Source organism: Hippoglossus stenolepis, chromosome 5 (genome assembly GCF_022539355.2).
Source record: "Hippoglossus stenolepis isolate QCI-W04-F060 chromosome 5, HSTE1.2, whole genome shotgun sequence".
NCBI lineage: Eukaryota > Metazoa > Chordata > Actinopteri > Pleuronectiformes > Pleuronectidae > Hippoglossus > Hippoglossus stenolepis.
The window spans coordinates 19,262,676-19,384,571 of NC_061487.1; the positions used below are offsets into that span (position 1 = coordinate 19,262,676).

Consider the following 121,896-nt stretch of genomic DNA (forward strand, 5'->3'; position numbering starts at 1 on the left):
CCTGCTACACTAATGACATCTATGAATATACATTTTGTTATATAATAAATTATTTTTTATAAAAGTTCCTCTTGCATCATTTCAGTGATTAATATGAAGTGACTGAGACAACTTTTTTCTTCGTGTGTCAGATTGGGAATTTACACTAATCACCTTTTGATAAAATCAGCTGTGTTTATTTTCATCATCCTTGTAAAGTTTGACATGAAAACATTCCTGGCAAACACAATTTTATTTAACTACAGGTTCACATATAGTATGTTGCTAGGTAAACTTTCTTGTTCCATCTTACTCCTAATACCTACTATTAGCTATTTTACTTGACATCTAATATTCTCATACTGTAATTTTTTTAGAATGTTAAAATATATAATTCTTGGGGACTATTTATGCCTCATTTTCAAGATATCTTATCTTTGAAGGATCATCTGCTTTTATACATTAAATACTGAATAGTTTGTCTTATTAAAACATGACTGAAATAACTCTACTCTGAGCAGATGTACCTGACAGACTACACCACTAGAGGGCAGTACTGCTTCATATCAGCCAGGGTGGAAATGGTGTGTGGACAAAACTGTGTCTGTACAAGGGCTTTTAAAACTGTAATAATAGAAACATTTCCAGGGAAATTATATTCTTACATAAATTCAATAACATAAAACTCAGTCTGTTATTTTCCAACTCATTATTTTATCTTAATTTACGAAGCCAAATTATGTTACATTGGTAACTGGCTAAACAGTAAAATTGTATTATAAAAGCAGCTTGATACATATCGTAAAAATTTAGTTAATTCAAGTAAATCCTTAGTTTTTTTCTGACCTTACTATCTTTTTTGTTTTTACTTTGATATCAAATACTTATTAAATGTTATCTATGACACATGGGTTTTGTGTAAAGCTCCATATCATTCTTATTATATCAACGTGTTTTCATCTTTATTGGCACTTCAACAGGAGCAGGACATTGTCATCAGCACAGTCCCCTTCATCTGAAATAATATACTTAATAATGGTTGATTCTATTGTCCTTTCAGATCATCTTGAGAAAATGATTACAAGAAAAGTGAAAATTTGAATAATAAATATAAATCTGTAATAATGCAGTTTCCCCATATTATTGTTCCAGTCCCTTATTTTGGAAATGTGCCACAGAATCTTCATTTATAAAAGTTGCACAGAAAATAAGCCACTACAGCAAATGACTCACAACATAATCATCGCGATTATCAGCACATTGTCGAACAAACAAAAAGACAAAAGGCTCGATGATATAACTTTGGAGCAGCTGCATCCTCACGTCATCGGACTCCACACGTGTGTTCCCTTATTGTCCACTGAGCAAATTAAACCAGCTCTAAAAATCAAGTCACTTCCCTCCCTCATAAAAGTAGAAGATGACAGTAGTGAAAATAATGAAGGTCACAGAGTTTCCACATTCCCACTAGTCACTTTACAGAGAAATCCAGTGCATTAACATTCAAAGTAGCCGATAGTGTTTCACTGCAGCTGTAAGAGTTTATACATCTCTTCCTGTATTATCAAGCTTTGTAAGCTGAAAGCAGAAGAGCACATATGGAAAAATGTGGCCATTTCTATTCTCCCTTAAGAGCAGATCTATTCACTGAACGTCACAAAGACTTATGGGCACGTTTACATCCATTATCCAGCTGTTCACTGCTCATTCAGCTGCATTCAGCGGGAAACCATTAGTGGTTCATTCCAGTTTCAGACTCGTGATTCATTGTAAACATTTGTTGTAAACAGCAATGATCCACCAGCACTTTCCACTAGTTGGTGTTATGCATTCACCAGGATGTCCCTCTGCTTCATTCGTACATTGATTCAGCCAGGCCCGTCTGTCTGAAGGTCTCAGCCACTTGTCTGGAGTGCTGCATCTTCGCTGACAGCGCTTCGAGAATATCGTTCTGGTCCACGGCGGTGGCTGTTTGGTAAATGAACGACGCCATCGACTCCAGACCACGCATACCTAGATTTACCCCACAACCTGGAGGATGAAGAGAGGAGAGGAGAGGAGAGGAGAGGAGAGGAGAGGAGAGGGAAAGAAGGATAGGAAGAATAGACATTATACACACATCAAATAAAATGTATCTTGGTATTGCACACCACATATTAATGAGAAGTTCTGTTCCCCATTTTACAGACAAATACTGAACTGTATAACCTTGAAGTCACAGTTATGGTCGAGATGAAAAACACAACAGCACATATACATAAACACAGCCGAAAGGCCATTGAGTGCAGTAATGAGTCACCCTCCCATCAAAACACACAAAGACACACACACAAATACACACACACACACACCACATGAATAAAAATGATATATACTCTCTTTTCATTTGCATCTCACTCTGTTCCATTTATTCAAAGGTCTCTGTTTTCCAGCTAAAAGGACCTTTGATGTTACGTCTCACCTTCAGCTACTATAATGGAAAACAACACTGTGCTTTAAGGCGAATGTCCCCTTCTATGCTTAGCGATGTAATAACTGGTATTTCACAGACATGTACCTGTGTCGAAGTTGAGGACTCGTGCTGCCTCCCCCTCCACAGTGACCGCCACGTTGTCCCCCTCAATGTAAGCAGCGCTGATGCGTCTGTGCGACAGCTGGATCTCAAAGAGACGGCGGCTGCACTGCATGTGGTGGTGCGTCACATCGCTGAGACGAGGCTCGATGTCCGTCTTGTAGGCGTTGAAGGACTGATGGAAAATGTTCTTCATGATCTGGACGACAAAACGGGGACAGTTAAAAGACATTTTAGTTATTTTCACCATAACATCATCTTCCCATAAATAGGATCACATTTACAGACACGTATGAAGGCTCTGATAACCAACGTACAATGTAATGCAATGTATTTACAACTGTGATAACTGAACAGTCTGTAAAAACATATACTTGTTGTGAAGTTGATCACATTAAACATTTTCATATGAACACTGGTATGAGAAACATGCACGGAAAGTTGCATCATAACTGATCCCACATCTAATGCAAACTAGAGCCCAAAAGACATAAAGATGACTCATCAACAGTAAATGAATCTGCAACTATCACGACAAATAATCATTATTTTCAAGCAAATGCAAAAGCTCCTCTGGTTCCAGCTGCTGAGATGTGATAATCGTCTGCTTCTCCTTGGTACACATGATATAACATTGCATAGATTATGCTTTTTAAGTGTGGGTGGGATGAACCAAGAAATTTGCAGGCGTTGTTTTGGGCTTTGAGGAAATGTGACGCATTTTTGTTTTTTTCATACATGAAACATTTAACTGAATACTCAAGGATATAATAATAAGATTTATCAATAACACAAATAATCATTAGCTGCAGTGCTAAAGTTCATCTTTAAATCATGTACTATAAGTTATATGCTGTTCATTTTACCATCTGTGATGACTCTGTAAAGAAAGTTATCTTTTCACGCTGCGGTACGAAAGCTGGAGATGAAAATGTGTCCTCGCGTTGCTTCGTGCCTCCTCATTTATTCCACAGTAATTGTGGGTATTGAGTGACAACAGCGTCTCTGGCTCCGTCTCTCTGCTCTGCTCTTCTTCGACCCATACTTGCACAGTCATCTGTTACCAAGTAACAGTGCATCTGAATGGCCGCCCACATAGCAACTCGCGTTCCAAGGATGGTTTCGCCTCAAACCTGTGAGTGAGTACTACGCTGCAGACTGTGGCTACAGGCTACACATCATCAGAGCTGTGTACTTCACATGGAAACATAGAGAGATTAAATCAAACACCAGCCGCCTGGTGTTCAGCACAGGAAGGAATAATGCCGCCCTCCGTTTGTTCACTGATGTGTAACAGCAGGGTGCAGATGGCTTCTGCACACAGACACACACACACTGGGGAGGTCTACTTTCTTCTCCTATCTCTCTTTGACTCAGACACTCTTATACTCAAGTAGGTCCACAGACTTGAAAACACACACACAATCACTCACACATGCATATGCAGACACACACAGACACTCACGGTCTCCCACAATATTACAGTCAAAGGCCACTTGCTAAATGAAAGGTGAGGAATATGCATGGATTCACGGCGCCGTGGCCACTTTGGAGTTAACATGGAAACACAGCTTCACATCCTTCACACCTCATCAATGACAGTGAGCAGCACTTGAAAGCTTTGGAAAAAAAGATTTTATGGAGAGCCTCACAGAAGAGTTGGCCGTGTGCCTGAGGAAGCGAACCATCTTGGTGTCAGATGTGGGGCAGACGAGGGCCATGTAGCGGTTTCTGAAGGTGCCGTAGATCTTCAGGTGAAAGCCGGGCTTGGTGGTGGGGTTTCGGTGCTCTCGGAGGGCCTCCACTCCGTAAGCTGACAGGTCAAAGTAGAGACTGTGGGCACGGATCTCAGGAGTGGGTACCTGAGGTTATGAGAGAGGGCAGAAGGACGGGGGAGATGCTATAGTAAACTAGAATGAGCCTCGGTACGCTCATACGTCCGCCAAGGCCAGACAGTCGTCTTAAATTTAATTGACCTGCACCAAATTTCACGCACTCATAGATATTAGTTCCCTAAATATGCCTGATTATTTTTTCACCATGAATTATTCCCTGGGAAAACTGTTAAAATGTAAATGTAAATGACTCTTGTTATGTTAAAGAAAGGATCAAATTGAATGGCTTCTTCCCTGACCCATACAGGTTTCATGGAAATCCATCGTTTTGTTTTTGTGTAATCTTGCTTACAAACAAACAAACAAACAAACAAACAGGGGTGAAAACATAACGTCCTTAGCGGAGGTAATATTTTTAGATGTGGTAAAAATATTCAGGGACAATCAGTGACCATCAGTTTTGATATCATCACTTAGGCATGAGCAATATATCTTCACAGCCGGTCTACTTCATAACATACATGCACCATATGATGCGTCTGTGGTAAAAACACATTGGACATTACCTACACACCGTTCCTGCCTGTGGGGCTGTTGTCACTTGAGTGGAGATTAAGAATGGCTTGTTTTTTTATTCAGTGGCTCAATCTGGCATCGACTGGCCCGTTTCCCCTCGAGCCAGAATTGATCAATTTCCTTTTTAATGTCACAAACCAGCCACGTGAGATGAAACAGTGGTTAGTGCAGCCGAGGGAGACGAGCGAGGGAACGGAGCGCAGACTGGGATGGAAGGGACGGCGGGGCCTGACCAGATCATATCCTGAGGGGTAAATTCAATCACTACAGGAAACAGTCACAGAGACAGGGGGCCAATAAAAGGCAGCCACACAGGCACAGAAGAGAATGTGATATCAATGGTTATGGTGGCATAAAACAGCAAGGGAGATGATATCTGTGTTCAGTATTGGTTAGATATTAGCCTGGGGATTTTTTCACCTCAACGTGATTATTTCTCCAAATTAATCTTCCCTGTAGGACAGATTATCACTGTATATAATCCTAAAACCAACCTGTCATCAACATAAGTAATTCTATACAGATGGTTAATGCTGAGGAGCAGGCCACTGCTGTAAATATCATTTGTCTCCTGCCAGTAAAAGGCGACCAAAGGCTGCCTGTCTGTTATTAACCTCTATAAACAGATTCTGCATGTGAATGTGCAGAATCTGTAGGTGAGGGACAAGAGTCTGGTTTTCATCTCTAGTGTCACCAATCACGTTTGAGCAGGCTTCGATTGCCCGCAGGTCAACAGTCCGTCTGGAAAGCAGAAAATTCATCTTGCTTTTCAATTTATCTGCAATCATATTCAGACAGCTGTTTATAGAGATTAGTCAAAATGTCTCCTGGACATGAAACACCTACAAAAAAGTAACGCTGTTTGGGTTTTGTGTGGAGAAACGTTCGACTTGTGTGAAAAGAGAAACTAGTCGGACTGTAGACGTGTACGGAGTCTTGGCTCGGATATCTGCTGTCTACAGAGGAAGCCCCAAAATATCGGCCATTGCCCCCAGAGGCTGATTCATCATCAGAGGGCGATTGGTCTGTTGTAAACCATATTCCAAATATCACACATTTCTTGGTTCATTTTCTATTTTATGTCGTAATCTAAAGCTGATATAATATTACACAGTCAAAGAAATAATTAATTAAATTATTTCAGGGGCAGTTTTAGAGGCGATTACTCTGTGGAGATGTCTCTTATTTATCTACTCAGTCTTTTATGGATCTTGCAGTGACACCGAGTCATCATTCAAGGAACCATCTGCCTATATAATAACAAATGACCTTTGATGCACCGTGTGAAAAACAGTGCAGCTGAGGTGTTGATATCGTCATTCATATTCACACCAGGGGACAGATCATGAGTCTGAGCAGGGGGACGTAATGAATCCAGAGCTTTATCATGGTCATCGCCTGCCTCCATCAGATTCAATGAGTAAATCAAAATGTTGCCAGGGTTGACGGTGACAGGCCCAAACAGCCTGCCAGCGGAAATCTGGCTGTTTATATGAGAAACCCGATATTGTGCTCAGCTGCTGTTGGCAGGTCCACGTCACTGTTTGCTCTGATCAGCTTTATGAGGCCGAATAAAGTCACCTTCACTGCAATATCCTGTTTCCACTCTCTTCATTCTTTCCAACGGCAAACATTTGATTATTGCCTCAGTGTGTGCACATGAGTGTATGCATCTGTTAAATGTGCATGTGTGCGTGCATGTGTGTGTGCACGTGCAATGACCTGTCTCTGGTCTAGTCTCTCTATTGTTGCATTAGCTCCATAGCCATGGCAGGAATCCACAGTGTAGTCGGAGCTGATGCCCAGCACCGAACACGAGTCACCGCACGACCCGTCAGCCACCACGATCACACTCGGCCAGTCAGTCTGAGGGATGCGGCGCAGGTATTCCTCAGTGAACTAAAACAACAGGAAGAAAAACAAACAAACAAAAAAAAACACGATTGTTTTCATGGTTTCATATTGAAAAGGGGTCAAGCTATTAATAGAAGAAGAACGTAACAACATGCATTTACTGTGCTGGAGCAAAACTTGTAAATGCTGGAGGTGGGTGTTATTGGGGATGTTTGTTCAGTATTTTGTGAAATCAGGATCACAATGCTCAGACAGTATAAACCTACATTATTAGAAACTACTTTATTGTCAGTATAATTGTAAAAAAAATAAAAAAGTAATTGGTGATTAATTGTTCCAACTCTACAGGTTAAGAGCATCAATATTCAAAAATTTGGGAAATCTTTTTTTCTAGCTTCCTTCATTTAACATAAATCTTCAAAAAGTGATGTTTTACAGCTTTTACATCAAAGGATTTGATTTCTTTTTCTACCACTGTCTATTAATTTGAGAGACATATGGGCTGTATTGTATTATCCCCATACAAGCTGTTACAATGTACTCCAGAGGCTGTACCTGTCTTAGCAGCAGTGCGTCTCTCACAGAGATTTATTATTATGCCTGTGTGTGCACCGCTGCCCCTCAGTTAAACACCAGGCACTTGTCTGTGCACAGGACAAGAAAGAGCAGGACAAAGTGAGGTGGGGACAGACTGACAGGGGGAAAGGAAGAATAAAAAGGGGCCTTAGCGGGGTCTGTAAGGGCTCAGAGCCACAGATATCTAAGTTTAATCCATTCAGACTGCAGCGAACAGGTGATTTTACATGCTTAGATCTTTGGAGGGGGGAAAAAAAGTAATCAAACACCAGTGTCCTGTCTACTCAAGAGGAAATGGAGAACTTGGCAGAGACTCTGAACGAAACTGAAGTTTGTTGTGATCAAAGATCCTCTTGACCTTGTCTTCCACCTCATGAAGTCTGGTGGATAGTAGGGAGGTTAGCTACAGATAACAGGGATGACAGCAGAGAGAAGAGTAGCAACATAAAAGTGTACAGCTAATAGTTAGTTATGTTTACTGCTGTATAATTGATGGTAGGAAAAAACACCAAAGTTCAATAAAAAACCCGTCTCAATATCCTCAGTGACGCTTTGGCTCAAGTTTAATGGAGCAGGGATGAAAATAGTCTTGACTCTGGTTCCCAGCAATGAAACAAATATTCACTAAGCATTGAGTCATTGTTTTTCTGTTAGAGGTTTCTTTGTCCTATAGTGGAAGTTGGGCTGCAGGAGAGAGGCTTAATGTGATGTTATTGGGCCTCCACAGAGAGGGGTATCTAATAAACTTAACTTTTTAATAAGACAGGGACAGCATCTGTTATTTTATCATCATGCTTCGATCAACATTAGTCTGATATCTGAAAATCGGGTATCTGTCTGAACACACTATGATACAGGTGATGCCCTTAATATATACCTTTCTGGAATCATGTTAAGATCAAACAGGATTACAATTTTAAATATGTGTTACTCGATGCTGTAAAACGCTTGGATTGGAAAGTGTTTACTAAAATTCAGTCTTTTACATCCCACATGGCCTAAATGTCCTCAGGTTTGAGGTCAGCTTACATAACAGGTTATTTCCACTGATGAGTCCGCTTTCAGTCTAATATTATACAATGTCGTATGAGGAGAAGCTTTGGAGGAATTATATAATATCATACCTACATATATATCTCTGTTCATAAGAAAAATAGATCTGCAGAAAGCCAAGTGTTAAATGGCTTGCTCCTGAAGAAGGCTAGTAAACTGTGAACAGGCAAACTGGGTATAAAACTCTTTCGGGTGTTTTAAAGGGCAAAGTGGCTCATGTTGAAAGCAACACAAAAAATTCAAAAGGCTTTTCAAATGTCAGAAACGGAAGGAGTGAGCTAGAGAAAGCCTGGGCCAGGTTCACATAAGAGATGGAGGAGACCAGACATCTCTGTCACCATCACTGCTGATCCATCGGACAGCCCTCTTTTCTTTGACCGCTGTAACTCAGGGAGGATCAGATTATGAAAGCCATTACAAGATGAGCTGGTGTTAGTGTCTCCTCTCTACAAAGTGATCACACATCATTTCCAGATCGGTGGCTTTGCATGAGATCAATTTAAGTTTGAAAGAAAATGTAACCTGTACAACACAGTATGTAAAGCTGAGAATAGAGCATGGGGATTATTTACCTCTTTGCAGCTTGTTTAAAACATTGTGTTGAGCTGATACAACACTTGTTACATGCATACCATTTAAATCAATCAATCAATCAAATGTTATTTGTATAGCCCATATTCACAAATCACAATTTGTCTCATAGGGCTTAACAAGGTGTGGCATCCTCTGCCCTTAACCCTCAACAAGAGTACGGAAAAACTACCAAAAAAATATATTAACAGGGGGGAAAACGTAGAAATCTCAGAGAGCCACATGTGAGGGATCCCTCTCCCAGGACGCACATTGATTAGAAGAAACAGTTTGTAACATAATGGAAAAGTGTGTCAATGTTTAAAGTATTTGTACACAAGAAATATGTCAGATAGAGATGAAGAGAGCAGTAATGACAAATGAATTTAGGAGTTATTGTCAGTAATGAATCTTAACTGAATCATAAGCGTGTGAGATGTTATCGGAGAGAAAAGCTGTACCTTGGTTCCCAGCTGCACCTTCACCTCCACCTTCTGTTTCTTCTGCTCCAGGATGCTCAGCAGGTACTCCTGAAACACGCCTATCCTGGTGAAGAAGTGCTCGTCGTGCCAGCAGCCCTCCATGTTGTCAAAGTCCACCCCGAGTCCCAGCAGGAACTTCACGCTTCGCGGATCCAGCGCGATCTGCTGGGGCCGGCACAGCAGCGCGCTCCGGTACCGCTCATCCAGCACGGTCAGTTTCAGCACCTTCCCGGAGCGGACAGCGACCAGCGCGGCCGTCAGCCCCACGGGTCCCGAGCCCACGACGAGCACCGAGATCCGGGCTCGCCACTGTCTGATGCCGTCCAGGCTCACTTTCACCACCACGTACACGGCCACCGCCACCAGGGTGCTCAGAGCCGTGTCATAGGCCAGAGCGCGGTACTTTTCCTCTGGGTTCTCTCCAGCATGCTCCGCCTGCAGCGCGTCCATAGCTCCAGCAGAGATGACACTGTGGTGTGTGTGGAGCTGTGTGTGGGCTCCTCTATCCGCCAGCCCAGCGTCCTCTCGTCATCTGTGCGTTCACTTGGCGACAGCAGGAGGGTTTACATCCGTGCACACGCACACCAGCTGAGATCTGCCACATCCCTCCTCTGCAAGTTGAGTTGTTGCTGCACGCTGGACTCTCTCTCTCTCGTTCTCTCTCTCTCTCATTTTATGGTCCAGCCTACAGTGAGATGAGTCCGGAGGGTGAGCAGTGTAAAGACCCCTCAGCTGTCATGTTTGGCTAGTGCCAGGACTTCAGAAAGTCAATGGAAAACTATATAGTTCTATTGTATGTAAAAACTATAATTAAGATATGATATATATTGACTTATTTTAATCACATGCCTACGCCTTTATAGGTATGTCTCCTTTTCTAAAATCCAATAGATGCAAACTGCAGGGAATGGACATGTGCTTTGTTTTTACTCTGAGAAACTATTGATTTTCTGATGCTAAAAAAAGAGAGGTCGATTTAACTGTCTCTCTCTCTCTATCTGTGTCTCCCTCACAAACACACACACACACTGTACTTTTATCCTCCATCTGAGGACACTAACCCAAACCTAATTCTAACCCTAAAAGCAAATGTTAATGCTCTAGAAGCCCTTAAGTGAGGACCATCGAAATCTATGCTCAAAAAGTACTCACACATGGCAGCACCACAGTAAACCTACAATCAATCACAAAGTGTACAGACATCTACTCCTGTGATCAATGTTCAGTTTGGGAACTGAATTGGATGATGAAGGTTCACAGATTTACACAAAAATAGCAGACGAAAGATAAAGAGAAAAAAAAGCCAGAGGACAAGAGATGCTGGTTCATGTTTCCACAAATCACATCTGCTGATAAGCAGCTTCACATTAATCTCCACTGTTCCCTCTGTGCCATTCAGTTCAATTTCAATTGAGTCTGACCATTACGGATCCATTTCCTTTTTCTTTCCTTTGAAAGAAAAGGGAGCAGTGACCGTGTGGTCACTTCACCATGGTGATGGCTCCTCAGAGGACAAGGCCAGTTTGTATGAAAATATGTATTTCTGTGCTGCTATTTTTTACAGTGCTGCTGCCTTATTACTACTGAAGGACCTCACTATACCTCTGGATGGTTTGGGCTCATTTACATAAAGTTAACAAAGAAATAACAAATAAAGGAGCAGACAAAATTAATTGATTTTTTTTACATATGGATATTATTTGGTGTCATGTTCTCTCATAGAAATTATAGACATTCCCCATCACTCCTCTCCTAAAAACCTCAATGCCATCCCATCCATTAAATGATTTTGCATTTTAATTATAGTGCTGACCTTTGAGCCCCATTAGAGCCCAATAAAAAAGTAAATTTCCCAGGTGGTGATGTCATCAGTTTATCTAAATGACTCTTCGCATGAGGTTTGTCTTCACAGGAGACAGAGGTTCATACAGGTTATTCATCACTGCATCTGACTATTAAAAAGAAAAGTGCATGAATCCATATATCAATTTAAATTGCCAAGGATTTGGAGAAAGTGAAGAGAGCATATACACACACATAGAAAGAGAGAGAGAGAAAAGAGAGAGAGAGGTGGTCATATTGGTTTGATACATTATGCTTTCCACCTTGGTTTCCACCTCTGCTCAGGTGCCTAGCAACGATGATACTGCTCAGACAGTCCAGGTGAAAGGAGAAATGAAGCTCTAATTACAGCAAAGACCTGCGAGCTGGCCGGCAACCACAGACGAGGCCTTTTCATGGAAAAGAATGGAGAGGAAACAAAGCCAGGAGCTGAAATATTCCAATGATCACTTTGTGGAACTAAACTGTCATCTTCATGCTGAAAGCACGGTTTGGTCAAAATAGAGTCCACTTCCATTTGTTTTGCATGTATGATACATCTGTATCCAGCTTAAATAATGGATGGATACCTAGAATACTTCCTGACATAATGCCCGGTGAGATAATACAGCAGAAAACAATTGCACATCTGAGCAACACTTCTGCTTTGATTTCTACATCAGCGTGTTAATTTATGCAGTTACAAAGGGGCTATGGAGATAATCCATCCACGCAGCCTCAGGATTTGAATGTGTTAATGACACTGAGCGGAACCCTCACACGTCCCGCTCTGACACAATCCTACGCCCGAACAAAAGGAGCATAGAGAGCGGGTCTTTATCAGCTTGCTCACATCTTACAGCTCAGTAACGGGGCTGTGCATAGGTCTGAGGTCATTAGAGAGGAAAAAAACATTAGGCCTCCACACAATGAACACAAACCCTCATTGTTGTCAGGGAGTTCATGCGGCTTTGAACTAGTATATCCATGTACTACAGGGAAGGGGGTCACTCGCCGGGAGAGTTTACAGATTTAGTTTGCAGTCTGTACACCCTCTCTGTGTGTTTGAACAAGCTGAGGTGAAATGAAGAGGACACTCAAGGGACGGAGATGGCGACTTAGCATGTGTGAGTGCATCTTGTTTACAGATTGAAGAGAGGGCAGAGAGGGCAGAGTGTCACAGAAGCACAGCAGCTAGTCTGATACAAGGTGCATCAGCGTTAGGAGCTAAACGTTTTGGAGGGATCACTCTGATATGTGCTTGAGCACTGCGATTGGTTTCTCGTTCCCTGTGTTGAGGTCGTTTCATTCATTCATTCAATCATTTATACAGTTCCTCTTCCACTGCTCTACTATGCACCGGAGTAACTGTTACGATCTCCAAATTAATCTTGTGGTTTCATAATGATTTTTCCCAGATGTCCAACTCAAATAAACATCCTCTCTGTTGGACATACCACAGCTCTGGGAGAGAACTGAACTCAACGACCCCCCAGGTGTGATAACACACAAGGAAGTCTCCTGTTCATTTTGAATGAACTGCAAATACTTTGGATGATCATTTCAAGGCCTCGGGCAGAGCAGACGTCACAGCTAACACTAACACAACAGATTAGACTGGACAACAGCCAAAATATTTGGTGCACTTCATCTCAAGGGCAGACAGAGAAATGCCTCCGTGGCTGGACAAATGAAACGACTTCTCATCGGGCCATTCTGTTGCTCTTGAGTTCCAGTGTTTATCTGTTGCTGTTTTCTTGCACTGTGTGTTAGATGCGGGTGGTGAAAGTGGAAAATCCTACACTGGTTCATGGTGTTTGCTCTGCCAGCCGTCATCCTGTCCAGCTGAGTCTCGAGTAGTGACGTGTTCAGAGCCCACAGACTGAAACTGCAGTGACGTGGGTTCAGGCAGCCGAGAACACACTATGACCAGATCACATCACCATGGTTACTCAGTGTAATAAGGTCAGTGTGTGACACTGGATGTTGCCATCTTAGCACCCTACTGGAAGGTTTCCACCAATAATCAGTGGCTGCAAATCTAGTTTATTTCCCAATAGCTGCCCAGTAGAGCACATAATAGCACAATGATTCCTTAATTGCGTATTTTGATCTGACAAGTGCGTTCTTAATGAATTCTTAAGTCTCATAGTGGGCAATCAAAATTTTAACTGAAGCATGTCTTGGCACATTTGCTGAGGAGAGACCTTAATTACAAACTGTGTTCCTATCGACACATTTTCAAGAAAACTGTGGTGTTTAAAACGGAGCCATTCAGCAGCCCAGCTGCAGAGGACAAGAGAGCCAAGATTGATAATAAAGAAACAAAGTTTATATTGAAAGGGAAAATTAACTTCTCACACTGCATTCAAATTAGTCAGGACTGTTGCTGGTATTTGACAAGACTTTATTTTCTCACAGAGATTGTATAGACACACATGGATAGGTTTCATTATCAGCTGAAAACATGACAACTCAAACACGCACATAGAATTGACTGCAGTGGAGATAGCATGACAACTAAGTGTTAAGAACTGTACTATCTCAGGTGTTATAAAACTTGCACTACAGGAGCTACCCTGGCAAATGACACTTCACTTTTACAACATCATGAAAACAAACCTTTGAAAAATCTGTAGTAAAAGTATTATCATGTTAAAGCCGAAAGCAAGAGCAGTAAATAAAATTAACCCCTTTACATTTTAATAGTTCTTCAGAAATGGTTCCGGCTCCTCAGACATAAACATACATGTTCCCAGGAGGACTGATGACTTCATTGGCATGACATGTACACCAGCTTTTCCAGTAGTTCACGAGGACAAATCTAAATAGAGTCCAGGGGTGTTAAATCTTTTCCATGTAATCTGACAAGTTCTTCAAGTGAACTACTGGAAAAGGAGTCTGAATCTTTATGACTGTATATTACAGTTCTATTTAAATTACACACTTTTCCTGTGAAATGCATATGCACTTGAAAGCCTCTGATATACAAGGTTCTGCCTCAACAACACTTCAATCAGGCCAGAACCCCTAACTGAGCTGCAGTGAAAAATTACCACTTCGGACAGTGATACAATAGACCTGTTACAGACGTGCTTCGTACAAGTTAAAGAGCATTGTACTCTACACACTTTGATGGAACAGTGGTGAAGTGTTTCTGGCAGATGGTCATCAGCCTCTTCAGTCCCTGTAGTGAGAAAAATAAAAACAAGGTGAGAAAGCTCAACTTTGACTAAAATGAGCAAAACATTGTAAATTATCCAAAATGTAGCAGAATTCGTGCTATAGACGGGAACAGGATGAGGTAGTTACGCTATAAATTCATCAAATATTGGTAAATTTTTGTTCGCAGAGGTGGAAACTTTTTCAACATAAATTAAATTAATTCACAGGCAACATATCAGGCTTAGTTTTAGACCTTAATTCCACATTTATTATTATATAAATATGTGGACATATACTGTAACTTTGAAGCATGACTACATGATGTCTATTGATCATCACTACATGTCAGTATGAGGATCTTGTCATGTTTATTAGTTTGTATTTGATTTAATAAGGTTGATGAGAGTCAATATCCTGAAAAAGTTATCATATAGAAATAATCCCACTTAATCAGGATTTTGATGCCATTTGTAGTAATGGATGTCAGAGTCTCACCTGAATGTATTTTCTTTGCGTCTCATCGTTGAGAACGTGCGCCACGTGCTTGGAGAAAATCTTTTCTCGTCCAGTACGGGCGTGGATACCCACCATGGTCACACCAATAGGCCAGGGCGCATTTCCGATGGCCATCTGCAGATAGGCATCATTTGCCTTGAGAAAAAAAAGATGCAAACTGATTATAACACGGGGAAGTCGATTTTTGATAATTAAGAGACGACCGTGATCAAATACTCAACACACCTTGACGTATTCTCGCTCCAACATGAATTTAATGATGTCTGTGATTGACTCTTTGATGTCAGCGGGTAAATTCTAAAAGAGAAAGAGAAATTAGAATCATTCAAGACTCTAACATGAAAACTCACATCTTGCTTTAGTCTGCTCAAACACTATACCTTCTTCCTGAGTTTCCTGAAGAGAGGCTTGAGATAAGACTCCGTCTGTGAGTGGGTTGCACTGGCCAGCTTGCCCTGAACACTGCGCTTCACGTGGTCTTCTCGTTTGTTCAGATCCTTGGCCCAAACTCCAAGAAGAAACTGGAACACAGGAAAAAAAAATCTGTCTTTAAGGAAAAATATTACCAAAAATCGTAACAGTGACGACCACTTGATTTTGACAGACTCTGTAACATATTGTACATCACAAAAAATGTCCCATCATGAAATTAATTCAATGGTCAAATATTTCTTAATAAACAAAAATAAGAAAAACAATAATATAACTAAATGAAAAACAACATGAATTTCAATTATCCAACAGCTCCTTCTAGATCAAAGGCAGAGCATGAGGTTTTTGGTCTTACCCTCAAAAACTTGTCAATAAGTTCCTGGTCTCCAAGATCGTCTCCGGTTCCCAGAGTCTTACCAAGAGCCTGGAGGAGATTTTCAATATTAGAGAGCAAAATAAACCATAACCTTGATTTACAAACAGATAATGTAAAAATACCTGTTGGTATTCTAACATCAGTTGGGTAATTTAAATAATCACATACAATAGAATTAGTCTTTATGGATTTTATCTGTACAATACAAACAGGTATTCCACAAGCTTAGCAAAACCCAGCAAACACTGTCCAGTGACATGTGAAAGCTGCTCTTGTTCAGGTTCATAAATCTGCTCACACATGTACAACAAGCTTGACAAGTGTCTGTATTTTGAGGGAACCAGTCTTTATCCAGCTGCTGCTCGAATTTCACGAGATAGAGCTGCGGTTGTCGGCTGCACAAGTCATCAAAGCGCTGCAGCTCAATGACCTCGAGCTGCTGGGAGGCTACGCTAGCATTACGATGTTTCACTTTCCCCCCCATTCAGTGCAAGTTATTCACTGATGAATTATGCTTGGTAATGTCAAGAAATGCCAATTGCCTGTTTCATTTTTGATTTATGAAAAGTGTTATTTCACCTGCATTTATTCCACCCATACGACAGTTTGTAGTCACCCATCAAGTAGGATCTACAAGGTGCATGTCTACAAACTGTAGAATAGTGCTGCCATCATGAGGTGAAAATAAAAAACGCAAAGTGATCGTTCTGGATTAATCAATATAGAGTAGCAGGCCACGTATTGTAAACTTTGAGAGATTAAACAGATCATTTAAAATGAGGTCACGGTTGGCCCGTGGGCTGGACTATGGACACACCGGCTGTAAAGGGATTTTGTACCTCAGTGAGAGTTTATTTAAAAGTACAAAAGTATTTATTACTCAAATTACTCATAGCTTGAACTGACTTTAACTAAACTATTTAACGACAGGAGACCCATTCCTCCACGTGACAGTTAACTGCTCAACGTACCTCCAGTTCTTCTATAGTGGTGTTTTCCTCATGTACTTTCAGGTCATGCTGTGTGTCCACTTCTCCTGCCTCTGTCCCTCCAACAACCTCATTCAGGTACTGCAGGTCGATCTTGTCCATGGCTGCTTTCAAATCGTTCCTCAAGCCCTGAACATAAAGAAAGCAGCAAATACAAGGAGCAAAGGAGCGTTGATCAGCAAAATTCCGGAGAGCTTATAGAATGGTAGTGTATGTAATTTTCCAAAGTAGAGGTGAATTCAGTGTGAATTTCTGTCCGGACCCTCACACTGGTTTCCAACCATATTCGTACCTTGTTCACTTCTGGGGTCAGAATCTCAATCTTCCTGAGTCTCTGGAAGGCATCGTAGTCAGACTCTGCAAACATTCGAATTGGTTCACCTCTTTCTCTGAGCCGGCGAATTACCTACATAAACACAGCAAAAGACATATTCAATAATACATAATGTGACGTGGAATGAAAAATGCTCAGAGGTAAGTGTTGCATTATACATATTTACTCACCTCCTGTCGTGACAGTGTCATCGGCAGCTTCTCTTCTGTTAGCTCCATTTCTAAAACTGGGGTTGCTGGGCTGGATGGCTCATCTTCCTCCTTATCCTTATCAATCTTCAGGGAAACATGGAGAAACAGATATACTGATGTTATTGGAGGGATGTAGACATAATATCAAAAGATGTTTTCATTCTGCTCCAATGCAAAAGAAAGAAATACAACTCAGATATGTAAAAGCAACTGCCATGTCTTCATGAAACAATACTTAACTGTACATACATGTAGTTCTTCAATGAAGACAAGACTGAATAATTCACCAATCAAAGCAAGCATGTTGAATATCATATAAACCTCATAACATCCATTTAGAGGAATTTGAATGCTGGTGTACCACCCAAAGCCAAAATACAGGCAAAAAGTTATTTTTTTGCAACAAAGAAACTCAAAGTATACTATTAGGTCATGCGATTTTAGGCACATGCATCCTGACACTCTTAGATTGTGGCTTAAGCAACACAATCTAAAAGAACCCACAGAAACTGACGACAACACGCCTTCCAAAGTAACAATGGCCCTGGCTCCAATAAACACAGCATACTGCATGAGCGTAGCTTAATAAGTTAGACATCTTAGGTCTTGCACAAAATGGAACAGAAATGCAGTTTTCAATAGAGCGACTGTTACAATGCAATGCAGACTAGTTAAACAAAACCAAGGAAAACTCAAAGTTGGCCGAAATATTAAAGCTACTGAAGCTGCTGTCACAGATTATGTGCAAAAAAAGAGACACAGGTTGACAACAGAAATATATTTTTTAATATCCATTCAAAATCCCATGCTGAAATCCACACCGTAGCTGTGTCCCACTCTGGCTTTGTGGCTTCCTTTCTTTGTTGCCTTGCTATGAGTAGTAACGTATATGCTGACTCTGATAACAATTACACATATGATTAAATCATTTTTTGGGGGATTTAAATACATTTTCAAAATTACCAGTTTAACAAGCCCAGCCAGCAGACATCAGAATTTGTTTTATTTCTGGAGGCTCACTGGCTTCAGTAAATGATCTAACAAAAAGGATGCCATGGAAGCAGAAGCTTTTGGGACACAGTGTGTTCTCACTGTACGTTGTCATGCATCCTGTTTGCTCATTTCACTGTGCATTCCCATACCTGGCTCTCGGGAGTCTCTCTCTGAACCTACAGATGCAGGCAGCAGAGGCAGGTTGGGAAAAAACAGCACAATAAACACAGATACAAACACTAATGTTCACCTGAGCAGCAGTGCCTGACTTTATTTCATTTACGAACGGTTTATTCAGAGTATTAGACTGACTAAATATGATATAATAACTGAACTGAAGGACTAAAGGCATTGAAGTGATTTATGCATCTATGTGTGACAGTGAGAGTAGACAGACAGTGACGGGTATCAACCTTATATCCACATCTTTTGAAGTAATCTTCTTGTTCCTTCCGAGCAAGATCCGACCTCTTGAAGTACCTTTTGGAGTCCTGGGGACAGAGGGACAGTTAGTTAGATTTTTTCAGGGCATTGTATATATATACTGTGACAAGGACAAAACAGTGAACCACTGTACAATGACCTGGTTTTCTGAATTAATCGGTCATAAAATATAATCCAAGTCAGAAGTGCAGACAAATACAATGTTAAAAATCTAATAATGCACAAAACACACCGATTTATTTAATACATGCCTTAAACAGGCACGTGGGTGTTAAAAAATATAGGAACCCTTAAAATAACTGGCCAAACCCTGGCAGAGACATCCTAAAATAAATGTTTACTATAGTTGAGGATAAGACCTGCACAACATTCCTCAAAAGAGCTGCTTCACTTCAGCCATATTCTTATGATGTCTTGTTGACAGGCATTTCTACTGAGTGAAGGTCTGGACTCTGGCAGCCTGTCCTTGTGTCAGGTCACTCTACAGCACATGGGGTCAAATCCCTGCTACATCACTGACAGCCACACTATATCATTCTGTAACATAACCTTGATCTGAAGTCTCCTTTGAGGCAGAGCAGATAACTCAAACTGATACACGAGTGTTTATAAAAATAATTCTAACCTTCACCTCCTCTCTTGTTTCACTGCCTGGACTCTAAGTTTGCAAACTCCAGACTCCAATAAACTTTTGAGTGGGATTCACAAGCTTAATCCAAATCTACATTGCGATTAATTGAATGATCTATTCAATAAGGACAAGAGCAACGCATGGATTTGTGTGTTGTTAGTTAAAATAATTTGTTCATAAATGTAATTAAGTGAAGATATAACTATATTGTTACATAAATGTGTATAATCCCAAAGGCCTCGTAGTAGTTTTACTCCCATTTACCCTGAAGTTGACGTTAAAGATGATCAACCAACACGGTGAGAATCTACTAACATTCGTGCTACGCATGTTGTTTTATTTTAGTGAATTAAAAACATTTACTTCATCTTGTATCGATCGCGAGGTTCAGTAAAGTTCGTCTCTGTAGAAAAAAACTGAAATTCGAGTTTCCTGAGCAAAGTTAGTGCTTCTCAACATTAGCAACGAGGCTAACAGGCTAACAAACACAAAGGGGTGAATCAGCGACTCACGTCAACGAGCTGGTTTTCTTCGAGGAGTTTCCTCTTCCTTGCGATTTCAGCTTTCAGTATATCCATGTCTGAACTGTGATGTCGGTCGTTACTTCTCTATTTCCACAAAGAACCGCTGGAACAAACAGTAGCTGCGGTGCTAGCGACGACACATTTACACCGGAAGTACACCTCAAACCCCCTGAATGCTGCATTTCAGTATAAGAGTCGCCCGGTGGTTCCGTTTTATTCATTATGTTTCAAAATAAAAATAAACACAAACATTAACAAATAATAAATAAAATGTTACTACGTGTAATCTTATTTTATTAGAGACTTCACAGAAATTACATTAGAGCTCATAATATTAAAACCAAGCACTCCTCTTTAAGGATAACATCAAACATGCTGTTATTATTTTGATTATAAGTGAAGTGGAAAAAATATTTAATACAAATATTAACTAATTTAACTTTCTAATTAATACACCACATGTTATGATTAACTCACAAAAGTGTGTTTTTTTTAAGTTGAATATTTCTGTGTTGGGTTTTCAGCAAACAACCCATTTTCTTATTTACATTTACAACAACTATTTACATGTGATTACATTATTTAAACACACTGATAACGGGGGCTCATTGAATGTAGGTGCCCTCTATGCTGAGGACCTGAATCTGCTCAGATTGAACTGTGTGTGTGTGTGTGTGTGTGTGTGTGTGTGTGTGTGTGTGTGTGTGTGTGTGTGTGTGTGTGTGTGTGTGTGTGTGTGTGTGTGTGTGAGACATACTATTAATTTGAGAGCCCAGATTTTTCACGTTTCACTTTTGTGTTACACCATTTGTGTAGCCAAACCAACCCTAACCCAATTCAGAGCTCCATCTGAAAGCAGACAGGTTTTATCTAACAGGTGATCACAGTGGTAGAAAATGGTTTTTTTTTTTTTTTGTTGCAAAAAACCCATTAACAATCATTTGCATCTTAACACGAAAGATAATGAATTTAGATTATGCCCCCCTAAAGTGACATTTTTTAATATAGGCTGTGAACAACTGCAGATGAATTATACTTCATGCACGGACCGCTTTTTCAGAATTAAGAAAATTTAAGGAAAAGTGACACCAGTTAGTTCACTGGTCAGCACTTGTTTCTCACTGGGACCTGTACTACTTCCTGTTTTCTACTCTATACAGTTGCCTGAGGTGAGGTCATGACTGGAGAGAGAACAGTTTTGCCCTTTGATAAGAAGATGGATTGATTCCATCTGACTCCTGCCTGCTATGAGAGGACTTTTTTTTATTCTAACAAATGGAACAAGAAAATGCTGGACAACCAACTCATCATATCTTTTTAAAAGAGCCTTTTTATTAATTCACAATATCTGATTCATCATCTTTTTTTATTTTATTGTTCTGGGCTTTAGTCCTTTTATTCCCCATTGTTCCTTATCTATTGTTATAGTTTTTACTGTTGGGAGGTTTATTCCATTATTATTATTATTATTATTAGTAGTAGTAGTAGTATTGGTATTAGTATTAGTAATAGTATTAGTATTAGTATTAGTAGTATTAGTATTAGTAGTATTAGTATTAGTATTATATCCAGTGTACTTCAGTCAGACATTAAATCTGTAAACATGAGATCCTTTAGTCATTTTACATTTTATTCTGACAAAAATACACTAATAACAGCATTCATGATAATAAATAGAGAATCTATATAAAAGAAAAGTTTGTGTGAGTGTGTTTGGTCTCGTTGCTGCTGGGTTCACATGTCTGGACTCCACAGTGTCTGACTCGACCTTTCATACGACAACGTTACCATCAGGTGGCGCAAAGGGATATGTGACGATTTTTTAATATTAAAGTCATTAATTTATTTACATGGCGCAAGGGAGGAACCAGCATCACGCCGGAGACGGGAGCAGATCTTACTCAGCAGCGGTTATCAGATGAATGGAACCACACAGCACGGTGTAAATGTGCGGATGACAGCGTCTGTGTAGCTCAGCCTGAGGAGGAATAGAAGTGATCAATAAGGCAGACGGACACTGACTGTGTCCTGCTCACTGTATCTGAATCCTGCTCCCTGATTTTTCCCCCCACTGCGCTACTTCACTGAACAAATCCTTCTGAAGATGGAGTTTGGGGAGAGGAAGAGGAGAAGGAAGTCTCGGAGCTTCAAACTGGTCACGGATGAAGGTAGGCTGCTGGATGAATGGATGCAGGACCGTGCGGAGACGCGCGTCTGTGTCTGGGTGTTTGTCTGGCGCCGTGTGCCATGCAGAGGCGACACTGTAAACAAAAGCCACGGCCACGACAATGCCCACAGCCTGCATCGATTTTAAACAAGCAGCGAACGATTCACATCTTACACTTAAAACAATATCCGACTCATCATAGCTCCTGACAATAAGATTTAATTAAGGAGACGAACAGTGCAACATATGAAAACATGTTGCGCATGCATTCTGGGCATGCAACATGCAGCCTTTGATTGTTCACTTTCTGCTGAAGCTGTGAGCTGCAGGCCACCTCTCTGACTACACTTCTTCATACCACCTCTCTGACTACACTTCTTCATACCACCTACAGGTGGTGGTTTCTGCATGGGATGGGAGGGGGGGTCTGCCTCGGTTGACATCACAGTCCCTGCCAGTCTGCACAACCCTCATCATAAACATGCAAAACAAAAGGCCAACATGCACCATTCTTGCAATCATCAAATCAAATACGTTTAAGCTTTTATCTCATTATTGTTATAGATAGATAGATGGATAGATGGATAGATGGATAGATGGATAGATGCATAGATGGATAGATGCATAGATGGATGGATAGATGGATAGATAGATAGATAGATAGATAGATAGATAGATAGATAGATAGATAGATAGATAGATAGATAGATAGATAGATAGATAGGTAGATAGATAGATAGATAGATAGGTAGATTTGATTTAAAGAGCAGCACAAAACTATTAATAAATACACAAAATATGAAAAAGGCTATGCAGTTCTTAATTATTGCACCAAAGGACATTGAATTGTTGCACACAAGAGTAAAAGGGGTTGAGGCAGTTGGATTCGTTGAGGTATGTAATGTCCTGAGTGATGGTCTAACAGTGGCTGTTGCGAAACCGTGCCTTGTAAGTGGAATATTGCATTTTCTTGACAAAACCTTGCTGTTTTAAATGCAGATGATGACCCGTCATGTGTGATGAATCCCAGCTATACGGATCCCAATGTGGAGCCTAAGGTTGCTGCTGTGCCTGAAGGTATGTGTCACTGCAAGTATTCATCTTTTGATATAACATAATGGATCTCACTATTTTGACTGACACTCTTCTCTCTCAAAGTAGTTTGGCTGGGGGATGAGGGCCTGGAGATCAAGAGGCAAATCACAGGAATGATGCGGCTCCTGAGTGATAAGAGCAGCAGGGCCTATCACCGTATGGGAGCAGAGCAGGACAGCTCAGCGAAGGAGCCCCCGGAGGCAGGCTGTCGGGCCTGGCTACATCCGCCTGCATCTTTGCCTCTTGTATCAGACGACCACCAGAGCAACAGCTGGAGCTCTGCAGCGGACATGGGGCCTGCAACGACTTCAACCATATCTACTTCAATCCCCAACGGTCCAGGCTGTGCCCAGTACAGCACCCGCTCCAAGGCCCTGAGGATCCTCAACCACACAAAGGATGTCATCAAAGTGAATGAGGATAACGGTAGAGTACCCGAGCATGTGTGAAGAGGAGATGAAAAAAAATGTAATGAAACAGAAAAGAGATCCTCTCTGGTGTTGAAGTGTTTTGTTGTGTGCATTTGAGTGTGAAGCAGACACTTAGAAGTGTTCTTGGCAAATGGATCGAAAAAGAGATGCACATACACAGTGTACACGCTGTCTTCAGAGATATGGCATTAAAGCACATTGTGCCTGAAGAAATACACACACTTCAGAGAACAATCACTAACCCACACACACTGCTGACTTTCCAGCAGATGTGGTACCACCTGCTGTGTCAGAGGCCCCCTGCTGCATGTGTAACTGTAAGGGAACCTTGCAGGCCATTCTGCAGGAGCTGCGTGCCATGAGGAGGCTGATGCAGGCACAAAAAGGTCAGTGGTTAAACACAAATACTCACACACGGTGGGAGAGAGGATGTAGTGTGTGTCTGTCTTTTTGTAGCGTCGCTGGAAAGGCAGGAACAGACAGCATCACCATGCCAACCTCGTCTCGGTCCAGGACCCGCTCCTCGTCGTAGGCCGCGCAAGAGGAGGCCGATCTATAAAGTGGCACCGCTGAGTGTGTCTAGTACAAGGAGAGCTGCTCTTAGCCCTCTGGAGGCCTCGCCACTTATAGCTGCACCTGCAGAATCTGGAAAGAGGCAGGAATCAGAGAACCAGCAGGACTCATCCGCAGCCAACAGACATCCAGTCTCCTCTGAGGTCTCTGTGCTGCCACCTCAGAACAATCCAGTGGCTTTTAACAACTCACAGAGTCCTCTCCTGAACCAGTTCAGGGAACCTCAGTCATTAGAGGTAAACTGCATGTTAGTGTAAATGAATGTGTATAAGCTGTGCAGTTTCTGTGATTAGCTTGTAGCTGTGATTTATACTTGAGTGGGTGTATTACACTATTTCCCACTGAAACAGTACTTATGCATTTGAAGTTAATCTGTGATTCTCAATAAGGTTTTAAATGAATGTGTTTCCTTTATTAAACTTACAAAATATACTGATTACTTTTTTCAACCCAGTCTCAAACATATATCTCAAACCCCATAAAAATTACACATGGTTAATGTTCTTCCAAGTTTGTATGAAGATACAGAAATAGGAAATAGTGTATTCTGTTATAGAAAATCTCTCTTTATCATGTTTGACTTTATTTAAGCCATTTAAAATCATTAAACTTAAATGTATATATCAGAAGCCATTATCAAGTTTATGGTTTTGTTCCAGAACCTTTGTGATCTCTTGGACTTGGAATATACAGCATTATGACTTATTAGGGCTCTTATTATGATAGTGGTTTCTGTTGGACAGTGTGTTTTCTTTTTCTCTCTAAAAACAGAAATGAATCGAGCTGTGTTCATTTATCATCTCTCCCATGATGTGTTTTCACCTCATACTGTGTATTGTTTGATTCCTTTTCAGTCTGAGGTGCGTCTTGCCAAGGATTACGATGTGTTTATCTCAAAGGCTCAGCTGGACTCCATCCTCGTCAACTACACACGCTCTGGGAGCCTGCTGTTTCGGAAACTGGTGTGTTTCTACAACATTACACATCCAACTCTTTAGTCTTTTAATTAAAACCACTGGATATTTCTTTTTTTAACAATCATTTGTAATTGTTTCTTATTCACTTTAATAATAACTTAAGTTAACTAAAGGCTCAGCAATGTTTTACCATCGTGCGATTACATGTTTAGGTGTGTGCCTTCTTTGATGATACTACCCTGGCCAACTCCCTGCCAAATGGTAAAAGAAAGAGAGGACTCAATGACAATCGTAAGGGCTTGGACCACAACATTGTAGGTGCCATTAAAGGTAGGCAAGAGAAAAGTACAGAAGGATTTAAGCATTGTCTTTGTAGCAGTGTACAACAATCATGACACAGCAAGGAAACGTTAATAAAGTCGTGTAAACTGTGTTCAGTCTTTACAGAGAAATACTGCACCGAACACCGAATAGAGAAGTTGCCCGGGCCTCGGGACTGGGTTCAGATCCTTCAAGATCAGATCAAACTCGCCAGGAGGAGGCTGAAAAGAGGTACTGCCTGCTATGCTTTTCTTGTAATACTTTATTTTCATATTTTGTCTGGCATCATATCTCTACTGTTTTAATCTTATATTATCACGCAAACGGTTTTGTGAGCATGACTAAAGCAAATAGTTATCTTTAAGTAATACGTTTACTGTGTTCTGTGAATGTGTCAGGTAAGTCGTCATGTTCCTTTGACTCCTCAGATGCTGCAGAGGCAGAAGAAGTCTTAAATGGACCTTCTACAAGTATGAGACACACACACAGGGACTCATTTATTTACTTGTATACATTTATCTTTCCTTGCCTGCACCAATAGTCTATATATACAGATGGATGATGCATCTCCACTTTCTCCCCCTCACCACAAATAAAAATAAAATATTCCAGATATGAAAGCCACCATCTTGTGATCGGGGTATGGAGCTCAAACAAAACCAAACATAGTGGAAATATGAACACAAGCAAACATCAGTGTGATTAGAACTTGTGACAGCAACTATATTTGGTCCATGTCCCATCCTGTAACATGGAGGAGGTGGGGTTTATGACCTATATTGCAGTCAGTCACCAGATAGACATGTCGACTTCCCTTTTGTGGAGCTGAAAAGCTATGGTCTCCACCTTTCCCCTCACTTTAGTACTTCATCTTACTCCATCTTTCCATCAGGCCCCCTTTGAGCCCACAATATCTTTACCTCTCCCCACTTTGCCATGACAACACACACAAACTGATGTTGCTGGCCTGCTTATTGGCTCATATGTCTTTGTCACGCGTCTCTGTGACATTTGACATGCTCACGCAGCTTCTCAAAATGTCAGCTAATTATCTTCACACCATGCACCATATCCCTTCTTTTACCTCTCTATTGCACTATTCATGTCAGAAAAGCCCTTCTCAGTTTTCCTTTCAAAAAGGCAATGAGACCTGTAATAAAACACCAGATGTGTTGCCTATACACTGTCACACAAACACATTGAGGCTGTTCTGGTATTTAATTTTAATATTGTGTTCCTTTACAGGCTATGACTACAGCAAACCTGCAAGTGTGAAGGGGACAGTGGTGAACATGACAGGTTGATGTGAGGGCTGCAGAAGATTTCCTGATTGTCATCATTACTTCTCTAACTTGATTCATTCATCCTATTCTGATATTTCTTTTGCAGTTGTTAACTGCTGTGTTTTGGATGTAGAGGGGAAAACAGGACCAAGTGTAGAGGAAGTCCCTCCCTCTCACACACACACACACACTTGTGGTCCTTCAGACTTTTTATTTGACATGTAGTAAACCACTTGGATCTGGGATTCTAAACCAGCAGATGATACAGTGGTAGAAGAAATGTCAGGTTATTGTCATGTTCAGAAGTAACTTACTGTTTACATTATGGGCGACAGCTATAAAAGCCCACTCGCCTGGATATCATACGATATTTAGGCTACTAAGAGTCAAAAGCCTGAAATGGGACAAAGTACTGCAACAGTACAGCATTCATATATTTTGCACAAATTACGTTTTATGGGATGTTGCCCATTGTGGATTATGCCTTTAAAGTGACATGTACTTCAATGGGTGTAATGTGCAGTGCAGCGTCAGCCTTAATTTCAAACATTACATTGAAAAGTAAATATTTGATGTGAGCTGAAAATAAAAAAATACGTAACTCTATACAATAATGTTTCTTTTGACTTGTTGTTGTCAATCTTGTGATGGAAATACTGTATTTTCCCCCTTGCAAATGAAAATGCAGTGCACATTAAATTTAATGGTTGTTTCCATCAATAAATATTGTTTCTTCACAACTGTTTTTCTGTTGTTTTTATAACACCTGAAAGTATAATTGATTCCTTCCTGCAGAGGTTTGACTAATAATAAGGAAATTGAGTTTATAGTAACAAAAATAAAATAAAACAGTGTGAACATATTTATTGCGATGGGGTGATTAAAATATATGCTCATAAGAACCAGAATCAAGTTTTATTGCCAAGCAGGTTTACACATACAAGGGATTTGCTGTGGTGTATTTGTGCAAGTATAAATATAAAAAATATATAAATAGGAAACAAAGATTAAATATAAAAAATACGATGAGCACCAGGGGAGAGATTGTGCAAAGTGCAAGTGTAAGATTATGGATCACAGAATACATGTATATATTTGAACCAGGCAGGGCTGTCGTGTGTTCGCTCAGATCATAGATTTGGAGGGAAAACAGTAAATTAAAGGTACACTCCATTGTAGAGATTTTGTTGCCAGACTCCACAGCTCGTTAAAGGGGATGTCGAAGCAGCCACAGCTCAGGCAGAGGACCCTTTGAGAGCTCGTCACTTTCCTCTTTGTATTAGCCACCAAATATCGTTTTCGTGAAGGTTAAGGAGCACTCGATAACTAATTCATCTGAAGCTCGGTTGATGTTCGTGATAGTTCTCATTTTTTACCGTCCGGTCCTGACTTTGAGGGCGAATATGTCTGAATTCTCGTCAGGCTTTCTCTGAAGACGCCCGTTTCTGGCCGCAGTGCATTGTGGTCCCGTCCCCGCTCTTCTGTCGGGGATCCACCGCTAACGTGAAGCTGGTAAGGATAAACTGGTCCGAGCAATTAAAGGGGAAATGTAGAAAGAATATAACTCCGCTTTGGCCCTAATATCGTGTTTAGGGCTCCTGTAAACACGTGTACTGCACCACACCAGCACAGACTCCACACACGTGGCGTGTTTACTCCGGTTTCATTGCTTTTAACGCTGATGTTGCACCACCTCGCATGGCGACGGGCAGGAAGGGGTTAATTTTTTCCGCCGCCGACATTTTTGCTCGGTGCACTACGGCAACTTTCTAAACTTACATTGTGCAACGAGCCGGCGCAGTTTCTCCCGAGCTGGCGCCGCGTTCGTGCTGCAGCGTGTTGTTGTTGTTGTTGTTGTTTGGATGAGGCGCAGATCCGCAGCTCGGGCGCTCCCCGCTCTTTTGTTGCTCAGAGCTGCCGATGCCCATCACACCGTGCATGGATCGGCGTTTGCTAGCAAGAGCTAGCATCCGAGCGAAAACGGCATTTTCCAGCAAAACAAACACAACATGAGACACGCGGATGTGCCCGTCAGACTCAAAGTGTCACAGCTGAGCGCAACGTGGGTTCTATTGACACTCGTGACTTGTTGTTTGCGGTAATATTGTCAGAAACAGAGGGTTGAATGAAGTTGGCAGCGTTTGGCGTCTTGAACACTCCCACAGTTTACTGACCGAGCCCACTTTGTGCAACCTGCAGCCGTTCAAACCTCAAGGAAATGGTTCGAATGGCTCCTCTTGTCAGGTGTTTCCCGCCGGGAAGTTACTGCGCTTCATTCAGTTCTCCTCAGTGAAACCATGAGAATGAGTTGATCAACACGCTGCAGCTCATTGTGATGGTGGATGTTGTCAGTGGAGAGTGAGTGTGGTGCAGGGAGCTGTTGAATTCAAACAGTGTCCAAGGCGGTGCTTTGCAGTTTGTGTCAGAATCTGTTTACCACATGCAAATAAACATTTACCTGCAGGTCATACAAAAGATACACGAGACACACAATGAAAAGAAGCAGCGGTTAAAAGACGTATAAAGTGCCTATGTTCATAGTAAGTGCTTGTGGGTTTGTGTGCAACTATGCTACTGTGAGTGCACTCATCATTTCACTGCCAGGGCACAGAGGTACTCATTGTGCTCTTTATTAAAAGTTCATTATATTTAAGTTTTCTTTACCTGCCACTAGTTTAACACAGTCCAACACACTAAACCAGAGATACACTCCTCACCTGAGAATTGTTCATCACTTGTTAGAGAGATGGTTTATAAATATATTGGTCATTAAAAGCTGTTAGATCTTAAAGGTTAAATTAATTATTGAATTATATTGTTTTTAAACTGTTTGTTAAAGTCTTTCTCTTTTTCCAACCTCTTCTTTGGGAGGATTTGTAAATTGAATATTTCAAGATTTCAGTCAGACAAATCATTCAACATTTAAAGCTATCACCAAGGGCATTTGAGATGTATCTGGAATTGTATTATAACATTTACAGTGTATAATGAATTGCCAAAATCTGTAGCTAAAGTGATGATGAAAACAATTGTGAATTGCAGATATAAGCAAATAAAACAAAATATTAATATCAACAGAACTGAAATGAATCCCTTCTTTGTGTAGCTTAAAGGCAGGATGCATTGCAGGGCTGCAGCTTCAGATTGTACAGATCATTTGTGCTCGTGTGTGATTCACTTGAAATGAGGCACAAAAGAGAATATTTATGAATAAACCCAGATGGCACTGCAGTGTGATGAATCAGCTGTTTTTATTATTTGATTTTAAGTCTGTGCATTTAACAAAACTTTCTACCCGAGACATCCAGACCGTGTTTTCAATCACAAGTATATTTTTTTCTGTCCCGTCATTAACATGGTCCTAGTGGTGAGGACCCAGAGTTTCTACAGACATGTCTGTGCGGGAGTCCTTCAACCCCGAAAGCTACGAGCTGGACAAGAACTTCAGACTCACACGCTTTGCTGAGCTCAAGGGCACAGGCTGCAAGGTTGGTTCTCATCAAAATCTCTCTTATATGAAATTCCACTTGATTAAGGAATATATATATTTAAAAAATAATATGTTGTTAATAATTGGTTATTTTCTGGTCACAGGTGCCCCAAGATGTGTTACAGAAGCTGCTAGAAACCCTACAGGAGAACCACTATCAGGAGGATGAACAGTTCCTGGGGGCAGTTATGCCCCGATTAGGTAATAATGATCTTCATATTGCGATAATGATGATAAACACCCTAAATGTTTATTAGTAGTAATGTTTAACAAAAAGATACAGGCTTGTATGAATAGTAGAAAGAAGTGCGTTAGTATAAAATGTAATTTCTGTATTAAATACAACCTGACCCTTAGTTCTGAAATTGAAAGACAAACTAAAATAAAAGCAATTTGATGGCATCATTAAATTCTATATTAAAGCCAAGCTGTTGAATTCTGCCCTGTTTTCTTTTTCTGTGAAGGCATAGGCATGGACACCTGTGTGATACCCCTCAGACATGGAGGCCTTTCTCTGGTCCAGACGACAGATTACATCTACCCCATTGTGGATGACCCGTACATGATGGTATGGAAGTCTCTCTTTTTACTGAGTGCTCTAAAGTGGTCTTATTGATTATATATACATGGGACAAATAAAATGGTGACACTAATATAATTAGCTTTAATTTTCCTGTCTTGTAGGGACGAATTGCTTGTGCCAATGTTCTAAGTGACCTGTACGCCATGGGAGTGACAGAGTGTGACAACATGTTGATGCTTTTAGGAGTCAGCAACAAAATGTCAGAGAAGGTAAGTGTCACGTCAGCCGATGCAGTCACTTTAGAATTGAGTGCAAATATCTGCAACAGCTGTGTTAATTGTTTAAAAAAATATATATTTATTTTGCCGCTCTGACTCTTTTCTTTCTCTTTACAGGAGAGAGACAAAGTCATGCCCCTGATCATTCAGGGATTCAAGGATGCGTCAGAGGAGGCAGGCACGTCTGTAACAGGAGGACAAACGGTGCTCAACCCCTGGGTGGTGATGGGAGGAGTCGCGACAACAGTCTGCCAGCCCAACGAATTTATCATGTAGGAGTCTTTTCTTACTCGAGCTGTTTGAGTTACTCACAGCTGCTTCAGGATAATGTACAAATGTATTGTGATACAACTAATCACACCTTGTTGGACATTTCTTAGGCCAGACAACGCAGTCCCAGGAGACGTGCTGGTGTTGACGAAGCCACTTGGAACGCAAGTTGCCGTTGCAGTACATCAGTGGTTAGATATCGTAAGTCTGCCTGTTCACTCATGAATAATGATGTTGTGACACTTCTTGTTGTTTAGGATAGACACTAATTCCATGTATATGTTTTTTCTTTTTCTTTCAAATCACTCAGCCTGAGAAGTGGAACAAAATAAAGCTGGTGGTAACTCAGGAAGATGTAGAACTGGCTTATCATGAAGCCATGATGAACATGGCTCGGCTCAACAGGACAGGTAAATGATGAATTTGTCCTCAATATTGATTTGCAGTGATTACAGTGTTTTTGAACTTTTGGTTGTCATTATTTTTAAATCAAACAACCAGTTTAAAGTTGAGCATAATTACATCAGCAATTGGGCAAAAAAGCTTAGAATTTCATAAACGGCAGCAGCCTCTGCTGCAGCTCAGCTGAATTGCACACTTTGTTGCTTAGTATCTTCCAGCAAAGGCTTTCCACAAGGACATGAAGTAGTGAGTCAGTGGGGGGAAAAGTACCCACCGACATGGGTATATAAGTCCTCTCTTGAATACAACCTTACTTCAAATAAAAAGTCTGTTACCTTCTGCAGTTGAGGTAAATAAAGGAGGAAGTTCAAAATAAATTAAACTTTAAAGTTCAGTCAACAAATTTCGCCAACAATAAGCTATTAGCTTTTGTGATTGTCAACACAGACTGAATATTCTGTATTTATTTACCCTACTGAATAATCTTCAACTAGGAAAACACAGCTGTCTGTCTGTCTGTCTGTCTGTCTGTCTGTTTGGCCGTCTGTCCATCCGTCCGTCTGTCTTTTTCCAGGTGTCCTTCTAAGTCTCTCTCTCTCTTTCTCTCTGTCTCCCCATGTAGCGGCGGGTCTCATGCACACCTTCAATGCCCACGCAGCCACCGACATCACAGGGTTTGGCATCCTTGGCCACGCCCAGACGTTGGCACGACAACAGCGAAGTGAAGTGTCGTTTGTCATCCACAACCTCCCAGTGCTCGCCAAGATGGCTGCTGTGTCCAAGGCCTGTGGGAACATGTTTGGTCTCATGCATGGCACCTGCCCTGAAACATCAGGTATGTGTGTATTCATGGTTATTTCCTCCTAATTTAATCATTTAACTTTTTGTCTCTTATTATCTACAAAGTGTTTTTTTGGGGGGGAGATGACAAAAAACATAACACGGGTAAATATTAATAAAATGCTGTTTAACTCCAAAGTTTCAGTCACAGTTTGCCTTTAATTTTCTCCCAGAGGGAAACTCTAAGACCCTGAGTCTGTCCGTGTATTATAGATTGTTACGATGAATGAAATCTGAAATTTGAATCAGTATTTTATATGCACCTAAAGAAGGGAAGCCAGTTTACTAAGAAAATGGGCCCTGAGGGACACCAAAGGAAAGAAAAGGATACATCTCTAAAGAGACTAAATAGTCAGAGAGATGATGAGAACACGTATATATCTTTAGCATCATTACGCCATCAGAATCATTATTTAAAACCCTTTTCACTGACAAGTCTCCCTTTCTTTTACAGGGGGCCTGTTAATCTGTTTGCCGCGGGAGCAGGCCGCTCGCTTCTGTGCCGAGATCAAATCACCAAAATACGGAGAGGGCCACCAAGCGTGGATCATCGGGATTGTAGAGAAAGGAAACCGCACTGCTCGCATCATTGACAAACCTCGGATCATAGAGGTGGCACCACAGGCCGCCACGCAGAATGTCAACCCAACTCCCGGTGCAACCTCTTAATCCTCCTCTGCTGAGTCATAGACCGGAACCCAACAGCTCTGTTGAGTGATTTTAGACACATAAACTTCAAAACCATCCTAGAGTGTTGAAATATATACACAAAATAGTACGTACACAGAAAAGACTGGGTTGGCGTGTATCTACGTGGAAAAACTGCACCACACAGTGGCCCTGGGGAGCATGTCACCACCCTATGGACTCAACCTGAAGTTATACCCATTATGAAACATTGGTAAGAAATAGAGCGTACTTAAAATCCATATGCCTTTTGTGTCTGTTGTATTCTGTTTCGTTAAATGTGCTTGAGTGGCAGGCAGCTTCTGGTAAGAGAGTGATGAAGACGATAATCTGATAATGTTGGTTCATTTTGAATCTTAGGAAGTCTGGAGCCCGTTGCCTCTTTTTAAAAATTGCTCTCATCAAGCGACATCAAGGTGATGTGTTGGTGTTTTTGTTTGTCCATTCACTTTGTACAGTTAAAAAAGCCTAGTTTTAGTTCATTGCTGTAACTGATGCCTTGAAAGAGTGTGACCAGAATGGTTTGTTTTTTATTACTTTGACTTTTTGTATTGTCCCCACATAAACTAATAAATATTCAAATAGACGATGTTTTGTTCTCGCTGTTTGGGAGCGGCAGTTATGTGAATAAACAAAATCCAATGTGACATTATCTACTTACTTACATAGAGCTGCAGATAGAATTTTTTTTAACATGAACGGCAGATGGTGCTCCCCCAAGTCTTAGATGAGTCCTGGTTTTAAGTCAAAGCTGCGACAAAATCTGCAAAACCCTCAGGAGATGAACCTTCTACCGTCTGCATTCCTGATATCCGATTAAAAATTGTGCAACTGTTATAAAGGAAAAGAGTTTGTCAGACAACATGTGCTCTAATCTGTGAATCTGTTGCCTTGGTTCAGGATCCGTTGTATTTAATTTAGCACTCACCTGAAACAGAACTTTGTTTTGTTCATCCTAATTGCTGGGATGAACCTCTGTAAATGTTCATGTGGATATCATAAACAAGGTATAACCTCCACCCCAGCTCTAATAATAAACTTCTCTTATAACATAGTGCTTTCCTGTGTCAGTCTTTGATTACCTCCGCCAAAGAGTTTGTGTTGTTTGTTTGTTTGTTAGCAGCATAACACAAAAACTACAGGACCGATTTCCAGGAAACTTGGTGAAAGGATGTGGTGCAGGTCAGGGAAGGACCTACTTTATTTTGGTGTGGATTCGTGATGGGGTGGATCTAGGATATTTTTTTTCACTTTAACATTGTGTGATATATGTTTTTCAACATTTTCCTTGATTTCTCAGGGAATAATTAATGGATCTTGATATGTGTTTCTGCAATTTGGTGCAGATCCAAATAAAAATCTGGATCTAGTGAATGTAAATGTGGTTTCATAAGGGGACTGTTGGGCTTTGGTGGAGGTATGTGCTCCACTCAGTGCCATTCTAGTTGGTTTAAGGGTCTATTATTACAGCTGTTTAAATTATGATAAATAATCATTAGCAAAGTTACTAGTATGATAATTTTTTTGTGTTTATTTTTACTCAAGAATAATATAAAAGCAGCAAATTCATAATTGTTGACAGATGATTAAGTATTTAAATCTCAATGTCTAGGTAGAAAAAATTACAAATCAAATTAAAAAGCCAAAGACCACACAAATATTATATAAAGATTTATTATGTTACATTTACATACAGTCCTGCGTTACCTGGAGAAATGTGGTAGGTTCATTTATCTCCAGCAATGGTGGTTTATTGTTTGCCACCACAACATTTCCTATTACAAAAGATTAAATCGTTTCCTCCGACAAGTACAATATAAATAAAAATAAATTACAGGTGTACCAACTGTTCCTATTTTCTCACTGAGTGGAATGGCCGCCTTCTAAAATGACCCACCGGATAATCAAAAAGATCTTAAGTGCAACCTGAACTTTCTTCGTGCATATGAATGAAGCGTGTCAAAGACAGACTCTCAGGTGAATCCGTCCCACAGAGTCCGTTATATGTGCTTTTTACCATTTTCCATCTGTGCATGCTTTCCAACATCCACCATCTTCTTATCATTTTCTGGCTTGAAGAGTCCCTGGATATCGAGCATGGCCTTCTGAATGTTCTGGCCGAACCTGTTTGAGTCCTGCATGGCACACGGACAGGGAATAGTGACAGTGAAACAGAAACAGAGAGAGTGTTGAGGTTCGAAAAATACAGTATAAATAACTGATCAATAATAACCAATGCTCTCAGTTTGTGCTCTTACTGTGTCAGGGCTGGAGAACTTGCAGGAAATATGGAATGTGATGAGGTTCTCCCCCACAATGATATAAGACACACCATAACCATCGTCAGCCACCTGGGGGCACAGTAGAGATGGTATTATTCAGCTCAGGACATCAGGGTAAAACATTATGAACATTTAACTTGTGCAAATCTTTGAAATAAAACGTTTGAACTCACAGGTCCAAATCCACCGCCAGCTCCCACGTATTGAGGGAACTTGTTGATGTCAACCAAATTGAGCTGCTGCTGTGGAGTCTGACTGGTGGACAACTTCCACGTCTCTGAAAGCACCTTGAATCAGAGACATTGAATGTTGTGTGGGAAAATGACAGATAGGTTGTGGTATGTGGGTTAACAGGAAACTTGTGAATCAGCGCTTTTACCTTTTTAAGAAATGGCGAGTCAACACCAAGGTATTTGGACACGAAGTAGAGACAGAAGAGGTGGCGGTCGATACCAGAACCAGTCATGGCCAGACGGTACATGTTTTGGTGCTTATCAGCCGCCTTCCGAAACAGGGCAAATCTCTGGGCATTCTGGTCACAGAATAAACGAGCAAACAAACCATCGGATCGAAAATGACCTGAATTCTGTCCACAAGAATGTCAGTATAACCCTGGAATATGAGGGAGTTCAGAGTCCAGGGCAATGACACACACACACAGACACATTATCTCTGGTCTCATCGACCAAGTCCTCAGCAGAACGATGTGACCTCTCACATCACATTATGACACCAGGTAGGTCAAATTATTTGCAAAAAAGATGTAGCTATTCCCTCCAGTAAAGGATTTGAATGTCTCACAACTACAATTACATTATGAGCAGCTCAGCGTTATTTAAACCAACCCCAACTTTATGTAATGGAGCTTTTTATGTTGCTTTCCAGTGGTTCTGTGTGTTAATGCGTTCTGCTTACTGTTGCATCTGTGTCCTCCATGGCTCTGACAAATGCAACCGCCTCAGAGGTGCAGGAGCGCACGGTCTCCGTCCGACCGTCCCTGAACATGCGGGTCATTGACGACTCGTACGTCAGACAGAACACTCCCTGATCCTGTCAGAGCAGAGGGAAGAGTGTGACGTGATGGCGGTGGATGGTACAGATGGTGAGAGGTAACATCTGCAGAGAAGGATTTGAGTCGTACCCTGAACTGTGCCAGCTGCAGGGCGAGCTGGATAAAGGCATCAGGGCTGGTCCTGCACTTCTTGATCAGGCCTTTCCCAAACTCACTGAACAGATGAGCATGGAAGTCCACATCGTCAGCTATCTGCTTGGCTAACAGGTATGACGTCTGGATGACTGCTTGACACTAAAGAGGAGAAAATGAATTTGTGATGGACACTAAGTGTATTAATTGTAATAAACGATGCAAGGCTCTGCTGTACCTCCTTTGGAATCCGCCACTGTAGCCGAGTGGGATGGGGCAGGTTCTTGTTCACGTCGCCTTTACAGTGTCCCTCCTCTGTGTAGCCCAGATGGAAGCAGTCCGTTGCAAGGACATACTACACAGACAGAAAGGGACAGCTGAAGATGACTGCTAACTTAATGCTTTATCATGCAATACCTGTGCACACGTCATACCTCCCACATATGTCCTACAATCGGTGCATCTGCCCACGAATGTTCAGCATTTATACCCATTTTTCCATTTGGGTAAGAGATCAAGGTGAAAGATTTGTCGAACCACCTGTGACACAAGAAATAAAACCTTTAGGGCAACAAAGCACAAAAAAATCAAACCTGTGTTGATGGTAAGAACCGAGGCCTTCTCTGCTTACCTGTCGTAACACTTTCCATGCAGCAGGGACTTGGCATAACTGTCCAGTGAGTTGGTCTTTGCGGGGTCATAACCCTGCGGCTCGTCATCCAGTGCCAGGAAGAAGGCAGCTGACTCTATGGCGTCCAGGGATACTCTGTTTACCCCCTGGCAGAAATATTTAATCCGAGCCCGAGCCCATGGAACTCTAGAAGAAGTGAAAGTGTGACACATTTATCCAAGTATGTCTACGTCAGTGTGTGTGTCATCTGTATATGTTTATAGAGAATACCTGTTTCCTGCAGTCAGGGCAGCTAATTTGAGCTCTCCTGGCTCAGGCTCTGTTGTATCATTGAGGATCCTCTGAAACTGTGTCTCAAGTTCACTGGGTAAGAGGTGGCGCCCTCCAGTGTACAGCCACACTTGGAAGAAGCGGCCCCTGTGGTAGACGACCAGGTGCTTGCGGTCGGTCAGGTGCTGCACAATATCTGCAGGGAAAAGTTCGGCGAGAAAGGACGGTCAGATGAGAAACAACAACGATTTTAAAATAGAATTAGAAACACTAGTCTTCTGTCTGAACACATGAATCCTAAGGGCTCACAGTGAAGTTGTTAGATCAGCACCGAAACACACACACACACACGCCACTTAGACTTCTCATCATTTTTCAGCATCAAAGCAGGTATTCATCTTTAAACTGCTAATGGAAAACGTGGCAACAACTATTCCAACGTTATTGAGCCTTAATTCCCCTAAAATGTACCCTTATCTCACCTGTTTCAATGCCAGGGATGCGGGTGGTGTTAAACATCCTCTCCATCTGAGAGGAACACATTGGAACGGTCCCTAAGGCCCTCAGCTGGGAAGAAGAAAGACAGTGACACAAGTTTAAAACCAATGAGGAAAGGATATTAATAGATGTAAAGGCCCATATGAAAACACTATTTTCTACCAAAGTTGGAATAGCTTTTGTTATTTTGCTTGAGAGATTTCTGCATTTGTGTTTTTGGCTGTTTTCTTCCTGCTGGTTTAAAGTGGCACAGTTTGAAAAAAGCTGATATTGTATCATGATATTTACTAATCGGGATTATATTCAAATCGGAATCTGATAACAATCTGTTTTTTTGTTTTGTTTATACACATATTGATCGCTTGAGGTTTAGAGAGTTAAACTCCCTTTATTTTAACTGTTACTTGTGCAGACATCACTATTTCATTTCAAAGGTTTGATATTCATGATAAGGCTAAAGAGAAGATACAGGGAGAAAATGTAGTGATGTTATAGTGTCATTACACGGCTGTGATGTCATGACAACCATTACCGGTTCATGTTCTCCACGTTCCAGTTTGCGTCTGTACTGCAGCATGGCGTGGACCACATTCCCCACGCGTGCAGCCTGTCGGTGTGTTGGGGTCACGTACAGGAGGTCCTTCACGCAAATGAACACACAAACAAGACATATTGCATCAAAACAAATCAAAAAAACTATAAATCAAAACCCAAAATGTATTTCAAATACTGTTGCTGGCATGTTGACAGGTGAGGTTTTGAGAATTTAAGGAATTTGGTTAATATTTCTCCAAAAAAAAGTCTATTATACTGTATGCACTCATTATCCACCTTTGAATGCATGAATATAATTTTACTATTATGTAAAACAGAGCATTACTAATACACTCACCATTATATAGAAGTTACTGTTCACCATGATGGGACTCCTGCCCCTGAGGTAGATGTACTCCTCCCACCAGTCACTCACCTAGAGCAGATAAAGATGAATATTATATATAACATTATGACTGAGCTGAATTCAATCATAATCATAAATCACCTCTTTACTCACATAATTTGTTGCCCACCAGGATTTTAGCTTTAAGTATCTTTGGAGCTGGGCTGCTTGGGAATCTTTAAAGTCATTGGCCAAAATCTCCATTGGGTTGTACTGGTCACTGTCCAGAAGGGGACGAACTGACTCGAGGTACTGTGGGAAAAACATGGCGTGGGCGGTCAGAACGAAGCAGTGTTGTTATATACAAACCCAGCTGATCCAATAGAGCCGCTGGGACACACACACTGAAAGGATTTGGAGGACAACCGGCAGACGCAGCTGAGGAGACGTGACAGATTGTTTTTAATCTACCATCGTATTACCCTGTCTAACTTTCACAAGGCCGCAACATACATCATGGTGTTGTCACACAATATTCAATCATGTGTGGCTTTGTTCAACAGTAAACAAGCAATGACTTAAATGTTCACCTTATTGAATAAAAAATTATGCATGGATGTTGGACATATACTGTAATGGGCCCCTCTGTGTAAATTGCGGCCCCTATATGGCCCCTGACTGATCGCAGTGGTGGAATAATAATCACTTAAGTCTTCAATGTGAAGGTTTAGTTCATGCGTTACATTGGTTAAAATGAATGTTTTAACGTTATTAAATAAGGAGGCAGAAATGTGGTATTAATTAGATTTTTAGATATCACGTTTCATTTTATAATATTTTGTCAGTTTCTGAACATGTGGGTAGAATCAGACATTCATATTCACACAGTCCTTGACAACCATCTACCAGTCTGGCTGCCTTCTACCCATACATTTCCCAGTATGTTCAATCAGAGCTGGAATCTCAATTAAAATCTGTTTTAAGTGCACAAGACTACATGTCGTCCAAATACCCAAATCCAGCACATAATTAAAATGTCTTTATCATGCTCCCATGCAATTCAACAAACGTTTGGGCCTTGTGTGTTTGCAGTCATGTAAACTCTGTGTAATTACACACCCTGTTAACTGTATCATCCACACTGGGCACAGGGAGTCTGGGTAATGAGGCCTGGAAACTGTAGAGCAGCGGTCTGCGTCCAGAGAACATCTTCACCAGGCTCTGGTTACAAACACACAACACCATACATACATCATTACACATGCAGTGTAACAGATTGCACTTTATAGCCTATTCTTACCAGAGTCAACCATATATCTTCTGCACTGAGGGAGGGACACAAAGATTAAAGAGGCATTGTTCTGACAACCAGACAGTGGAATTAAAGATTCAGGCAGTGTGTGACAGACAGAGGGACACATTCATACCAGCCACACTTTGATAGATGTGCTCATTCTTCCATGGGACTCAAAGATCCAGCCGTGGTAGGAGAGCAGAGCTTTGAGGGTGTATCTCAGGAGGTAGATGAGGAACAGCCACAGTCCAGTGGCAAAGAGGATGGCACTCAGCACCGCCCGGGTCTGCACTGATATACAGTCTCTGTTCAGAGAAGGCACAACACTGTCGATCTTAAACAGCTGATTTGTGCACATAGCTCCATCCAAACAAACCGACATGCTCCAGCAGAATACTGAACACTGAATAACTTCCTTCATGAACTATGGGGGATTTCTGACCTTTGTGGAAGGTTGTCCTTGATGGCGTCAATCATGCCTAGAGACGGGTCTACGCGAATGTACAGGGAACTCATCATTGCGATCACAACTATCAGCCAGCTGGACGGGCTGGCTGGATAGACTCCGGCCAACACACCATTCTGTGAGCGAAAGACAAGAATTAGTGTCAGGACAAGATGAGGCTTTGTGTCCTATGTTCTATGAAGACAATGCACAAAGCAAAGTTATACACTGTGAATATACACTACAATCGCGAGTGACTCCAAATTTCTGACAACATGGGACTATACCTTGAATTGTATGGCTCTCTTCTTCCATGCCGTCACTCCTGACAGGTAGATGTTTTTGATGACCTCCTGACTCAGTTTAAGGTCCACGCCATCGGGCCGCACGGTGAACTGGAAGCCCACCGCCTGATGCGCCTCAGCCATCTCTGTGTATCACTACCATGGAAAGCAAAGGGAAACTATCCGGTTTCTGACTGGAGAAATATCTATAATAATAATAATAATAATAATAATAATAATAATAATAATAATAATAAATCAATATTTCCAAATTGTGATCAAAACTCTTAAGTCTTGAGTCGTTTCAGCGTCATCTATGCATTAAATGTCATTGAGTTATTTTTTTCCCCCAGCTCTGGATGCAGGTCCCTCCAAGATTCAATGACAACAATATCCTGTAATATCTGAAGATTAGATAATCTTCATAAACTATTATTAAGTGTGAGTAAGCTGTAATTTTTTGCTAATTAACCTTTAAAAAGCCCAAACTGACATTTACATAAAGAGAAACCTTGTGACTTTGCCACATCTGACTCTCGGTGGAAAAATTATTTTAAGGAACGCAGAAGTATTTGTCTGCACTGTTTGCTCCTAATGTGATAAGAGAGGCCACTGATAATTTTTCAAACACCTTTTTTTCACCTATTACTTGATTTTACTTATTAAAACTGGAGATCATCAAAACATTTTCTTGATTAATTAACTAATACATATATTTACAGCTGCAGCCGTTCTGTCGTAAATGTAACGTGAAATTCTACCTAAAAACCATCTCCATGTAATGTTCAGGGAGGCAGGGCTAGGATTTCTTTTTCCATGTCATATGACTGAGCAGTTACCAAGTGGGACAAAGTTCAATGGCCAGATATAGTGGTGTACCGGCTGAGCATGTGCACAGACCTCAGATGAAAATATAAACACAGAGTACAGCCCAGAGTTAAATGCTAAACCGTTGCTCTCATAACATTTACTGTGATAATCTGGCAGGTGAAAGGCAGAATCAATACAGAATGACTACAGGAAATGTTATTTTAGAAAATTTAATTTTCAGAACTGTGTAATTAAACTTCCTCTTCATCTTAAGTTTTACATAAATGCTGCATGCAGTACAAGACACACAAATATATACATGATATAAGTGCAATATGGAGTTTAATCTAAAACAATCAATCAGGAAAACATCTGCAGCAAATACAACAACAGGCAGATCAAAGTAAGAACAACAGAAAAAGAAGCAGGCCCATATTTTACCTTAGTGAGACCAGTCAGTGGAATCCACTCAGGCAACGACGAGCTGTGGCTTTGGTTTGTGTCAGTAGTTGTGAGGCAGTGAAACTCCTCTGTACTGAGGCTTGGTTCTGTCTGTGTTTGTGTCTGTGACTCCAGTGTCCTTCAAGTGGCTTCTCTCAGGTGGTGAGATCAGAGTGTTCATTTCCTATGCTCTCCCTCCCCCCCTCTCCCCCTCTCCCTCTCTCCCTCTCTCCGACATGCCTCTTTTTGTAACAGGACACCAAACACAGACAGAGCCTCACCTCACGTGCCGCCAGGTCTCTGCTGTGGAACTGATTCTGCTACAGTGATGTGTTAGGATGTTCAGCATGAAACAATTGGTCACTTCTCCAAAATGGTAATTTTATAAATGTTGCCTAAATATGTGATGAGATTTTAAAATCTTTAATCTTTGAATACTCAGGCAGTCTTGTTGACATTTTCAATCTCTTTTTCAAGAGAGACCCGAGACCAGGTGAAATACACAATCATAAAATACATAATAGATAAAAGCAACACGACAGGGAAAACCTTTTCAATAATCATGGAACAGATGTAAAATCACTAAGGGAAATGCAAGACTTCAGCTGATTCCATTTGAAAATGCATAATACCTGAATCCGGTTCTGCCAACATAAGTGCGAGTGTCGGGTATATCCAAGGTGATGTAGTAACTGGATCATGTACTGTAGTGATTAGTTCTAAATGAGAGAGGAGAGGTGATGCTTTTTGTTGGTAATTATTGGTATTGCAAGCGACAGAAACAGGGAAATATAAAAAAAATATACACAACATAAACAGATTAAATACAAGAGAAGACAGACAACAAAATATGTTGTCTTAATTGTGTGACTAGTTGTGTCCAGTACAAGATAGCTGTCTAAATTATATCAACCAGAAAGAATTCACGATTTTTAATCTCACATACAAGCAAGAGCATTAGAAGTGAAGATAAAAGATAGATTCATATCGGGTGGAAACTGGAAGAGGAGGAAAAGCTCTGAGGGAGAGAGTTTGGAGATCTAGTTTCATAACAGTGTTGTGTTCAATACTTGGTATGAGGACACCGTCACCTGCGACTGTCCCCTGTCCCACCAAGGACACTTTCTCCGCCCTGTGCACCTGGACAAAAAAATAAAGGAGTACAATTTTTAATTTATTGAAAAACATCTTACTTTGTGCTTCAGGTGAATATAATCCAAGAATGCCTGATTGACAGTTTCAGGTTTCTGTTCCATTCTTACCTCTCCCCATCTCTGCGATTGCAAACAGAACGATGTCACCACATTCTCTGAGTTGTTTCCACCAATCACAAGAAGCGTGTCGGTGACACCCAGGAAGTAAAGAGTCGGGAGGTCTGCATCTGTTCTGGTGAGGGTGGGAAGCAGCTCGCACCAGGAGTCTAAAGCACAGAAAATACAGAAGTGCTGTTTGTTAATACGTCCTGATGAGCATGATGGGAAACAATCTAATCTGAACTGTAAATCTGAGGGACGTGGACTGAGCTGAATGCAATGGAGGAGACAATTAGCTAGACAACAACACACACAAGTATACAAGCGTTCGTGTGTTCCTCTCGTCAAACAGAGCCGAGGTGCTTTGCCGTACCTTGCCTGGTGTTGTACTGCAGCAGCAGTTTCTCCCCGGTCCTCTGGATGCTCCCCAACACATAGACACAGTGTCCGAGGCTCGTAGCAAGGGGGACGTCATGTGACAGGGACACACTGAATTGGAAGTCAGTGAGGGGTAGTGAGGAGACCAACCTAGGACAGAAATCACATTCAGTCAGCAGTATGAAACATTTCAGGTAGAAAAGCCTGAGATATGTGCTGCTGCATAATAGAGTGTGGATATTCGACTCAAGTCCGGTTTGTACATGTTTTTGAAATGATATGCGGGTTCAGATCGGGCTAGATCCCATTGGCTGGGCTATCTACTTGATTTTTTTACACTGCGCGTGTCTGTAATCAGGGAGAACCTCAGGGCTTGGTTATTTTTCTCTCAGGCTTGGACAAGTGGGGACAGAAAATTGCTGCCCGAACCTGGCAGCTGGTTCACACTGACACAAACCTCCACGTGTCCTCCCATGGATCATAGCGCTCTACAGCTGTGTAGAGAGCCGTGCTGGAGTCGGGAGTCACCAGGGAGTCCAAGTACCAGCCTCCCACAGCGTAAATACAGCCTTCACAGGCCACTGCACTGAAGTGTCTTCTGCGCTGTGGATGCAACAGATTGGGACCATTTTAATTAGTGTTATATATAAATGTCCTGGATAGGAACGCTGCCATCTTGAACCAATAAACGATAACAAACACCAGTGTGATAAGAACTACCTTGAATGACAGAAATGATCTTTGAGAAAAATCGATTGGACATTTACGTGAATTGGAATTTTTATTTCAACTCATGTCCCATCCACTAACATGAAGGCAGGTTTTTGACCTACACTGCAGCCAGCCATCACTGGGGGGGGGGGCCTTCACTTTTGTGGAGCAGTCATGCAGTCTAAAACAGACAGATTAGCCTTATCTACAGGTTAGAGGACTTTCTCACCTTAATCAGAGGAGCTGTAGAGACCCACGTATGAGTGAAGGGATTGTACCTAAAGGAAGCCATCTTGAACTCCCAGCCTCTCTTCACACGCTGCCGGTAGCCTCCTATGACGTACAAGTAGTTATACACAACCACTGTAGTGAAACACCACTTATCAGCCCTGAAAGGAAGCTCTGTGATCGGACACCAGGCTTCACTGTCCTCCGTCTCTTTCAGGATGAAGACGTGGCGGGCGCGTTCTGTTTCTGGGTCGTTCCAAGAAGTCAGGTTCTCCTTCCTGAGGCTGCAGAGATGTCTGTGTCCTTGTGTCCTCAGGTTGAGAACTTCATCCACCTCCTCGTCGTTCAGATACCTGAGGTATGGATCAAGACAGAAGCTCAGTCCATGCAGAGAATCCTGATCACAGACATGTTGCATACCTGGTCAGGAGTGAGAGCTCCATCATGTTTCTACTCAGGTAGGTGAGCACCGTCATCCTCAGCTCAGCGCAGCACATCTCCTGAGCCAGATTCAGGAAGGACAAACAGTTGTCTGGCCTGAGCTCATCTGCCAGAGCTGACAGGCACCGTGAGAGGAAGGCCTCAGTCAGGAGATAGCTGCCGACCTCCAGGGGCAGGAAAATGTAGGAAACAAGAGGCGGTACATTGGTTTTGTGGATGAACCACAGCACATAGAGACATAGATAAATAACTATGGAGGTTTCAATCTCTGTTACCTGTATATGTGTGTCCAGCTCCTCCTTCGGGACTTTAAACTTACTATGGAAGCAGAACTCAAGGAGATTGTAGAAGACGGAGGAAGACACGTGGTCCAGATGGATGAAACTCTCGGAGGTCTCTCTCATTTTGGACTGGGACAAGGCTCGGAAGTACTCGCTGCACTCTGAAAGTCTTCTGAGGTCCACCTTAAAAATGAGGTTTTTGCTTTACCTGTACACACTCAAAAAATATATATGTACATGCCTGACTTTCAATTACATATTCAATTTCCATGTAACTTTATTACATAAGTAAATGTAAAGGGTCCCATTTAATGGGGTTGTTTTCTATCATGTTAAGTCAAATAATTTGATTTCATTAAATAAATTGTGTTTTTAATGTATATATTTATGTTTAACTTCATTTAAGTTATTCAAACTCAACTCAACATGATAGAAAACATTAACATGGAAATCTATTATGTCATTTTAATACATAAAGTCACCGTTTTAGGCATAACTTTTTTAAATAGAGCTGGAATAATTGTGTTTTGTTATTTTATTTACTCACATGGAAGGCATGTGTACTTGTTTGAACTGTAACCATGGTGTTACCTCCGTCTCCATGGTGATATGTGCGCAGCGTCTCATTGGTTTTCCACTCCTCTGAGTCTTCTTGGCGAGTTTGCCTATTTGTTATACTTGGGGATGACATCGAACTAACGACCTCTGACAAATCTCTCCAAAGTCTTAGAAGAACTGATTTCAGCTGCAAGCTCACCCACACAAAGAGTAACATAAAATATTGCTTTAAAGGATTCATCTCTGACTTTGACAAACTACAGACACATTATACTGTTATTAAATTTTTAAAACTATAAAAGGCCTTTGCTCCTCTCACACTACCATTGCTATAATCTCACATTCAGAATGGTGCTTTAAAGGCTCCATATAAGGTCAGGCGAGCCCCCCGCCAAAGAATTCAAAACAGCTGCTGCACAATGGAAGAATAGTGGCTGGAAGAGTCAGTTTAGTTGTGTACCTCTAGTTCGACTCCTTCGCCCTGCTCAGCTCTCAGTCACACACGTGCCCTCTGACAGCACAGACAGCAAAGTCAGCTAAGATTTACATTAAGACCCCCGTGCTAACAGGAACAGCACGGTAAATAAAAGGCTGGATAAGATCAAACTTTGACTTCAGAGTTCCTGTTTGTTCTGCAGCAGATCCAGTTGATTCTAAAGTTTCCCCTCGATCTCTGAGCAGTGGACTTCTTGTTCCCACTGGTCTATTCTTGGCACATGGTGGTAGGACAACAGTCAGCCCTCTGGCACAGTGAAGGATCGCCTTTACGTCACCATGGGGCATTCAAGTTACCTTGCAGTAATATGAGAGTATGTGTCAATAGTATTAATTTGAATACTTAGTTAATGAACAGGTACTAAATACATAAATAAAAAAAGTACACCAGTAGATTTTCCAAGCACGTTTATTTTTGAATTATATTTTAGTAGTGCAAATAGGACCGAAACAATAAAGAGAAAGTTTAACAGTATGAAACTGCACTGGGACAACTCTGCTGTAAAAACAGCTACAGTTAATGAGGCACAGATTATTTTTCACTAGTTTTGTATCAAGAGTAAACTGATGTGTGAAAAAAAGATATGGACATTAAAGTTGATGGCAGTGCATTCAGTCAAATCCAGGAGACAGTATAAATAAAAAAAAAAAAAGTCAAAACCCCACTTCACATTCAATTGAGTTGAAAGGAAAGTCATAAATAATACGTTTTTATATTTTTAAGTCAAGAATTTATTCCAAAACTGTTTTAAATCACTGTTGAATTTAATTTAATCCATCCAATTTAATGTGGCCACATTTATGTGCCAAATAGAAAAAATAACAGAAGTTATTCTTGTTAAATAAAAACACTATGAATAGAAAACATTTGAATCATTGACATTAGCATAGAGTGACACATATATGACAAGAGATAATAATAATCTGAATCGAACATGGGCCGACAATTAAAGGAGCAGCAGTAATGTACAGTCATTACCTTACACCCAAAGTAGTGACAAGATCCTCACATCTTATAACTGTTCTGATGGTAAATCTAACTGGAAGTATTGTTTGCTACAATGATAATGTATAAAATAGCCCCTGTGAAAAGTTAACAATATAGGTAAACTTTTAAAATAACTGCAAAAATAACTGCACTTATTCTGACTGACACATGATATAGCTTGGAGTGGCAGGTGAGAATATTTACTTTGCTTCTTCCCTCACAATCTGCAATCATGGGATCTACCTATGCGACTAAATACAAAATGAACATCAGAAGAAAGAGGTGAGGTGGAATGACTAAAAACAATAAACTAACGAGTTATACAAAAGCCTTCCACAATGAACTCATTTCTACAAGTCAAATAATACAACGTGACTGCTACAGTAAGATTCAGTGTCTGAAATGAAAAGACATGAATACTCTGGCAACAAGGATTGTCCATCACTGACATGCAAAGACAGTGCAGCTAAACAATTATTGATGTCACAAAAAAATGGTCCAGAAATGTTAAGTGCATCTAAAAATAATAAAACAAAATATCTGAACATTACATGATTCACAACAACATTCAGAGCTACAGAGCTAAATCTGGTCTAACAACATTCCACTCTGTGGAGAGGCACGTACTTTGAGAAATTGGATTGCCTGAAAGCTTTAATTGTGCTCATGCACATGTCTTAAAATGCTAATTCACACTTTTCAAAAACCACAGCTCGTCATGAGCTGAAGTGCATAGAGCTGGTGTTTCAATAACACATTGCTGAAAAGAAATATCCCAACAGGGTGGAATTCAGGAGAAGAGCTTTTTTTGCTTGAAGTAGGCATCCAATCGAACCTGGGCATAGTCCTGCAAAAAACAATATTATTCACTATAAGGCATGGATGGAGTGAAAAATTAAGTAAATGTCATTTTTACTTGTTTCCATCAGACAAAAACTATTCTCCTTACCATGTATCCAAACTCGATCTTGGATATCTTGGCTTGAATGATGGACCACAGGGCCCAGAGGAAGTGCGAAGCTAATGCATACCTACAAATCAAACCAAACACACAATAAATAACACAACATTGCCAAGGTTATTGTGATTCTGCTAAAAGTTGCGACTGCACACCACTGCTGAAAATTATCACCTGTTTGCTTCAATAATCATGTCCTCTTCGATCTTCGTCTGGTCCTCAGGAATGTCTGAATATTTTCTCCGTTCTGACAAATAACTTCTTAAGAAATGAAGCTGCAAAAAGAATGAACATTATTCATGACAAGTCACATGTACACTTGCATCTTTGTTCCATTTAATAATGTATTGATACATACCCATAATATCAGCCATAGATAAATAAATACTAACAATAAGTTAATTGTACCAAAACTGATTACTTTTGTCTGTTATTAATTAAGATGCTTTTTCATTACAATTGTTGATCACACATTTCTAGATCACGATTGTGGGACAAATGACCGATTTGTAGCACAAAATGTGAGACATGTTCGTTTGCACCATGTCAGATTGCTATTGTACAGAAGATAGAGAGAGAGAACGCTTCTCTGCAGAGGAAACGGTTTCACTTCTTGCATGAACAGACAACCTGTGTGCGTAACAAGCAAAGTGTGCGTGCATTCTATACATCTTGCTAATGTGGACTTACCATAACAAAAGTCTAGAACTAGCAAAGACATTTGGGTCTTGTTTTGCAACACTTTGTGTTTATGGTCCACAGGGTTATTTTTTCCATCCTCAACTTAAAATTGTACTAAGAAATAAAACCACTAGAGGGCATTGTGAGACCAAAACACTTCCATCATCTTTTCCGAAACAACTTAGCTCTTGAGTTGGAAGCTGTAGGACAGTGTCATCGGTCTGAGCTTCACAGAGATTAGAAAGTGATTCAATGCACTGTTCAGCCTTTTCAGTAGAGACAATCATTTGACCACATGACAGCCATTGTTGCTTATAAACCTCTGTTAAGACCATGGATGGAAAAAATGAAGCAAAGAAAAGAAACTGTCTTTTACACTAGGGCTGTAAAATGTTTCGACAGACCTGCTGCTCTCTGGTGGGGTAGTTCTCTGGTGAGGCTTTGTAGAAAGGCCACTGGTTGTAGGTGTAATCGTACATCCACTCACAGAAATGGTTCCCAAAGTCAAAACCCCTACAAAATAACATGTTCTATGTTAATACACAGAGGAAAGATCTAAAACGGCAGGCCCAAAACACTAACTTCTAACCATAAGGCATCAGCAGTGTTGATGTATGACTCATTGATCCCTTCACACCTTACGTATGAGTCAGACTTCACACATTACCTGTAATTGTAGCTGCTGTATTCAAAGTCTATCAGCATGAGTCTGTCTTTTGAGGACTGGCTGCTGTCGTCCAGTATCAGAATGTTTCCTGCAACAGAAAAACAAGAAGTGAGAAAAACCACCATTGTCCACTTTGATCTAATCAGTGGTTTTATTTCTGTTACAATGACAAGTATCTGAGCTATTCAAAGAGCAGACGCCATCACACATTATGAGTGTGCGTAAATACCCCGTGTGTGGAAATAATGTGGGTTCTTATGGTGCATCTACTCTCTTCAGCTGCCCTTGTACTTTAAGAGTCACATTTCTTTGCACAATGACAAAAAGCTCTAAAGTAATAAATATACAGTATGTGTGGTTAGTAACTGAGAAGTCTGTATGTAAGAAATACACAAAAGTATGTGGGAACCATCCACTGTGCTTTGTTTCTGGGGGTTGGCTTCTAAGTGAGAATTTATGTAATTTTTTAACTTATACTGTGAACAGTGATAATTGATAACATTGGGGCAACAGTTTGATTCCTGATTCACCGAGTTTCAAATCAGATCGCTTCCCAGAAGAGTTTAGGTTGTTAAGGTAGCATAATAATGCACATGATTTTGGAATCAGATATATTGGTTTAAAAATATACATTGCAATCAAACATTGGTGGGTATAATGCTCAGGTGTCCACATACACTACCGTTCAAAAGTTTGGGGTCACCCAGACAATTTCGTGTTTTCCATGAAAACTCACACTTTTATTTATCAAATGAGTTGCAAAATGAATAGAAAATAGGTTAGAAATAATGATTTTTATTTGAAATATTAATTTTGTTCTTCAAACTTGGCTTTTCGTCAAAGAATGCTCCATTTGCAGCAATTACAGCATTGCAGACCTTTGGCATTCTAGCTGTTAATTTGTTGAGGTAATCTGTAGAAATTTCACCCCACGCTTCCTGAAGCACCTCCCACAAGTTGGATTGGCTTGATGGGCACTTCTTGCGTACCATACGGTCAAGCTGCTCCCACAACAACTCAATGGGGTTGAGATCTGGTGACTGCGCTGGCCACTCCATTACAGACAGCATACCAGCTGCCTGCTTCTTCCCTAAATAGTTCTTGCATAATTTGGAGGTGTGCTTTGGGTCATTGTCCTGTTGTAGGAGGAAATTGGCTCCAATCAAGCGCTGTCCACAGGGTATGGCATGGCGTTGCAAAATGGAGTGATAGCCTTCCTTATTTAAAATCCCTTTTACCTTGTACAAATCTCCCACTTTACCAGCACCAAAGCAGCCCCAGACCATCACATTACCTCCACCATGCTTGACAGATGGCATCAGGCACTCTTCCAGCATCTTTTCACCTGTTCTGCGTCTCACAAATGTTCTTCTGTGTGATCCAAACACCTCAAACTTTGATTCGTCTGTCCATAACACTTTTTCCAATCTTCCTCTGTCCAATGTCTGTGTTCTTTTGCCCATATCAATCTTTTCTTTTTATTGGCCAGTCTCAGATATGGCTTTTTCTTTGCCACTCTGCCTAGAAGGCCAGCATCCCGGAGTCGCCTCGTCACTGTAGACGTTGACACTGGCGTTTGCGGGTACCATTTAAAGAAGCTGCCAGTTGAGGACCTGTGAGGCGTCTATTTCTCAAACTAGAGACTCTAATATACTTGTCTTCTTGCTGAGTTGTGCACCGCCTCCCACTTCTCTTTCTACTCTGGTTAGAGCCCGTTTGTGCTGTTCTCTGAAGGAGTAGTACACACCTTTGTAGGAAATTTTCAGTTTCTTCGCATTTCTCGCATGGAATAGCCTTCATTTCTAAGAACAAGAATAGACTGGCGAGTTTCACATGAAAGTTCTCTTTTTCTGGCCATTTTGAGAGTATAATCGAACCCACAAATGTGATGCTCCAGATACTCAACTAGCTCAAAGGAAGGCCAGTTTTATAGCTTCTCTCACCAGCAAAACAGTTTTCAGCTGTGCTAACATAATTGCACAAGGGTTTTCAAGGGTTTTCTAATCATCCATTAGTCTTCTAAGGCGATTAGCAAACACAATGTACCATTAGAACACTGGAGTGATAGTTGCTGGAAATGGGCCTCTATACACCTATGTAGATATTTCATTAAAAACCAGACGTTTCCACCTAGAATAGTCATTTACCACATTAACAATGTATAGAGTGTATTTCTGATTAATTTAATGTTATCTTCATTGAAAAAAACAGTGCTTTTCTTTGAAAAACAACGAAATTTCTAAGTGACCCCAAACTTTTGAACGGTAGTGTACATTTGGCCATGTGATGTAAGCTCAGCTTCAGGGAGTTTCTGTTCTGTGAAACACGCATTCATTAGAAACCTAAATCAGCGGCTGTCACCTCGTCTACGTCCATGACTCATTTTCACCCATAGGATGATGCACAAGAATATGAGCTGTCCCTATTAATAGAGACCCCATCCTCCCTTTTGACTTATGTAATATCCTGCTCTTCTTTCTAAATGTGACAGAGGAGACTCACAGGACAGGGGACAAGGATCAATCAGACAAACTTGTGAGAAGTTTCTTTTACCTTCCTGGACGTCATTGTGGCAAAAAACCACTGGTGATGGTGTCGCTGCCAGCAGTGCACTGTTGTGGAGACGAGAGCCGGATGAAAAGAGTGGGTGATTAAAGAAAAAGGGAGAAGAGAGATAAGAGATTGTGAAGTAGTCGGTCATGTCCCATCCTTAACTAGAATTTCATGGAAATCAGTTGAGTAGTTTTCGCATAATTCGACCAGCTAACAAAGAGACACTGATGAAAACATAACCTCATTCGCAGAGCTCATAGAAAGGGGGTCAAGATGTCCTAGACCATAGAAACGACTCTGAAGCAATGAGATACAGTCACATGTCATGTTATCAACAACTTTCACTGTTTTACTGCTGAAAAACCAGGCTGCATTGCACCACATGCATTCCAGGTCCACCCATGCCCCTTATACTCTTGCTGGTGGGCAGCTTACATGGAACAAAACATGACAAACACATTCAACCGTATCTAACGTAACGTTCCATATTTTAGTTTATCGCTATGGGATAGCAGGTATACACAGAGGTTTCATAGGTAATATATATGACGCCATTAAAATCAGCTACTAACCCGGCTGGACAAGCCAATAGAGCTGGGCAGTACACTCGGGTCGCATCTTGCTGTTTGAATCCGTCCAATCCCGAGAGAAAACTAACCAATGCCCGACCCAAACTGTAGGCTTTTCAGTTTTTTTCCAAACCCCGACCTGAGCCTGATTCAGTTAACATGTGTTACCCTGTCTCTCACACACATGGTTATTGTTTGTTCTTGCCTGATTACGGATGTGTAGTGTTACAGCCAACATAACAGAACCCGACCTGAACCTGAATATCATTTTAAAGTTCCATAGTGTTTATGAATGAGGAAGCTCCTGAATTATTCATTCAAAAGTTGGTAAAAGTGGTGTTCAACACTCTAAAAGGAGGTTTTGGAGAATATAACTAAAACCTTGCGGAAATGAAAGTAATAAATCCTGAGGGGAGAAAGAAACCAATGTCCCTCTGATATCTTATACCTGTCTGAACAAAACACATGTTATGAGCTCAGATAAGAGGGAGGACGTCTGTCAGGTGATGACAGCGCATGGCCTGTTTTCATTCAGTGGGAGACTGGTTTATCTACTAGATAAAGAACGTGTTCATAGATAAACACAGACAATAAACACTGTGCTGGAACTCTACTGGTTGCCAAGGTCAGAGTGTCAGGAGAACGCAGCAGTGAGGTTGTGGAAGAAGTGGAACAAAGGTCAGCATTCAGAGTGGAAACAGACAGACAGCTCGTCCTCTCGCTCAGATTAAACTTGTATCCAACAAATCTGTAAGTTGATATTTTGATTGTTTTACTAGTTTATATACAGAGCACAAATTCAACAAGGCTTTAAGCTTTACTCTGTCTAACGTGTTATATGATAGGATAACTCATTATTTGTTGAATCCACGTGTTGACAGTAACTTCCGCGCCTCACTGGCAGACAAGAGGTTCAAAACCCACCCACACTCTGATATGATCATTACAATACAACCACTCTCCAGGTTTTTTGTGATTGCCCTTTAACATGGGAAGTTGAACAGACTACACTGACACCCTTCCTAGCTGGCGATTACAGTGAGTAATATGATACGGCTCTGATGGAACTACATGTAATCCCCCATGGCTTGAGCAATAGGGATTGCATCATCATTCTGCTATTTTCTCCTCGCTTTCTGTCCCTCAATGACACTGCTGGGTATTGAAAAGAGGGGCCAGGGGATACTAGAGGTTTCATCCCACCATCTTCCTAAACCTTGCCTATAACATCTTAATAGCTGCTTTACATATAAAGCCACTCCATGCAACATACAGAATTTGGGCTTCTGAGGCTTGTGCAGGACTCACCGGAGGCTCTGTAGCTCAGCAGGCAGGTCAAACTTCATCAGCCTCTTGAATTTCTTCACATGTGCTTCCCGGACAAATTTAAGCTTCATCACTTGATTCATGTATCTAACAGAAATAAAATAGACGATACAAATAAGTAGAAAAAAGTTCTAGTGTTAGAAAGAGAGTAATACTTAAGGGGTCCTTACTTGTCAATGGTCCCAAACAGCCACTTAGGCTCTTTGTTAAAGGGCATAACCATCTCATGGAAACGTGCCACCTTGGTTGCGAGCTCAGCTGAGACGGCAGGATCTGAAAGTTGTTCTGTGTGCATGCGGGTATTCTGGGAAAACAGAGATACAGGAAATTACTATATATCTTCAACATTATGAACTAGGTCAAGCAACGGCAGCAGAACCTTTGAATCTCCACAAACTTAATGGGGTAACCTAGGCAACTGAAGAGCAATGAAAGCACAGTAAAACAATAATTAGACATTAACATCCAAAATAACATAATGTCCATTGTGCTTGTATAATTTGGCTGAAGATGACCGGAGTGTGAAACAACAGAGACACAGTTTGTTCCTCTCGTGTTTGCTTTTGTGTGCTTCATACTGGAAGGTATTGTTCCAAGCGTCCCTCAGGGAAGATGCCATAAAGTTTCGGCCCCAGAGTTCGTTCTGCCAGGATGGCAAACATCACACTCTCCAACACCAGAGAGTCCACTCCCTGTGACAGAGACACAGACAAGACTGAATGTCAGACACAATATCATCCTTTTCAAAATGCTTTTAATGTCATTTGATCTGATTTTCATTTCCCCACCATGATTATTAAATATGTGCAGCCACACCGGGTCATGGAATAATATGATTTCTCTGAAACAGACCAACCTGTAGGATGGCACCGTAGATCCTGAGGAGCACCTGGCGAGGTTCCTCTCCCACAGAGTTCACATGCTCAGGCAATGTACACAGATACAGCAGATTACTCAGTCCACCACTGCAAAAACAAAAACAGCAGTGTTATAATTTCAGAGGCAGGTTAACCTGACCCCACAGGCCACCTCTCAGGAAGATCAGAAGACAAACAACATGTAGATTTTTCTTAGACGGCCGTTATGTTTTGGTTTTGCTCTTGGCAAGTTAATATCGCAGACATGTTCAACACACCACACCCGCCAACATTACAATTACGCTTTTATCCAAAGCGAGGGTACAAACCCAGAACAACAAGAATCAAGAAAGTACAATTTCTTCAAGAAAGCCAAACTACAAAGTGCTATAAGTAAGTGCCATTTAAGTGCTACTAAATTGTTAGTTAAAACTTTTATTAGAAAGAAAGAAAGAAATGGTGATCCCATAGTGTTAGAGGGATACAGCTCATTACATAACAAGAAAATATGACCCAAAAACCTTAAAAAGGCAGCAGAACAACCATAAAGATAGTGGCTCCAATCTGGGACCATAAATACTTATCAAAGAGTCCACAGAAAGAAAATTAGTCATCAGAAACTTATGTCATTCCACATTTTCTATTTTAGGGGGTAAAATCACTATAACTAAGGCCATATCCTGCAATGATCATGATCACAGGCACATGCTACATCACTTTAACATTTCTCCTGTATGCATTTCCATGGGTAACTTAAATTCTACTATGTCTGACATGATTATTATTATTATTACTCTTATTGGTAAATATCATTATCCATTGTAGCAAATGAACAAACAACAAGCCGTCTTTTACCTGTGTTATCAATGAGGTCACGTTATTTGTGAAGTCCCTAAAATGCACTCTTATAAAAATAGCAAGACAAATGCGTGTTGACATGTTTCGTTCCCCACTGGTTTGATGTATGGCTCTGGTGTCCTTGCTCCTTTCGTTCCTGTTTAATTATGAGTATGATTATTGCTTGTATAAATAATAACAGTGAACAGTTAATGACGGTCATTACAGAGTCGACACAATAGCTGACTACAAAACGATCCTCCATCATTACAAGGACCCTGCAGTGTTGTTTACATCGTCGGTATTTATTATTTACCTGACGATGCTGATCTCAAAATCCACCTCTGCGATCGTCTTCCACGACCCGGACAAAAAGTCCCGGCACCAGGCAAACGCGCGGCTCCTGGTGTCCCGGTCCACCCCCTCGGTCCTCCCGCCCCGGTACGACTCTGCCTCGGAGTCGTCATCCCCGCTGGCGTCGAACAGAGGACTCGGGGTCCTTAAGTTTCTCTCGTCAACCACGACATCTTGCCGTCTCCTCTCCAGCGGGGGACCCGTGTCTTCCGTAGTGATGGAGGGGATGTTGCCGCAGAGCTCCGGGCCCGGCTCGCCTGCTCCTCCGGGCCCCGGCTCATCGCGACCTCCGCGGCAGGTCTTCGCTTTTCCACTCGAGTGCATCGTGAGTGTCCGGGCGAGGAGCAGAGGACGGCGGTTGGTCAATGTCGGTGTGAGGCGGCAGCGTGGACTCGCTGAGAAACGCAGGGCACCGGTAATGCTCCTTAACCGGAAGAGACGACCATAACAGGCCGGTGATGGCAGCATGTGGGTGGGGGTGGGGGAGGAGGTTTTAATCGAGCATTAAACTATCAGAACACTCAAATTACTGACGTCCACCTACAGCGTCGAGTGTTCCGGACTGAGCCGAACTGACGTCTGCGGTGTCCAATCACAATGCGTGTGCGCGTTCTTTCTCTCATCTCATTGGTTGTTTCGGGGGTTGCGTCATGACACGTCTGCTTCCACATACCCTAAAGGTTTCTGGGAAACGAAGTGTTTATTTGAGGGAGTGGCGTGAGTGGTGACAGCCTGCCGAGTTCAGCCCCTCAGGTACATACAGTACAAATATAGCAGCTCTCAAATAAATCTACCATGTTCCTTTTTGTTTATGGTATGTTTTAGAGAGATGGTGATTACATTGTAGTCCAGTATACTTTATGTATATTTTTTGTTTTGGTACTCTAGTCCCAGCCCAATTATCTGTGAAATACTCCATTAAATATAACCCATAGATGCTTTAGGATTGTTTTCAAAACAACCACAAATTGCTCAAATGCTTATATACTCATAAGGTTATGAAGATATTAAAATTGGCAGCCTTTAAGGGGTCAAATGGTCTCTTCATCTTGGTTCCTTCATGTATTGTGTCTTAATTACAGAGTTGACTCAAAGGGGTAAAAAACGACACATTAAAATGATAACTCTGCATATTTCATTACATTTATATTAATTATTTCATTATATGCAGCAGATGGGATAAGTTACGGCAAGAACACATGATACTATCTGAACTTTTCTAGGCCATGAGACCACAATGATAGACAGGACGTTCAGCAACATGAAGCTTTATTTGAAACTCAGTCACTTTCCACAAAGCATTGGGTACAGAGATTTCATGACAATAAAGTTCTGTCTGCATGTTGTTGCAGAGGAGATTGAATGAATCGAATCTCCAGGCTTGAAACCACAGGGGTGTCCTCCCTGCTCTTGTAGACAGTAGAAAGGTCTCTCCCTGTGCACAAAACAATAACAGTGGTCAGTTCCAGTCAGACGTAAGACACATGATGCCAGATACCAGATCTTGTTTCCAGTCTTGGTGAAGACAGAGTAGGTTTAGCTAAGAGCTTTTCTTACTTCCACAGGGTAAAATTATGGGAAAGAGACTTGATAGAAAAACAATACTAGTGGTGCATTTATAATCAAATATCAGACTGTTCTACTTACTCTTTCTGAAACACCTAGGTTCACAATTATTTCCAGGAAAGGGTTGGCACACAGCTGTATCACAGTGTATATACACCTGTTGGAAAACAAGGGTATCGTTTGTAAAATGTAGATGAGGTGATATTAAAAAGAAGGTAAAAACAAAGCCAAAGAAATCCTGAGAGTGGGATCCTATACCTTTTCCTTGAGAGGAACAACTTTCCCTGGATATGCAGCTACTTGTTTGCCGGGATTGGAAGCACCAACATCTGTAAAAGTGAACATCTTGAAAATAAAACGCCTGCGGTGGGTTGGAAAAGGGACTTCCGGTGAGGCACCCACTGGCACTAGGGCGGTCTGGTAACGATCATCGTGGTAGGGGCAGCTATGACAAGAGCAGAGAGGGTGGAAAATGGCCTATTTTTATACCATTAAAAATGTATAATCAATACCTCTTTTACAAGACAAGCCAACACTTACCCATCAATCAGCAAGTCCCACTGAGGAAGACTGTGAGGATAGGGATCACTGGTTGCCCAGCACCTTCCAAGAGTCAAGACCAGGTTGGGATCAGTGCTCTCCTGAATGCAGATGTCAACGTACACAGGATCCTGAAGCACCTTTACAATGGGGTAGTCGCTATCCACGTAAAAAGAGGAGTAGGCCACCTCCTCTGATCAAACATAAAGATTGATTGGTGCCACAGACATTGTTCAATGAGGTTTACTGCACAATCTATTATATTCCCACTAACCTTCCACACAGCCCTTGTTAAAACATTGTCCATTGCCCAGCTTGAGCATCACAAACAGGGGTCCAGGAGCTGCAACTGGAAATGGTGGAGGAACCAGGCCAACCTCAATGACCAGAACCTCAATTGAGGTTCCAATATATCTACACTGGATAAGTAGCCTAAAAAAAACAAAAGGTGTGTCAGTGAGGTTTGGATTGTAAAATATCCCAATCACCCAAATATGACCCTTTGGCCCCACCCACTTGTGGTATATCTTCTTGATTACAACATAATTATTGGATTATTAAAGTAGTAACCTTTTATGTTGTGACCAGTAGTATGAAAAACAAAACACCTACTCATATCTGCTGTCTCTGGTAATAATTCCTCTGGTTCCAACACCGACTTCATATGACGCGACCATCCTGTTCTCATAGATGATAATACCAGGCTCCTCCTACAGTAAGTTGGCAGTATTACAGTTTTGATTAACACCTGACAAAAATCAATTCAAATCAAACTGAAGAGTCAAAAGAGGTGCAGAGCTTACTGTCATGATTGTACCACAGTCTGTGACAGGGAACTGGTAGATGGCAAAATCTGAAGTGGTATCAATCGGGCTGCAGCTTGGACCATTTTCAAGGAAACTAATTGTTTCCAAGTCGAGGTTGGGAAGGGTGGCATCTCTGGCCACCACCAAAATAATCATGGCATCTTTGGTGGCCTGAAGAGTCACTGAAAAGAGCAAGTTAGAGAGCAAAGAGCAGTGGTCATGCTCTACTCTTTGAACATGTTTAAGTTCACCAAAAGTGAAGAATTGGGTATCTATTAAGTTTTTTTGAGGAATACAGAAATACTTACCACTTTTGCCATAATAGCAGCTGCGTCCGTCGAAGCAGCAGTTTATAGCTTCACACTCTTGGCCAGAAATGCTGGAAGCCCCACATTGTATCTTGCCTTGTCCAACCACATCACAAGAGTGAAATACTTCTTGGTGCTTAGTCTGCTGGGGATGCTTAGTCTGGTGGGGCTCCTTAGGCAGCTGAGTCTGGTGCTTTGGGGGTGGATGTGGTGGTGGTGTATATCTTGGAGCCTGGGGCTTGTGGGGCTGCTGGGGCTTGTGGGGCTGCTGGGGCTGCTGGGGCGACTGGGGCTGCTGCGGCTTGAAATACTGAGCATCAGCCAGACAGCCAAGAAGGGCCAATGCCAGGAGACAACCTCTGATCAACTTCATTGTTATGGCTTCACAGCAGAGTGATTCATGAAGAACACCAGATGCTGTGAAAAATGTGGGGCAAAGTTGCTGCCTTTTATCAGATATGGCAAAGACAGACTTGTCGATATCTCACATCCTATTGGCTGCCCACAACTGCAAATGAAATGCTCCGGTTACTGGGCGGTGTTTGGTGGAACAATGAAGAGATTCAAGATAATGCCAAACAGGTAAACTCACAATCAGAATTTATACCTCCTCGTATCTATAAGTGTAGTTGTCATTGCTAAAACTACCCATCCTTCTTCTCGTAATATGCACTGACATTTAATTGACAGAATCACCAAGAGAAGTGTTCAGATTTTTCCAGATGAAAGAGTAATTACAGTGGTTAGAGTATGCATCTAGTACAGTATAGTATTCAGTAGATGTAATGGATCCACATCTGATATACTGAAGGTTCATTTTTGACTCAGCAAATCCTTAATGTAGATCAGACCCATCATGAATGTCAGATTTGTTACTTTTTTTTTTTTTACACTTTTGAATTGTATTCAAAATTAAATGAAACAAATCTTCAGCTGGAGTCATGCGTATATTTAAAACTGAAAACAAAATTTGTTTTTGTTTAAAAATCTACAAAGACAATGATAATCAGGAGTATACTCAAGTGACAAGCGACTAGCTATCATTATATAACCTTTTAACCAGTGCATTGTTGTACGCCCTAGTTACAGTGTGACAGAATAATTGCTATTTCCTGAAATAGTTTTATTTCTTAAAATTACTTTTGATATGTATGTATTGGATATGTGTAATATATATATAGTTAATTTCATCAAAATACTGGCAAAACAAAGATTCTGGGAACTTTGCTTGTGGAAGTGCACACAAGACGCTTAATGTTTGCCAAATCAGGTTGGTCTGACATGACCCTTGTCACTGTTTTCATGCCCTTCAAAAGAACTAGGATGAGTTATAACTTACATTAAAAAAAACATTTCTTGTTAAATTTTGACTAATACAATATGAAAAATTACAAGTTGGTTTTAGACATCCAAAAATATAATAAAAACGTCTTTAATTGTTACGGGTTTAATATATCTTTATTTAATAAGGAAACTATTCAGAGCTAAACTGTCAATATCTTTAATTTAAAATATAAGTGGTCAATTAACATAGAGATAGCTAAGATATTCAGTTTGATAAATAATGACAACTTCATATACAGCATGTTGCAGTTTAGTCAGTATTTAAAAGGCAAACAATCATAAGAAATTGCTTGGCTTTTTGTTGTTGTTGACATCCATCAAAGTAAAAATAATGGTAAAATAAAGTGAGTAAAAGATAAAAGTTCAAATGAAAGGCGACGAGGAAGAGGACATTTATTTGTAAAAACACATTTCCACAACAAGACAAGTCAAAGCGCTTTACAAAAAAATATGGAGGAGTGACTGAAGATCGGTATCTGTTGCAGGTGAGATGGTGAATCGTGAGTTAATTGTTGACTTAACTTGACCTGACCTACAATCCTGAATCAAATGTTGGTGTTGCAACAGAATGAGTGGTGCAGCATTTATGAGGTGTTCAATTAATGGTTGGAATTTGCCAGAGTAAGAAGCAGATGTGTATTAAAGATCTTTATTTAGTCGCACAGACTGATTTAAAACACCAGCTGCTTTTGACCTCACAATATCATCATCAGGTCTAGTCAGTGCTTTGTAACAATATAAAGTATATTCACATAAAGTCATTTCACTTTTCTCCAAGCTCCAACTAAAAGTGTTGGAACAATGTTATCTTCTCTTTGTGACTTTGCTGGAGCCAAATTGATTTTCAACATTCTGCGAAATGTACTTTGGCAGAATGCAGAAGTTGACATTTCATGTTAAGGGCAGGTAGACCTAACCCACGGTCAACATAACTTGGTACATGGTTGTCAACTATTTATACATATTTTCTCATTTGCTTAAAGAAAAGTTAACATAACCTTTCAATTTACCAGCATGATACTGTTCAATTTGGTACATTATCCTCACATTGATTTATGTTTGCAGATGTATGTAGACTTTTTAAATAGGGCATACAGTTTAGGGCACAATCACATTTTATGTATCAAGAGATTAAATAATCTGAACTCAGCTGAAAATGTCTCAACACAGTTATGTCATACGCTTTGGTCAACAGCTGCACTTATGTCATTGGCTAAGGTTTACTCTCATTAGGTCTGATGAGGAGGGCCCAGTTGAAGGGGCGGGAATGTAATGGGAGTAAACATGTTCACCGTGGTATAAAAGTATGTGCACATATCCACCTTCCTTACAGCATCCAGTGAAGTGTGCAGAACACTCGTTGTTGTGAAGCCATGGTGATGAAGTGTACTGCGGTGTGCCTTGTGGCACTCTCCTTGCTTGGCAGCTTATGTGATGCTCAGTGGTTACACAAACCAAATAACCAGAAGCCAGGGAGACAGGATCCCATCAAAACTCCGCCTCAAGTTCCCCAACAGGCAAAGCAGACATTTGAGAAACCACTCACCTGGACATACCCTGCAGATCCCCAGCCTCAGCCCCAGCCTGAGGTGCCTTTCGAGCTGAGATTTCCAGGTCCTGCTGCAACGGTTGCTGTCGACTGCGGAGAAAAGGAGGCTCTGGTGGAAGTCAAGAAGGACTTCTTTGGGATTGGCCAGTTCATCAATCCTGCTGACCTTACCCTGGGAAGCTGTAATGCTGTCGGAGAGGACCATGCTGCCCAAGTGTTGATTTTTCAATCCGAACTCTCGAATTGTGGCAGCTCATTAGCAGTAAGCACAATAAAAAAAAATCCATTATGATGACTATTAACTATAAGTATGGGAAAATATGTTTGTATATATTGCTATTTGCTTTTAATAGTATTTATGTATCTACTTCTCTGGCCAGTTGACAGAAGATGCCCTTATCTACACCTTCACTCTGAACTATAATCCTCAAAGTCTGGCTGGTTCTTCTGTGGTGAGGACTAGCAAAGCTGCTGTAATTGTGGAGTGCCACTATCCAAGGTATGTAGTCGATCAACACGAAGTGTGGCAATAAAGAAACACAAACAAAATCTTAATATATAGCGTTTGACCTAATAAATTCCAGTGTGGAATACAAAAAATGATGGAATGCTTAAGTTGCTTGCATACTAAGGAAACCTTTTTAATCATTTAGGAAGCACAATGTGAGCAGCCTTCCTCTTGAACCTTTGTGGATCCCATTCTATGCAGTTAAGGTGGCAGAGGAGTTCTTATACTTCACACTGAAACTCATGACTGGTGAGTTACAGAATCATGTATCTGCGTATTTATATATTTATGGAACTGTAATTAAAAATATGTATTTGTCAGCATTAGTAAAATGTATGTTTTTAAATGCACAGACGACTTCCAATTTGAGAGACCAAGCTACCAGTATTTCCTGGGAGATTTAATTAATATTGAGGCTACCGTCCAGCAGTACCACCACGTGCCCCTCCGTGTTTTTGTGGACAACTGTGTGGCTACTCTTTCTCCTGTACCGTCCTCCGACCCCAGCTATGCCTTCATTGAAAAAAATGGGTGAGGTAGTTTGAGAAGTTCACTTGGATTGTCCTGCAGAGTGACAATTGATTATCACAAACACCCAGCATGTCCCTCTGTAATTTTGAATGTTTTTCTCGTGTTCAGGTGTTTGGTTGATGCCAGGATCACAGGCTCCTCCTCAAGGTTCCTCTCTCGCTCTGCAGATAACAAGCTTCAGTTCCAGCTGGAGGCCTTCAGGTTCCAGGGAGCTGATAGTGGACTAGTGAGTATCTCCAAACCTAACCTAAGTATCTAATATTTTCTATTAAGCATAAAAATCTGCAATATTGGATTTAATAATATTCTTAATTCTCTGATAATCAAACCAGACCTACATTACCTGCCACTTGAAAGCAACATCAGCTGCCTCCGACATTAATAATGAACAAAGAGCTTGTTCCTACATTGATGGGTGAGTCTGCGAGTGTGCCTATATGTACATGTGTGACTTAGAAAGCATGACAGGAGAATTGATATGGGACTTCTTATCCTACACCTCCTTTTCTTCCCAGGTTTTGGAGGGAGGCCAGCGGGGTTGATGGAGCCTGTGACTCCTGTGAGTCCGGTGGATTTCCCACTGGTGGCTCAGGAGGCAAGTCAGCTGTGGGTACAGGTCTGTCTACCCCTGGTAGGAAGATACGTGACGTGTCCGGTGAAAGTATGTTTTTCCTACATAATTAAATAATTATATAATAGTTTGATATCATATAGGAAAAATTGATAGTGATAGTGTAACACACATCTTCTGTTTTTCTTTCTCAGGTTACACATGGGAAGGTGATGTCACCATGGGTCCAATAGACATTAAAGAGAAGATCCAATAGTGCTCTTTAACTCACTGCCCTGCCACCACAATGGCCATTGAAATAAACATTCTGAATGGTTCATATATCTGTCTGTTTATGTTATTCTCTTTCTTCTTGTCAACAGTTCAGCTTGAACAAGGAAAGTAACCCCATTTACTCCATCAAATGTAATCCAAATTCGAACATATAATAAAAGTGTGAGAAAAAAGAAATCCTCCAGATGAAAGTGTAACATCTTTTACATCGGCCTCTGTGCAATCATATATGTTACATTATGACCAAATCCCCCCGTTCATAGAATGTAAATCATCCCATTTAATGAAAATAAAAAGCAGTTGTGTTAAAAGTGTGTTAAAATTGTCACAGAAAACTTCCTTCCCCTTTTTTCCTTCAAACTATAAACAGAATGTGAAGTACATAACAATGATATGGAATGAAATGGACTATATGTTATACAAGTAAATATAATAAAGCTACAGCATTTAGTATCTTGTATGATCCTACATTTGTATCGTATATCCTACTTCATCAACACTTTTCAATTCATGGAGTCTAGAACAAAATCAAAATGTTAAAATGTAGTTAATTTGTCAGTTTTATATTCTGGATATTTAGTGAATGAGGTATAACATTAAAGCGTAATACAAATCTTATTGCTGACGCAAAGCTTTTTACCCACTGAGCGGGTACTCACCCCCCTCCTGTGGTCCATATGGTCAATTACAACTTAGCAAGTTTCACTATTTCAGCACCACGGCAGTGAACAGCTCCACAGTGATTGTCACTCTTTACCTTTTTGACTCTTCGTTTTTTGCTGCCTGCTCTTTTATCTTTAGGCTCAACACCCATCATGGAAATTGAAAACAATATCCACATCCATTACCAATAGGCTACTTTAAAATCATTTAAACTGTGGATGCTGTTTCAGAGGAACCCCTGGACCACTGGTGCAAATCAAGGGGCCAAGTGCCCCCCTGGCCCCAGTTGAAATCTGATTGGCCCCTGATGTGCCTGTAGTCTTTTTTGAATCACTTACTAACAATTAATATGATGATTAATTAAGAAACACACAATTTGCTCAAAGCTACAGAGCTAACAGTCAACAAAAAATAACTTTATTGAGCCCCTCACTGAATCAGGATGTGCATGGCTATTTGAACATATAATTGACACCTCTGTGTAAATTATGGCCGCTGATTCAGAAAGATCTTAGATCTGCTGCGGACTTTACTCTTTTTGTCTCTTTGCTGTGTTATATTTAGGCTCAATGCCCATCAAGCTATTGGCAAAAAATATGTGACATTGAAACACATGTCTTTTCCCAGAAACCCCTGGATCGATTGGTCTGTGTCATCCGGGGGGTTGGGGCGTGGGGGGCACTGGCCCCAGCTGGATCTGAAGTTCTTTTTAAATCACTTCGTAACAATGCTGACAACACATATGACCTTTTGTTTTATTTTCTAAGCTTTTATTTTAAAATACACAATGAGCTTGAACAAGCAACAGTTTTCAAAATACATCCAATGATGTGTAGCTTTGCTTAAACTATAGAACAACCAGTGAACGAGGAATGACTTCAATGTGCAATGTACTCAATCAGGAATTGTGAGTGGATGCTGGACATATAATTGGCTGTAAGTGGGGGCCCCTTTATGGTGCTGTCCCACTCTTTTGTATGCAAACGTCCCTGTCAGTGTGATGTCATTGTAAACACTTATTGTTTTTCTACTCCACTGTTTGGCAGCTCCAGCTCTGCCTCGGTGCAGCCTGCTCATGTGGTGACGGCACTGACGTTATATGCTCCACACCACCCTCCTCCTCCTCCTCCTCCTCCTCCTCCTCCTCCTCCCCTCCTCCTCCTCCTCCTCTGTCTCCGCACTGCTGGCCCCCAACCCGTTGTGTGTCACAGGCAGCATCAGCATCAGCATCGCAGCATCAGCACCAGCAGCAGCAGACATTTGACGAGCTCTAACGCGGACTGCGGACGCACACTGCGCGCTCACGCTCCGTGTGGGCGCACTGGGGGAGAAACGCAGGATTGTCTGTTACATTTCTGCGGTGCAGCGATTTGTCTCCGAAGAGCCTCGACGCCCGCTTCTCTCTCTCCATCCCGCCCGTGTGGATGGTGGACTGCTGCAGAGTTCATGGTGCTGCTGTGCGGGCGCGTCTGATCCAAGGCTCGCGGCCAGGAAGCGGAGGAGGGGGGGAGGAGGTTATCCGTGGGGCCGCAGACAGGAAGAGGGAGAGAGAAACACCTCTGTCCACGGCCGCGTCCGTCCGCTGCCCCGTGATCGTGAATGGACTGAGCTTCCACTGTGATTTTCTGCATTAGCTCTCGCGACTCGTCTGTGGAAGAAGATGGCGGACAGGGCTGAGATGTTTTCCCTTTCCACTTTCCATTCCCTCTCTCCTCCCGGATGCAGGTAAGAGCTGACACGGGGGGGAGCGGCAGAGGAGAGATGGTAGGGGGAGGATGTGCAGGGGTGTAGAGAGGCCACTAAAGCAACTAAAGAGCAGAAACGCATCCATCCGTGTTGTTTTGGTGACTGTGGTGAAGCGCACATTATAAAGCCTGGGCAGCAGCCTGATATTCTAATAACCTGACAGGCCTGCTCCTGCCTGTAGATGCTGCAGCTCAACACTGCCGCTTGTCTGTGTCTGGGAACTGATGAAAACAACGACAGCTGTTGTATTTTGTCACCGAAGCATGAAGACTGGTGCTAGATTTTGAAATATGTGGCAGATGATTGATCCTTAGCTGTCGCGACAGTCACCAGCTTTGCGCATTCTCTGTGCGAGGCCCACGCCCTGTCGAGTCCAACCCAGGCAAGGGCATGGTGCTGAACAATGATTTACGGAAGTCTCATTGATATTGATGCTGTTTCAAACGCCTCTGATGTGACCTCTGCGACGCACAAATCTGCTGGCGTTTTCTTCTCGCCTCAGCACAACCGTGAGAGGTTTTTCCAGTTACCAGAGATCAATAACCCAGGTTGTTATATGTTAGAAGACCTGCATGGTTCGGGTCTTATAGGTTTTGCTTTTTGGACGATAGTCAGTGCCTGGAAAGAGGTGAAATGGTGCAACTCTTTGCTGAGGTTTGGCTGAAATTGTGTGGAGGCTGCAGCAATATTCAGATCACTTTTTATGTACATATGTTGAGTATAAGACACGTCTCCTTGCATTTCTCCTCAGTCTCATGCTACACTTCCTGCTGCAAGACCTTCCTCTGAAGAAACAATGGCATTTCCGTGCTATTGTTTATTTTTACATCTATATAAAATCACTTTAATCTTGTGTTAGGATGAAGAGAAACAAATGGACAGAGGACGCTCTCTGCATTAATGCATTTCATTGTCCGGGTGTCTGTCTCCACATGTCCCATGTCCTACAGAGTGCAATCACATTAGGAAGCAACTCCCAGTGGAATTTTTTATCCACAACATGCACTCATGCATGGATTTAGTTACAGACTGTAGCTTCATCTCATGAGAGGATCATATCAGATCAATACTGTAAAGCTGAGTTGTTGTTTGACCTTAGTTCATAGCACTGAGCAAAGCTTGGTCCATTACATCAACATTTTGAATTCTACAGCATTTAAAAAGAGGCCTGAGCCAGCTAATCTTAGTAGTATCAGCGGATTAATGGGTACAGGACATTCCATATGCACACCTTTGACCTACTTAGGCATTGTGTCAACTACAACAGATGCAACCTTTCAGCTAACTTCTCTGTTCAAACTCAAAGGCAGTGTTATAGACCACTGATGAGACGTGTCTCTACAGTGTGTCACTATTATGTGAATGAGGTGGAGAATGATGGAGGAGGTTATGTTTTCGTCTGGATTTGTTTGTTTGGTTATATTCCTGCAGGATTATGCAAAAGCTCCTCCGTCGATTTCCATGACATTTTGTGAAGGGGTGGGGCTTGATCCAAGGAAGATCCCATGAAATGTTGGTGTGGATCTGGATCAGGGGGGCGGATCCAACATTGTAAAATGAGGCATTTTTCAACATTTCCGTTGATTTTCCAGAGAATAATTCATGAATCTTGACGGAAAAACAAACCAGGCATGTTTAAAGGACTGATATTTATGAGTGTTTGCAATTTGGTACACATCTAAATAAAAAATCTGGATCTAGTGTATTTAAATGTAGGAGACTGTTGGGACCTGGTAGAGTAATGACCTCTACTGGGTACCTTAGAAAGTACACAAGCAGTTTTGTTTATTTTCAGTCAGACCATCAGATTTAAGCAGTGAAATTCTAATAAATCATATTGAAATACTTATATCTGGAACACGGAAATAAAAGTGCATTTGTAGATTTATTTTTTCACTAACTTTTTTATTTATATCCATGCTCTCCTCATTTAAATGTTTATGTGTCTCATCTCTATGTGTGACTGATTCATGGATTCATGGATGAAACCACCTGCATTGTGATGATGTGGGACAGTAATCTGTTTTACATAACCTTAGTTTCCAATGGGCAACATAATCCTTAAGAGAGCCTGGTTTCTCCCAGAGCAGCAGAAATTTATGACTGACTGTAATTTCTCCTGAACAGAGGACGCACTCTCCCCACTGAAAATACAAGCATTTACACAGATACATGCTGTATGCCTCGGTACTAATCATTTAACATTACATTTGTCCTCTGTTGCCAAAGTAAAATGTGAATGTACTCTTCCTTTCAGCTTCAACTAAGTGACATGGGTCCATATAAATAGGATGAACATAATAAATGGAAACATTAATGCTCAATTTGACTTAATTTTGCAGAAATGAAAACCATCCACATTTTCTAGGTAGGAATAAAACGTGTTCACTAGGCTAAATGAAACTAAAAATCCCCTCTATGGTATAGGCTCCATTTTGGATCCAGTTTTAAAAAGGTCTGAGTTCAACAAATCAATTTATGACAGTTTCCATCTTTATTTCAAAACGTATAAAACATTCACATTGAACTAGAATAAATATAAATAGAATATATAGAGCATGTACTAATTTGCATTCACAGATCTGACAAAACCAGAGCTATGGTTAGGTTATTTATAAATCCGGTCATATACAACTGAGGAAAGCAAATTATACGAGTTACAATTATCAGTCAAAGAATCAATTATTTAACAATACAAAAATAAAATTGATATAATAGATTAATTAAGTAATTTCTTAAGCAAAAGGAGCAAAACGTGCTGGTTCCAGCTCCTCAGTATTTTCTGGGTTTTTACTTCGACAGATTTATCAGCCTCCACCTCCTCTACCTCTCTCATTTTGAATTTCATATGGTGAGCAGTCGATGTTCCACTTTTGCCTTCTGACTCTTTGAAGGCTGCTGGAGGAGGCAGAGGGAGGGAGCTGGGTGATGATGGGTATGGTTACCATGGGGTAAGAGGCTTAAATCAAATACAGATTCATTCGAGCTTAAGCGTCCCTTCCCCGCCCCCATCCTGTCTCCCTCATGGTGGTTTTATATTTCCTCTTGCCATGTTTTCATCCGTCAAATCTTCACAGCTGCCATAGCTTTGTTTTTCCATTCAACAATGAGGAAATAAGTTATATTTACACAGTCCAAGAGATTGTTTTCCCATCAACATGTGAACATTTCCCACCAATCTGCAGCATTCACTCACATCTGATGACTTCATTAATACAAATCCGGCCAAGTCCTCCTCAAAGAGCAAACCGATGCATCATCTCAATTTAAAAATGGCGTGATCTTCCAGGTTTGGATCTGACAAAGAAAACAGAGAGTGCTTCATTAGGTTAAATGTATGACTCATACGTGTGTGTGTGTGTGTGTGTGTGTGTGTGTGTGCCTGCGGGTGTTTGTGTGTGGTATTACTGGAGACTGATGGTGGGTGAAAAGCCTGGGAAATTGATCTTAATGACTCAGTGACAACCACATCAACTGTCCCTGAAGATGATGTCACTGTGAAGCAGGTGCTCATGGTTTTCACATAGGAACAATAAATAAAGTCAAAGGCAGCTTCATCGTGGCATCATTGATTCTCCTTGAATCTTTTTTAGTATCGTGAATAGAGTGTCCTTTTCATTTCCTCTCAGCGTAACAACTATAGGAAAGAAATCAAAATGACCAATTTTGTCTCGTGTCAAATTTTAAATACATAAATCTACTATTCTGCTTTTTAGACATATGCATTTTATTTTAACATATTTGCTTTGCTTGATATTCTAAGTATCCTGACCATTGACTGGATGCAACCAGTGATCATTTTCAACATTAGTTAGTTGTTGTTTTTTCAATAAAGTCTATAAAATATCTGATGTAATATCAGTTGACATTTTCGAATATCTCGTTTCCAAAACCCAAAAGATAATGAGTTTATCTAAACATCTTCCTGGAATTTCAGAAACTGGAATCATCAAATGCTAGACTTTATTGATTGTTAAAATCGACTGATCATGAAAATTAATACATTTGAAGAGAATTGATTTTTTATTGCAGCTCTAAAATGATTCATTGTGTAGATGCTTTAAAACTCGACCCTGTTAAAAGTAAAATAAAGCCTAACTCAATGAGACAGTTAGGTGAACTTGTGAACTTGTGACAAAGAGAAATTGTCAGAACGAATGTGAGAAGGAGAGATTGTTTTCAATCTGACAGAGGAGAGGAGAGAAACGCAAAGAAAGAGCGAGAGGAGACGAGGAGATGTAGAACAAAACTCTCACTGGTGGCAGTTGGGTGTGTCATTGCAGCAACATGAGCAGCATCAGTGAATGGTAATTTTGTGCTGACTGCTTTTCTTGTGGTAGGATTCTCTCTCAGCATGTCACCACTAGAATAGATGGAGACTGACCCTTTTCCTGCATGTTCTTTAGATCCAGATACGTACACATGAAGGGTTCTAGTACTATTTATGAAAAAGAAATAGCAATTAACTTGAATAACAAAAAGCTGTGAGTTATGGGGTATATCAGTTGTCATTGAAAACTGTCCACTAAGTCTAATATTTAAAGTGTTCCATATTTTTTGCAGCATAGAGGCTAAAAGTTTTGTTGCAACTTTGGAAATAGTTAAAAGTGCAACTGTGGAGGATCTTAAGTATCAAGGCTGATCATAGAACAATATAGTGTTATAAGATCACTTTAAAAAGTAAGAGACAGACTTTGAAATCAATTCTGAAAGCTCCAGAGACCTTGTCTGAAACTAGAGTTATATGAGCCCTAATTCTGGTTTTGGTTAAAACCCATTCTGAATTGTCTGTAGTCCTTTAATGGCTGCTTTTGATTAGCCAGTGCATAGAGCTGGACAGTCGTCTAGACAAGGACATTTTCAGCATCTTGCTGGCTCAGCTCAGGTCTCACCTTTGTAATATTTCACAAATCATAAAAGGCAGTTTTGGTCAAAGTTCTTGTGGTCGTGTTGCAGTTTAGCAAAAACAGGATTGCAGTCAGTTTGGAATTGAGTTTCAGCATATTTGGGTCATCTGGCTTCATGGACTGGGTGTCGTCAGCATAGCGGTTGACATCTAAGTTGATTGAGAACAGCAAAGGCCCCAGGACACTGGCTTGGGTTACACCATAGTCCATGTTAACTGTGTGTGTTCTCAATTCAGACATGGACTTTTCTTCCAGTAAGATTTGATTTAAATCAGCTTAAAACTGTGGAAGAGAATTTGATGTTTCTCTCCTCTGCTTCAAAGCCTCAGCTTCAAATCCGAATTATTAAGAACGATCACAAGCAGAGATGGACTGGATGCTGGATGCAGGGTGTCAGAGTGTTGGATAAGAAGCAAGCAGAACACAATGCGCTGTGACAGGCACTGCACGCTCACTTGCACGTTGTCTAAACATCAAACAGGGACATGGACATAATGCAAACACTGCAATAGTGACTGAATCTCACTTTATATTTATATGATATTGATTCTGAAATTAAAACTGCAGAACATTTCAGAAAAGGACACAGCACATCTCCTGTAAGATAAAATAAGAAAGTAGGAGAATGGAAAACTGGAGTTTGATGTAGTATTTCTGTGTGTGTGTGTGTGTGTGTGTGTGTGTGTGTGTGTGTGTGTGTGTGTGTGTGTGTGTGTGTGTGTGTGTGTGTGCGTGTGCTGTGTGTCAGTGTGTGTGTGTGTGGCCAGAGGAGAACCAAAACTGATAAGCACACAAACAAAATGGAGTCGAGAATTGGAAGTCACAGAGGTTACCAGACAATGACCAAAGGAAAATAAATGAAAAACAGAGGACAGATAAAATTAAAGAGCAAATCCTTCCAAGTGTGTACAGCTGTTATGAAGCCAAGCTTCTATGTTTTAATTGTATTCATCCAGATTTTGAGGAAACCATCTCCACCCAAACACTGTGGCACCGAATTCATTTATTTTAAGTTGCTCACAGCATTGTAAAATGACCTTTGTGATAATTCACCAGTACCATCTCTTTTCGGAAACACTGTCACTCTAGTGTCTGTAGTGTCACTGGGGATCAGTTCTGATTGACACTATTGTACTTTCTACCCATGAAATAATCTTGGATAGACATTGTGAGCGTGTTCTGTGGGATTATCCAGAGTGACAGGGACACTGACTCTGGATGACTGACTTCATGTGCTTCTATGTGTAAGCAAATCATTACCACGTCCATTTTAAGACATTAGCACAATTAGTTTCTAAATTAAACCATCACAAACAACATTAAAAGCCTCTCGAGTCTGTACTTTGGACCCAAATCTGTTGCACTGCTTCTTTTCACAATGAAAATTGCTTTGTGTAATGAAACACAGATTTTTTATTCTCTTGAACAACATGCTGAGGATTCTCGTCTTCCTGACTTGATCGCAGCTCCTTCTCGTATAAGCTTCCGTTTCTCTAACTCCTCATCCAAAACAAACGTGAGGTATTGTGTGGTGGTGACAAGCTGCCTTGGATTACAGCTGCGTTGATGTGGTGTGTTTCCATTCTGAACCACACACACACACACACACACACACACACACACACACACACACACACACACACACACACACAAACACACACACACACACACACACACACACACACACACACACACATACAAGCGAAGATTCCCTGAAGGTTCGGATAGTCGAGAAGCTCATTAGTGACCTTCTTGCTCCAGGTTTAAGACAGGCTCTTCTGTGTGTGTGTGTGTGTGTGTGTGTGTGTGTGTGTGTGTGTGTGTGTGTGTGTGTGTGTGTGTGTGTGTGTGTGTGTGTGTGTGTGTGTGTGTGTATCCATTGTGGCAACAGTTCTGATGCTCTAATCACACACACAGACCACACTCTGGTTTTGGAGGTTGGTGTCATTTTGCACTAAATTATATATTGTATCTGGCACCGGTTGTCAGACTGCAGTGACGCCAATGGCAACTACAGTTCAGCAAAGTACAATATAAAACCATTTTAAATGGTCAGTGTGTAGGATTTAGTGACATCTAGAGGTGAGGATGCACATTACAACCACGTGAATACCATTCGCCTCCCCCTTCCCTTCTTAAGTGGGTAGGAGAATCTACTTTAGCTTTCAGGTAATGTCAAAATTATGAAAAGCCCTCTCTAGAGCCAGTGTTTTGTTTGTCCATTCTGGGTTACTGTAGAATCATGGTGGTGCAACATGGTGGACTCCATGGAAGAGAACCCACACCCAATGTTGATACAAAGGGTCATTCTAAGATAGCAAAAACACAGGATTCTTAGTTTCAAGTGATTCTACATTAAAAAAAACGATAATTATATTCAATTTCTGCCGATAGATCCTTCTAAACGCTGCCCCTTTATTGATTAGCTTTTTCTAGAGTAGTCTTTGTATGTGCCTGGATTGTATGATATTTAAAATCACCATTTGTCGTAAGAAGTAATTGGACACACACTCTTGAATCTGTGATTTTCACCTTTATTCTGCTTGATAATTATGTAATTTCATTTTCCCATCAAACTCCTTTCTTTTCTGAATATACAGCTCTAACCAGGGTATGTTTGTCAAGACCTTTCTACACCAATCTGAAGATTTAAAAGACTTACAGTGCTACATTTTGTGGTGTAAATTTACACTAACAAATATGTTAACTGAAATAAACCCATATTGTCCAAACAAGACTTAGGCAGCTGAAGCAAAGCCGACACGGTTGTTGGTGCGGTCATAGACGGAGTAGTACTCTCTGAGGAACACGTCTCCAAAGATCCACAAGGGCTCGCCATCACGAGAGGGCAGGTAGGTGGGGGTGATGCCCACTGAACAGGACTGGGATCCATCCTGTTTTAATGGGAGGCGGAGAAAAGAAATTGGCACATTACTGCATGTACACACACAAACAATAAAACATGGCATGCACGTTAAGGGTGTATGAACCCACACAGATACATGCTTGCAAGAATGTGGTAAATCTAAGGATATATCATGACTTGGATGAATCTCCACAGACATGAATGTAGTAACTTACCTGGATGATGTAAGCAGAAGGAGTAAGCTGGAAGGCAACACCGCTGATAACAAAGCTCAGAGTCGGCAGGTTGTTGACCTGGCTGCAGTCCACCATGTACTAGAGATCAGGACAACGAAGAGAGAGTGTGTGAGAGGTTTCATGTGCAGATATGTGAATGTAAATGGTGCAGCATACAAACAGGGAAATAATGACAGCGGCTTACTCTCTGATTGTTTTTTGCTTTGTGGGTGAGTGAGTGTCTGTTTGCCTGTCTGTCCCTCAGCTTGTCTTACCTGGCCATACTGGCTTCGTTGGGCCCCGATGGCCTGCATGATGTAAGGCAGGAGTTGGCTTGGAGCTGTCAGCGCGGAGGTTCCAGTGTCGACAATGGACTGGCAGCCCCGAGAGCACCAGCCTGTCTCTTGACCGTTGATCTCAAATCTGTGGGACGAAGCATGTGCCCAAAGTTGTTTTTTCTTGCACAAATATCAGTGAACTAACTTCTCGATAAAAACAGAAGATTGATTTATGTTGATAAAATGTTGAAAAGCACAGACCCTTGAATACCGATCTGCCAGTAGGTCTCCGAGGTCACTGGGGTCCAGGAGATCTGGCCCTGGTACAGACTGGTGTCCACTCCTCCGAAAGAGAGCACACTGCCCTGCTGTCCTCCCCTAAACCACACAACCAAAACTCAGCTGCAAGCTCCTTATGAGGAGAGAATGTGTATCGAACAATAAAAGTCTTATTTTATCAGTTTTACCTAGACAGGTAGAAAGCAAATATGTTGGCATCAAGCAGGTTGTGAGAAATCATGTTGTCCATGACGGGGGTCTCTCCTCCGGCAGAGATGTAGGGGTAGGACAGGCCAAGGATGCCGTCAAACTTGGCCACCACGAAGTTCTGGCCGGGCTCGTTTGTGCTCAGACCAATTTCCTGGTTGTTGATCACAATCCCGCCAACCTATTGGTCCAGAACCAGCAATAAGATCCATTATAAGATGCAAATTTAAGATTGTACATATACATAATCAATGTGGAGCATTTTGAATAAGGTAGGCCACTGTTAATTTTACTCCAAGATTATAATTATTATTTTAATTCTATATTATTATATTATTAAGACTTCGCTGAGTATCCTATGTGTAAAAATCCATATATTTACTTTAAAATACAAGTTCAATACTTAATACACATAAAACCGCTGCACTGATCTTTGTGTATAAACACTTTTCAACATGATGCAAGTCTGACCAACTTAAAACTCAGGGATGTTTTTGCTGCAGGGCAACACATGTACACCTGCTCCCTGGTGAGAGTCTGTCTCAGTATGACTCAGTCCTGTGTAGTCTGCTAAAAGTGAATGAAAAACATGGTAACCATTCACATACTTGAACTGATTGTTCTCGATGTCTTGACTTACATTGACAGTGTCATATCCAAATGTTCCGTACAGGCTTCCAGCTCCATAGGGCAGGTAGAAGTTCTGACCCTTGGCAGAGTAGGTGGACGACTGCTGGGGGTTGAACTTGGTGTGTGCGTCTGTAAAATAGATCTGGATGATTTCTGCAGCCATTTCTCTGAAGCTGTCCTTATGTCTATAGCAGAGCCTTTTCATATTCGCATTAGAAGTCATGAGCTGAATTTGAATTAGAGTAGTCACTTATTCTTTTGGATTTGCATGCCTGTAATTACACTAAATATCAAAATGTAAATATTCATTCTAGGGCAAAGAACAATTTGTACAATTTAGATGAAACACACAAGTGAAAACATCACTAGGATTATTTCCTATTCAATTTCTGCCAATAGATTCCTTTTACCTAAATCTAACACACTGAACCTTTAAGTCCTCCGGAGATGTTCTTCACATGCAGTATGTTCTGAGGAACGTGACAGATGAGGATTTATAGTGTAAATCCTGTAGGTTTGTACTCACTGCAGGCCTGAGTGTTGCAGTAGATGGAGTCAACCCACAGGTTGGCAGAGCCGGTGTCAAACAGCACCTGGAAGGACTGAGGGGGTGTTCCAATGCTGATCGCTCCGTAGTAGGTGGTCTGGACAACACATTGTTTGGAGTTACAGATAGAGGGGAGCACAATAAAAAAGGGTTAGGGTTAAACACATCGATTAGTTTCAGAACACCTTTTCTTTTTCATTTGGGGGTGTAAATTATGCAAAAGTGGTGTAAACCCAGGCGTTCTCACATCAGCGTAGTTGTTGATGTACATGTTGGCAGAGCCAGCAAACTCATTGTCCTGGTACTTGAGAGCCGGGTCCTGGTACGGCAGCTCGATGCCTTTCTCTCTCAGGGCCTCGCGCATCGACTTGTGCTTCTGCAGAGGGATCCTGAGGAAGAAGAAGGAAGCAAAACCTTAAAGTCTTCTCATGCTAGAATTCTGAAGTTAGAATTAGGAAATACAGATTCCTTACTTGACGATTCCCTCTGCAAGCACGACGCAGACCAGAACAGCAACGAGACACTTCATGATCCCTCCTGTACACACAGCTCTCCTGGGTGGATACGACTCAGCTCAGATCTGAACAGACTTTATATACGCCTGTGTGGTCCCATATCAGCCCGGCTCTTATCGAAATTTCAGTCGTATCAGTTAAGACAGGGTGACCCTCAGAGTTGTTTTCTACAGCTGCACAGTTTATTTGTACATGCAACACTCTATGCTGCACAAACGTAGACAAAAAGACGTCCTAATTAGATATATTATATAACAACCACATAGTAAACAGTTTTTCAGTTGGGGTAGTAAAAAACTCTGGTTCATCACTTAAAAGTCTCATGTTTATAATACAGAAACCGCTTCTGTCTTTTTTTCTTGATGCTGATTGAGCTAAGTTTTTTATCGATATCGTGATTTCATATAAACCATTTGTAATAAGAACTCATTGTTGTTTTCTCTGAAATTGTCTGCATGCTCTCTGTGATGACGACCAAGATGGTGGCACACACGAGTGCAGCGGCTCTTTGCTCTGCAGTTCGGTGTTATACTTTGAATTGTGTTCTTTTTCACTTTATGAATTCGTTATTTAAATTCTTTGCTCCGACCAGAGGAGGCACCCCTAATTCTGTTTTGTGCGATACAATGACAATATAGGTTTTCTGTTTCTATTCTGTACTAAATCCTCGAGATGCCACTTTAGAACAGTTTTATTTGATTATTTAAATATATATCAACAGCAAGGTCAAGTTTAATAGTTTGTAGGTGACAACATTTTTCCACTAATGGAAAATCAATGTGTTATATCATAACCACACAGTTTTATCAAAACCTTATTGTGCTCTTCAGCTTATCATAACTTTTAATATGTTGACATTTGATAGCATTTTCTTCCCTCTGATAAAATTAAGATTAGATTTGTTCATACATCATACAATGTTTGTTATTATATTATATTTTTCAGATTAATAAAAAAAGTTATGTTATTAGTTTTTGTTTAAAAAACTAATAACATTTCAGTCTTTGGGGTTGAAGAAAAGACATGTACTGTAGTGGATGTGCAATATTTAACATTTAACAAGTGTAAAGTGTTAAAAACTGCAACGAAAAAACAACCCATTCATGGGCAAATATTAAACATTTATAAGATCATATCTTGGAAAATCGCTGCCAGACAACTACACTCCTGAGCTTGTACAAACCAGTGTTCTGAGCTTCACAGGGTCATTAGAGAATAAAGCCATTTTGTTTCAGAGAGTTTAAGAGATGCTACAGTTGTGATCATGTCAAGCTCACTGCAGACCTGACTCACAGAGCTGAAAGTCTGACACAGGTTTGTTTAATTCAGGAAGTGCACTCCCCTGGAAACATTAGTTATTGTTATTCAGTGTTTAACTGTATTAAGTCTCCCTCAGTATCCAGTGTTACCCATTGTTTCACAGTGTAAGTCCTGCTTGTTGCCCAGTGTTTCATTTGCTCTGTGAGCACCACCTCCAGTTGGCAATGTGTCAGAGGTAATGTTTTATTTTGTTGCTGAGACCCAGACCATGTACTATTAGACATGTACCAGGTTGTGTTCAGCACTGGCATTACCTTAAAGGCTTCTTGTGAGAAACAAAGTCAAACAGATATTACAGGATTTGTACACCCCAGTGTCCTGGATGAAAGTGTTTGACCCATTCATCCACCACAACCTGTTTACAAGTCGCACGCAGATTCTGCTGCTTTTTATCCTGAAGAGCCCGAAAGCTTTTCTGACAGAAAAAAGCTTCTGGCATAAAACCTGGAAAGCAAACTTCTCCTGAGTGGCAAATAACAGCTGCTGTGACAAAACATCATTGAGGTTCAGGATGAGCTGTGTGTTGAGAATGACTTGTTTATAATTTTTTGCAAATTAACTCTTCTTTACGCTTGAAACTTTGATTGTAAAACACATTTTTACCCTTTTATTGATCTGTTCCCATTATTTTCTGTCAGTAGCACCTTGCTGTGCATTAAAGCAGACCAGCAGCATGGGGACACTCAGACTTCTGAGGCTTTTCACCTGCTTTGTTTCACTTTTAGATGCTTCAGCACATCCTCATTTGTTACCCGGTACCTTTGACATTGTGTAGATAGATAACACCCCTATATATATACACATGTGTGTATGTGTGTGTGTGTGTGTGTGTGTGTGTGTGTGTGTGTGTGTGTGTGTGTGTGTGTGTGTGTGTGTGTGTGTGTGTGTGTGTGTGTGTGTGTTTGCGATGTAAGCTTGCAACCATACGTAATATGTCGAGTGTCCTTTCCATAGCAGGAAAACTGCAATGCAGCATTTACCTCCAGACATTGTGAGCCTGCTGCTGTAGAAGCAAGAGGCTGCTGAAACTAATGGGCCAAAGATAAGATAGAGCCTCATCAACAAACATGCAATAGAACGGCTCATTACAGAGACATATACACGTCCTGCTGTAATGTGATGGAGCTGTAAATGGCAGCTGGGAAACTTTACCAAAAAAAAAAAGGCAACAATCAATAATTCACCTACAACTTGTACATTACACCCACAGCTAACAGTCAAATCAACTTAATTTGAAGTATTTCATTTCACTTTTATGTGTCTGTTTTTTAGAAGAGAAGATTGAGGTGTGTGGGTTCCAGTATACGAGACTGAGACCCAGTTAGAACATGACAGGCCATCACTTACAGTAGGTTTCCCTGAGATCAGGGCTCCGTGTGTGGGCATATATCAATGAGAAATTCCCCTCTGGAGCGTCCACTGGTGAAACAGACATATTATATCATATATTATATCAGCGTTCTGTTTTTACGTCATGTAGTGAGCGTCTCTCTCATGTGTTTCCAGGCCATCCCATGACATCAGCCTGGAGGAGTTTGATGATGAAGATCTCTCCGAAATTACAGATGACTGTGGGATTGGACTCAACTATGACTCTGATCCTTACGAGAAGGTGAGGCTGCTTGTTCCTTTCATTGATATTTTACCCATTTGTTGAGTTGTGTCTCTAATATGTCAACATGAAAACTTGTATATAATATCTACATTTATATAAACTTTATAGGGGAGTTATAGATATGATTGCTTTATCAGTTGGCGGATGATATCAGCCGAGCCTTTCACAGACATCACAGGTATCTCTACTTGCTGATATGCACTGATATAAAAACTTTTAATATACAGTAAATGCAGAAAATTGCATTTATATATAAAAATGTGTTTGTTCTCTTAAATCAGGTTCTATATATTTGGTTGAGTTTGAGTTGTTATTGATTTGTAGTATTCATATAGGCATCATTGCAAAATTCTTTTAAAAAAATATAAATTTTGGCCCATTTATATACGTCAGATTTTTATAATAATGATACAAATAATAATAACACAGTAACAAGGTGCGTAAGTTAAACATGAACATATCTTACATGTATAATTATACTCCTGTCAGTCAGGTTATATTTCAAACATATATTTTTTTCACTGAAATCAGCTGTTTTTCACTCACAGAAGTTAATGTGTCATTCACTGTTATAATATAATATAATGTTTACTGATTCCACAGACAACAGCTCGTGTCTCAATTTACAGTATCATGGTGGATTAAAAACCACCTGAGGGTGATGGTAGAACGATGGCGAGCTGGATAATGTGTTAACAGGAAGATTCTTCTAAAGCACTCTCAGATCATACAGATCATTATCAAGCATCATTTCACGCTGGATCTGAGCCACACATACATTCATTGACTCTAAGCAGCACTTCCTCTCAGCGTCCTACTCAAATCACTGTGTTATGAAATATATGCAAATAACTGAGACATTCAAAGCATCATCCTACATGTCTGACCACCTTAGACTTTAATTACACATTTTGAACTATTATCTCATTCCCCTGCCTCGCCCTCTCGCTCTCCATCCTGTTGGATGTAAATGTTTTATGCTGGTGGCGTGGAGCCACAGCTGCAGCAGAGGGTGGGTGACCCAGTGCAGTTTGCTGCTATGCAGAGACATCCTCCTCCTTCCCTCCTTCCGTATTTCCCTCCCTCCCTCCGATATGTCTTCCCTCCCTGCTATGCAGAGTGTTGCTTGGAGACAGAGCTTAGATTCCCTCCTCCCTTGTTCTCTACCACCTCTCCACCCCTTCCTCCCCCAGACAGATTTCCTTCCCCGGCTTTTCTCCCTCTCCCTTTTGCTCTTCTCCGCCGAGGTGATTTAGCTCAGGCATGGTTGGCTCTGAGGGTTTAGCTCTCGGCATAAATCTGTGCTGGATATTTCGCTCCCTCCACTTTAATCCACCAACAAAAACACATTATGGATGGCAAGCAAAGCCCTTCTGTAGCAATGATGTTGTGTTTTTTTTTGATAGGATGTTGAAAGACCCCCCGAGGGAGTGCGACTTTAGATAGTCGTCTTTTCCCCTCTCATGCCGGAGAGGTCGTACAGTAGTAAACCAGGCATCAGTGCCCCTTTTCACCTCTTTGCCTCCCACATGCAGTCACACACATCAGACACACATCAGCACAGGCCCTGACTGCTCACTTCGAGAAAGCACAGGGCCGAGAGGGTGTCGGCCCTCGTTATGTTTCATTATTGCCCAGAGGAGGAAATCTTGCTGACATGCGATGGATTGGAGACACGTCGAGCTGCATGTTTGAACATCATAGGGAAAAAAGCGAGACAGAGCTTTATGCAGAGGGTACTTTGCCTGCATCAGTAGGGCTTGTGACACTTTGTCAGCTCGTCAGCCTCCTTCGTGCTCTGAACTCTGCTGATGGTTTTGCTTTTTGTGTCAGTGAGATTCGTTCATACTGGACAGCATGTCTTTGATGTTCCCGAGGATCAGCCAATCTAAACAGTGGGATTATCCTCCGGCCCCAATCCCCAACTCTGATTAATTCCAATTCGTTATGGGATGTGAAAGCATACAACACACAAACACACACACACACACATGCACCATGCCTTAAAATAGCTTGATCTATCATTTGAAGCAGAGGGCAGGCAGTTAAAGATCGCTCACAATCAATGTCTCATTTTGCAAATGGTAATTTCAGGCCAAAGGTCAAAAATGTCTCTGCAGGTCTAGTTCAGTCCTTCCTTTCTATCTGGGGATCAGGATTATCAATGTGTTTTCACACGTCATTTGGCTTTTTTCTTGACCTTTAATTCCCCCCCGCAGCATAGAAACATAACAAGTTCACATGCTTTTGTCCCTGCGGCTTCTGCCTCGTTTTCCCTCTGATTGCTCTTCTTCTCGTGAAGACCACTAGCACCCACATGGGTCAGGTGGAAGGCCATCACTCACCAGGGGGTCTCCATTAACGGGAGACAAATCTGCATCTGTCATAAATTCCAGCACAAAGCTAAAACACATTATAAGCTACATTTGATTTAACTGGGCACATTGTATAGTGTTATTGTACAGACAAAAATAAATGTGGAGATATTTTTGCAGTGTTGGTGATTTTGTAATGTACGTTTGTAGGAGTTATCTACTAAATCAATACTGCTCAGGACTTTCAAGGGTATTATTATTTCTTTATTTTCCTGTTTTAACTGCCTAGGGACAACACATGCGAATTAGCTGCAAACTAACTCTGTTTCAATTGCTTTAATTGTACAATAAAAACAAAATAAATTATGCCCAGCGATGCACCAGTGATTTTATGCATGACATAGACAGCCTCCACAATATAAAAAAAACTCCTCAGCTGAACAAAGGCAACATGGTCTCATTAAAGGTCATTAAGGATCAGAAAACCATCATATCTACTCTATTTGGACAGCGTTGCAAACGTGGTCAATAAACTGTTGTGTACTAGTCAGCGAGAATGCTTGGAACCACTATCCTTTTTAGTTTTCTGACCCACTGCTATCTAACTCTCTGCTTCTACTTCTCTTCTCCGAGATTTTACGATCCCCCACAAAGCCGTGAAGCCGATTCTCGCCCGAGGATCCTGCTCTCGGTTTCTCTCAGTCAGCTGATCAGCTTATTAACCAAGATTCCCAAACAGTCCGACCTGAAGCCTCAGCTCCCTCGGCTGCTGAGGGCAGTGCTGTACAGTGGTGCTGCCATCTCACGGTTCGGTGATGTGCAGCAGCAGCAGCAGCAGCAGCAGCAGCACAGTCAGTAGATACAGAATTAGACATGCTGAACCAGCCTGTGCTCTGCTCATTAGAGATCAAAACGTTGCTCTGCCTTCATCTTCTAATTGTCACTGTAATATTTCTCTGCTAACTGAGCAGCATGCAAAGGCACTGCTCAATAAATGGTTAATGGATTGTATATGGTCTGATATCCACGGTGGTGCTGTGAAATGCACGTTAACTCAGAGCAAGAAGGGGTTTGAATCCCAGTTTTAGGTCTTTCTTTGTGGGGTTTGCATGTTCTCTCCGTGTCTATGAAGGTTTTCTCCAGGTACTCTGGCTTCCTCCCAGTCTAAAGACATGCAGATTGGGGTTGATCGTAGACTAAATTGACCTTAGGTGTGAAAGAGAGAAAGGTTGGTTGTTCGCCCTGTAATGGACTGATGGCCGGTAATTCATAGAGCACAAAATAAACAGTGCTTCACTTACACCACAAACACTAATGGTACTTCATTGGAAATTTGTGTGTTTGTCAGTAGTTTGCCCAAAGACACTTCAGCACGTGGACCGAACGAACCAGGGATCAAACCACCGGATTCATTGAAGACTGAGTCTACCTCCTGATCCTGAGACATTTTCTATTGAGCTGCTGTAATAGAGCAGAACTGACAACAAATGAGCCGTATACAGGACATTTGAGTAACTTTGACTCAGTAGAGTACATACCTCCACCAAAGTCCCCTTATGAAACCACATTTCAATTCCTTAGATCCAGATTTCTATTTGAAACTGCACCATTGGACACACTAATAAAGAACAGTCCCCTAAACATGCCTGATTTTTAAAAAACAAGATCCATGAAGTATTCTGTGAGAAATCAAGAGAAAACAATTCCCTTGCCCGCAATAAATCAGGTTTCATGGTAATCTGTCCTGTAGTTTTTTTCATAATAAAGCCCACAAACAAACCATTAAACAAATGGAAATGGAAAACATAATCTCCTTGGTGCAGGTAATACGGGTGTTATTCGGATCAGTACAGTTTGTATGGGTCTGAGTGTATTTGTGCAATACAAGTAATACCAGTTTGCCTTCAGACTCACTTCATTTGCATATAATACATTAGCGCTCTCTGATGCTTGCGAGTCTGTGAGAGGTTTTAAATTCTTTCACTTCCCCTGCCAGCAGGAGAACATGGTTGTATGAGGCTGCTGGGCGACAGCCACAGAGCCGGATGGGATGCCCTTGGGAACTGCAGACCATGGGCATCGATTCTCGCCATGACACAACTCTTTTTTATAGTTCTCTCTCTCTTTTCTTCGAGCTCGCCTGTCCGACAGTCGGCCTCGCAGAACGTCTCCTGACGGCGCCGATTATTCTCCCAAGCAGATGTGGCATTTTCACAACCCGGCTGATGGATCGCAGGATGTGTTTACACCGTCATATTATAGGTCACAGCGCCCCAGTGATGGATTATAATGGGCTGGTGTGGGGAAACAGCATAGTGAGGCTTGACAGTAGGTTGTGAACTAGCTGTAAATAATGATCTACATCGCCAACTTTTCAAAACACGTCTTCCCGGCTCAATCACAGGAAAAAATAGATTTGACTTTGAATATTCGTGTGTGCTCTCTGGGTAATAGATTGAGTGTTGATTTCTGGTGCTGTGGCGTAAAGTGGATGCGTCGGGAGTCAGCAGATTCGTGCACGGTGAGAGGATGAGCTTTGATTCGTCCATTAAAACGACGGCACAGAAACTGCAGCGCTGTTCAAACTGCAAACCAGATGAATCAATCCTGATGTTTGAATTGTCAATTACATTTAAAGTAAGAACAAGATGCTCAAACAAACCCACCAACACAAATGTATGTGAGGGTGAGGATGCAGTTTATGATACTGATGCTGTGGCGGCTTTTACTAACGTAGAGAGTGTGATGTCACGTTTTACCTCCACCAAGGAAGTTGTTTATATCAGCGTTTGATTGTTATTTTAAAGGGTTTCGCAAAAACTACTACTGAATTAAAAAACTAAAAATCATAAAGTACATAGATACAGGGTTAGTGTGTATATGTGTCAAACATTGTGTTGCCATGTCGTCCATCTGTGCTCTCCTACTTCTTTTCATTCTCAGACAGGCTCATTCTTGGCAACTTTTTAAATGAAATAGGAAGAAGTGTGTAGTGAATCCAAGGTAGCAGCTATTTATCCTTTGTGTTTGCTCACTACATACTAGTTTCCCCTGTGCCGTCAGAAGAAAGGATGCTTTCATTAAAGTATCTTTCATCTGACATGTAATCAGTGTGTGTAAAAACATTCTGTACTTCATCCTCTTTCTCCATCATTAACTCTGTGCTCTCTTTCTTTTCTGGGGTCAGGATTCCCTCATTCTGGAGAAGAGTGACATGCACCACCCGATCTGCTCCTTCCAGGATGACTTCCAAGAGTTTGAGATGATTGATGACGAAGATGACGATGACGAGGAGGAAGAGGATGAAGAGGTTGACCCCGATACGCCCCAATCCCCCTTTGCCTCCCCTCCTCTCTCCCCTACCCTTGGCACTATAAAGAGCAGACCCACCACGCTGAACCTCACCACTGCTGTGTCGCAGGTGAGCAAACAGAAGCTCTGCTCCCGAACACATAAACACTGTTTATGCATAATGTTTAGACTTAAATAATAAATATCAATAAGCTTGTTAAAGACCTTCCTCTCTCTTTTTTATCAGGATTCTCTTAACAACAACAGCAGTCAGTCCCCAAAGAAAGGAAGCTGGCAGGACTCCCTACGCAACCCCACCTCACAGGGTGAGTACCTAATTAGTTAGCTATTGTAAATCAGGTGTAGACAGTGGAGATGTTTTCATTATTTCATTATTTTTACAAGATAAATATATTATTGATAATTAATAGTTAATCAGTTAAATAATAATTAATTTATCTGGAAAACTCTTGACTTAGGGATGCATTTCCTGATTGTCTTTACTACTTCATCCTGATCCAACTTCTTGAGTAATGTCCGTCAATATAATATGATGTAATATAATAAAATATAATACAATGACATTGATTGGCTCAAATGAGGCAAACAAAAAATACAAAAAAGTATATATTACATAAATATAAATTATATTCAGTTGTATGTTTCTGAAATTGCCACAATCTTTTTTATTCCATTTTCTTGTTGCCTTCAAATGAAGCCTGGTGATTATTGATAATAATCATTTACAATATCTACTCTTCTTCTAGGTCGTCTGTCTCCAACTCACTCATGTCTGGAGGATGGCAGCCATGTGACAGGCCAGTGCCCAGTCTCTCCAGTTTCCCAGGCACCAGGGTCTCAGACCAAAGGTACTCCACACAAACAGACAGGGGAGGGAGGGAACCCCCAGTCCCCTCACAGGCCCCTACTCTGCGACAGTGAGGGCAACAGGCGCGAGAGGCCGGAATACGGTAACAAGAAGGCCCACCGGGCGAGATCAGAGCCCGTTTCATTGACATCAGTGTCGTGCTGTGAATTTGACTAAAAGTTCAGCAAAACATTCTTACAAACCAAATTGGATCAGGAAATGAAATTAGTGTTTTTAGTAAAATAAGAAGAGTTTGCTGAACTTGTTCATCCATCATCAACTTGTGAAAGATATCTACATCTTGCATGTCTATTCATTCATTAGTCTTAATGTTCTTTCTTTCTATATCTGCTATGTCTCACCTCTACAAGTCCTCTGACCTATCTCCTTTCTCTTTGTGCATTCTCTTCATAATTTACAGCAAAATCTTTACATCAAAGGCAAAGTCAAAGTTTATTAAATATCATGTTTAAACAACCAAACTCAGGGGAAGAAGAAGAAGAAGAAGTAGGATATTGAAACAACCAGTGGATGGCAGTAATGCGCCTTCACGTTGGTTGCCACCAGCCAATAAACCGAACTAAGAAGAAGAAGAAGAAGAAGAAATTGCTGAACAGGCTTAAAATATGAAAGTAAAAGCATGAAAAACAGAATAAATAGAAAATGCAAAAGAAATAAAATGTTAAACATCATAAATATTTGAGAATTGCACAATAGCAGATGAAGAGCAGATGTCATTGTCTATTTTTGTTCCCTCACGCCCCTTCTTGTTTCTCTCCACCTTTTTATCGTTGCAGGCTCATTCGGTCAACTTAAGTCCCACTCGTGCACCGGTGATGTCACTGAGCCAAAAGCTGACCCTTTGATCCAGACAGCCAGAGTTCCCTCCGTAGACGAGCACTCCCAGTGTTCAGACACAGAGGTGGACCATGACCTCAACAGCCACCACAATCACAAACACTCAAACCGGTGTGCCACCGACACTTACACAATCACCAGCGAGTCAGGTATCGAGCCGGAGAATGACCCAGACCCAGATGGAACCAGTCACTGCTTGTCATCCACTGCACCCATGGGAGCCAATGATGGCGCTGACACACCCTTGACCGATGAGGAGCTAGAGAAGGACTTTGAAGTGGAGTTCATGTGTAAGGAGACATATGATATGGTGTGTAAGGAGAAGCAGTCAGCATACATCGAGTTCCCCTGCATTGAACCTTCTGAGCCTGTCTCCTTCTCCAGCTATATGTCCTCCAGCCACTCAGAGGCTCTTGAGCAGTCCAACAGTACAGATACTCAAGCAAATTCTGCCATGGAGGCAGCAGCTAACGACTCCACCTCTCCATCCTCAGATCCAGGGATAGCAGATATGAACCAGCGGGGATACTTAACTTCAGACCAGGACAAGGACCTCAGTTCTCCGGGGTCTGACTCTGACATTGAAGGGGAGCTGGAGGCAGCGTTTGCCTGTGGAGGTCCTGTTGTCTCCAACATGATCTCCTCTATTTCAGAGACAGAGCTGGACCTTACCAGTGATGAAAGTAGCAGTGGACGCTCATCTCATCTCACCAACTCCATTGAGGAGGCTAGCTCACCTACATCAGACCAGGAACTGGACCTAGACACAGAGTTGGAGCAGGACAGTGGTATTGTTGGACTGAAAGCGTCTCTGCTTCTGGGCCAGCCCGACCCAATCAAAGAAGGATCTCCTCTACCATCTCCTTCCCCTCTACCCTCACCCACAATGGCTACACCATCCCCTGTTGACTCGCCCATCTTACCCCCTGAGCCTTATGATGACGGTGAAGCTCTGATGGGGCTGCAGAATGTGGATGATGAGCTGTCCTGCGAGCACCAGGCTGACCCAGATGAGACTCTGCCGCCGGCCCAAAGCTGCGAGGACAGTCTGTCCAGACAGATGGTTCTCCAGATAGAACCAGACCACAGCATGGAGAGCTTCAAACGCTCCTTCTACCTGCCAGTGGGACCCAGGCTAATACAAAGTTCAGATGAATACGATGGAACAAGTGAGGGAGACTCAGAATCAGAAAGTGAGGATGACTTAAGTGAGAATTCAGACTCACCCTGGCTGCTCAGCAACTTGGTCAACAGGATGATCTCAGAGGGCTCGTACCCAATCAGCTGTCCCGAGGAGTGCTTCAAGAGGAAGGTGTCAGTGTCAGACACCATCTCACCATCCTCAGACATTGGAGAGGGAGATGGCTTCAATGATGAGGACAGAGAGAGGAAAGCAGAGATGGAGGAATCAGAGGAAGAAGAGAAAGAGGGTGAAGAGTACAGAATGGAAAGGATGGAGCCTGGAGAAAGAAGAAGTGTGGAGTCTTCAAAAGAAGGAGTAGTTATAAGCCCCTGTCTGTATATGAGCAACTCTACTGGTGACACAGCAACCCCTGTTATTTTAGAGCGCTGTGCAAACAATGGGAGAGGAATCGCAGATTTCAGCTCCTTGTATACCACTAAAGACTCTGAGAAGAACTTGATGGAAAAAACATCGAAGAATGGCAAGAGACAGGAGGAAGATGAGGAGCCTAATAACGACTTGACGATGCTGGAGGGAAGGAGGGATCTGGACTCACCCAGTTTCAGTGAGAGTGTGGTCAGCGACAAGGACGAAGGTCGAGAGACAGAGCCCAGGCCAACGAGCCGCTCGTCAGCCTCTCTTGAGCGTATCACGGAGGTCAAACATAGCCTGACGCTCGACATCCCCACCACCCAGACCAACCGCTGCTTCAGCCTTACCTACTCCACAGACAATGACGAAGAGGAGGACGATGGGGACTCTTATCCATTCGTGAGTGGCCTGAGGAAGCAGTCCTTCAGAGGTAGTGACTTGGAGCTGGACAGTTCACCGCCCATCGATTCCAGTGTGCAAGACCATCGTTCATCCGACCATGACCTCCCACTGTGTGAGAAAGATCTGGCTCTGAGGCCGTCGAATGAAGAGGATGAACTGGCCTATGACTCCATGAAATACACACTAGTGGTGGATGAAAATACTACGCTGGAGCTAGTCAGCCTCAGAAGGTGCGCTGTGACAAGCTAAGAATAAAATGTCACTCTTACATTTTGATATTAGATATTAGATAGAAATTGACGAATCTTGTCCTACCAGGTGCACCTCTGTTCTGAGCGATGACAGTGAGCTTTCCACGCTATGTGACGACGAGCCTTTGGGAAGGAGTGAGGTGGGCTACGGTCGAGATGATGAGAAGGTGAGGTCAGAACTTCTCAGTTCTTCCGAGGACTCCTCCCCTGAAGCTGACCTCCCATTCTCCAAGAAGTTCCTCAACGTGTTCGTCAACAGCACCTCCCGCTCCTCCAGTAAGTCCCACGTGATGCCGTTTGAAAGTCATGACTCTGTCCGTTTGAAGCTAGAGTTAGTTTAGCATAAAGAATGGAGGCATCCTTTGCACCAGTATAGGCACTATTGTAATAGTGCCCTTGTCATAATAACGTCATTTATACCACATCATCATAAACTATGTAACCACCAGGTCGGGTCTAAAATCCTATAGGATGCAAAGATACTTCATAAAATGACTATTATATCATGGGGGAATTCTTTTTTGATCAATTTAAGTATTAGATTTGATCCCCAGCTGTATTGTTTCCAGATATGAATGTCTATTCTGGCAATTTTGACCTTTGATCAGCTCCAAAAGTTAATTGCATCCTCACAGAAAGATTCAATGGTGTCACTGATGAAGAAAGAATCTCACAGTCAGATTTATTCGTTGGATGCGTTTTCTGCTGCCTCCAGTGTTTTTGCAAAGCTAAGCTAACCGTTTCCTGGTTGTGACCTCATTTATTGTACTGACAGGAGAGTAATGATGTCATTTAACTCTGTGCAAGAAAGTGAATAGCTGTATTTCCCAAAACGTTGAACTTAAGCCAGTGGAAACTACATATCTGACATGTTAAAGCTTTTTAGCATTATGTGGTACAGTTCTCCCTCCAATGGTCCTTAGGATGAATATTCTTCATCAGAGTTTAACTCATTACTGTCAGCATGAGGCATTTACATTTGTTCCAAATATGTCAGGAAGATCCCACAAGATGAATGGGAGGGCTCTGCCTCCCAGTACAACCACCATCAATCAGTGCTCTCTCTTCAAGATTTGTATCTCTAATGAAGGGTGATTTGCATAATGAAGGCTCATTAGAAGGCGTAGAGCCCCATTTCTTTTTTTGACATATCCAATCAACTTTAATTTGGACTTCCTCTCTGAAAATTCAAAAAGCTTTTTCATGTCTCTTCGCTTGGTAGGTACAGAATCCTTTGGACTTTTCTCCTGTACCATCAATGGCGAGGAGAGGGACCAGACACACAGGGCCGTCTACAGGTAAGACCACCACAGTCATTTCCAACAATGGGACAACAATGGGAGCTTTTTTTATGTTTTGTGTTACAGGCAGAAACAAAAGCAGACCAAACAGGAAGGCAGTAATTAATCCAAACAAGCAAACTCCAAGTCCCTCCTCAGAAACATTACAGAAAGCAAAAGAAATCAGGCAACACAGGGAGAAACTGAAACATTATGAACAGATGAGAAATGAGGACAAACCAGCAAAACTGAAGTACAGGGAAATTCAAATTGACAGAGGAGAGTGGGATTTTTCCATCAAGATCCATGATTTACTCTCTGAGAAATGAATGGAAATTTTGAAAAACACCTTATCTTGCAATGTTAAAGAAAATGGAAAAGAAATCCTGATATCCTTTGCATCCTTCCACCAATTTTCATGGAAATCAGTATAAATGTTAAATACATTGTTAAATCACTGTCCCTTCAATGTTTAATGGCTTTCGATGTGTTGTCATGCAGCATTATGGAATCATTCATTATATCAGGGTTGTGGGTAGATGTCCAAACTATAGCTGGGCTCCAGAGCTGAAGGTTTGCCAGTAACACCACCATCTGTGTTTGTATGTATGTGAATGTACACGAGAGAGAAAGCTTTATTTTCCTCTCTTGTATACACCAACACGCTGTGCATGTTTAATTATACATTTGCTTTACCACAGCCCACTGTCAGTAATCACATCTCCACATTTAGAGCTACCTCTTTCTCTCCACCCCATTATCGTTCCTGGTCAGCCCTTTCATCCCTCCTCTCTCTCTCTCTCTGCTCCCCACTGGGAATCACCTGATACCCAGATATATGCTATAGGATCTAGTCTATAGGATGCTCAGCTGCAAGGATTCCATGTAAGGACAAATGGTGTCAGAGGTGATTTGATTATTTTTACTCAGCCTCTCTGCTGCCCTCTGCAGGTTCATTCCCAGACACGCGGATGAGCTGGAGCTGGATGTGGACGATCCTTTATACGTGGAGGAAGAAGAGGATGACTACTGGTACAGAGGCTACAACATGCGGACGGGGGAGAAGGGTATCTTCCCTGCCTTCTATGCCCATGAGGTCATGGGCCAGTCTAAGGAGTTGTTGGGTGAGTGAACAGATATATAAACCCACTGTCTTTTCACCTGTGTCATTATGAAAAGTCAGAGTATGGAAGTTTTTGCATCTGAATTTTTGCAACTGAATTGTAGCAGTTGAATATTATACTTTAAAAATTTGAAGACTGAAATTCAGTGGCAAAAAATACAAATTTCAACGTAAAAAAAATTCAGTGCTAGAAATTCAAAGGCTTTAAAATTTCAAAATCTAATGAGACTGATTTACTTCCATACCAGAGGAGTCTCATGTTGTGCATGTATGTCCACATCATATGTAGGAATGAAAAGAAATCCGGCGTGGATTGAGACTTTCAACGTTCAGTTTTTGGGGTCTGTTGAAGTACCTCATCACCAAGGAAACGGCATTCTCTGTGCTGCCATGCAGAAGGTAAGCAAAGTGGAAAACACAAAAATATGTACACGTACAGTTTGCAGTGTGAAATGATGTTTTATTAACATGGAGGTTTTTCCGCTGCTCAGATCGCGATATCGAGGAAACGGACGGTACACGTGCGACCTCCTTCCCTGTGTGAGTTGGAGATTAGCTTGCAGGGAGTGAAACTGATCATGAGCTTGGAGGATGACTTTGACACCCTCGATGAGGTATGGAAAAATGAATGAATGAAGTGTCATTCCTTTAAAATGCAATAACATTGGATTAGTGCTCTATTGACAATTTACCACAATTTGTTTAAAGTATGTTGAATTAACCCGTAAAGTAGAGTTTAGCATAAACAACTCTAATCTATCATGTCACTTAGTAGAGGTCATACCTCCGCCGACAGTCCCCTTATGAAACCACATTTAAAACTGCTTGATCATGATTTTCATTTGGATCTGCATCATATCAGGATCTATGAATTATTCAGAGAAATCAGTGAAAATGTCCAAAAACCCCAAAATGATCTCACCATGTTGAAGAAAAAATTTAAAAAATCTTGGATCCTCGATCCTATGGGTTTCTTGGCCCATTTCCCGTCATTTCTTGTTCAAGTTTCAAGGTAATATCAACCAACTTAAGATATAAAATATGTTAAAACTGTGAATGCAAACTGATATTTATGTGTTCTGTACACGATCTGAGTTTGAATCCCTCTCTCGCTCCTCTTCAGTACGACAGATGTAGTCACTTCTTCCAGATGAAGAACATCTCGTTCTGTGGCTGCCATCCGAGGAACAACTGGTAAACAAACGAGCTTCTGCCATGCTGTTTGCAGATTGCGGTGGAGCAGCTGACTGATTGCATCACGCTGTTTCCTTCTCTCTGCAGCTACTTCGGCTTCATCACCAAGCACCCCATGCTGAACCGATTTGCTTGCCATGTGTTTGTTTCCCAGGAGTCCATGCGACCTGTAGCAGAGTGTGTTGGGTGAGTTACATCATTAGATCAGTTACTATACATCAAGCACATACCATGAGACAGTAATGATCTTTTTATTCTGGGAATCATGTCTGAGTCGACATATTTACTCGATTCTAAGTGCTCTGTAATTGCCAAGATGCTGAAATGCTAACAGTCCATAAAAGAGATTGTAAATGATGCTAACTATATTTAGCTTGTATCCCTTTCTAAGTGCTCTTTAATGGCACCTATATGAAAACTTTTATTTTACATAATTAACAATGCAGAAAGAGATTTGTGTTTATTGTCCTAATTCAAGTTTTACATATTTGATTGCATTTGGGTTTAAAGTTTATGGTTAAAGTGTAAAATATCAAGCCTCAATTACATTTCTATGTCTTCAGGTTTGATAATGACATCTTAGAATAGATTTTTACTCCCTATTGAAGCTGGATAAGAACACAATGATCCAGGTTCTTTTGTGTGTGAGCTTGTGTGGAAGGTCAGATTTGAATAATTAAAGATGTCTGTCTCTGGATGGAGTGAGAGCAGGCAGCTGAGTAAGAGCTGAACTGATCACATGATCTATCAGCTTCTCATCCTGCTCTCTCTCTCGGGTCCAGACCCACTGACGAAGGCAGACATGAAAAACTGCTTCCCTCCTTTGATTCAAAGAGATCAGCTCGGTGTTTCCACTGTGGGTTTATGTTTACCAAGCACTTTTTTGTTTGTGCTACATGGACATTTATTAGGAAAGAGTTAACTCATCCATTCACACTACGATGGCACAGCCAGCAGGTAAAATTGGGGTTCAGTGTCCTGTCCAAAGCCACTGGAGGAGCAGGGGATGAAACCACTGACCACTTTTACAACCTGAGGAACTCCACTCTTATTTGCAGAGTTAGTGCTGAAATTGCGCAGCGTGGCTGTGTAACAATAGAGGGATTGTTCAGATATTTCATCATGTTCTCGTCTGTGTTTTCTGCAGTCGAGCCTTCCAGGAGTACTACCAGGAACACCTGGAGTACGCTTGCCCCACCGAGGACATTTACCTAGAGTAAGAAGTGTTGCCACGACGACCACCTTCCTCCTCTACAGCTTGTGTATGTTCATCAAGTTTGCCACCAGAGGGCACTGTGAGTGGGGGGGCTTCTCTCCATAGTAAAAAAAATACTCTTCTGTGTCCCTCTAAATACTGGGAGCTTCATTTCTACAGTATGCGACTTACTTCATCTCTCTCTCTCTCTCTCTGTCTCTCTCACCGCGATGGGTTGATTGCCTGTTTCTTTGATCCTTTTCTATGATATAAAACTAAGACGCTGAGCACCTGTTTATTTAAAGGTTCCTCTTTTGAAATGACAAAAAAAAAAAAACGATCTTACCTACTACTGCTGTTTCACTTTTCAATGCATGGCTAGTAGGGTTAATGCACACAGACACACACAAGAAGTACACATATCCAAGTGAATGGCAAGCAGCTCAACAATCAGTACGGGAGCGGTGTGGAATCAGGAGGCCGGGAGTTTGATTAACTGTAAATATGTATTTGGTCAATATTGACAAACTGCTGATTAGATTTCTACTGATAGTGACATTGGAGCAAAGTAGAGAGAGTACAGTGAACTGTCCTTGGTCCGAGCTTACCCCTGTGTTGCGTACAAGACGTAGTGTGTGTTGTAAATACATGTATAGAGAGTAGACATACAGGCGCCTCATCCACACTAATTAAGAGACACTCACATTTAGGACCAATGGAGGGGACTTCCTTCATAGTTCTCTTGGAGGTATTAATGACTGACAGAAGTAAGTAGAGATTATTTACGACTGATTCTTTTTGAAAAAGTTGTAATGATTGAAATTGAACTTTGAATGTCATTAGCCCTGCAGACGTTTTATTCAGACCGAGCACGGTAACTGTCGGCACATCTGTAGGGATTTGACAGAACCGTTTTTTTTACTTTTGTCCCATCCTGAAAATGTGTTTGTTGAGCTTCGCCATGGGGAGCCGTCACAGGAAATCATTTAACCGTGTAAAACCGTGGTTCGTCACTGTGTGCTTTGCAATGATTGATGTGACTTTCAGGTCAAAGAAAGCAGAAAGGTCAAAGGGCCTCTGAAAAGCCATATCCTCCCACCTCTGACTGTTGAACTGTTGGATTTCAGTGACGCTCTAGTCTCCGCTTTGCTTTTGACTTGGCGGTTTCGACGACGGAAAAAGAACGACTGGATTGACCACGTGGCGGTAAAGTTGTGTAAAGAGTGGTGGCTACTGTGCAGTGAGAGCGACTTGCTTAATTCTCGGACTCTGTGTCAAAGTGGAATTAAACCTTTAATGAAGAGTTGAATATGAAGTTTTATAGTTATGTAAATGGTTAGACTTTGATCTGTTTTTAACTATGAAGGACAGGAGGGATAGCGACGCGGTCCCATATTTATTTATTTATTGCTTTTAGTCCGGTCAAGGATTACAGCATCGTTCACACGTTACACAACAACCTACTTATTTTATAGCACCTTACAAAGGGGAGAGGGTTGATTTAAAACTCGATGCAGTCACCGCAGTCGACTGCTACATGACATGTTAGGCTTTGAGGTTTAACCCCGACCGTCCTCATCAATCGCTCGTTCTGTTTGGCTTCTTGTTCTGCTGCTTTCAGTCACAGTCCACCAGAACAAACAAGCACCTCATATTATCTGCAGGATTTCACTGAATGTTGATATGGCAGGAGGGAGGCAGGGTGTTATCTGCATATGTATCGCTGTCAGTTAGATCATGTATATACAATAGCGAATCTAAGATAGTGCTGTGTCCTTTATGTTGAGTATGTTACTAAAATAAATATGTACATTAATTAAAAAGAAATAAAAAAAAAAAACTAAAAGATCACAACCAGACAAATGGCCCTCGAAAGATTAGAAAAACACGTTAAATATCTGTGATCTGCAATAATTTTATTTCAGTGTCTTATGTTTCCACACAAGGTGTTTATCCCAGTATTTGTCACCCAGGTGGGATTTGGGTTCCATAAGGTCTCTATGAACAGGCTTCAGCAGCACATTTAGGGCATATTCGGGAAGAGTGTGACACACCCAGCAGATTACTGACCTATCAGCTGTTAGAGCTGAAAAGTGACTGAGTCAGCTGTCACTGGAAAACTCTATTGCCGATTGTAATAATCACCTCTGAGCTCCGACAGCGTTCCCCATCACTGATCTGTATCTATTTGCTTCTGATTATGATTTTCTGCCTTGTTACAAATCCTTCCTCACTTTCAACTACACAAAAACCACCTCTGAGGATGATCTCGTCCCATATTAGCCGCTGAGACATACATTAACAGTTAAACCAAACTTTTGACTTCACTACATTAACAAGATTCTTCACTGTATACCTAGAGCAAAACCGTATGTGACAGAAACAACATATCCTATCTTGTATCTTTAAAAACAAGGACTTGTAAAATTAAAGGGAAAAACAAAGAAAAAATGACAAAAAAAAATCATTCTGCCTTGTCATGGATCTGGTCTTATGAATAAAATATATGCTTGATGTCCAAAACCTTTCGTGTCGTCTTTATTGTTCACATCCACTCTTTGTTTGTGTGATTGAAATGTGCTGCAAAACATTTTTACAAATACTTCATATATTAATATTGAAAATCTTATGATGATAAAGAAAGTTGAAGATAACATTTCATAATGGATCAATTAAAACTAGAGGGGCGGTTAAAGACTGCAAATCTCCACCAAGGTCCCAAAGTCCCCTCATGAAAGTATTAAAAAAATAAAACATTTAAATTCACTGTATCCAGATTTTTATTCAGATCTGCACCGGATCAGTCCCCAAAGCGTCCCTGATTTTTTAAATCAAGAAATCCATTAATTTTTCTCTGGGAAATCAACTAAAACGTTTTTTAACAACCTATCTCACAATCCAACATTTCTGGATCGGCCCCCTGAACATTTTATGGGTTCTTTCCAAACCCATAACACATCCTTCCACCAGGTTTCTTGGTAACAGTAGTCAATTTTGCATGAACCTACTAACAGACAAACGTACATACCTTCCTTGTCGTGCATTATTTCCTGCGCTGAGGAGGTTATGTTTTCTTCTGCCTTTGTTTCTCTGTTTTTTAGTTAGCAGGATTTCACAAAAACTACTGAAACCTGAAATTTTGTGTAGGCGCCGGGAATGCAGATCCAGATACATGTGTGTATCCATGAATGTTCCACTGTTTTTAACACAGTAAGATAGAGTGTTAGCCTTTTCTTACTCTGGTTGCTCTTCTAATTTGAAATATAATCAATATTAACACAAAAAATAAAGATTTCCTCACTGAGGAAAACAGATTATTTGCAAAATTACTTTTCAGTATGAGTAGCACTGAAACCTTAACATTCCACAAACAAGTGGCTGAATTGCATTATTTCAAAAAACACATCTTTCGAGCTTTGAGCACTTTGTACAGTAAAATCAGTGCAGTACCTTCAGCCTCCCCCACACATCTGTCCCATCAGCACTGGCAGCAGTTGGGTTTGGGGGTACACTGAGGATTGCAGCACGGCTCCAGGCTGTGGTCTATTCCTTTTGATACCTGGCTCTGCCCAAACACCATGGAGGCTTCAAACTGCTGCTTGACTCTCTTCATCCTCTCCAGCAGGGCTTGGAGGTCGGGTTTCCCCATCAGAGGGAGAGGGTAGTTCTCAGAGGGGTCAAGCTCCAGGTCGAAAAGCAGAGGGGGGTCATGGGCCTTGAGAACAGCGAATACTGAGCAGTCATTGTCCGGGGTCGTGCCGCTGTGGGTGGCACCTGGTGCAAAAACACATGAGCAACCACAAGTCAAAACCACCTCAGTTCTGATGGTGCAATTCTGCTTTTGAGCAGATGAAACCTATTTTACCTCGTGTGTAGTAGTGGGCCTTGTACTTCCCCAACCTGAGAGCAAACAGACCATACATCTCACTGGGGTCTGTGGGGTAGAACATCATCGTCTCCCTTTTACTCTGCAAAACAAGAATTTAAGAAGTAACACATCTTTGAAATTCATCATAATACATCATCTTGGTTTTCACAAAATCTCCCTATCTGCTGCGAGGTATGACGCCAGCTACCTTTCCTCGCTGGACAAGGATCTCAGTCATATCGACTCCATCCAGCATCACCGGGGGCAGTTTGGCTCCTGCCAGGGCTGAGATGGTGGGGAGGATGTCTAGTGTGCTGGCCAGCTCATGAGTCACACCTAAAGAGATGCACACAGAAAAAGTCACAAAAATTTAAATGGGTGTATTTTTTTATACTAAAAAAAGAGTGGCACACTACGGAGCACCTACCTCCCCCAAGGCCCAGCAGTCCCTTTAAATTCAATCAAACTGCACCAAGTGTCACTCACTCAAAGATATCAGTTCCCTAAATGTTTTCATCAAGATCCATGAATTATCCACACCAAAATGTAATGGTTTCTTCCCCGACCGAAGTTTTGTGGAAATCCCTCCTGTATGTTTTGTGTGATGTAGCTTTCAAACAAACAAACCAACAGGGGGGGGAACAGGACCTCCTTGGTGGAATGAATGAAAAGAGACCAGTTGATGTTTGGAATCAGTGTAAAAACATAAAATGGCTTAGTATATGTGACTGAAACATGCAAAACCATCAATATGGTCTTTGAACTGATACTGTATTGGCTAAGCTTCCTTCAAAGACTAAATGTGCACCAGCTATGGTCTGTGTGGAAAGCTGATCAAGGAGTCCTCACCTGGTTTGATGGTCCCTGGCCAGTACGCGATGGCTGGCTCCCTCATACCGCCGTCATATGTGGTGCCTTTCCCACATTTCAGAGGGCCAGCGTTACCGCCACGGGACATACGCATCAGCTCAGGTCTGCACACAGAGAGACAGGGAATAACACGTTTGATAAAGGACAATAAATGAACCAGACGGCCATAAATCCAATGATATGATGATAAATCTAAAGATATCATGAAACTTGACCTTCGAACAGAGGCTAATGTTCCACAGCTGCTGGTTGTGGAGGCAGCTGAAAATGTCAGTTTACAGTAAGAAAGAACGATTCCAGGATTTCGATTAATTTGAATACAACCACAAACCAACCCATTGTCTGAAGTGAAGAAGACCAGAGTGTTGTTGATGACTCCTGTCTTCTCCAGGGTTGTCAGTAGGTTTCCGATAGTGTTGTCAAACTCCAGCAGAGCATCTCCATATGGGCCCCTTAAAGACTTCCCGGCGGCCCCTGGACCTGCATACTGGGGGTAGTGGGTGTGCTGGAGGAGGAAGTGGAGAGTGAAGTGTTTCCACAATCTTGGGGGGGGATGAAAACATACATTTAACATGTGCTACTTACATGAGAGGGATAGTAGAGGAAGAAAGGTTGATTCTTCTTGGCCGATGTGGTGATGAAGTTGGTTGCGAAGTCACTGTACGTCTTCTCCAGGTCCAGGAAGTCGACCGGTTGCTGCTTGATGACGTCATTGTGCATTAGCGGGACGGTTACTACGCCGATATCACAGAATCCGAAACACTTCACATCTGGAGGGAAACAAGTCAAGTTCCGACAGGGGCCCTGGGGGACGAACAGGCACAGAGAAAAACACATTCAAATTGATGTTACACGCAAAAAAAGATACTTTAACAAATACTATCACAGAAACTATCTTAAAACTCAATCACACTAACCATGTCATGGGAGTAAGGGATCCCCATGTACTGGTCAAACCCCTGCTTGGTCGGAAGAAACATGCCATTGGCCCCAAATCCCAGGTGCCACTTTCCCACGGCAGCTGTGGCGTAGCCCTGAGGTTTCAGGACCTCAGCGATGGTTGTCTCATTCAGAGGAAGTCCGCCTATGGAGCCCGGGTACAACACTCCTGGGTAGATGCCGGAGCGAGTCTGGTAACGTCCCGTCAACAACGATGCTCTGAGAAGACGTCACCAAACAAAGATGTTATTTAACAGAACAAGGATGGACTGGAAAGTGTATATAATCAGAAGGATGTATTTTCAGACTGAATAAGAACAGTCTGAAGGGACAGTGTTGATGGTCTTTGTTCACAGTGTGTTCAAACCTGATGAAAAATGCATTGATGAATTAATTGCCTTTAATGTCTGGGCTGCAGATCAACATAAAATATCTTGGTGACCAGTCAGAGCTGACCAGTGACTGAGTCATCTGTCACTGGAAAACTGTTATTGTGTCTTGACGATTCCAGTAATCGCCTCCTACCCACGGCTCTTATCGTCATTCATTTTGATAAACAGGTTTGTAGCATCGTGAAAAGCAGCTTTCACCACTTAGGAATCCTATTGACTTAAGACAAGAGATTATATAACGCTTGTCTTAGCTAACTTGCTCTGTCTGGTTCCCAGTTGAATTCAGAATATAACTTCACTCACTACATCACTTATCTCCTGATCTCATACTCTGCTCCCAGATCACTTAGGTCACTCTCACACCAACAACAACAACCCTTTCAATCCTTTCACAACAACTATTAGTCAATCCTCCCTTTTGTCAAACAGCTGAAGGAGACAGAGCTTCTCCATGTTGTTTCCCCAAAAGCTTTGGAATAGACAGTTTTAAATCTACTTTTAAAACCTTCCTTTTTAATCTTGCTTTTAATTCAGCCTGATTCATTTTTGTTTTATATTCTTTTATCCTTTATGTCTTTTATTGCATCTTCATCTCGCACAGTTTTAACTTTAAGTTGTGACTCCATTATTATTATTATTTTCTACAATTACGCCTATAATAGATGTGTCTCTGTTTCCTGGCCACACTGAAACACGCAGCAAGTCGAGCTCTGAGTTTATATTAACCACTTTATCTTAGGCTCCTGTTGCATAACACATGCTGGCCTACATAGATTTATAGAGGACATTCATGTGTTGTGCTGCAAAGGAGAATATAAACCATTAGAGACGTTTTGCTTCTTTTTTCTCTTCTTAATACTATAACTTTAAAGTCAAACACATAAAGCTTTATTATATTTATCAGTCATCTCTTAGCTTAAATAAATGATGAGGCTGACACCTCTATAATTCTAAGAGTTCATATACTCCTAAAGTTCCTAAAGTTGTAAAATATGTGCTGATTTGTTTCTCCAGCAGTTTAAAACCCTGATTCTTCTTCTCAATGACGGACAGTAAATTACATCAACACCAGTCTTTCTGAGAAATTATTCTCCAGGAGTTTTTTTCTGACGATTCAGGACAGAAATTGGTCATAAAAATGATCATATAATTTACCGACAGACCTGGAATTGACACATTTAACCTCCTTTTTGTTCCTACTTTGTTAATCATGCAGGGTTTATGATTTAGTGTCTGAATTACAGGTGGTTGCTCCATCCATCACTGCTGACTGTACAATATTGACCATGGCATGTTTTTGTTAATCTAATTATTTTAATAACATCTGCTTAAAATGTGACAGTCGCTTTAAACACTGGCTTTTGAAGAAGGTCCATAAAACTCATCTGCTCCAGCTCTGTAACAATGTAGTAAATGACACAATAAGCTGCACTGGATAGTGAGTGTTGTCATAGCTTTGTGTAACAGGTGACGTTGTAATGGGTCCTAGCCTCTAGTTACAGGAGACAGTGGACCTGTCACACTGCACAGCTTCTGAATAACAGAGAGTTATATTTAAAAGAAAATACACCCTGACCTTTGCATAGGAAATCTGGATAAGAGGCTAAAATATATTATATATTATATTATATTATTGTCCATGTTCTCCAGCATGAGTGTGAGCCTGCATCAGCCCCAGTGTGTGTAAGAGCCCCGGCACCTGGACGGGCTGCACACCGGGCTGGTGCAGTAGAAGTCGGTGAAGCGGAGTCCTCCCGCGGCCAGACGGTCCAGGTTCGGGGTGAGAGAGGTGGGATGTCCGTAACAGCCCAGATCCCCGAAACCCAAATCATCGGCGAAAAGCAGGACGAAGTTCGGCGGAGCAGCCCCGAAGCAGCAGGAGCAGCAGAGAGAGGAGAGGAAGAGGAGGAGGAGGTGAGAGGTGACGTCCATCCTGAGGCCACTTCTCCAGCTGAGTGAAGAAGATCAGGAACCTGCTCCATACACAGGAACCACAACAACACGTCACGTGTCCCGGCGCGGAGAGTTGACGTCACGCACGATTAGGAAATGTAGTCCCGTGTAGGATTAAGGACTACACAAGACCTCATTGGACAAATTATATATGATTAGTAGTTATATAATAATAATGAACAATTAGTATAATTAATGAATAAGTAATATGTGTGTGTGTGTGTGTGTGTGTGTGTGTGTGTGTGTGTGTGTGTGTGTGTGTGTGTGTGTGTGTGTGTGTGTGTGTGTGTGTGTGTGTGTTCTTGTACCATTTTAAGCATAGACCCTACAGAGTGAGGGCATTTTGAGCGTCCTCACTTTTATCAATGGGCTGTTTGGGGGTTAAGACTTGGTGTTAGAATTAAGTTTAGGTATTTAGTTTGGATGGTTAAAGTAAGACGCTAGGGAATGTATTATGCCAATGAGTGTCCTCACTAAGATAGAAACGCAAAACGTGTCTGTGTGTGTATTTTGTTGTCTTCCTCTTTGGCTCTGAGTGTTGTATTTTGTGTTTTTATGTCTTATTTTTACTGTATTTACCGTCTTGAATAAGGTTCTTCTAAAAAATATATTTATTATGTACATCACATGCTTTAGGTTTTCGTCTCTTTCTGCACACGGTTAGTTTTAGATTTGATATTCAACACACATCTGGACTTCACTGTGGTTTTAAAATGAGAGGGATAGGATTTATTTATTGGCTATAATTTGTGCAACATGTGTCTTCATATGGAAAGCATGGATCCACATAACCTATATTTATATATTTATATAAGATCTTTTATATATATATTTTTAACTGTGAACACAACATTGCCATCCTTGTGGTTGGGTGTTATAGTGAACTTGATTGCAAGCAGTTGCTTATAGATATAAATTATCCCTTATTTAGATTCTGTTCACCAGATGAATTTAGGTCTGATATTTACTTTCCTTTTTAGTCTTTTTCTGTTCTCTCTACAAATTACCGAGGAAAATATCGGACTGTTTATACATTAAGTGCTCACCAGCTAGTCGCTGTCGGGTGCTGAGCAGGTAGTGCATGTTGGGTTTGATCGTAGTAGCTTCCTGCTTTTGCTGAAAATGCTGCAGTGAGAGCAGCACAGAGAGAAAACTGTGTAAAGCCCAGGAGAGCTTGGTTAATATATCTCGGGAGTTGCATCATTATTTGCATTCACATGTTTTCACATTGACATATGATATTTTAAAAGTACCAATAATATTTTAAAAGTACCAATTATAGCCACTTTAAGCACTTGGAGTTTAATAATCAAAACACATCTTTTTACCAACGTGGCATATGTGAGAACGTGCTTGTCCTTTGACTGTCCAGAAGGTCCTGAGCTCTTTGTGCACCCTGCACGTCGGATGTTTAATCTGCCTCTTGACTGAAGCTGTTAGTCTTAGGGCCTGCGGCTGAGTTTCTGTCCTCAGTGGTAACCTTGGATTTTGTCACTGATTCAACCCGACAAATGGTCAATTACACAAACAAGAGGAGAAATAAATCTGTGGTGCAATGCTGCAGAAGCCACCAGTTGGAGGAGAAATGGACGTCACAGTTGATTTTGATGTGAACAGCTCAGTACTGGGCCCGCTTATTTATTTATTCTCTGAGCCGAGCCTCAGTCGGGTGGACAGGAGAAAAGAACAGGAAGGTGCTATCTGCATTTTGATAAGCTGGCATAGTGTGTGTCTATGAGAGTGAGACAGGGATACAATGGGGACATGAATGCATATAAATCCCAACAACAAATGTAACTCTCATGTGATTCCCACGTGATTGTATGCAAAAATAATGCTGACACCTGAAACACATTCACTGAGGAGGGGACCACTACTGGAATTCAGACAATAGCTGTTTTCTTTGGTACTGATTAATAATGCAACACGTCAAATCACATGTGTGTGTGTTTGGCACTCGTTTAGCTCGCGTGCTGTCCAGCTCTGCTGTTTAGCCTCAGGGAAGCGCTGCTGTGGCATCAGCTGGTGGATAGTTTTGATTTACTATTCACTTTCACATCTCTCTACAGTACTGACCTACATTCAGCAGCTGCCATGTAGGCCTGTGTGTCTGTGTGTGTGTACTTGTACTTGTACAGATTTCTTTGTGAGGAACATTTTGAGCCTATAACCTACACCTGACTGTGTGAGAGAGAGAGAGAGAGAGAGAGAGAGAGAGAGAGATGCTCCAAAAATACTAAAGCAATTTTATCAGCTGCATGTTTTTCTCTTTCTCCGCATTTTGGGTTCTCTACTTGTACTTTTTCCTGCTGTGGGAGTATTACACTCAACCACACACCCATGGACGATTGTACTGATGACTGTAGTCTGCAGTATGTGCTGTGTTTGTGTCTTTACTCTGTTTGTGTTCAAACCATCGAGCGGCAGTACAGCCCTGAGAGAAAGAGAAGCATGTTCACTGCGAGTAAAACCTTTCAATACTTGACCCAGTGATCTAAACAGAAGAAAGCACAAACACAAACTCATATTTCTATACAAATACACACATGTTCTTGTCAAAAACGTCAATGAAGTTGGTGCATGAAGGAAAGGCAAAGATAAGAGAGAGCTTCTGAAGAAGTGCCTCACTGCACGAGCTCCCTTCATCTAATCACCTGAAACCCTGAGCTCTGGAAACGTCTCTGCAGGGAACAATATGGTGCTGCTGCAACCCAGAGGGGGGGACTACCATTCCTGCTTCTCCATTCCTTTTGAATTTAAGACCACAATCCTTTCAAAGCATCATGCATCATGACACATCAGTCATCAGTGTTTCAGTTTGTATCGGAAGACATACAAGTAGCCATCTAGTAGCTGAATAGCCTAAGTTATGATTATGACCATTTAGGTTTTGAGAGGTTTTGCCAGACAGTGTCAGAGAGAGGAAGGAGGAGACCAGCTGTGGATGGATGACAGGGCACGAGCCTCAGTGGTTGCCTAGGGCGCAGAATTTAATCAGGGCTCCGCAAGAATGTCGCTAATTGTATTTTACATGGTTACAATCACAACATCATCAACAAAAACAGCCTTTTCATTATATTATTAATTAGATTTTCACTCAGTAGATTTCATACCTCAGCCCAGGCCCAACAGTCCCCTTCTGAAACCACATTTATATTTACTCCATCCACATTATTATTTGTATCTGCACCAATGGCACACACTCATAAATATCAGTCCCCTGAACATTTCTGACTTTTTTTTCTATGGGATCCATGACTTATTCTCTGACACATCAACGAAAATGCTGCAAAACTCCCATGTTAGTGAAAGAAAAAACCTGCTGGACCTGCTGCCTGAACTGCATCCACCAAAACACCACACTGTAATGGGTTCTTCCTTCATGCCCCACCCCTCCACAAAATCTCATGGAAATTGACAATCACACAAACGCAGATGAAAACATGACCTCCCTGGCACCAAGATGACCAGAGCTGACCCCGAGAGTCATGCTGCACCATGATTCAGTAAAATGTGACTGATCTGACCTTTAACTGTGGGTAAATAGAATCTGCTGTCAACTAGCTTGAAGAATCTGGGGCTCAAAAAAGGGTCCCCACCTCAGGCTTTGTGTGTGTGTGTGTGTGTGTGTGTGTGTGTGTGTGTGTGTGTGTGTGTGTGTGTGTGTGTGTGTGTGTGTGTGTGCGTGGTGTGTGTGTGCATGTGCATGTGCATGTGTGAATAGTCTGCAGCTTTTTGCTTGTAACATCTGCTTTCACAGCCCATGGCGTGGCGTGCAGCTCTGCCTCTCATCCTCACCTCACCTCCTCCTCTTCTTCATGGGAATAAGATATCGTGCTCATAGTTCCCTGCAGATACTGTTTATTTGGTTTCACAAGAGCAACAGCAAATACTGGGACGTAAATCAACAGTAAACAAGCACCAACAGGCCACTGTGTGAAAACGTTTTTCTAGTCCTCCTCTTGCTGTGTGTCATTTCACACAATATTAACAGTCAGAAGCTGTGAGTTAAGCTGTGAACTGTTATGCGGCTGTGTATGAGAAATGCGGGGGAAACGTTTTAACACTAGTGGGCACCATTGGATCACAGTTGGCCCTCACTTCCTTCTTTGCATGCATTCCTTATATCAGAGCCGAAGACAGATTTTTACCATTAGTTCCGCAGACAATCTCTTTTAAATCTGATTTCCAAGGCTGTGCTGCACAATACATTGAGCAGTAATGGAGTCATTGAGGGTTGATGGCACATGTTAAATTGCAGGTTAGCTTTCTGACATTTGGAGGCTGGGCAAAGCTGCTCGTTCAAGTCCTCATGTAGTTTCCTCACATCTGCCTCTGCAGCTCTGCATCCTGCTGCCATTTCTCAAAGACATTTAATCTCTATTTAACTTAAGCAGGTTTTTATGGAAGGTCACAGTCGAAGGAGAATTACAATTATGCAACGTGAAATAGAAAAAGAGTTAGCGATGGATGGATGGATGGAGGTAGGTAGGTACGTGGATGGATAGGTAGATTGATAAAGAAAGGTAGGTGTTGGGATCCATGAATGGATGGATGGACGGACAGGTGGAAGGATGGTTCGATGGATGGATTGATTGATGGACAGATGGATGGAAAGATGAATGGATGGATAGATGGATGGATGGAGGGATGCATGGGTGGAGGTAGTAGGTGGTAGGTAGATAGATTTATTGATAAAGAAAGGTAGGTCTTGGGATCAGTGGAAGGGTGGAGGCACAGACAGGTGGAAGGAAGGAAGGACGAGTGGACAGATAGATAGATAGATAGATAGATAGATAGATAGATAGATAGATAGATAGATAGATAGATAGATAGATAGATAGATAGATAGATAGGTAGGTAGGTAGGTAGGTAGGTGTTGGAATCAGAACCATGGACAGCTCTTAATAATTTGATGTGGCGCTGCCCTGACAGCAGAACATCTTCAATGAGCGAGCCACCTATTATCTTGTCGTCATGCAAATGCACTTTGAGCAGCGTACACCACAACATCTTTGAAGTTGCTCCTCAGAGAAGATATAGTGATGAAAAAGTGCAAATTGAAAATAACCCAAAAGTGCTTCATATCCTGTGGTTTTCATTATAGACTCCCCAGACAAACTGCAGTTCATTGAGATAAATAACAGTTATTACACGAGTTGTCAGTGCAGCATTAGAAAAGTATAAAAACACAGTTTCATTTTGGATCGGCGGCGAGTTTAAGTTCATGATGCCGTCAAGACCGCCTGAAGTGTTTGCTGAAGGCGGTTGCGTCGAGCAGATCTCCTGTCTGACTGGGGATGAAGCGGTCCTTTCGATGATGAAAAGTCATTGTTATTCTGGCTCGTGAGCTGAGGGAGCAGTTACACAAAAACATCCTGGCAAATAAACAGAGCTTCATTGGCACAACAGAGGCTGAAACAGAGCACAGAATTATGCAATGAAATCTAACAGGCCTCTGCGGAGCAACATGAGCTGAAGAACTCATAAATGTTTGAGTACCTGCCGGGGTAATATGCACTTTTGTCGACATTCTCGGCTCATACACACGGATGATATCCTTGTACTAAACATAGAGCCAAAGTTTTTCAGCTACACAACAGCCCTACACAAAACACAGAGGAGACATCACAGTCAAAATTAAGGGTTTTGCCATTTTTGTCTTCGCTCACAACACACACAATACACTCAGACAGTCAGTTATGAACTGCAACTGCAACACCTCCTGTGATCCAGCCGTCGTGTCCCCGTGTGATCCCTGCGTTCTCCTGACAGACTGCTGGTATTAACCACGACCTGTCCCTGCAACCATTTCCTCCACAACTGTCTGGCAACATTACTGAAAAAAAAGGAGAGTCTGAGTGGCCCTCGTGCCCGCTGCCATCTTCCCGCCACCCTCCGGCTGTCATCTGCTGCCACGCTGCTTCCACAAGTGATCCATTCTTTTCTCAGCCTGACTCCAGCATCTGCTCTGCACCTTGTTATGCAGACCTGAGAGAAACACGCAGAGGAACAGGCCTGCACAGTAAGTACGATAACAAAATGGAGATTCTGCTGCATGTATTGGGATACGAGATTACTGATGCATGCTAAGGGCCAAACAAAACAAAAATATTCCGATTTGAATTACGTGAAATGAACTTCAAAAACGTGTACGGATGTTGAGATTTATCTTTTCAGCTCACCTTGAGATGAGTCCTCGGGGACATAAAGCTCCAGCTTTGATTGTAAACAGCTCTGTCTGAATTTAGAAAACATCTGTCTCATCTGTCATGTGTGCATAATCTCAAAGATCAGCTCCTCGCGTCCACATTTCCATATTCCTGCAAACTCTGCTGCCAAAAGTAAACAGTAATTCCTCTAATTTTCAGAGAGCATTTTTTGCATTGTCATCATTTGTAATTGGAACAGATACAGCCAGCGCATTGAGCTGCACCGTGCCCCTCCCCCATCTTCTTCTGACTGATTAAAAAGAATAAACCAGAGCAATGGATGGATTTAATAAATTCTGACTTACAGTGCTCAGGTTGACAATTTCCTTTCCTGCAGTAATCATGCTTCAGAGATGAGGAATAATGTACCCATTCATATCACTGTGGAAACTTTATTCAAATCTTTTCACATTTAACATATTCACAGAACAAACAGGACATATGTCACAGTCAGAGATGTAAACAGGCTTTCATTAGCGACTCCAGTGCTTGAGTCAGTTACAGTATGCGACCGAATCCTTCCTAATGACTTTGGAGCCACAAACTGTAATGAATGCAAAGTAATGAGCTGAATTTAATGATTATTTCCCCATTTGAGATTTGAACTTGATCAGCTGTTGGTAGACGCGGCTTCCTCTGCGACTCGTAATAATAATGTAATGTAATGTGCCCGTCACGCAAGCTCAAAGACGAGAGACGAGAAATATCACATCAGTCGTTTTGCATGTGAGAATCATCGCTATTATCTTTATTGACACTTCACAAGTTATTTTGAATATTTTAAGCATTACAAAAAGTATTAATAATATTTTTATAACGTGCAATAATCCATCCATTATCTAAAGCACTTATCCTTTGAGGTTAGCCGGAGCTGGAGCCAATCCCATCTGACATTGGATGATAGATGGACTATTGCAGGGCAACCATTAACACTCACAGTCACACCTGTAGTAAATAGATATACTGATAGTCTCCAATTAACCCCAAACTACTTCACTTTGGACTGTGGGAGGATGGCGGAGTACCGGAGAAAACCCAGAGAGACACGAAGAGAACATGAAATCTCGACAGGGATTCGAACCAAGAACCTTCTGAGGCAACAGTGCTAACCTCGTGTTGCCCAGATGCTTATTTATGTATTTGTCAAGTCAAACTTTTCCATTGAAGTGTTCATAATCGCATCACTGTGTATTAATAACTGGTAAGACGATATGATTTCACACTCATTTTATAAAACTTAGTTGTCTGTATACAAACCATTCACAGGCTTTTTTATGAATGCGGTGTTGAATATAAGGTTTATTAGCCGTCCCTGGAAATAGTAGTATGATAAAAAAAAACTACTTACTCTATTAACTTAATATATTAACCATGCTCAGTTGTAATATTTTGTAAACATACAAAATATATGCATGACACATGACAGATTATAGCTGCTACTTCACATTCCTAATTATATGACTTATAGTTAATAAATGCATAGGTGTAAAAATCCCATTGCCTCTATTTGAGGTGAATTAATTGGTGTCACCAGCCGTTTATTAATTGCTTTCACTCTGTATATAAATGCAAAGCCAGAAGGTTGAAATGAAGTCGTAGCTTTGCGTGTCAGCTGCATAATGAGGCTCTGTGCTGACTTCAGCTGCAGTATCACTCATTATCCTTGTTACCATATCCAGTCCCACACTGCTTTAATCACATGGAATTCATTTGGCGAGGAAGCAGAGAGAAGCTGTAAATGAATTAACAGCTATAGCCATACAAAGTGTCTAATTACAGTTTTGACTCTGAATTAGCATGGTAAGCTATTAGCCGCATCGTGTTTGAGGGCTGACTCTTCACGGAGCGGATTCTCGCTCTCCGTCAGGCGGGTATTTAAGCTGTCACGCTGCATATCAGCTCCCATACAACAATGTTCCTGGGGTTAAAGCCTCAGAGCTGATCTCGATCCTTAAGTCAATTAACCAACCACTTCCATGCCTGCAAACCCGGATCCTATTTCTTGGTGTCACGCTCGATTAAAGCTATTCCCTGTCTTTCTGCGCTGTCTGTCTCCAAGCAATGAAGCCGCTTCTCATTCGTCTCCCGGATCTTTAAAGCGACGGCTTTTTCACAATTTGATAAATGACTCAGAGCTCCGGTTGGCGTTGGGGACTATTTCTGCCTGATAAAATAAATTAATGTCATAGTTTAAGTTTTGATAATATTGTCGTCACATTCAACTTCTGGAAAAATTCAGGAAAGACACATGTTTATTTAAAGAAATGAATGAATGGATGCCACCAGCTTGTAAAGCTACTGTAGCCAGATAAGAGGAGGTGATTCTCCCTGGTGACCAAACTCCTCCCATCAGGCTCCTGCAGGGAGAGGCCTGCTTTGAGAGGGTCGTCACACTCACACACACACACACACACACACGCACACGCGCACACGCGCACACACACACATGCACACACACACACACACACACACACACACACACACAAGCACTCAAGAATTTATATAATCAAGTTGGTGTTGTTTTATATGTTGGCAGCAAAAAAGCAGAGGTATTTTATGCAGATACTTTTGACCCAGTACCTCTCCAGGGGTTAAAGTACTGAGTAACACCTTGATGTTATTACCTCAATGCTCATTATCTAATTTAGATCAAGAGTCATTGCTACATTGCCATAAATATTCTCTGAAAGATTCGTAAACCTTTATCACAGCAAGTCTGCAAGCACACTTTTAGTACACTTGAAATAATCTTTCTCTTATTTATCTACGAACCCCCCTGTCTGTTTAAATATGCTGATGTTCAGCTATTTCAAACAAAAAAGATCAATACTTGTCATTGCTGGCGCTACTGACACACACACACACACGCACGCGCACACGCACATGCACACGCACACGCACACACACACACACACACGCACGCACACAAAAGTGAAGTGGCTGTAGTGCCACGTTTTCCCTTATGAACATGCTGCATCTACTTTGCTGACAACAAAGTCTTCTGTGCTCCCTGCTGAAACAGATGGGTATGTACGTCAAATTGTCACTGTCGAGAAAAAAACTGTCATAAAAACTGTTAACAAAAGGAAAAAATGCACAGGGGAATAAAGTTAAGGTTGTATATACACACACACTAAAGTAAATTTTTTTCAAAGAGGTCCGTTGAGAGCAGGGAAGTAAGTGGTGCATCGCTTTGACATGGATTAAGGGAAGAAAAGGCAGAAATAATATTAGAAATTAAACTTTAATTGGATGTTTGAGTTATATTTGAAGGTTGTGCACATTATTCTAGTGCTGGAATTAATACTATACCTTCCTATACACTTCACAGAGAGAAAACAATAAAGCTGCAAGTGTGTAAAAACATTAGCATCCCACCAACTGTTCTCCCTTTGCTGCTCTCTGCACTTGACACTGATCGGCTGAAAGCAGCTGCAGCTTTCCTTGAAGGTGACCTTCATCAGATTTAGTCAGCATTGTTCCATCTCACCATGAATATGCAAATTGTCTTTTTATTTTGGCTCCATTTCAGATGAGATCAATCTGAATTGACTCGCAGACTGTTAAATACCCAGAAACCTCATTGACATGAGTGACGGACGCTGCCCTTCTCAGGTGGGAGAGTGAGAGGAATGTTAGGATGGTTGAGCAAGCACATGGGTACGTGTGTGTGTGTGTGTGTGTGTGTGTGTGTGTGTGTGTGTGTGTGTGTGTGTGTGTGTGTGTGTGTGTGTGTGTGTGTGTGTGTGTGTGTACCGATAAATATGCCATGCCACATCTAGATTGTGGTAATTATCAGAGGTAAATCCTTATCTGCTATTTCAGCTCTGGTAAATTGCCAACCGGAGTAACAGAATTTTGCTGACTTTGAATGCAGGGGGGGGGAGAAAAAATACATGGTGCAGCTGAGATAAACAATGGCTGGATTCCTCTCAGGCGCACAACACAAAGAGCATTCCTCAATTATTAATGCAGGTGTAGATTACATCTGCAGAGAGGGAGAGTTTAGGCACAGGTAAAAAACAAAAACAAGATCTGTTTCGGTCTATCTGCCCCATTTCCTGTTCCTGCTTTCATCCCCAGCAGACCCCCCTCAGTCACAACACCCCCTTTAACAAGAGCACCTTTGAATCTGCCCCGTGATGAACCGTGCACACGCACACACACCGAACACACACACATTGATACCTAATTACTGGCCAGTTGCTGAAAGGCTTGCCTCCTGCCATTTCTCACAGAGGAGGTATTCAGCCCCCCCCCCGCCTCTGAATGACTATTCTAGTCTAAGATCTCCTCACCATGACTCAGTTAAGTCTGTTCATCTCCTTTTGAATGGGCAGCTACTGTTTCACCAGCCAGGATCCTCTTACCGTGGTCAACAAAGAGAGGCCGCCTTACCCCCTCCTCACACACACACACACACACACACACACACACACACACACACACACACACACACACACACACACACACACACACACACACACACACACACACACACACGCAGTGGAACAGTTTTCAGGCGGACAGTCTGAGAGCAGCAGTCACGTGTTTCCCAGACGTCTGCCTGGAGAGCTGCGAGGGAAACAAGTTCTTTCTCGACTTTAAGAGGAGCAGATACAGTATCTCCCTTTCGTGGTGGCTGGACTTCTCTGCTTTTTCATGAGAGAATCCTCATGAGAGAAAACTCAGCAGGGCTCTCTCCTCCTGCTGTTTGGGATCTTTCTCTTCAGGTAGGACGGAGCAAATGAATGAACAAGTGCTATGTTAAATGTCTCTTTGCATGTTTGTAGATTCTCATTCACTAATATCGATTGATGACCATTACAAACAATATTTGTTCTTTCAATCTGAATTATCACAAAGTGGAGGCTGTTTTAGCGATTTCCTTTTGTTGTGCATCACTCTATTGCATTTAATTTATTGTATATATGTATTGGACTTGAATACATTATATTAGCACTGGATTAGTAGCCAAGCACACTGACCAGCTGATGTGGGGAAGGATTATGATGTCACTAAATGTCCTTTTTTTCCTCTGACATCTTGAGATTGGTCAAAAGTGTTGTGTACATTCTTATATTTTACATTTCATTCACATGAACATCTCCCAGCTACAGTGACAGAAAATATGATCAAACTTCAAAACAACAGGTCCAACTGAAGTGAAAAACTAGCACAAATATATAAGGACTGAAAATGCCAGCAAAAATAATTACGTCTTAATGGACACTGTTGACCTAATTCAGAATAAGACATTATTTCGATTATGGTGTTTACATGAGTCGCTGATATAATAATACATTCATATGCTATTATATTTGCATGTTACAGAGAATAGTCTGATTATAATTCACACCATTACGTCTCATGTTTTTCACCCAGTTTTAAAACTCGATTTGGAAATAGTTTAATGTACGATGTTACCGTTTGGGTGTTTTCTTTCTAATTTTGCAAAAGCTCCATCTTGTTTACACCCAGTTGGTAACTACCTGTGGATGTGATAACGCAATTAATAGCTATACACATGTCAAGGTTGGAATACTCAACATGTCTTAATTGGATTATTGTGTATTCTGAGTATGACCTTATTCGGGTTAAGTTAATCAGAAAATGCTTAAAAAGGCTGTGTCTTATCCAGACTATTGGCTGAGTCTGGTTAATGTCTGAATATATGCTTCCATGTAAACGTAATCAATGTCAACAGGATAAATACACACGCTCCCACTAGTCGGGAATAATCAACAAACTTCAATATAGGAAGCTGCAGAATAATGAAAAAGCAGCAGGTGATAATATGAGCAGAAAACACATGTTCCCCCATGACATAACAGCAATATCAAAGCATCGCTGTTAAATCACCAACAGGAACAGAACGAGACCTGAGGTTTATTTTGTTCCAGCCACAATCAGGAGGACGTGCAATAGATAAGAAAAACCATAAGGCGAACACAGTCTGTGGGGAGGAGGGAGAGCTTCTCTGTGACATCTGCTCCATAAATTTAAAGTTGCTGCGTTGACTTGAACTTGGAGCTCTGTGAGCACACACTTTAGGATCTTTAATAACGGCCTTTGACTGCTGCTGAATTCGATATTACCTTTAATAACTCTGGGACAAATTAAAACAATACCTGATATTAAAAATACATCTTACTCCTCAGTGTTGTGCAGAATGTCTCACACCTTCAGGGTTGCTCATTAGGAAGCCTCAGTAGGTAAAAGTGTTTGTTTACATGTGGCAGAAAAGGGAGAGGGTCCTCTGCGTCCTCGCCTGATGGCCTCGACATGCTCTCTGCCTCTTTTCTCCTTTCATCACCGCTGCCCTCAGGGCTCCTCCTCACCCTCCTCAACTCCTCCATCTGTTTCAATTAGCCGGAGTGCAGGGTGGAGCACAGAGGTCGATCACACAGGCAGAGCGCTGCAGGTACAGCGGCGGCAGCGTAGCACGCGGCAGACAAACAGGACTCACTCTGGGCCTGTCACGGTTTACACTGTCACAGGTGCGAGCGTGCGGCTGTCATTGCAGTGATGGAGCTTTGTGGAATGCTGAAGCCATTTGGGAACATGGTGACAGGCATTCAGTGACAATCAGAGCCCCAGAGACACAGGGAAAGGCATACAAATACACATGCATTATCACCCCCCCTCATGCCATCACCTGATTATCTCCTCCACCCTCGGACCACAGACTGGAGCCCCGTCCTGCACCATTTTCTGCTGTGCATGTATGAAACTTTGTCTTGGTGTTTCCCTTCACTTCGTACTAACAGTGGATGTGCCCTCCTGAGCTTTATTATGGGGTTGAGGACTGCAGAGCACAGTACACAGACGACTGGGGAACATAACTGAACCTTTACACAGTAGGTTTCTGGTGCGTGAGGCTTCTTGTGTTAATGTATGGGTGTAATCTCATTACATTTGGTGCATTTGTGTCCCCTGGTGTAGTGATATAAATTCAGCGTAACTAAGTGATTTGTGTATTAAAAAGGAGGGTGCTGCATCCATCCATCCATCATCACTACCGCTTATGCTTGGAGGGTAGTGCGGGGGGGCGAGCCGGAGCTGACCCCAACAGGCATTGGGACTGTGTATTGCAGGACTGAAACAACCACTCACATTCACACTCACACCTACAGTCAGTATAGAGTCTCGAGTCAAACTAACCTGAATCTGCATGTCTTGGGACTGTGGGAGGAAGCCGGAGGACCCGGACCAGACACGGGGAGAACATGCAAACTCTACAAATATGACCCCGGCTGAACCAGGATTTGAGGCGATAGTGCAAACCACTGCACCTGAGGGTGCTGCAGAATATGTTGAGAAATGCGAGTTGGAGGCTGGTGCTGTATTAGAGAAGCTCAATTCTGAAAAGACATGTTTCAACTCTCATTGCAATATTAAATAAAAGTGAGGAGGACAATTTTTCAAAGTGAACACAAAGGAAAAAACTTTAAACCTAATCTGTGCACAACGACAATAAGATTGATGTAATAAACATGAAGTTACAGCCAGGACACACTGAGCTGAGCTTATAGAATAAACTGAACAGGTAAAAGTGACTCATTTCAGGCCTGAGTCTATCTCTCTAATCTCAGCGACAGGCTAACATGCTGCTGGCGATGTCGTCAGGATGGTGATCAGACGCCTTTGAATCCATACATCTGTGTGTGACCGTCAAAGTGTTTCAGCCTTGAACCAAGAAAGGTTTGAACCACATGCTCCACCACTAGAATAAAACAGAAGCCCTCTGTGTTTGGGCTCGGCCTAATGAATGGCGGCCAGGTAAACCAATGGTGCACAGCAGTGTTAAGGCCCTCGAGGGATGAGTGATAGAGGATGTGACACCAGCAGAACAGAGGCAGATGCTCTTTTGACTCCCTGTCACACAGAAAAGATGCAAATGACGTTCTCCCTGCGGCACTGAGGAGATGTATCGAGAGAAACACTAATGACTCTTTCTCTCTGGTCACTTCTAAGCCTGCAGACAGCTTAGATCATCGTGCTAGAGTAACAAGAGGTTAGTCAGAACATGTAGCAGCAAATGTTTTGCAATTAAAGGCATAAGTGCAGTTAACAGGATCTATGAAATATGCGTGATGAGACTGTACATGTCTCCCCCTGAGGGTTCATTGGTGGAATCTAGCGTTGATGTCACCGATTTCAACCAACCATGCTAAATATTTTTTTCTCTAAGATGGGTTTTGTCATTTTATAGTTCTTTTATGGATCATTTTTCGGGTACGTTTGTTTTTAATTAGTTATTTAACGATGTGATATGTCATGAATGAAAGCTGAGACTGACTCACGATTGGTCGAGTGTGTGTAATGACATGACCTCCCTCCCACTGCTCCATCCCCAATCACTTTTGTGCAGCTCCAAGTGCGCAACAGCGTGGACGTATAGAACAAACCTCCTTCTCCTCTGGAGAAGATTCCAGCGTCACGTAAACACACAGGCTTCATCTAATTTGTTTTCAGGCTTCTCCATATATTTCCTCAGCTCAACAACAAGCAATTAGACTTAGGCTGCACAAAAACTCTCCCTCCATCGGACGTGGTGTCTCTCTCTCTCTCTCTCTCTCTCTCCCAACATGAAGCTTGGGGTGAATTCATCGCTCACTGGCTGATAAGTGCCTATGAGGGGGAGCCATCGTGAAGAATGATTGACTGTTTGTCTCTAACCCCCCATCAAGGATGAGACGAGCACTTTGGGGCGACAGTCGAACTCATCTGTCACTTTCAGCTCCCCCCCCCCCCTCTCTCTCTCTCTCTCTCTCTCTCTCTCTCTCTCTCTCTCTATCTGTCATTCACTGCTGTGACGATCTCACAAACATTGGGTGGGGAGCAGTAAAACCACTAAGGCTGAGGTCAGTGGACTCATGGTCGATCATTGCAGGAGGTTAAACACTGTGGGTGTGTTGACAAAAGCTTGACTATTTTTTTTTAGCTATGTGAGTAGTACTATTTTTCTCCGGCTGAACATTTCAACTGATGCTGTAGAAAACTACAAAGAACGGATTTATCGTTGGAGACAGAACATCCAGAGTTGCTGCGTTAGTTTTACTCCTGAAAACAAACCGTAAGTGAACTTTGACTGAAGTGTTTAAACTTGTGTTTTTTGTCGTATTAAAATCTGGTCAGTTTTCATGAGAACCAGTTGAGAAGGCCTGAAAGACACTGATCTGAAAACATACTTTCAGAGGTTATAGTTGCAATGATTTGACCTGACATTTAGCCTCTTCTTTCCACAGATGGTATCTGATTGCGTTAATTTTCCTCAGTCTACAGACGTGATATAATCTCATTTGACACCACACGGAGGGTTTAAAGTTCACAGTTTTGATTTAGTCATTTAAATAATTTAACATGCAGATTTAAAGATGGGACTAATTATTTAACAGCAGCACATCTTCATATGGTCTGTTCTATTATCCATACAGTGTAACCACTATAACCAGTGTCATATGAAATACAGGATAAGTAAACGTTCTATATTTATTTCTAGAGAAAATCCATTGCAGTCTTTTGCTTACTAATTAGGTTGATGTTACATTTTCTCACCAATGAACTCATCCATTAGTAGTAAACTTATACCTTACTTTGATGTAACATTTAACACAACAGTTAATTATTCATTGTGTACTCTCAGAAGTACCCTAATTATCTGTGAAGTGAATATATCTGATCTTCCCTTCATTGCTCAAACAACAAAGTATATGCATACATAATGCAGAAACGCTGGTATCTGTGTACCACTGTTCCATATCTGCATCATTCTAATATGGTGTGTCTACCCTTTGATTCCCCTCTGTGAGACTGATTATTATGTTATTGGTATATGTGTTGGTTTTGCAGGGTCACATGAGTCCCAGCAGCATTGGTGGTTAATTCATGAAGGTCGTGTCAGAACCGCTCAGCTGTGGTCTGAGGTGTTTAGTGTCTGCTCCATGGTTCACCCCTCCTGCTGATCTAATCGTCACCATAATGACAGTGTTGACTTTGCCACCGGGCCTCAGTCTATCTCATCTCTCATTTTTTATTTTCTATCTACCTTTGTTTCTTCTCTCCGTCTCTTTTCCTTACTTCAAGTGTCAGACTTCTGTCCCACTTTGCCTCCATTTTAATTTTATTTCAGCAATTCAGACAAGCTTTTTTGGCCACTTTGGACATGGTGTAGCATGGTGTGTGCTCTCTCAACAAATCAGAGTTGAACCCCATAACTGCTGATGTTTGCTTACATCTAATAATGCAGATCAATACAACAAGAGGTTTAATAAAGTCATGGATTTTTTTTAAGTGTAATTTTCTTGCAACCACTCCAACATTATATTTTGCTCACTTCATGACACAGGGACGTACATTATAATGAAACAACTGTTATTGGCTGACTCTAGGTTGTTGTCTTGACAAACAATCATGTTGCAATTAAGCGCATTGTTCTCAATCAGTGAACTCTTGTGTGAATTATGTTGTTGTGACGTAGAGCAGGTTTGTGTTTCCCTGTGTATGAGTGATGTGGGGGAGGGTTGTAGTATAAGGACAGAAATAAACAAATTTTTCCTCCCACACAGTTTATTGAGCACAGAAATTATACCTTGTAAAAAAATACTTCTATGAATCATGGACTTGATGGATGTGTCTCCACTTCCTCCACTTACAAAAACGATGGGTGCTACCATCTTATGCTTCTGACGTCATTTGGAGCCAGAGTTTGAGCAGTGGTGTTGTAGGATGGTATCAAGGTCCCAACTGTTCTGGAATTTCTTATGGTTTAAGGCTATTTTGTTAATTGAGTTTCATTCTTTTTCACTTGGTATGCATTGTCTTATTTTGGGCCTCTCTAACCCAGGGGGACGTTACATAGACTTAGTCAGAGGAAGTTTTCTTCAAATTCACTGAGTCCCCTAATCTCTGTTGCAGTATCAGTAGGAGCCAAGGTTGAGTTGGAAAGCTAGACAGATAACAACTGGAGGAAGGTGACCGCTCTGCAAGAGGACACTGACCTTCATGGAGAAACATAGACTAGAGAAGACACAACAATGGTTTGGCGAGATGAGCCAAGGTTTAGAAATATTTGTCCAATATAACATTCATTTTCGCAAGGACTGCTCAGAGTTTAATATAGCTGATAACTTGTTTACTTTCTGTAAAGCTCATTAACCTGGTCTCTCTGATGCATCTGGTACTGAGAGTAAAAACGTCTGCATCATACATCATATAGCAACGGATAACAACTACCTAAAATGATAGAAACAATCTTTGAGGGGGGAAAAATGTAACGTTGAATTTGACTTTTGATCCATTTCTGATCCACTAACATGGGGGAGACAAGGTTTATGACCTATGCTGCAGCCAGCCACCAGGGGACAATGGAGGTGATTTGGCTTCACTTTTGGGGAGGTGTCACTTTGTCCATCTTTTATATACAGTCTATGCTATATGAATCAAAAGATAAAAAATTACAGAGTTGTTTGGACTTTTACTTTTTACAGACACATTTATTATTTGGGGTTACATGGGTATAATTAATTCAATTGAGTGTAATTCACACCAACACCATGTTACAGGCTCTTACAGAATGTTAAAGATCCTTCTTTCTACAACCTTTATAAATTGTTGTCTTACTCTAACCTGGAGTCTGAGGTGAGCTGAGGAGCTGCCACGCTTCGGGGTTCCACCTGTGTGGATGGAGCTAAAGTAAGGATACACAACCTTGGCTTTATTTCACACAGGTTTTACCCTCTAATGGGCTACATGGGCTTAGGAGGGTGAAGTCAGATACTTGCACTCACCTGCTGTGACACCAGCACAGCACAGGGTTGTGTTTCAGTTATGCAAATATATGGGCCGTTGCTCTATCATCCTTCTGCAGTATGCAATGGCATTTCACACACCTTTTTGCCTCAGCAGTTTGTTAAGTGCAATGTCTGTGCAGCAGATTTGTGTAGCAGTAAAACAGATGACAGCCAGTCTATTCAGCATGCACTGTTTGCTTTATGTGTAAGGGTCCTTACTCTGAAAACTGTTGCTGGTCTTCTCCTGCATAATAGAAAACAGGTGGTAGTTTGTCCCTAACTAGTTTGTCATGTCCAAATGAAATAAACCATTCATCCAGGGCTCTTCAGTTCAGAGCTGGAGAGGGATTTTGAAATAGCAGCAACACATCTTTAACTCTGCAGAATCAATTTAGAGGATAATTTAACTTTGACTTGTGAGGCTCCATTTGGATGAAAATGTATAATTGAGCCATGAAAGGTTGTGTTCAGCTGGCAGTTCACCCAAAAATCTGTGAAAGATAGTGAAAAGTGTTAGGAGACATAGAAATCAGTACTGGGTTTGAATCATCCATCCAATATCCATAATGTTTTTCCTTAGAGGGTCCCGGGGGGGGTGTGGATCTGGAGCCAATCCCAGCAGATATTGGGGCGAGAGGAGGGGTACACCCAGGAGAGTGTATCACAGTGCCAGCATACAGAGACAAACAACAATTTACACTCATATTTACACCTACGGTCAATTTAGCATCTCCAATCAACCCTAACAAAAATCTGCATATCTTTGGACTGGGGAAGGAAGCCAGAGTACCCGCAGAAAACATGCAGTCTCCACACAGAATGAGATTCAAAAGGGGAGATTTGAAGAAGGACCCTTCTTGCTGTGAAATGACATTGCTAACCACTGCACCAGTGCTTGAATGAGTCTTATCAATAACTCGGAAAACAAACCACCTAGAAGGTCGGTTGAGATGGAAAAATAAAAGTGTAGATGGAATTCCTCAGTCTCCATATGAGAAGTGGGAGTAATCTGATGTCAAGGCCCATAAAACGCTTGCTACAGATGCAGAGCTACAGATGGATAAAACGAGGACTGAGGTAGAACGCACCAACCCTTGTGACATATGTATATTTGGTCTGTTGTGTTTTGCGTCAACCCTTGAAAGAGTAGCTAATGTTCTGAATCAGCTAATGGGTATCTTGATGAAATTATAATCACAAGTACCTCCATTAAAATTGGTGAGAGCTGGAACTGAAGCCAGAGCTGATGGAAGGTTAGGCCGCTACTGTAACCTGCTGTTTACAAGCAGAATGAACTCACCCGCTTCCATGTGGTTGGACTCAGAGATGGAAAAAGGCTCAGCAGGACAGTGACTGAGGAGCTGCAATTTACATGCTTCACAGATGTGGAGTCAGAACTCAGAGCCTCTGCTCCAGGGGGTTCAGCCCATAGAAATATGATGGAGAG

At 41.5% G+C, this 121,896-nt stretch overlaps 12 protein-coding genes across 20 annotated transcripts; 4 read left to right on the forward strand and 8 right to left on the reverse strand.

The window, feature by feature from the left end:
• Positions 1–924: 924 nt before the first annotated feature.
• si:dkey-234i14.6 lies at positions 925–10,183 on the reverse strand. Its single transcript, XM_035157953.2, has 5 exons — positions 9,477–10,183; positions 6,685–6,861; positions 4,204–4,413; positions 2,537–2,750; positions 925–2,010 (listed from the first exon to the last, which is right to left on the reverse strand). Exons 1-5 carry the CDS (start codon positions 9,945–9,947, stop codon positions 1,832–1,834), a joined length of 1,251 nt encoding a protein of 416 aa, XP_035013844.2. The 5' UTR covers positions 9,948–10,183; the 3' UTR covers positions 925–1,831.
• A 3,525-nt stretch (positions 10,184–13,708) lies between these two features.
• prpf18 (PRP18 pre-mRNA processing factor 18 homolog (yeast)) lies at positions 13,709–20,085 on the reverse strand. 2 transcript variants are annotated; one of them, XM_035156414.2, is made up of 11 exons: positions 19,902–20,085; positions 18,728–18,805; positions 18,464–18,490; positions 17,301–17,405; positions 17,089–17,202; positions 16,779–16,925; positions 15,787–15,855; positions 15,380–15,520; positions 15,225–15,296; positions 14,979–15,134; positions 13,709–14,505 (listed from the first exon to the last, which is right to left on the reverse strand). In XM_035156414.2, the coding sequence occupies exons 1-11, from the start codon at positions 19,965–19,967 to the stop codon at positions 14,425–14,427; spliced, it is 1,056 nt and encodes a 351-aa protein (XP_035012305.1). In that variant the 5' UTR covers positions 19,968–20,085; the 3' UTR covers positions 13,709–14,424. The 2 variants fall into 2 exon arrangements, with proteins under 2 accessions (XP_035012305.1, XP_035012306.1); XM_035156415.2 differs by lacking the exon at positions 18,464–18,490.
• Positions 20,086–21,773: 1,688 nt separating this feature from the next.
• Positions 21,774–27,440, forward strand: bend7 (BEN domain containing 7). 2 transcript variants are annotated; one of them, XM_035156410.2, is made up of 10 exons: positions 21,774–22,081; positions 23,080–23,157; positions 23,239–23,601; positions 23,876–23,992; positions 24,063–24,415; positions 25,034–25,141; positions 25,309–25,426; positions 25,535–25,648; positions 25,846–25,887; positions 26,663–27,440. In XM_035156410.2, exons 1-10 carry the CDS (start codon positions 22,018–22,020, stop codon positions 26,719–26,721), a joined length of 1,416 nt encoding a protein of 471 aa, XP_035012301.2. In that variant the 5' UTR covers positions 21,774–22,017; the 3' UTR covers positions 26,722–27,440. The 2 variants fall into 2 exon arrangements, with proteins under 2 accessions (XP_035012301.2, XP_047195905.1); XM_047339949.1 differs by having other exon boundaries at positions 23,242–23,601.
• A 465-nt stretch (positions 27,441–27,905) lies between these two features.
• On the forward strand, positions 27,906–34,244 carry sephs1 (selenophosphate synthetase 1). Of its 3 annotated transcripts, none has more exons than XM_035156411.2 (10): positions 27,906–28,212; positions 30,066–30,188; positions 30,295–30,391; positions 30,655–30,758; positions 30,875–30,982; positions 31,109–31,263; positions 31,372–31,462; positions 31,572–31,671; positions 32,286–32,498; positions 32,958–34,244. In XM_035156411.2, exons 2-10 carry the CDS (start codon positions 30,093–30,095, stop codon positions 33,170–33,172), a joined length of 1,179 nt encoding a protein of 392 aa, XP_035012302.1. In that variant the 5' UTR covers positions 27,906–28,212; positions 30,066–30,092; the 3' UTR covers positions 33,173–34,244. The 3 variants fall into 3 exon arrangements, with proteins under 3 accessions (XP_035012302.1, XP_035012304.1, XP_035012303.1); XM_035156413.2 differs by lacking the exon at positions 27,906–28,212 and adding an exon at positions 28,258–28,762; XM_035156412.2 differs by lacking the exon at positions 27,906–28,212 and adding an exon at positions 28,961–29,240.
• Positions 34,245–34,848: 604 nt separating this feature from the next.
• On the reverse strand, positions 34,849–42,343 carry cpt1b (carnitine palmitoyltransferase 1B (muscle)). The gene is made up of 19 exons (XM_035156526.2): positions 42,170–42,343; positions 40,922–41,074; positions 40,632–40,771; positions 40,323–40,494; positions 40,015–40,116; positions 39,070–39,207; positions 38,908–38,985; positions 38,548–38,655; positions 38,000–38,084; positions 37,518–37,713; positions 37,248–37,433; positions 37,051–37,156; positions 36,855–36,971; positions 36,614–36,778; positions 36,388–36,522; positions 35,852–36,004; positions 35,646–35,759; positions 35,449–35,541; positions 34,849–35,325 (listed from the first exon to the last, which is right to left on the reverse strand). The coding sequence occupies exons 2-19, from the start codon at positions 41,060–41,062 to the stop codon at positions 35,191–35,193; spliced, it is 2,364 nt and encodes a 787-aa protein (XP_035012417.2). The 5' UTR covers positions 41,063–41,074; positions 42,170–42,343; the 3' UTR covers positions 34,849–35,190.
• Positions 41,943–46,764, reverse strand: LOC118109421 (kelch-like protein diablo). 3 transcript variants are annotated; one of them, XM_035156528.2, is made up of 8 exons: positions 46,009–46,761; positions 45,456–45,644; positions 45,160–45,344; positions 44,741–45,092; positions 44,258–44,403; positions 43,796–43,950; positions 43,432–43,589; positions 41,943–43,309 (listed from the first exon to the last, which is right to left on the reverse strand). In XM_035156528.2, exons 1-8 carry the CDS (start codon positions 46,258–46,260, stop codon positions 43,127–43,129), a joined length of 1,620 nt encoding a protein of 539 aa, XP_035012419.1. In that variant the 5' UTR covers positions 46,261–46,761; the 3' UTR covers positions 41,943–43,126. The 3 variants fall into 3 exon arrangements, with proteins under 3 accessions (XP_035012419.1, XP_035012418.1, XP_035012420.1); XM_035156527.2 differs by having other exon boundaries at positions 45,160–45,644; positions 46,009–46,764; XM_035156529.2 differs by having other exon boundaries at positions 45,160–45,644; positions 46,053–46,181.
• Positions 46,765–46,905: 141 nt separating this feature from the next.
• On the reverse strand, positions 46,906–56,833 carry chkb (choline kinase beta). Its single transcript, XM_035157152.2, has 11 exons — positions 56,267–56,833; positions 55,113–55,221; positions 54,835–54,948; positions 54,427–54,560; positions 54,239–54,343; positions 52,362–52,420; positions 49,809–49,896; positions 49,546–49,654; positions 48,635–48,735; positions 48,452–48,533; positions 46,906–48,349 (listed from the first exon to the last, which is right to left on the reverse strand). The coding sequence occupies exons 1-11, from the start codon at positions 56,770–56,772 to the stop codon at positions 48,293–48,295; spliced, it is 1,464 nt and encodes a 487-aa protein (XP_035013043.1). The 5' UTR covers positions 56,773–56,833; the 3' UTR covers positions 46,906–48,292.
• LOC118109776 (zona pellucida sperm-binding protein 3) lies at positions 53,540–64,344 on the forward strand. The gene is made up of 9 exons (XM_035157155.1): positions 53,540–53,680; positions 62,202–62,679; positions 62,798–62,916; positions 63,071–63,174; positions 63,279–63,456; positions 63,565–63,682; positions 63,789–63,871; positions 63,972–64,117; positions 64,222–64,344. Exons 2-9 carry the CDS (start codon positions 62,242–62,244, stop codon positions 64,281–64,283), a joined length of 1,248 nt encoding a protein of 415 aa, XP_035013046.1. The 5' UTR covers positions 53,540–53,680; positions 62,202–62,241; the 3' UTR covers positions 64,284–64,344.
• LOC118109775 (zona pellucida sperm-binding protein 4) lies at positions 57,557–59,929 on the reverse strand. The gene is made up of 8 exons (XM_035157153.1): positions 59,525–59,929; positions 59,214–59,398; positions 59,023–59,120; positions 58,685–58,842; positions 58,411–58,603; positions 58,129–58,315; positions 57,952–58,027; positions 57,557–57,739 (listed from the first exon to the last, which is right to left on the reverse strand). Exons 1-8 carry the CDS (start codon positions 59,895–59,897, stop codon positions 57,621–57,623), a joined length of 1,389 nt encoding a protein of 462 aa, XP_035013044.1. The 5' UTR covers positions 59,898–59,929; the 3' UTR covers positions 57,557–57,620.
• Positions 64,345–66,157: 1,813 nt separating the features above from the next.
• On the forward strand, positions 66,158–96,943 carry mapk8ip2 (mitogen-activated protein kinase 8 interacting protein 2). 2 transcript variants are annotated; one of them, XM_035157015.2, is made up of 14 exons: positions 66,158–66,688; positions 79,980–80,085; positions 85,591–85,824; positions 85,942–86,020; positions 86,462–86,665; positions 87,360–89,607; positions 89,696–89,904; positions 90,851–90,926; positions 91,860–92,032; positions 92,321–92,430; positions 92,523–92,645; positions 93,155–93,225; positions 93,313–93,411; positions 94,373–96,943. In XM_035157015.2, the coding sequence occupies exons 1-14, from the start codon at positions 66,624–66,626 to the stop codon at positions 94,443–94,445; spliced, it is 3,870 nt and encodes a 1,289-aa protein (XP_035012906.1). In that variant the 5' UTR covers positions 66,158–66,623; the 3' UTR covers positions 94,446–96,943. The 2 variants fall into 2 exon arrangements, with proteins under 2 accessions (XP_035012906.1, XP_035012907.1); XM_035157016.2 differs by having other exon boundaries at positions 86,462–86,563.
• Positions 74,355–77,167, reverse strand: LOC118109700 (gastricsin). The gene is made up of 9 exons (XM_035157020.2): positions 77,112–77,167; positions 76,886–77,027; positions 76,618–76,735; positions 76,102–76,220; positions 75,443–75,642; positions 75,237–75,353; positions 74,973–75,120; positions 74,698–74,796; positions 74,355–74,510 (listed from the first exon to the last, which is right to left on the reverse strand). The coding sequence occupies exons 1-9, from the start codon at positions 77,165–77,167 to the stop codon at positions 74,355–74,357; spliced, it is 1,155 nt and encodes a 384-aa protein (XP_035012911.1).
• On the reverse strand, positions 92,471–102,506 carry arsa (arylsulfatase A). Of its 2 annotated transcripts, XM_035157019.1 has the most exons (9): positions 102,189–102,506; positions 100,076–100,316; positions 99,744–99,962; positions 99,494–99,663; positions 99,138–99,262; positions 98,497–98,624; positions 98,286–98,388; positions 97,871–98,194; positions 92,471–93,392 (listed from the first exon to the last, which is right to left on the reverse strand). In XM_035157019.1, exons 1-8 carry the CDS (start codon positions 102,419–102,421, stop codon positions 97,899–97,901), a joined length of 1,515 nt encoding a protein of 504 aa, XP_035012910.1. In that variant the 5' UTR covers positions 102,422–102,506; the 3' UTR covers positions 92,471–93,392; positions 97,871–97,898. The 2 variants fall into 2 exon arrangements, with proteins under 2 accessions (XP_035012910.1, XP_035012909.1); XM_035157018.2 differs by lacking the exon at positions 92,471–93,392 and having other exon boundaries at positions 96,937–98,194.
• Positions 102,507–121,896: the final 19,390 nt, after the last annotated feature.

Coding starts and splice junctions, on each gene's coding strand:
- LOC118109775 (XM_035157153.1), bottom strand. CDS start 59,897: ATGAAGTTGATCAGAGGTTGTCTCCTGGCATTGGCCCTTCTTGGCTGT. Junction 59,399..59,524: donor CTGCTATTATGGCAAAAGTG/GTAAGTATTTCT, acceptor TGCTCTTTTCAG/TGACTCTTCAGGCCACCAAA. Junction 57,740..57,951: donor ACCTAGGTGTTTCAGAAAGA/GTAAGTAGAACA, acceptor TTTTGTGCACAG/GGAGAGACCTTTCTACTGTC.
- sephs1 (XM_035156411.2), top strand. CDS start 30,093: ATGTCTGTGCGGGAGTCCTTCAACCCCGAAAGCTACGAGCTGGACAAG. Junction 30,189..30,294: donor TCAAGGGCACAGGCTGCAAG/GTTGGTTCTCAT, acceptor TTCTGGTCACAG/GTGCCCCAAGATGTGTTACA. Junction 30,983..31,108: donor GCAACAAAATGTCAGAGAAG/GTAAGTGTCACG, acceptor TTCTCTTTACAG/GAGAGAGACAAAGTCATGCC.
- prpf18 (XM_035156414.2), bottom strand. CDS start 19,967: ATGGATATACTGAAAGCTGAAATCGCAAGGAAGAGGAAACTCCTCGAA. Junction 17,203..17,300: donor TGACACTGTCACGACAGGAG/GTGAGTAAATAT, acceptor GTGTTTATGTAG/GTAATTCGCCGGCTCAGAGA. Junction 15,297..15,379: donor TCAGGAAACTCAGGAAGAAG/GTATAGTGTTTG, acceptor TTTCTCTTTTAG/AATTTACCCGCTGACATCAA.
- arsa (XM_035157019.1), bottom strand. CDS start 102,421: ATGGACGTCACCTCTCACCTCCTCCTCCTCTTCCTCTCCTCTCTCTGC. Junction 99,263..99,493: donor TTCTTCACTTCAGACAATGG/GTTGGTTTGTGG, acceptor CTCTGTGTGCAG/ACCTGAGCTGATGCGTATGT. Junction 98,625..99,137: donor GCCAGGGACCATCAAACCAG/GTGAGGACTCCT, acceptor GCATCTCTTTAG/GTGTGACTCATGAGCTGGCC.
- bend7 (XM_035156410.2), top strand. CDS start 22,018: ATGGAGTTTGGGGAGAGGAAGAGGAGAAGGAAGTCTCGGAGCTTCAAA. Junction 24,416..25,033: donor GGGAACCTCAGTCATTAGAG/GTAAACTGCATG, acceptor ATTCCTTTTCAG/TCTGAGGTGCGTCTTGCCAA. Junction 25,427..25,534: donor CATTGTAGGTGCCATTAAAG/GTAGGCAAGAGA, acceptor AACTGTGTTCAG/TCTTTACAGAGAAATACTGC.
- LOC118109776 (XM_035157155.1), top strand. CDS start 62,242: ATGGTGATGAAGTGTACTGCGGTGTGCCTTGTGGCACTCTCCTTGCTT. Junction 63,175..63,278: donor CACACTGAAACTCATGACTG/GTGAGTTACAGA, acceptor TTAAATGCACAG/ACGACTTCCAATTTGAGAGA. Junction 64,118..64,221: donor ACGTGACGTGTCCGGTGAAA/GTATGTTTTTCC, acceptor TTTCTTTCTCAG/GTTACACATGGGAAGGTGAT.
- mapk8ip2 (XM_035157015.2), top strand. CDS start 66,624: ATGGCGGACAGGGCTGAGATGTTTTCCCTTTCCACTTTCCATTCCCTC. Junction 86,666..87,359: donor GCGCGAGAGGCCGGAATACG/GTAACAAGAAGG, acceptor TTATCGTTGCAG/GCTCATTCGGTCAACTTAAG. Junction 92,033..92,320: donor CCAGTCTAAGGAGTTGTTGG/GTGAGTGAACAG, acceptor CATCATATGTAG/GAATGAAAAGAAATCCGGCG.
- si:dkey-234i14.6 (XM_035157953.2), bottom strand. CDS start 9,947: ATGGACGCGCTGCAGGCGGAGCATGCTGGAGAGAACCCAGAGGAAAAG. Junction 6,862..9,476: donor AGGTGCAGCTGGGAACCAAG/GTACAGCTTTTC, acceptor CTGTTGTTTTAG/TTCACTGAGGAATACCTGCG. Junction 4,414..6,684: donor AGAGACTAGACCAGAGACAG/GTCATTGCACGT, acceptor TCATAACCTCAG/GTACCCACTCCTGAGATCCG.
- cpt1b (XM_035156526.2), bottom strand. CDS start 41,062: ATGGCTGAGGCGCATCAGGCGGTGGGCTTCCAGTTCACCGTGCGGCCC. Junction 40,495..40,631: donor AAGGACAACCTTCCACAAAG/GTCAGAAATCCC, acceptor TTCTCTGAACAG/AGACTGTATATCAGTGCAGA. Junction 35,326..35,448: donor AGTTCTCCAGCCCTGACACA/GTAAGAGCACAA, acceptor TGTGCCATGCAG/GACTCAAACAGGTTCGGCCA.
- LOC118109421 (XM_035156527.2), bottom strand. CDS start 46,260: ATGAATCCTTTAAAGCAATATTTTATGTTACTCTTTGTGTGGGTGAGC. Junction 44,404..44,740: donor CTACAGCTCCTCTGATTAAG/GTGAGAAAGTCC, acceptor TTGCATCCACAG/CGCAGAAGACACTTCAGTGC. Junction 43,590..43,795: donor GCAGTACAACACCAGGCAAG/GTACGGCAAAGC, acceptor TCTGTGCTTTAG/ACTCCTGGTGCGAGCTGCTT.
- LOC118109700 (XM_035157020.2), bottom strand. CDS start 77,167: ATGAAGTGTCTCGTTGCTGTTCTGGTCTGCGTCGTGCTTGCAGAGGGA. Junction 76,221..76,617: donor CTGCAACACTCAGGCCTGCA/GTGAGTACAAAC, acceptor TCTATTTTACAG/ACGCACACACCAAGTTCAAC. Junction 75,121..75,236: donor TGGCAGATCGGTATTCAAGG/GTCTGTGCTTTT, acceptor TTCGTCCCACAG/ATTTGAGATCAACGGTCAAG.
- chkb (XM_035157152.2), bottom strand. CDS start 56,772: ATGCTGCCATCACCGGCCTGTTATGGTCGTCTCTTCCGGTTAAGGAGC. Junction 49,655..49,808: donor TACAGCAGCTACAATTACAG/GTAATGTGTGAA, acceptor GTTATTTTGTAG/GGGTTTTGACTTTGGGAACC. Junction 48,350..48,451: donor AGATCGAGTTTGGATACATG/GTAAGGAGAATA, acceptor TGTTTTTTGCAG/GACTATGCCCAGGTTCGATT.